Source organism: Melospiza melodia, chromosome 14, assembly GCF_035770615.1.
Source record: "Melospiza melodia melodia isolate bMelMel2 chromosome 14, bMelMel2.pri, whole genome shotgun sequence".
Taxonomy (NCBI): Eukaryota; Metazoa; Chordata; class Aves; order Passeriformes; family Passerellidae; genus Melospiza; species Melospiza melodia.
Window position 1 is genome coordinate 4,159,869 of NC_086207.1, and position 141,021 is coordinate 4,300,889.

At 57.6% G+C, this 141,021-nt stretch overlaps 1 protein-coding gene across 4 annotated transcripts; it reads right to left on the reverse strand.

Moving 5' to 3' along the window:
- Positions 1–2,697: 2,697 nt before the first annotated feature.
- On the reverse strand, positions 2,698–60,738 carry PCDH1 (protocadherin 1). 4 transcript variants are annotated; one of them, XM_063168468.1, is made up of 6 exons: positions 59,366–59,726; positions 52,617–53,431; positions 48,905–51,097; positions 30,477–30,696; positions 5,573–5,614; positions 3,381–3,517 (listed from the first exon to the last, which is right to left on the reverse strand). In XM_063168468.1, exons 1-5 carry the CDS (start codon positions 59,427–59,429, stop codon positions 5,589–5,591), a joined length of 3,318 nt encoding a protein of 1,105 aa, XP_063024538.1. In that variant the 5' UTR covers positions 59,430–59,726; the 3' UTR covers positions 3,381–3,517; positions 5,573–5,588. The 4 variants fall into 4 exon arrangements, with proteins under 4 accessions (XP_063024537.1, XP_063024539.1, XP_063024536.1 ...); XM_063168467.1 differs by lacking the exons at positions 5,573–5,614; positions 59,366–59,726 and adding an exon at positions 60,632–60,738 and having other exon boundaries at positions 2,698–3,517; XM_063168469.1 differs by lacking the exons at positions 5,573–5,614; positions 59,366–59,726 and adding an exon at positions 60,424–60,566 and having other exon boundaries at positions 2,698–3,517.
- Positions 60,739–141,021: the final 80,283 nt, after the last annotated feature.

A 141,021-nucleotide genomic window follows, 5' to 3' on the forward strand; every position in this document is an offset into this window, starting at 1 on the left:
AAAGCTACACCTGCATGTACATAAAACTGTACAAAAAACAAGGCATCACAAGCAAGGAAATGAAATCTCGTATAAATAGAACCAACACTGAAGAGCTACAAAGGGGTCGCTTAGATCCTTCCCACGCAGCCCGCCTGCTCCCTGGCTCCCACCTTTGGTTTTCCCCCTGGCTTGTCCTAGTGCAGTGTGAGATACAGTGAACCCTCCTCCTCCTCCTCCTCCCTGTGCTTGTCTGGACTGGAGCCCGTGGGGAGCTGTCCTCCCCCCACGCGCACAGAGGCTTTATCCTTCTGGCTTATAATTGTGCAAATGAGCTTCTTCCCACAGCACCTCTTCCTCGCCCTCCCCCAGGACTGATCCCCAGCCACACTGGCAGCTTCCCCCCGGGATGAATCCCCTCAGACCCCTCTCCCAGGACTGATGGCCGGCACCCTCTCCTCCCCAGGCACCCATCCCCTGCACCCCTGGCACCCCATTGAGGCCCTGCTCCCATTGCCCCCCTCACACCCACCCAGTGCCTTGAGACCCCCAAGCCCTCTGCACCCCCAGACACCCAACTCTGACCCCACCGTGCTCCCCTTAAACCCCCCCAGCCCTCCTGTGCACCCCCACAGGACTCAGCCACCCCCAAGCCCACCCCCAGCCCCATCCCCGGGGACCCCCTGCGCTCCCCCCTCCCTCCCTCCCTCCCTCCACACCGTGCTCGCACTGAGGACCTCGCCAGGCGCTCCAGGAGACAGCACAGCAATTCCAGCCACAGGAATTCCAGCCTAGGGATCCCTCTGGAGACCCCAGCACAGGGCAGGGACCCTCCCGCCGGGATGAGGTGGTCTTGGACAAGCCCCCCTCGGATGTGGCTCTGCCGGGGGTCCCCGAGAGGGGCACTGGACACTGCCACTGCCTGGGCCCAGGGGAGGCGTGAGCAGCCGAGTTGGCAGTGGAGTCAAAGATCGTGGCCAGCGCGGCCAAATTGCACATTCTGCCCAGTTTGGCCCTGAAACTACAGAGCTACAATAAAAACAAGGTCAGGAGCGGCACCTGCTCCGGCAGCCAGAGCGGGGGAGCGCGGCCCCGCAGGGCAGAGCAGGAATCCCGGCCGGGCCGGGCGGGGCAGGCCACCGGATCCCACCGGGAAAATCCGGCCAGGCCGGGCAGGCCGCTGGATCCCACCGGGAGCACCCCGGGCCGTGCGGGCCGCTGGATCCCCACCCGGAGCAGCAGCGGGAGGAGGGTCCTGCCTCCTCCCAGCCGGGGCCGGGGCCGTGCGGGGTGGCAGCGGTGCCACCCGGGGAAGGCAGGGCACGAGGGAAATGAGGGACACGAGGGACACGAGGCAGCGGTGCGAGCAGGCCCCTTTTGCCACCCTTCCTCTGTGCCCCGGGCTCGGCTGGCACCGTGTGCCCTCAGGGAGCCGTGAGGGGAGGTGGCTGTGTGTGCCACCGCCCCATGGGGGAGAGGAGCTGCTCAGAGCTGGGGGAGAGGCTGGGCAGGGGGTCCCGGCAGGCACTACAGCTATGGCAGAGCATAGCCCCAGCCCTGCGGGGTCCCTGTGCCCCCGGAGCCCCGTGCCAGCCACAGGAGAGCCGCCCTGCCGGCCTCGCTCCCTCGGGAAGGTGCCAGAGCTGGAAGCACAAGGGTGCAGCACGGCCCCTCCCGCGGCCCGGAGGAGAAGGGCTACCCAGGAATGAGGCGCGAGTCGCCCGGACCCCTCCGGCCAGGGGTGCACCCCAAAACCAGGGCTGTGCCCCGCTGCCAAGGGAGCAGCGGCAGAGCCAGGGGTGCCCCTCAGGAAGCCCTGTGAGGGGCAGGGGCTCCTCTGACCCTGCACGGGAGCTGAGGACGCCGGGGCAGCAGGAACCTGCCGGGAGACCGGTGGACCTTTGACAATGGAAGAGAAAGCTGGACCCCGTGAGAGTGGCCCTGGGGCCTAAGGGCAGCGGAGTCCAGCGGGCAGGGGCTCGGCGGCCCCCGGTGTGACCCTGAGACAAAGCTCCTCCTCACAAAGGCAATGGTGGCTTTACAGGCGGATGGGACGGAGGTCGAGGGCACGGCACAGCCTGGCCTCGTGAGCATCCCCTGCCCCGGAGGAGGCCCGAGGCGATGGGCTGAGAGCCGGGGCCGCTGGCGACCTCCCTGCCAGCAGAGGCGGACTGAGGGCTTCTCCGGACCCAGCCGGTCCCTTCCTGGGGACATCCCCTCCCCGGACCCAGCCGGTCCCCTGTCTGGGGGCTTCCCCACCCCTCCTCCGCCCGCCAGGCGCAGGGCCACCACCGGGACCCCCCACCCCCAAAGCAGCCCCCACCTATGGCACCGGGCAGTCCCTAGGGACCCTGCAGCTTGTGGGCACAGTGACAACGTTCAGAAAGAGATCCAGGCTGAAAAACAGCAAAGTCCCTACAGTCCGGCCAGGATGCTGCCCCTCTCCTCCAGCTCCCCAGCTGCTGTTTCAGGGACTGATCACATCTCTATTTACAATATAGAACACGAGTGCGGGCCGGACGCTGCGCTCCCAGGGGCTCTTCCACGCAGGAAACCATTCAAAGCTGGAACTTGCTCCCTGTGGTTTGTTATTTTTTCTCTTTTTTTTGTTTTGTTTTTCCTCTTTTTTTTTTTTTCTGCTTTTTTTTTTTTCCTCATTTTGTTTTGTTTTGTTTTCTCTTTAAATGTCTTTTTGTTTGTTTCAAGGACAATAAAAAGTTGCGATCAGGCAGGACTTGAATGTCATTCCTATAAGATTCGTATTTACAGGAGTCTACAGCAAAGAGACAGGCAGCTGGCTCCCCGTGCTCGGGGACACTCCTCGTCCTATGCCCCAGGAACTCCACCAGCTCTGCGTGGACCTTTGGTACGTAAGCCCTTCTCTCCCTTCTCCGTGCCCTCCGCACCAGGAGCCTGCCCAGCCCTCCCCGGCAGCAGTTCGGGATGCTCGGCAATGGGATCGGGATGCTTTTCACCTTCCCACCCACCCCCAGCCCCGGGCAACAGGGGGTTAAAAAGGCGCTCCTCTCATCCCTGCCTCGCCCTGCCCTGCTCCCCGCAGAGCCCCCTGCCTGGAGAAGCGGCTGGAGCCATAAAGCATCGAAATGGAAAATGTTCCTCTGGCCTCAGCTCCCTGCCCCTCACGCCCAGCCTCACAGGTAGATCTCCCTCTTGGTGGTCTGGGCTGAGGGGGTGGTGGCTGGCTGGAAGTCCGAGGTCTGGGTGAGAGGAATTTCCTCCATGGGAGAGTCCTTGCAGGGCTCATGGCTACTATTGGAGAAGGCACTGTACGTGGGGAGCAGGCGGAGGTTGGCCATTTTGGTGCTGCGCTCTTCCGACAGTCTGGGGCTGCCGTTCCCGACTTGCTCTTGACTCCCTCTGTCTTGGTAAGGCACAAAAGTGGAGAGTTTGAGGGCGTTCTTGGGCCTGCGGCTGGGGGAGGACTGGCCAGGCATCCAGCAGGTGTCGGAGTGGCCGAACTCTGTGCACTCCCGGGTGCAGGTCCCAGTCATGGCTACATCGGGCAGAGGCCGGAGATCTGCGGGGAACAAGGGACAGTAATGTTAGCCCCAGGAACCTCCCTCAGGAACCTGCCTCAGGAACCTGACCTTGGGAACCTCACCTAGGGAATCCTGCCTTGGGAACCCTTCCTCAGGAACCCTTCCTCGGGAACTCTGCCTTGGGAACCTCACCTTGGGAACCTCACCTTGGGAACCCTGCCTTGGGAACCTCACCTCGGGAACCCCACCTCAGGAACCCCACCTTGGGAACCCCGCCTTGGGAACCCTTCCTCAGGAACCCTTCCTCAGGAACTCTGCCTTGGGAGCCTCATCTTGGGAACCCTGCCTTGGGAACCCTTCCTCAGGAACCCCGCCTTTGGAACCCCCTCTCGGGATGCAGGGATGAGCAGCAGGGACTGGACATCTCCGTCCTACCCGTGCTGGGACAGACAGATGGACTCACAGACACCCTGGGAGCCAGACCCACAGACACCCCAGGAGCTTCACCCATGCATACCCTGGGAGCCAGACCCATGGACACCCAGGAGGTGGACCAATGGACACCCCAGGAACTGGACACATGGACACCCAGGAGCTGGACCCACAGACAAAAAAACGGGAGCAAAGCAGAGCAGGGAGGGAAACCCAAAGCCACAGAGAAACAGGAGGCAGAGCACAGGGCAGAGCTCCCCGAGCCCCTCAGGAGACCAGGATTGCACAGGGAGGCTCCACAGCTTGGATTTGCAGAGCAGGATATGAGCTGCCATACCAGGCTTGTGATCTCAGAGGGTGAGGCACCACCTGGAACCTGCTAAGCTCCAGGAATTCCCATTGGGCACCACCAATGGCATCCCATGGCATCACTGTGCAGAGACAGAATTGCCCTGGACTCAGCCCCGAGGCACAGCCGTGTGTCCTGGGCAGCATCCTTGGGCATCCCTGCCCTGCTCCCACCAGGCATTCCAGGCCACATTCCAGCCTCCCCTGGCACCCTCCAGCCAGAAGTCCTGGTCTCCTGTGGAGCCTGCAACCCCCAAGCACACTGAGGCAAAGCCATGCCCACCCCGAGAGAGGCTGGAGATGCCGTGGGGTGCCCTGTGGAGATGCCAGGGGTGCCCTGTGCACCAAATCCCTGCCCCTGAGGGAGCCCAGCACCCCAGGGCACCACAGGGCACCACAGCTCCCTGCTCCTGGCACAGCCGAACAATGAGCACCAGTTAGACCAGTTCACATACTGGTGTCCTCACACACCAGACACCCCCTGCCCCAGGTGTCCCTGAGCCTTGGCCAGGTGTCCTTGGCACAGGCAGCACCTGTCACGAGGCTTCTGAGGTTGGAATTTGGCACTTCCATGCAGAGCTGAGTGTCCCTCCCAGAGCCATCCCAGTCACGAGCCATTCCTTGATTTCTGCCCAAATTTGGGACATCACAGAGTGCCCCAGGACACGTCACTGCCTGCTGCCACAAGCAGATCCAGCCTGGTGCTGATGCTGGGGTGGAAGCAGGTGCTGCCCATGACCTTGAGGCTGCTCAGACTTCCAGATGTCCCTGTGGTTCCCAGAAATCCTCTCCACGTCTCCACCACTGTGGAGCTCTCTGCATTGACAGACTGATGGAGGGAGATGCTGAGGAGCTCTGGGGACTTGAGACATGTGGAGCACCCCCTTCACACGGGACACACATTGGTCCACACAATTCCCTCATCCCAAAAGCAGGGCGGACCCACAGGCGCTCTCTCAGCCTGGGGAAGAAGCAAACCAGAGCACCACAGTGGGGTTTCTGCCCTGGCCAATGCTCCCTGCTGCCACCAGTTTGGGACTGCCACACACCCGAGTCACCCTGGCACAGCTTTCACACACAGGATGCAGGAGAAGGCTCCAGACAATGCTGGGAATGCTTGGCACCGGCATGGACGAAGGGGCAAAGTCAGCAGCCAACCATGGTGTGAGCACATCTTGCCCTAAACCAGCCCCCAGTGATGCTCCCCAAACCCTCAGCTGGGGGCTGGGGCCTGTGCCCACACTGCATCCCTGGCACCCACGGGAGCTCCCCCTGGCAGCTGGGACATCCTGGCAGGAGGCACACGGACATACCTGATGGCAGCCCCCTTCACAGCCTGCTCCGCTCAGGGGACTCTGATGAGGGGCAGAAAAAGGACGACAGCGTCACATCAGTGCACAGCCCCGGCCTCCACACCCCCTGCAGCCTCTGACACCCCTGTCCCCTGGTCCCCACTGCCTCCTCGGCCTCTCCTGGCCCTGCTCCAGCCTCCTGAGGCCGCTCAGCCACTGCTGCTCCTCCCTCGTTCCTGGCTCCAGCTTCATCCTGATCCTCCCTGGAGCCCAGCATCCCTGGGAGGACTCACACGGGGACACTGGGAGCCACCTGGGTGGTGACACCAGAAACTCGGGCACATGGAGGGGTTGGGGCTGTGCACACACACACAGGGATACACACATGGATGTACACATGGACATACATGGACACACACACATGGACGCATTCAGGGATACACACATGGACACACACATGGACACACATACAGGGATTCACACACCTGGATGCACACAGAGATGCACACACATGGATACACACATGGATACACACACATGGATACACACACATGGACACACACATAGACACACACAGAGGGACACACACAGGGATACACACACAGGGACACATACACATGGACACACATACATGGATACACACAGGGATACACACATGGATACACACATGGACAGACACACAGGGACACACACAAATGGATACACACATGGACACACACATGGGTACACACACACATACACACATACATGGATACACACATGGAAACACACACAGACCCACACATGGACACACACACGGATACACACATGGATACACATATGGATACACACACATGAATACACACACGAATACACACTCATGGACGCACACACGGATACACACATGGACACGTACACACAGACACATACACATGGACACACAGACACCCCACCCAGATCCATCCCTCAGGTTGCTGGCCCTGCTCGCGGCGCGGGGACAGCCATGCTCACACGGCGGGGACAAGAAGCAGCAGCAGCAGCACAAAAGCAGCCCAGGGGACACGGCAGGGCACGGGCAGCACAGGAGCGTAGCTTGGCAGGGCACGTCCTCGGGGCTGGCCATGCACCAGTGCCCTGTTTCCTGGGGAATCGCCTCAATTCTCTCTCCCACATGAGATACACAACCAGAGGCACAAGGGCTCTGTTTCCATCGCTGCTCTGGGCAAGCAGAGAACGGAATCTGAATCCAAGAGAATCTATCAGGTTTTCCTGTCAGGACCACAGGATGCTCCAGTGGCCAAGCAAAGCCTTGGGCACTTTGAGGTCATGTTCTGTGGTCTTTCCCTCATGTCCACATGGAATTATCGCCATCCTTTCCTCACCAGGTTTCCTCCTGGACGTCCTTTCCTCTCTCAGAGAGGCCCTGGTGCTCTGTGCTCCCAGGGGAGTGGATGGGAGCCATCCTCTCTTCCTGGGGCAGAGGGAGCTTTGCCGAGCCCACAGAGGGGACTGGCAGGACTGAAATAAAATCCACCTCTGCAGGGAACAAAGCTACGGAGATGTCCTGGTGCCAGCAGCAGCTTGGGAATGGCAGGATCAAGCAGGAACGCTGTGTTCAGGGTCTTTTATTCTGCTCTACCCATTGTCTGCTCCTGGCACTGGAGCCTTTTTCCAGCGTTGTCCCCTCGCTGGCAGAGCGGATTCTGTGCCATGAGCCCGGAACGGGGCAGGGTGCAGTTCCTGAATAGCTGGGACTGAGGGAAAACACGACCCCATGGCCTAATTCCCAGCACATGCTGGTGGCTCAGGGACTCCAGTGTGCCACCAGGCAAGCACAAATCCCTCCTCGGTGGGAATTCTGTCCATGGATTTTCCCCAGTTTTGTGGGGTGGAAGAGGAGGCAGGCCCCTCACCTCGGGGTGCACAAAGGGTGCTCGGGATTTCTGATCCCTCCTCCACCCATAATGCACTTTTGTGCCTCTGAGGCCATGGAATGTGACAACATTCCCAGGGATGAAGAGGATGGCCACGTCCTCTCTGGTATCAGGGTGTCCTGGTCACACCCAGTAAAGCTCTGTGCAACTGCTGTGTTTTCCTGAGCTTTGGCCCATCCTGGTTATTCCAGGCCACCAGACTGTGCTTCCCAGGCAGGGAAGAGGTTGCCTGGGCATTCACAGCCCTCACATCCTCCTGACTCCCCCCTTTCCTGCAGCTTTGCCTCTCTCTGGCACCCCCTCATCAGCAGCCTCAGGGTGTTTTCCTCCTCAGTGAGGAACCCAGGGCAGGAAAAGTTGGATCCCTTTGGTTTCTTGGGGTGCATCGTTGGGGTTTTACACCAGGACACCCTCAGAGATACCAGGTTGGCTCCTCTGGAAAGAGGCACAAATTGGTGCTGCTGCTAATTACTGCTGTCTCCCTCTCTCCCCACCTAGGGCAGGAGCTCATCCTGTCACAGAGCTCCTCCAAACCTTACTGGGGGATCCCAGCACAGCTCTGGGGCGCTTTGGGGACAACACAAAAGCAGCAGCCTCAGCCAGCAGTGCTTCCATCCCCTGCAGGAGATGGGCGGAGGTTCCCTCACCCTCTGCAAGCCTGGGAGCTCCCAGTAGAGGCTGAGCCAGCCCCCAGCACGTTTTTTGCGCCAGCCTGGTTTTTATCCCCAGCCTGGTTTGGTCTTCCTGTGTCTTCCACTTGCGTCAGTGCAGGGAGAGCAGGGATGGATGATGCAGCACAGGAGAAGCCTTGGAAGGGAGGGGAAGTGCTGGAGCAGCTCTGGGAGGGGAGGCAGAGGGGCTGTGACAGAGCAGAGCAGGGCAGAGGATGCAGAGAAGCCCAGGAAAGGGAAGCACAGCATGCCAGGAGGGACTGGAAAGGCTCAGTGGTGTGGGGAAATGGGGAAGGGGAGTGTGGGGAGAGCAGCTGGGAGGAAAACCAGATGCTTTCACAGAGCTGGGATCAGAACAAGCCTTCTTCCCTCCCTGGGGAGAACTCATCTAGCCAGCTGCCCCAAAAGCAGAGCCCCAGAGCCCTGACCTGTGCTGGCCCTGGGGACAGAGGGACAGACAGGGCCCACGCTGCACCCTGGGCTGCCAGGGGTTCCAGACGTCTGTCCTGAGCCAGGGAAAGGGGCAGGGCTCCCAGGAGAGGCAGCCTGGCCACCTGGGAACGCCTCCTCTCCCATTCCTGGCCCTCAGGGCTCTGCAGACCCCTCTGGGGTGTCTGGCATCACCTCCCAGCAGCACTGTACCCCCTCCCTGTGCAACAAGGACTCCCTTCCCACCCCACAGCTCCTGGCAGTCAGCACCATTCCCTATTTCACCATTCCTGGTGCTGTTCTCCTGCACCATGGCTCCTCCAGGAACCATTCCCAGGAATGCTGCTCCCTGCTGCCCATGGCAGAGCTGCTGGTGCCAACATTCTCCACAGGTGCCACTCTCCCACAGCGCCACTCCCCCCAGGTGTGTCCTCCCCAGGTGTGTCCTCCCCAGGTGTGTCCTCCCCAGGTGTGTCCTCCCCAGGTGTGTCCCCCCCAGGTGTGTCCTCCCCAGGTGTGTCCCCCCCAGGTGTGTCCTCCCCAGGTGTGTTCCCCCAGGTGTGTTCCCCCAGGTGTGTCCTCCCCAGGTGTGTTCCCCCAGGTGTGTGTCCCCCACGGCGCCCTCCCGAAGGCACAGCTCTCCTATGGTGCTGCTCCCTCCAGGTGCCATTCCCTGCAGTGCCATTCCTGGGAAATGCCATCCCCACGGCGCTGCTGCCTCCAGGTACGGGTCCCGCTGCAGGTGCCGTGTTCTGTGCTGCTGCTGCCTCCAGGTGCTGCCCCCCCTGCTGCTGCCTTCCCTGCAGGCAGCCCTGCTGCAGTGAGCCATCTCCTCCAGGCTCCATGTTTTACACACTGCTCCCTCCAGACACCACTTCCCTGCTGAGCTGCTTCCTCCAGGCACCAGTGCTGCTGCTCCCTGCTCAGACACCCTTAGGAACAGCTGGGATTGTGCAGCCCGACATGCCATGTTCTTACACCGGCTAGCCCCATTGCTATGCTATCCTGTTCCATCCCATGAATAGAATCCCATCCTATCCTATCCCATTGCTATCCTATCCCATTGCTATCCTATCCTATTCCATCCCATCCTATTATTATCCTATGCTATGCTAAGCTATGCTATGCTATGCTATGCTATCCTATCCCATCCCATCCCATCCCATCCCATCCCATCCCATCCCATCCCATCCCATCCCATCCCATCCCAGCAGGAGTTTCCTGCAGGGAACAGGCCTGTGGCAGCTCTGTGCCTCATTCCCAGCACGTTTTCCCCTTGCCAGGGCTGTAGGGAGAGGGGAGCTGTGCTGCAGGTGGCTCTGGAGCCAGGATCTCCTTCACAAGCTCACAGACAAGGTGCCCCTTCACAGTCTCCAAATCAGGGAGGCACAGCCAGTGCATTATCCCAGCAGGGAATCATGGAATATTCTGGGCTGAAGGGACCCAAAAGGATCATCAGTCCAGCTCCAGACCCCCCAGCAGTGACCCTGTGCATCCCTGGTGCCCAAGGGCTCCTGGAGCTCTGGCAGCCTCGGGGCTGTGCCCATTCCCTGGGCAGCCTGGGCAGTGCCAGCACCCTCTGGGGCAGAACCTTTCCCTGGTGTCCATCCCAAAGCTCCCCTGCAGCCGTTCCCTCCTTCCCTGAGCTCTGCCCTGGGCTCCTTGTGCAGCTGAACCAGCCCAGTGCCCTCAGCCCTCCTCGGGTGGCCCCTGCAGAGCCTTCCCCAGCCCGGCCCCTCCTTTGGGCATCTGGAACAGCTTTGGGTCTCTGATGTTGTGGCACTCGAAGGGCCCCAGCCCTGGAGCGGGACAATCCCTCCCTGGCTGATCCCCATCACCTTTGGATGCAGAATCCCTCCCGCAGCTCCTCACCCATTTCTGGCCCATATTCCCGTGAGGACGAGCCCAGAGCTCAGCAATGTGCCCTGCAGAGCTGCTGGGGCGGGGATGTTTGGGCACGGAGGGCTCGGAGCCGGGAGCAGCTCCCGCAGCCTCGGGCTCCCCCCCGCACCCTCCCCGGCTGCAGGACCGCTCCCAGCCCCTCATCACCCAGGCAGACGGCTGCGGGACCGCTCCTAGCACTACAACACCCAGCCAGATGGCTGCCCAAGGTTCCCACCCTCGCTCCAGATGGCTCCCGCTATGGGAGCCCGACCCGGCACTGCCCACCGCGGGGTGACTGCGGCTCCGAGCCGCACCTCGAGCTCCCGGGGAGGGAACGAGCAGCACCCGCTGTTCCACACAGCTCCGGAGCTGCCGGGCACGCACAGGCTTCTCGTGGGCTCCAGGAGATGGAACAGCCCCGGCATCCCCCGGCCCCTCCAGCCCCGCTGCTCTGCCCCTGCGCTGGGCAGCACACGCAGCTCGGCTCGGCCCGAAGGGAACGGGCTCTGCACGCCCGGATCAGCCCCAGCCCCTGCGGGACAGCCCGGCACTCCGGAGCTGCAAACGCCTTCCCAGCCCCTGCCGAGGGCAGCCCAGCACGGCCAGGAAGGGATGGGGACAGATGGACCCACCCGGCTCGGCACTGCAGCACAGCTGGGGCTGGGGAGCTTTGCCTGGCTCCCAGGGGATGTTCTTCCTTCTCCCCACTCCCAGGGAATGTGTTTTCCTTTTCCCCCATTCTCAGGGGATCTGTTTCCCTTTTTCCCCATTCCCAGGGGATGTGTTTCCATTCCCCATTCCCAGGGGATGTGTTTCCATTCCCCATTCCCAGGGAAGGTGTTTCCCTTTTTCCCCATTCCCAGGGGATGTGTTTCCATTCCCCATTCGCAGGGGATGTGTTTTCCCTTTTCCCCATTCCCAGGGAAGGTGTTATCCCTTTTTCCCCATTCCCAAGGGATGTGCTTTCCCTGTTCCCAGGGGATGTGTTTTCCCCTTTTTCCCTGTTCCCAGGGGATGTGTTTCCCTTTCCCCACTCCCAGGGGATCTGTTCTTCCTTGTCCCCATTCCCAGGGAATGTGTTTTCCCTTTTCTCCATTCCCAGGGAATGTGTTTTCCCCATTCCCAGGGATGTATTTTCCCTTTTTCCCACTCCCAGGGAATGTGTTTTCCCTGTTCCCAGAGGATGTATTTTCCCTTTTTTCCCCATTCCCAGGGGATGTATTTTCCCTTTTTCCCTGTTCCCAGGGGATCTGTTTCTCTTTTCCCCATTCCCAGGGATGTGTTTTCCCTTTTTTCCCATTCCCAGGGGATGTGTCCTTCCTTTTCCCCACTCTCAGGGGATCTGTTTCCATTCCCTCACTCCCAGGGGATGTGTTTTCCCCATTCCCAGGGATGTATGTTCCCTTTTTTCCCCATTCCCAGGGATGTATTTTCCCTTTTTTCCCCATTCCCAGGGATGTATTTTCCCTTTTTTCCCCATTCCCAGGGATGTGTTTTCCCTTTTTTCCCCATTCCCAGGGATGTATTTTCCCTTTTTTCCCCATTCCCAGGGATGTATTTTCCCTTTTTTCCCCATTCCCAGGGATGTGTTTTCCCTTTTTTCCCCATTCCCAGGGATGTGTTTTCCCTTTTTCCCCCCATTCTCAGGGATGTATTTTCTCTTTTTTCCCCATTCCCAGGGATGTGTTAACCTTTTTTCCCCATTCCCAGGGATGAGTTTTCCCTTTTTTCCCCATTCCCAGGGATGTGTTTTCCCTTTTTCCCCCCATTCTCAGGGATGTATTTTCTCTTTTTTCCCCATTCCCAGGGATGTGTTAACCTTTTTTCCCCATTCCCAGGGATGTGTTAACCTTTTTTCCCCATTCCCAGGGATGTGTTTTCCCTTTTTTCCCCATTCCCAGGGATGTGTTTTCCCTTTTTCCCCCATTCCCAGGGATGTGTTTTCCCTTTTTTCCCCATTCTCAGGGTTGTGTTTCCCGTGTGTGCAAGGAGGAGCCGCCTCCCTGCTGCAGTCACAGCGGCCACATCGCCACAGCAACGGCAGACAGAGCACCCAGATGGATGCTCCCAGACACGGAGAATGTCCCTGCAGGGCTCAGAACACACTGAGGGCTCCCAAACTCCCCATCACCGCACAGCTTCCCTGTGACACCCAGCAAAACAAATTCAACCCCCCTGTAACAGATTTTGTGGCTGTGGTGCCACCCCCATGATCTCCTACCCCGGCACAGAGGGGCTTCAACCTTCACTGGACTATAAAAAGCAGAATTATTCCATTAAACTGCTGAATAATTATGTTAAGAAGCACCTAAATAGGATTACAAGGTCCAAAGGTTAGGAAATGCCAAAATTAGGATTGTCCAGGCAGCCTTAATTCTCCTCCTGCTTCCTGATGCAGAGCAGAGTCTCACTCTGGAGGGAAATATTTCCCCTGGGGTCCCTTTGTGGCTTCCAGGGAGAGGACAGAGCTCCTGGGAGGTTTAACAGGGAACGAGCTGATTTGCCACTGAGACTCTGCCCCAGAAACTGGGGAGGGTACAAGGAAAGGGTCAAGAGATCACAGAAAACTCCTCCTCTAAATAAAAAGGGGCTGGAGGATGGAGGGTGTTGCTCTCCTAATGAGAAGAAACAGCAATTTTCTCTTTATCTTTCCAGAAATAAAATATCTGGGCACATTTCACTGGCACTTCTCAGAATATTTGGTACCTGGCACACGCCCTCTATGAAAAATCAGGTCCCTGCAGCTAAAACTCACAGCAGCCAAAAGGAAAGGCACAGAATGAGCATTGCTGGGCAATCCCCTCACTCACTGTGCATGAAACAACACAACCCAGCTGCAGAGTGAAACCCTGGATCCATTCACATCCCAACCTACAGACCAGGGGCATTCCACAAATACCCACCAGAAACGCTGGGGAGTCCAAACCAATCCATGGAACAACCAAACCCTGTTCCAGCACTGGCTCCTGCAGCACCCAGGGGAACAACAGCACCTGAGGTTCCTTTAGGGGCACACAAAAGCCCTAAAACCATTGAATCTGGGCAGTGGAGCTCCTGCCCTCCTTCCCTCCCTGCCCCAGGAGCTGGGACAGGGGAGCTCAGGGTTAATGATGGAAATCCCAGGGGAGGGAGCAGCAGCACCTGAGGTTCCTTTAGGGACACACAAAAGCCCTAAAACCATGGAATATGGGGCAGTGGAGCTCCTGCCCTCCCTGCCCCAGGAGCTGGGACAGGGGAGCTCAGGGTTAATGATGGAAATCCCAGGGGAGGGAGCAGCACCTGCCACCCCCGGGGCTGCCAGCTCATGCATGCCTTGGATGCACATTCCTGCTGGCCAAATCCCTCCTGATTGCTCCTGCTCGCATTCCCCATCCCCACCTGCTCTGCTGATGGCGATTCTGCCCCTGGGGGGCTGGGGATGGCCCGTCCCCCTGCAGGCAGGGGCTCCCTGGGGACAGGGAATGGCTGTCACAGAGCTCCCTGGGGACATGGAATGGCCACCCCAGAGTTCCTTGGGGATATGGGAATGGCTGTCACAGAGCTCCTTGGGGACACGGAATGGCCACCCTAGAGCTCCCTGGGGACATGGGAGTGCCCACCCCAGAGCTCCTTGGGGACACAGGAATGGTGATCCCAAAGCTCCTTGGGGACACAGGAATGACAGAGCTCTGTGGGGACATGGGCATGGCTCTCCCAGAGCCCTCAGAGCTCCCTGGGGACACAAAAATGGCAGAGTTCCCAGGGGACAGGGAATGGCTCTCCCAGAGCTCCCTGGGGACACGGGCATGGCTCTCCCAAAGCTCCTTGGGGACACAGGAATGGCAGAGCTCCGTGGGGACATGAGATTGGCAGAGATCCCTATGGACACAGGAATGGCCACCCCAGAGCTCCTTGGGAACATGAGAATAGCTCTCCCAAAGTTCCTTAGGGACAGGGAATGGCCACCCTAGAGCTCCCTGGGGACATGGGAGCTGTCCCATGAGCTGGCCTCATGGGCTGTCCCAGAGCTCCTTGGGGACACAGGAATGGTTGTCCCAAAGTTCCTTGGGGACACAGGAGTGCCCATCCCAGGCTCCCAGGGGACACAGGAGTGCCCACCCCAGAGCTCCCTGGCACACTCTGGGTGCCCTGTGCTGCCAGCCAGGGTGACCACAAGGGGCCATGCCAGCAGGAGCAGTGTCACCAGTGCCACTCTGAGCACTCACTGCCCTGGTGACACCGTGCCCACAGCCCAGGGGCCCTTCCCAGCCCTCTGGTGTGCTTCACTGTCAGCTGCACCTGAGTGAGGGACAGGGAGTGGCCCTGGTGGCACCAGGTCCTGGGGAGCTGCCAGTCCATTTTATCAGGGCTTGGTGACACACAGTTGTTCTCTTACCCCGTGTCCCCGGGTCACCAGTTCTCAGAGAATCCCTGGTCATGGTCCCAGAGGGGCTGGAGAGCTGAGCCATGGCAAGACTGTGCCCTGTGGGGCTGGGGACAGTCCCCCCAGCCAGCAGGGACATGGCACAGCAGCAAATGCTCCTTCCAGGAGGAGCAAAGCACATAATCCCTGAGCTCTGAAAGTGCCTGAGCCTGTGAGAGGCCAGCTCTGATCCTCCCTGACCTGTCCCCTCTGCCCCGGGCTGGGGGCAGCACAGAGGGTCCCCTGCAGCCCCATCCCACCCACACCATGGCATTCCACCCTGGCATCCCAGGGGCTGGCCTGGGCACCCTTCTCCTGCTGCATCCCAGCACCTGCAAGGGTTAATCTGCCTCTCCAGAGCTCCTCAAAGCTAATTAGAAAGAGCCTGGGCAAGTGTGGTGGCAGACACCAGTGCACTTATCTACCCACTTCCGGGGCTCTGCCCTTATCATTTAATTAAAGCTGCAGCCTGCTGCCCTGGCTGCCAGCAGCTCATCACCGAGGGCACTGGAGCTTGAGGCAGCTCTGCCAGCGCGCCAGGAAGGGCAGGAGAAGGGAGAACAGGCCCTGGGAAGGACAATCAGAGGGAGAAGAGATAAAGGAAGAGTCCCTGTGTGCTGGCTGGGACTGGGGAGGCAGTGAGGGACCCCAAAATGGGGGATGTGGGGACAGATCTGCTGCAGGGGGACCTGGGCACTGTCACAGCCTGGGAGTGAGACAAGGAAAGGCCTTGGGGGAGGCACTTCAGAGTGGTTCCATCTCACAGAACCCCCAGAGCAGGTCTCCCATGGAATCCCAGGATCACTGAGGTTAGAAAAGCCCTCCAGGATCAAAGAGTACAAACTGTGCCTGATCCCCTCCTTGTCCCCAGCCCAGAGCACTCAGTGCCACCTCCAGCCCTTCCTGGGACACCTCCAGGGATGGGCACTCCAAACCCCCCCGGGCAGCCCCTCCCAATCCCCGAGCCCCCTTTCCATGGGGAAATTCCTGCTGTGCCCACCCTGGGCCTGCCCTGGCCCAGCCTGAGGCCGTTCCCTCTGCTCCTGTCCCTGTTCCCTGGAGCACAGCCCGACCCCCCGGCTGTGCCCTCCTGTCAGGAGCTGTGCAGAGCCACAAGGGCCCCCTGAGCCTCCTTTGCTCCAGGCTGAGCCCCTTCCCAGCTCCCTCAGCCCCTCCTGGGGCTCCAGCCCCTTCCCAGCTCCGTTCCCTGCCCTGGACACGCTCCAGCCCCTGCAGGGCTCTGTGGCCATGAGGGCCCAGAACGGGACACAGCCCTCGAGGTGCCCCAGCAGTGCCAGCACAGGGGACAGGCCCTGCCCTTGTCCTGCTGCCACACTGGTTTTGATCCAGGCCAGGTGCCCACGGCCTCCTTGGGCACCCCTGGGCACCCCGGGGCTCATTTCTTCTCAAGTCTGATGCTTTGCCCACTCAGGCAGGGCTGGAATTTTGCTGGAATTAATGAACCAGCAGGGCACAGACCCTGCACTGTTTCCCGTCCCTGTCCCCCCATCCCTGGTGGGAGATGTCACCAGGACAGGGTGGCATTTTTGGGGTGGGGTGAAGGACATCTTCCACTGTCCCAGGCTGCTCCATACCCTGTCCAATCTGACCTTGGGCACTGCCAGGGATCCAGGGGCAGCCACAGCTGCTCTGGGCAAGCTCAGGGCATCACCACCTTCACAAGGAAAGATTTTTTCCCTAATATCCAATCTAAACCTCCTGTGTCAGTTGGAATCCATTCCCCGATGGATAAACCCTGGGAATGCTGTTGTGTGAAGGCCACACAGGGCAGTGTGGGCACAGCTCCCCAGGGATGTGTTCTGAGGTGCATTCAGAGCACGTTTTGGGACAAGCAGCCCCCAAACACCGCTGGCAGCTCCCATGCCAAATCCCAGCCCTCCCTCCCAAAGCATGGTTAAGCTAATGGATCTTGAAAGGAAATTTTCATAATCACTTTGTTAGCAGGGCTGAGGCAGCACAGCTTGTTCTCCAAAACTAGCTGGAACAGCTTGGCTAAACCTCATGAAAAACAGAAAGAGAAATCAACCTGAGGGGAACCCAGCATGGAAAATTGAAGCTGTGGTGCTGGAAAGCAGCTAAGGCGATAAGGCATCAGAAAGGAGCCTGCGCAGCACAAAATGTCAGAGCTGAGGCTGTGCAGGGCAGGATCCTCACGGCAGAGCTGCTCCAGAGGCACAGCCTGGCTGGAGCCAGGGATCACATCCTGACCCCCTCCTCCTTTTCCTGCTGCTCCTTGTGTGTGCCCGGCACGCCCCGAGTGCCAGAGCTGTGCTGGGAATGGGAGCACCAGCCAGGGAGGGGCTGGGAAAGGGGCTCAGATGGGGAAAAGGAGGTTCAGGGGACACTTTGTGGCTCTGCACAACTCCCTGACACGAGAGGAAATCAGGAGCTGCTCCCAGGATGAGTGGGCTCGAGCTGCAGCAGGAGAGCTTCAAGCTGGACATCAGGGAACATTTCATCCCACAGGGATGGTCAGAGCTGTGCAGGGCAGTGGTGGAGCCACCCTGGAGGGATTTCAATGCCATGTGTGTAGCTATGATATTTTGTGAAAAATCTTTTCTTTAAGAATTTTCCTCCTGAGAAGCTGAGAGGCTTCAGGAGCAAAATGCAAACAATGATTATCTGCTGCTGTGGAATGCAACAGGTGCATCTGGGATTGGTCTCATAGACTTGTTTTTTATTAATGGCCAGTCAGCTGGCTCGGACTCTCTGTCGAGCCACAAGCTTTTGTTATTATTTTTCTTTTTCTATTCTTAGCTGGCCTTCTGATGAAATTCTTTCTTCTATTCTTTTAGTATAGTTTTAATGTAATATATATCATAAAGTAATAAATCAAGCCTTCTGAAACGTGGAGTCAGAGCCTCGTCTCTTCCCTCATCCTCAGACCCCTGTGGACACTGTCTCACATGTGGATGTGGCACTTGGGGACAGGGGTTAGTGGTGGTCTTGGCACTGCTGGGGGAATGGTTGGACTTGATGATCTCAGATTTCCAACCTTAATTCCGTAATTCTGTGCAAAGGGTGGTCCTCTCCCACCCGCTGCTCATGTCCTAATCACACAAGCCAGAATTAACAGGCAATAATTGGATTATTTTTAATTAATTTTCAGCACGGCCAGGCCTCTCACCTCACCTACAGCACTCCAAGGAGCACCAGTTCATGCACACAGGGATTTGGGAATCCCAGCCTGGCTTTGTGAGTCCTCTCCAGTGTTTGCTCCTTGGTGGCTGCCTCTCATTGTTCCCGGGTATTAAAGCTCTTGTGTCAAGGAGAAAAGAAGTGGCGTTCGCATGTCTGCCTTTGAACAAAACCATTGTTCAGCTCCATCAACAATTTAATAATCCTTCCCTGGCAGGACAATGGATGGGGGGAAATGGTGGGCGCAGGGGGGCGGGGAGCCGCAGAGCCAAGTGCTGTTCCCGGCCTTTGAAGTCAGGGAGGTGTTTAAGTGACAAAAAACCCACAAGTTTATGAAAAGGGCTCCTCTCAAGGAGGGGATCTGCAAACAAAGGGAACCGAGACCACTCAGAGGGAAGCAGAGCAGGGAGAAGGAAGAGCCCTTGGAAGAGAGTCAAGCCAAACCCCAAGGAAACCGGCAGAGGAAATGACAGCGTGGATTTGCATGTGGACGCTTTGTTTCCTTGCCACGGATCTTTCCTGGGAAGGGGAGCACCCCCAGATCATTGCAGCTCCCTTACAGCCTGTCCTGAGCCTGTCCTGCAGACACCCAGGGGGAAGAGGCAGATCCCTGCCGGAATTTTTGGTGGCTGTGGGAAGGATCAGGGGATGGGCGCTCAGTGCAGGGTGAGGCTCTTGGGCTGTGCTGTCCCTGCTGGAGGCACACACAGCCCTGGATCCCAAACCCAGCCCGGGGGAGCCAAACCCACCTGAAATCCATCACACAGCACTCCTGGGAGTGTTAGAGCAGGGATACAGCCAGGGAATGATCCCACATCAAACGGGGCCGTTTCTCTGCCGATTGCTCTAAGATCCAGAGCCCGAACCCCTGGGCTGCCCAGCCCCTTTCTCTGCAGTGCAGCGGTGCCACAAAGCAGCTGAAAACGCTCCTTATTGACGCCTCCAACGCCCACAGACTGCGAGGCTGAAAATCTGCAGTGGGAGCACCACGGGGAGAGGGTTTGTGGCTGGCACGTGGCGCGAGCAGCACCGGTCACATCCTCCTGTGGTGCGGGCAAAATTCACCCCAAGGAATCAACCCCGGGCCTTGAATTGCAGCATTTGCCCTCCTAATGTGATTCCCCACCAAGCACTGAAAGGATCTGCTGCCCTTATGGCCAGGATAAGGGAGAAATCCCCTTCTCAGATGGCCAGGATTGAGGAGAAATCCCCCTCTCCTGGAAAAGCAAGAGGGATCAGCACCAAAGCACCAAAGCATCCGGCTGAAGGAGCAAACACAGAATATGGGAATGTTTAGGAACAGGACAGCCTGGTGATGGCTCATTTGGGAAAAAACCCTGATCCTGATGAATTTTGCTGTGCCCTGTGTTTGTTTTTAGGATGGCAGCAAGAAGCCCTTGCGGGAAAGCAGGGAAAAGACAGAAAATCGCTTCCGATAGGGAATATCAACCTCCAGCTACCCCTGGGTGCTGCAGTTTACAGGCTGCTGGAGGAGAGATGCAATAAAGTTTGCACCACTCGAGGGAGGCCTGCCAGAGGCAGTCCTAAAGGCTGCCATGAATAAAACACGCTTTAAAGAGTCAGCGAGGATTACAAAATCCTGAAACCCAGGCGGGACAAGCGGGATACATCATCTCCCCCCATGTCAGAGGGAGATGTGCCCAGAGCACAGCACCAGGGAGCAGCAGGATGAGCATGAGATGATTTGGGTTTCACAATAAAACAGAGACGGATGAAAATTTCCAGAATCGGTCCACGGGCATCATTTTTTGCAGTTATTTTTCCAAAGGGAGGAGACGGCAAGAGCGGGTCTGCTCCTCATGCGAGGAGGCATGGAGCAAAGCAGCATCTGTGCCCAGGTACACAGCTCCGAGGGATCTGCGATTGGAGAGGTCCTGGCCAGCAATTGACCCTTTGAAGGAAGCCGTACATCATCATTAAAGAGCTCCTCGTCCCGGGGGACCCGGAGGCGAAACAGCCCCGGCGCTGCTGTCCCGGTGCGGGAGCAAACAGGGCTCGGGGAATGACAAATGGGATGCGCGGGGGCGGCTGGGTTTACCTGCAGCCCCAGCACGGGAAGGGCTCGGGATCTGCTCCTCAGGGAGGCTGATAGGGGAACAATAGCCTGCAAGTGGCATTGTTTGCAGGAAAGGCGAGATATTTGCCTTTTCTCACTGATGTTGCTGCATCTCTGTGGAGGCCCCTTCCTGTGTGGCTAATAAGCAGCAAGACGCCAGACGTGGAATACAAAAATTCCTTTGGCTTTGATTCGTTTTCTTTCTGGATAGAGTCAGCCTTACTTTTGTCAAGATCCCTGTTGTCTGGGTAATTTCATCTAGAGATCCTCAAGGAGCACAGATCTCCACATCACTCTGAGTTTAATATCTCAGTTTGAGCTGGCATATATTCCAGCAATAATTTATACAGCTGAAGAAGGGGAAAAAAAAAAAAGATTACTTCTGTCTAATTGGCATTACACTAATTACCAGCAAAATACATCAAGCAAATATCACATCTCCTCACTCTCTGTCATTTTGCATTCCCTGCTCCATTTTCTCTTTCCTCGGCAGCGATAAAACAACACGACAGCCATTCCGACATCCCTGAGCAGGGATCACATCCTGACCCCCTCCTCCTCCTCCTTGTTTCCTCACGTCCAGGCAGGTTGTACCAACCCAGACACACACAGCTGACTGAGAACTGCTGTTCTCAGGAACCTGTGCATTCCAGCACCCTGCTCTTCCCCGCTGCATCCCTTACCCAGCCTCTTGTCCAGAGGGCTCATCCCTGGAAGAACATTTTGTACCTGAGTGACACAGAACACAGACTGCAGGAGAGTCACAGGTTTCACCCATGGGCTACCTGAGCTGATTTATTCCTGATTCACAGCCAGTCTCCCCCAAATTATTGGAAAAATGTCACACCCCTGCTCGTCTCCCCCAAATTATTGAAAAAATGATATTATTTTAGCTCAACACCAGTATCACACCAGAGTAAAGGTGCCAAGTGTGAATCCAAGCATGTCCAAGAGCTACCACGAGCAGAGTCCTCATCATCCAGCTCATTCTGACGTGAGCTCCCTGCCAGACAAGAGCCCTGGAACAGAGCACTTTGGGGGGATCCTTCCCTGTTCTTGTCCCCCAAGCCCAGGAAAGAGGTCTGGATGTTTGTTTTTGGGGAAGGAGTATCCAGGTAGGACTCGGTGTCCATGACACCCTGGGAGGTTCCACACTCCCACCAGTGAGGTTCAGCCCTCCTTTTCCGTGAGGATTGAGGCTGAAATGCCTCACAGGGATCATTTGGGAGCTTTGTACCCGGTTCAGAGGCACAAGCCCCTCTCCACCCCGCTGGGGACAACACACACAGACAATGTCCTTGAGTGCCTCTGCTGGGAAAACGTAGCCTTCTGGCCACCCACACATAAATTCCCCCATTCCTACTCATTGGAAGCTTCTTGTCCTGCTCAGAGGAGCTGGAAAGGGAGCCCAGCTCCAGCCACACTGGCCAGGGAACAAGGGCAGAGCCCCACGTGGCCGCTGTGGTGTCCCTGAGCAAAGCGTGGCCGCCTCAGCTCCCAGGAAATGAGCCCTGGATGCTGGAAGGGAACGGAGCCCTGGGGAAGGAGAGGCAAACGCAGGGGCTGCCACGGTTTGATAACCTCTGAGGCACAGCAGCCTGGCCCTGGATGGCTCAGCACATCCATGACTAATGGCAGATTTATGGAGTGTCCTCTCCGCCGGGGAAGCGGAGCGCCGGCGTTCCAGCCACTTAACGGAGGGGACTTCAAACCAGGATGGATGAGAGCCCGTGGGAAGAGACAGGAAGAGAGATTCTTTAATGGTGACAGCACAAAGGAGCAAATCCCGAGGAAGAGCCAACAACTGAGACTGACACCTGACCTGTCTCAACAGCAAAGCTCCCATTGATTTCAGCGGGGACAGGGATGAATCCCTTATCCTCTATCTCCTGCCGGCGAGAGGGATTTTCCATGTGAGGGATCCACACCTGACCGATCCTTCAAACTCAGCCACCTGCTATTTTTATGAGAAAGAAACCGCGGTGTGGAGTCCACGAGAAGCTCAAATGGGAGAGTTTGTAAGCTCCTCTGGCATTAAGTTTAAATCCCACGCTAATGCAGGTGCCTTGCACGGGCAAAGGCAGTGCCAGGCAGGTTTATGGAGACATTCCGGAGCATTGGGAGGCAGATAAAGGGGAATAACTGCGGTAGATCACACAGGAGCTGGAAATGGCACGTCAAATTACTTCAAAAGGAGCTTTCTAAGGAAGCAGGTCTTTGAAAACAACAAATAGTCTGGGGCTGCTGAGGGATCCTGCCTGTCTGTTGCTTTTACACTCGGTGGCTTTTTCTGGTTTAGACGTGTTCTAAAGCTGAATGCCAAGCTCAGAATCCCTGCCTCCTGCAGAATCCCGGCTTCCTGCAACTTCAGCTCTTTGTGGAGCCACAGAGCAGTCAGGGTGGGAAAACTGCTCTGTCTGGAGAGCAAAATTGGCCAAAAATATGTGACCCAGCAAAACCTCAGCCTGGTCACTCCCCTGTCCAGCTGACCATGGAGCTGTGCTGGGACAGCAGGATGGCCCAGGGACAGGGGTGAGCCAGCCAGGAGGGACAGGTGTGCTCCCAAAACACACAGAGCATTGTGGCTCAGGAGGAATCATCATTCCCATTTCCTGGCTGTCCCCACCTGTCCAAAGAAACGGCAGCCCAAGTTCAAGTGTTCATTTTAAAATGGGCTGGGAAACACAAAAGAAGAGCCTGAAGCAGCTTCACCCAACCCCTCACTTTGAGGAAATGTCCTCCCTGGAGAGGAACGTGGGACAAGCAAAGAAGGGCCCCACCCTCCCGTTCCCATTGCAGATCTAATTCAGAAAACTCTTCCTGGAGCCGGGTTTAACAAACTCGAGCTGAAGACATGAATAGTTGGAGGCTGACGTAAACTATTTTTGGAAAATCGACTTTCTACCAAAGAAGGGATGTTGAGATTTGGCCCAGAGATAAGAATAGCTGTGCATGACCATTTGCATGGGCATTTGCATCGGAATTTGCAACCATTGCCAGGGAAAAGGAAAATACCAAGTCCTGTGTGGGCTGGGTTCCTGTTTGAACGCCACTGGGGTCATGTTCTGCCAGGTGAGAACCTTTTCCCAAGCCTGCTGAGGTGGAATGTGATGGAAAATGTTCCTGCTTTGGACTGGAGGAGTTCCATGACACAGTTTGGCCTCCCTTGTTGGGAAGATGGGAAATTCTGTCCCTTCCCTGGGAGAGAAGAAGCCGCCTTCCCTCAGCGAGTTAATTTATAATTCTTAGCTAAAAACTTCCACATTCCCATCTGTGTGCAGCTTATTCCCTTAAGGAAAGTCTCAAAGTTTGCCATGGAGCTGACCAAGCCCAAGAGTGGTTCCAAGGAACAGGGTGAGCTTGGGGTCAGCAGCTCCCAGCTGCTCCCCAGGCCTGGGGTCTCTGCAGGATTGCCCAGAAAATCCACACAGTGAGGGCAGGGTCACCTCGCCACGCACAGGGACAGCAGCATCCTGGGGAGGGCATCCAGAGGGAAAGAGGAATAAAGAGCAGGAGAAAGGATGAAATTATCTCAGCCCAATAAATTCAGAGTAGGAGGAATGTGATGGACATAACACAAGCAAGAGGGCATTCATGGATTTCCACCAGCTCGCCACAGACTGCAAGGGGGGATGGAAGAAATCCCAGCCCAGCCCAGGATGGGAAGGACCAGCAAGAAACTCCCAAAATCCAACCCTGAATGCAGCAGGCACACACAGAGCCATGGGGACCTGGGTATGCTCCAAGAGAAGGCACCTTCCCACTGAAATACAGAGTTTTTGTCTCTTGGGCATTGACTCTGAGTGACTGCGCTGCCTGGACCTTTCACAATCACACCATGTGGGCTCAGGGACAGAACAGGGGTAAAAAGCAACCAGAATCCAACAGGGAAATTTGGGTTCTACAAATAACTCCTCTAAAGATGCCCAGGATCCGCCAAGGATCTTTGGAGAACTCGAGGACAGCCTTGTGTGTGTGTTACCACATAATCCTGTGAGGCAGGAGAGGCAGATAAATTATTGCAGCTATTTTGGACAACGTCTGAAGTGAGGAGCAGCCTTCTTAGAAGGTCTTGAGAGGATTAAAGGCAGTGTCTGGAGCTGGGAGCAATGTGCTTGCTCCTGGGGCAGGGGAGCAGCGTCCCCTGCTTACCCCGGGCTCTGGGGACAATTAAGGAAGGTCACCTGGCTGGCATGGCAGGACAATGCCCTGCCCTGAGCAGCTCTGGCGTCACAGTCTGCCCAGACACAGCCACTGGAAAACATGGAAAATAAGGAAATAGGGCTGGAATTACAGCTCAGGCAGAAATGTTGAAACTGGGATGGGGTAATCCAGGGCCATTTGCAATCTGCTGGATGTTGTCTGTCCTGATAAAAATCTTTTCCCAGCAGTGATTAAGCAAACCAGGAGCTGGTTTTGGGGATGAACCAACATTAAGTGTGGAAAGGAGAGAAGCTCCCAATTTCTTTTGCAGAAGAAGAGGATCACTGAGGGACACAGAAAGAATTTTCAGAGGCAGATGACGAGCAGAACATGGTCACAAAGAATGTGGACACCCTACACCCAGGGAGCAGTGGGAGCTGCTGGTCAGGAGAAAAGGAATTCCAGCCCTGAAGCGTTCAAAAGGGCCGAAGATCAGTAACAAAAACCCCAAACCCACAATGTCTCAGCTAGAGAGGAGCCCAAGCAGCAGCCAGACCCCAGCCCAGCTGTGTGACCTGCTGAATCCCAGTCAGCAAAGACCAGGAATGGCACGGATCTAGCTGGAATCTCACATCCCAGACAAAGCCCACTCCAAAGCATCCCTCAGCCTCTGCAAAAAAGCAGAAGTGCTGCATGGTACATTTGAAAAAAACCCCAACTCCACAGACTGCAAATGTGCCTGGAACTCTTTCTGCAAGACAAAAGGGACATTTAGAGATAATGTAGGAAAAAGAGAATAGATTTTAAGATCTAGAGGAGTCTCTGTGCCAGGGAAGGAGACAGAATGTAATTTTTTGTCCCATCTGTTGGCTGCGAGGAACTGAACAACAATCGCAGTGAGAACCTTAAAAAGCAGCTCATGACTGGCACTAAAGCAGAGGCAGGAGGCAGCGACTGCCCAGGGCTGCAAATCCATCCTTGTGGTGAGCAGGAAAAGAGGATGGTTGGCTCGGGAGTACTCTGTGCCATCCACTTTCTCAAGGAGCTCAAAACTGGGGGTGCCCAGCATTGAGAAAACTCCAGGGAGAGCTCAGAGCCCTTCCAGGGCCTGAAGGAGAGCTGGAGAGGGACTGGGGACAAGGGATGGAGGGACAGGACACAGGGAATGGCTCCCACTGCCAGAGGGCAGGGATGGATGGGATATTGGGAATGAGGAATTGTTCCCTGTGAGGGTGGGCAGGCCCTGGCACAGGGTGCCCAGAGCAGCTGGGGCTGCCCCTGGATCCCTGGCAGTGCCCAAGGCTGGGCTGGAGCACTCTGGGGTAGGGAAAGGTGTCCTTGCCCATGGCAGGTGGGACTGGATGGGCTTTAAGGTCCTCTCCATCCAAACCATTCCCTGATCCCTGGCACTGCAGGGTGCACACACAGCCAGGTGCAGCCGCATTTCCATGCCATGGTCACACTGTGAACACAAACACTCCCAGACACATCATCCCTGCACCTGGAGCTGCTGTGGATATCTCCAAGTGCTGCTGGGGGGCTGTGGGACATCACCTGGACACATCCAGCCCACCAAAAGCTTGCGGACAAACTGGAGACCACGCAGAGAGGAAAATGAGCCAGAGGAACGGAAGGATTGAACTATAATCAGAAATTAGCAGAGAGGAGGAGGGAAACTTCTCCCCAGGCTGCCTCTGCAAGGGTTGCCAAAAAGCACCACACACATGCAAGATGTGCCAGATGTTGCTGCTGCCCAGGAAGGAGGCTGCAGGTCTGTGGTGGTGGCAGGAGCAGATGGCAATGGCTGGGAGGAGCGCGAGGAAGGGTGGGAGGGAGGAAGAGACACCCAGCTGCCAAAATCCCTTGCCTTGGCTCTGCTCACAGGGAGGGACTTGACTCAGTTTTCTCTCAAAGACATCTTTAAATGTTGAGTTGCCTGAATGGGATCTCCGAGTACGCACCAGGAGAGGGAATTCTGGTGTTGTGGGACTCGGTGGGAAGAGATGGGAGGAGCTGAGGCAGAGTTTAAGTGTAGACTGGTGAAACTGGGGGCAGAGAGGACCTTCCTCTGGGAGGGCTCACCTGGGGTCTCACACACTGTGCTAAACAAGTGGGCAATTCCTAAAAGGGATGCTTCCAGCAGAATCACAGGCTGGGATTTCATGACCATGCCACACACAGGTAAGACAAGCTGCTTCTTCTTCCTTTGCAGTGCATCCCTTAAATCTTCCCTGAAACAAAGCAAAACCTGGACGAGGGCGGGGGTTTTATTGAGCCCAGCAGCCAAACCTGGATAGTTGAATCTCCATCCATCCACTCCAGCAGTGCCGGGGTGTTGGGAGGGGCTCAGACAGCACCAGGACAAGGTTGGGCTTAGCAAAGCCTGAACCAGGCAGGAGGGCTTGAAACCTGCTCTGCCACAAAGTCCCAAAGCCAATCTCTGCTCCCACCCTGGATGCCAGCAGCAGCCTGGGCTCTGGCACCTGGGAGCTGCCAGATTCCTGCCCCGTGCCTCTGGAACACCAGGATCCCAACAGCAAAGGAAGGAGCTGCCAGCTCATCCAGGGTCACCCAGAGCGAGCAGCCACCTCTGAAAAATGCAAATTGCAATTTCCTACTTCATTCCCCACCTATGGCGGAGTTTCTTCCCTGGAACTGTGAGGATAAACTCATGAACATCTGGGAAGAGCAGATCCTACGGCACTGAGAGTGTTGGGAAAGCTCATGAGGTGGTTTTTTATTCCATACTCAGAGCACAGTTGTAACTGCATGCATTAAAAATGGCATGGGGTCGTCACTTTAAATAACAGCCATAAAACAGGTTTTGGGGGTGGAAAAACATGAATCAGAAATGCCTCATCCAATAAAACACAATCTCAGATACACTTGCACCACACAGGGATGGAAGGAAAACAAGCTCCGTGTAACAACTCCCAAATTTCTCATATTTGGTCCTGAAATCCTGTTAAATTCCCTCGATGGCTGATGGAGAGTGACTGGCACTGTCCCCATCCAAGCCCTCCGTGCATTATGGCAGGGCAGAGCCCCCACGGAGCACCAGCATTCCCAGGCTCCTTCCAGCCAAAGCAAATCTGGGATCTGGGGGGAACAGATGTCTTTGGGAAAAGCACCGGGTGGCCAAGTGGGAGCCTGAGCTTCATTCCCAGCTCAGCAGGCCCCACCAAGGTGGGGAGCAGCGCAGGGAAATGTTGGGGAGGAAACAGTGGGCAGAGAGGGAAAATAGCAGGGATGACAAACGCCTGGGATGACTGAGGAGCTGCCACGTCAGCGCCAAGCTCCCGGAGAAGTCTTCACCAGAACCAGCGTAATTCCTCCTGCAAAGGGCCTGGCTCAGCCCCTGCAATACAGCATTTCACTGCAGTCTGCACAGCAGAAAGGGTCCAAAAAAGGAGGACACTGAGATGTGTGTTAATCAAGTGAAGAACCATCTACAAAGAAAAGGCATGGATCTGTCTTCCAGTTGAAACGCTATAAATAGCCTTGCATACTTGCTTATCAGATTGGTTCGGCTGCAGGGATAATCTCCTGGAGAAAGCAATGGAAGCCCTGTTATGTTGGATATTTATAACCAGATGAAAGCTGAGAAAATGCACAGTGGTGTCAGCCTGGCGCTCGTGCCGCGGGATGGGGGTGCGGGATCAGCGCGGCTCCGCGGTTTAACAGAAGGTCAGGAACAGCTCAGTCTGCCCAAAACCCAACATCTGAGCTCTCTGAGGGGCTGGGGCTGCTGATGCAGCCAAGGCAAGGACATTCCCAAAAGGTGGGACGGTCCCCAAAATGTTGTGATGGTCCCACATCACTGGAGAGCCTTTGCAGGATAGGCTGAATACCTTTTCCTGTGCTGGTGTCTTTCCTACAAATCAGTGGCAATCAGGCGTCCCACACAGAGCAAGGACTGGTCAGGAAGGGGAAGGAGTTGAGATGAACAGAGGGAAGGAACACAGAGGGATCATTTAGATGAGCTGCTTTAAGGTTGGTTGGACCTGATTAAATTCACCGCAGATGATCCTTCTCGGGACTAACAAGGTCTGGCTGGAAGCACAGATGTGAATGTGCCACACCTCAGGCAGGGGACAGAGCAAACACAACTCTGGTGAGCTGCTCTAACACCCCAGTGCCTCCTAATCCCCAAACTGCCTGTCCCAGTGCCAGGATGCCCTCACAGTCTGCTTAGAGGATCACGACCCTGAGCCCAGCTCCTCAGGTCCCCCCTGAACTGCCGTGCCAGATTATCTGCACAGCACCAGGACCAGCTCGCGATAATGCTGGGGGATCCCAAGAGCCTTGCCCTGCCATGGCCTCTGCACCCAGCACAGGATGTCCTCCGGCATCAGGACAGATGCTGGAGCCACTGGAGCCTGATTCCCAACCCCTGCCATGGGAAGGGAGACAAGGCAGGACGTTCTGGGGGATGGAGAGCGGAGCAGGGTTGTGGTTATTCCTGGGAATAACTCCGCAGGGTCTGTACCACACAGGGATCTGGGTGTGGGGTGATTCCTGCTCTCCTGGGAGGTGAGCACCCACAGGGCACCCTGTGCCAAGACAGGGAGCTGGTTTGCAGGGCAGGTTTGTGATGCTGTGGGCAGGGAGCCATCCCTGGCATCTCCAGGCCATGTCCCCTGGCTTTGCTCACCTCTGCCCATCCAGCTGGGCACACAACGAACATTCCAAGGAAAATCCCAAGACAACCCTCTCTGCCCTCCACCTCCCAGGTGCTCCTCTCTCTCCCCTGTTTCTACTTTTAGCCCTGCTCCTCCCTCATAATCCCTGAGTTTCCTGTCACATTCCAGGGCTCAACCTTTCCTCTTCCAGATCCATCACCCCCACTACCTCACTGTGTCCCTCAGCTCATCCATGGGGCTTCTCCTTGCTCACCACCCTTCCAGCCTCTCTTCCGAGTACTGCTACCATGTGCCAGGGCTCCAGGAACTGCTCCAAACTGCTCTTCCCAGGTGACTGACTGGCACTTTTTGGGGAGAAAGTCATCTGCACAACACTCATGGACAGGAGGGTGCAACAGATGGATTTGGGAACCCCACCATGCCTCGCTCCAATGGTTGTAACACAGAGAACTCGAGGTTACTCCAGGAATAACCTGGGAATTGGGAAGGGATGTTCCACTAGACCTGTCCATTTCCAGAACAGAGGGACCCAGCAGGTTTGCAGCTCCCTAAAAACCATCTGAACACACACTCAGCCTCTTCCCACCACACACACACCTGTCCCAAAGCCAAGGATGCTTCCAGAAACAGGAGGAGACTTCAGCAGAACCCTCCGCCCCCTGCTCCTCTTCCCTCCCAGAAGTTTCTTTGACCCTGCCACCTCCACAGCCACCTCCCCTGGGGACATGAGCACAGAAGGCAGCAGGTACAGGAGATGTTATGTGCACAGCCAGAGCCAAATCCAAGGAAGCAACGGGAGCTGGCCAGAGAAGACAGCCGGGGGGTGGGTGGGCTGCAGCCAGGGGGGCAGCACGGGGGCAGCACGAGCAGCACGACCGCGGGGAAGCAGCTCTCTGGTGGTGACACCACAGACACCCCCAGGGTACCCAGGGAAAGCTGGACCCCGCGGGAAGGTGACCTGAGGGGCAAGGTGAAGGCAAATGTCTCTCTGGGGTTTGCCACCATCACCACCACACTTGATGAGCCTCCGCTCCACGGATCTCCTGAGCCCAGCCGGTGCCACTAAACCTGCTCTGCCCCCTGGAACCTCCCATAGCTCTGACCCCAAACACACACGGGGAGCTCCAGCACACCCCAATCCCCCTGAGGTAGGGACGGGCAACCAGGGGACCCCTGAGTGCAGCACACGAGCTCCCCATGGGCTGGGATACAGCCCCTCTGCTCGATGGTGGTGCTGCCATCTCAGACCACCATTCTGGGCCAAATCCATCTGCCCCACCACACCCATCTCCTGCCACACCCATCTCCAGCCACACCCACCTGCTTCCTGCCACACCCATCTCCTGCCCCACCCACCTGTCTCCTTGACTCCTCCCTTCCCCCAGCACGACCAGACCTCCCCTCCCTCGCCCACCTGTCCCCTCCTCACCCCTCTTGCTGCTCTCTTGCTCTGAGCCTTCCCTCTTCTCCATCCTCATCCCCACCAAGCCGAGCGTGTCCCAGCCAAGCTCCCACGTCACCCACACTGGGGACAGGGATCATGGAGGGCCAGAAGCCTCGGGGACAGTGCCGGGGAGGGGACAGGCGCGCGGGCGGGCACGTACCGTTCTCGGGGTGCTCCATCTCCCCGATGCTGCCATCGGGCGTGGTGCGCTCGTAGTGGTCCTCGGGCAGGGCCAGGGGCCCGATGCGGGGCCCTGATGAAGATTTGCTGCTGGGGGTCTCGGATTCCTCCAGCCCGCTGTCGTAGTAGCTGTGCTGGGAGGGGTCCTGCAGGTCCTGAGCCTGGCTGGCTGCAGAGAACGTCACTCGGCGATGAGGTAACTGCAGGCAAGAGAGAAGATGTTGCATCACCCACCTGACAGGTGAAAGCAAAGGGTGGGGACATCCAACCTGACCCCATCCTCAGCCCCCAGAGCCGTCCTGGCACACTCAACACCAGGGTCCATCCCAGCCAAGAGCTCCCCATCACGTGTAGGGAGCACACTTTGCACGGTCCCTGTGCTGCCCCAACCCATCACTCCCCCCACAGCTCTGTCCCAGCCTCGTCTGCCACCCAGGTGTCCCCTCCCATGTCAGGACAGCTCTGGAGAAGTCCCCCCCATCAGCACAGCCTCCTGAATCACTGTCCCCACCCTTGACCAGGGATCCCCACTTGGCAGGTTCCCAACGCAGCCCCAGAGTCTCGCGTGGCCAAGGCCACCCCAAAGCCTCTCTGATGGCATCTCTGCCCAGCACAGAGCCACATCCTCCCTCCCCTGCCAGCCCCCGGCCTGACCCCAGCTCCCATCCTCAGGATTCACCTCGTTAAGCCTTTTCAAGACCCCAGTTCACACTCTCCCTCCCCAGCTCTGCCTCAGCTCGGAGCAGCTCCCTGCCAGCAGCCATTAAGCCACATCATTATCCCGCTCCAAATCCTTCCACCAAATCCTTCTTTGGTGTGATTACCGAGGAGTGGAGTGGAGAGTTCAAGGGGCAAGAGAGGGGAATGAAACACAACCACCAAGAGCAAGAAAAAAACCACCACAATATTTCCCCACCAGCAACGTGGCAAAAAGCCCAAGACAGGAATTATTTGATGGGGATCTGAAGGTGATGAGGTGAGAGAGGAGCCAACACAACGTTTAGGCTGAATACCTTTTTCTGTGCTGGTGTCTTTCCTACAAATCAGTGGCAATCAGGCGTCCCACACACAGCCAGCACCGGCCAGGAAGGGGAAGGAATTGAGACGAACAGAGGGAAGGAACACAGAGGGAGCATTTAGATGAGCTGCTTTAAGGTTGGTTGGACCTGATTAAATTCACCACAGATGCTTAGAGACCTGATTTAAGTAACTTCAGAGCTGTTAGGGCTGCTTTTTTTTTTTTTTTTTTTCCCCAAGACTTTTTTTTTTTTTTCCTGAGGAATTTGTAGAGAATCAGGGAGCTTCCAGAAGACTGGAAGGGAGCTAAAATAGCGCCTGTCTTTAATGATGAGAAAAAAGAAGAGCTGGAGAATTATAAAACAGTTAGCTTAATTTCAGTTCCTGGAAAAATACTGAAGCAGATAAAAGAACTCTTTGTAAGTACCTACAAGATAACAAGGAAATGAGTAACAGCCACTGTAGGTTTGTCACAAACAAACATGTCAAGCCATTGAACTCCTTCCTTTGAAAAGACAGCAGGCCTCGTGGAGGGAGGAGGAGCAGTAAATGTTCTAGCTCGACTTGAGGAAGTTTTTTTTGACACTGTTTTAGCTGATTTTCTCATAAGTAATGCAAGCAAACAGCAGAGATGCAGCACGGTACATCCCTGTCTGGGTAATGTGGGTGCAAATCATTTGGAAAGTGTTATTCCCGAAGGAATTACTGCAGACAGCCTTTTCTGCTGGGATCATGGATCACATTAAAGCTCTGGGTTGTGTCCCGAATCCGTGGCTGGGCTGTGCTTTCATGAGCTGCTGGCATGACAGATGTGGGATGGGTCTGTCACATCTGCACCCTGGTGAGGAGCACTCACAGCTGGCTGAGGATCACTGCACATCATGGGGATCCACCCCTGCTGCCAGCCTCCCACCCAAAAATGCATCAATATTGGGATGTGTGAATGGGCTGGGATGTGCCAGCTCTGCTGGGTGCCAGGAGGCTGAGCTGGGAGAGTGCCCCACTTCAGCAGAGAAGAACAGACAAGCAGTCATTAGAAACCATGATGAAATATTTCAAAAAAAGAGAGAAATTGGTTCAGGGAAGAGAAGGTTAAGGCTGGAAAGGAAAAGCCTCTGCTTGGGACCACTGGCAGATGAGAAGGAGTGACCTCTACCTGCAGTGGGGAACACCGGGTTAATCACTGTGGCAAAAACCCCACAGTGGAGGCTTTGGCCAGGTGTAATCGCAGGATCATGGCAGGGTTTGAGCTGGAAGGGCCTTAAAGCTCATCTCATCCATGGGCAGGCACCTTCCACCAGCCCAGGTGGCTCCGAGCCCTGTCCAGCCCAACTTGGACACTGCCAGGATGGGCACAGCACAGGGGGCACAGCACAGGGGGCACAGCAAAGGGGGCACAGCAAAGGGGCACAGCAGAGGGGGCACAGCACAGGGGGCACTGGATGGGCACAGCAGAGGGGGCACAGGATGGGGCTGCCAGAGCAGAGGGTGCACCCCCTGCCATTGAGGCACAAGTGAGCTCCTCCCGGGAGGGCTCTGGAGGAGCTGAGGACAAGGCAGCACTGCCCAGGTGACAATGACACTCTGGAGTCCCCTCCCAGCCTACAGGCATCGTGTACAGCCTGGCACTGCCCTACCCCTGGCCCTGCCCATCCAGCTGAAACCAATTTCCTGCCTTGCCTGGCCCATCCCTAGCTCCTGCTTTCCCTCCTGCTTTCCCTCCTGCTTGCACCAGCCCCGCTCCTTGGGGTGCTGAGATAACACAAATCAACATCGTCCCACAGCCAGCCTGTGACAGCCACCATCCCCCCAGCCCCGGGGGCTGCATCCCAACAGCAGCGCTTGTACCTGAAAAACACCTCCTGTAAATGTCACCAGGCAGCCCTGGAAAGGGCTCCTCTCACTGCAGGGCTCTGAGCCCCGTCCCTGCAGCCCACAGGGCAGCGTGGCACTGGCACGGGCAGTGCCCCCTCCCTCTGTGCCCAGCCCCACCAGCAGGTCCCTGGGATGCTCTCCACCCCCCTCAGCCCGGCTCTGGAATCATGGAAAAGCACGGAATTGATTTGTCTGGCCCTGACTCACAGAAATTGGGTTTGGTGTGACCTTTCTGGGGAGGGTAAAGAGCCTTGGAGCAGGCAGTGCCCTCTGCACAAGGAGCTGCCTGTGCAGGGCAGTCCAGGCGCAGCAGAGCCTTCTGTGTGAGGAGTCAAACACAGCAGCTCCGAGTCACAACCTGCAAACAGCAAATCTGTTTTGGGGCCCTCATCTCTGCTTGCCCCAGTTTTTCCCCGTTCCTCATCAGAGGTGACCTTTGCAGGTGCCATCTCACCAGGGCTTCCTGCAGCGCCTTCCTGCCCTTCCAACCTCACAGGTTTTTCCACCTGAGGTCTGTGCCAGCCTCTTAACCCTGAGCTACTCATGCAGCGTGACCCTTGAATCCATTTTACAGCCAGCACTTCCCAGGATATCAGCCAGAGCTCCGTTCCTCCGCGCGCAGCTCCGCGTTAAAACGCACTTTGTTTAAATGGGCCCAGTTTACCAGGCAATCTGGATTGCTCTGCATGGCTGCTCCGTCCCCAGCACCATCTCCCACTCCACCAACCTCTGTGGCAGCCACGGGTTTATCAGCAGTGATTTCAGATTTCCTTCCAGACCATTGATTGCAGTGGTGAATGGCAGCGAGTGCTGAGGAGCAGCTCCAGGAGAACCTGGCTCCACGAGGGATCCCAGCCAAGCCTCCCTTCCCTTCCCTAAGCTCTGGATAAACCAGATCTGCCTCACTATGCCGTGTTCAGAATCCCAGAATCCCAGGCTGGAAAAGCCCTCCAAGGTCATGGAGTCCAAGCCATGCCTGATCCCCAGCCCCGAGTGCCAAACGCCATATCCAGGCGTTCCTTGGGCACTCCAAACCTCCCTGGGCAGCTCCTCCCAATGCCTGACCTCCCTCTCCATGGAGAAATTCCTGCTGATGTCCAACCTCAGAGCAGTGTTCATGCAAAACAATAAAAACAATAATAATGATAGTGATAAAATCCCCGTTATCAGCTGGGAGCGTCCGTCTGTCTCCAGCTGCTCTGTGCCCAACACAAACCAGCTCTGCCTCTGCAGCCCTGTGGGAATGCCTGCAGCAGCCCTTGTTCCTCACAGAGGCCAGGACCATGCCTAAGGAGAGGTTTAAAAGCCAGACCTGTCACGTAATGCCAGTGCCCAGTGTCCCCTGCCATCAGGCACAGTGACTGACGTCAGTGCTATTTCCATCAGCCCTTCCCTGCTTTAGCCATTAATCCAGCTGTTCCCCGGGGCTGCCCAGGGCAGGGAGCACTGCACAGCTCCTCCAGCTGCTCGTGGCATCGCTGCCCTGCCAGTCCTGCCCTCCCCAGGCTCCCAAGCCCCATGGACAGCTCCAGAGCAGAGATCCCACTCTTTACTGCAAATTATTCCATTCCATTATGTCAAATATTTCTATTTTGAATGCTTTTCCTGGTTCCCAACACATGGGCAGGTCCCCCATCCTACGTTGTTATGTCTCAGCCCAAATTACTCCACCTATTTAGTCAATACTTCTGCATTTTTCTCCATAATTAACAATTTTGCAATCTCCACTTGGAATTGACAGTTCCTGAATTCCACCTCTTCCTGGCGCATTTTTTAAAGTACTTATTGTGTTGACTTTGTAATAATTGATTTTCCCCCAATGTCTTTGGCTTTGCTTGTTAATTTTCTACACTCCAGAACGACTCATTTCTCCTAATTGCTGTAACTCCCTCCTTTTACCCCCAGTATTTATTGGTTTCCTACTTCCAACTGCTGCCACTGTGCTTGAATGAGATTTGGGGCAGAGCTGTCTATTTTCTCAGCTGAGAAATTGCGGCTTTGGATAAAAAAAACCTGCATTTTCAGGGTTCCCCAGTGCTCACTGTGATATTTTTGATGGGGACACCAGTACCAGCACCAGGGACAAACCGAGCCCCTGTCCCCCTCTTCCTGCAGGGATGCTCTGATGGGGATGTTCATGAAAATCCTGCATGTTCCGTGCTGCCACAGCTCAGGGATTTTTCCTGAGGAGGAATCCTTGGCAGCTCTCCCTCTGCTGACCCCATCCATCCTCTGTGAAGCGCTCTCCTGCCTTTTTGAGGCCGTGCCTGCTCCGGCCTCTGCAGATTCCGGCAGCAGTGAACTCCAGCCCATGTGCTCTCTGGAAAAGCTCTTCCCTTTGCTCCTGCCTCTGCTGCCTGCTCGTTCTGCCTTGAACTTCTCCTACCTGCAGGGTTGTGAGGAACAGCAGTAATTACTCCTCGCTCTGCCCCCCTTCCAAGTCCACAAATCCAGGCTGCATCCGGCTCTGCCAGGTCCTGCTGCAGAAACAAGGCAGCTCTGGCCAGCCCTGCTGCCCATCCCTGTGCCCATTCCATCCCTGCTGCCCATCCCTGTGCCCCTTCCATCCCATCTGCCCGTCCCTGTGCCCCTTCCAGCCGTGCTGCCCATCCCTGTGCCCATTCCATCCCATCTGCCTGTCCCTGTGCCCATTCCATCCCTACTGCCCTTCCCTGTGCTCCTTCCATCCCTACTGCCCATCCCTGTGCCCCTTCCAGCCATGCTGCCCTTCCCTGTGCCCCTTCCATCCCATCTGCCCATCCCTGTGCCCCTTCCAGCCGTGCTGCCCATCCCTGTGCCCCTTCCATCCCATCTGCCCATCCCTGTGCTCCTTCCATCCCTACTGCCCTTCCCTGTGCCCCTTCCATCCCTGCTGCCCATCCCTGTGCCCATTCCATCCCATCTGCCCATCCCTGTGCCCATTCCATCCCATCTGCCTGTCTCTGTGCACCTTCCATCCCATTTGCCCATCCCTGTGCCCCTTCCAGCCCTTCCCCAGTTTTCCAGCCAAGGGAAGCCAGCCCCAAACCCACAGCTCCAGCTTTGGGGCTCATCTGGCAATAACGGGAGCTTTGTTTTTGGTGAGGAATTTCTGTGGGCTGCCCCGACCTGCCTGGTCCTGGCTGCACATCCCAAACCCCCCAACACTAATCCCTGACTTTGCTGATTCCTTCTGCCAGGAGGGCACACTAGGAAAAAATCATACTGGGAGACATTTCTTCCAATATTTCTTCATGGAAAGGGTGGTCAGGCGTCAGAAGGAGGGTGGTGGAATCACCACCCTGGAGGTGTTCAGGGAATAACTGGAGGTGACACTCAGTGCTCTGGGCTGGGTGACATCAAATCTGGGTGATCTTGGAGGGGCTTTTTCCCAGCCTTAATGATTCTGTGAGGATTCCCATTCATGGATTCTGGACGGGGGTCAGGGGACCCTGCACTCCTCAGCCCCTCTGCTCCCTCATTTAAACATCCCCAGCTCCCAGCACGACCAGCACCAGGCTGATTCTGCTTGCTAAACCCGGCAAAAATAAAATCAGCCCAAGTGGCAGCAGTGCCAGGAGGCAACAGGAATTTGGGATGTCACCATGTCCCCACAGCATCATTGCCTGTGCAGAGGGCAGGGACTGAGCAGCAGGAATTCAGGATGTCACCACGTCCCCACAAACCCACTGGCACCGCTGCCTGTGCAGAGGGAGAGGGCAGGGACTGAGTAGCAGGAGGAATTCCATTGTTCACAAAGGAAACCACAAAATCCGCCCCGGGCACCCTTTTCCTGCTGGCAGGGACTGTCGGGAGCCACCCTGAGCACAGGGGGGAAATCCAGCCCCTGTTAACCGGCTCACTGCTGATCCCAAAGCAGCATCCACGCTGCCCTGGCCTCCTGTGCCTCCCCACATGCCAGAAGCTCCTTTCAGGCAGCTGCCAAGGGAGCTGCTTCCCCTGCAGCCGCCACAATGCAGCAACTCACAGGGCCGGGAGTGAAAGGCAATGTCAGAGCCAGCGCCCGGAATATCAAACTGAGCCACAAGGGAGCCATTGTGGCACTGGAGTCACCCAACTCCACATGGATTCATCAGCCCCTCTCCCTCACACACCAACCTGGAGCCATCCCTGGATATGGAGAGAAGAGAGAAGGATAAGCCCAGGGACTGTGCTTCGAGTGACCCAGAGCCAGCTTTCCATGGGTGGAGGCTTGGGAATTGTTTGCTTTGCCTGGCGAGGAGCAGGGCTCCAGTGCAGCTCAGCCTTGGGAGCAGGAGGCTGAGGGGAATTTTATGTCCACGGAAACCAGGGCAGGCCTCGAGGAAAGCTGGAGCTGAATTGCCAAAACCACCCAGGGCAACGCTCGAGCTCCAGGAAACAGGACACAGCTCGTCCCTGAGCCGACCATTTTACAGCTCCTCTGAGCCACCAGAGCTTCTGCTGCCCTGCTGGGGTGAGAATGGAGCTGAGACAGCTCTTCCCATCCTTCCATGACCCTCCAGCAGCACACTGTGTGCCCACTGCACTGATTTGTGGAGGAGAAGCCCCCAAGAGCCCTCCCTGCTTGTTCTGCACTCACCCTGCAGGTGATGGGAAGAGCTCAGGGCATCTCCTGCACAGCAGCACCCTGAGGGACAGGGACAAGGGACAAAGGACAAGGCAAGCACTGCCCTGGCTCGGTGTCACCTCCTGCATCTGCCCTCGGTGGCCTGGGGCTCCTGTTTGCCCCAAGAGCCCCTCCCTGCCCTGGCACAGCATCTCCAGGGGTTCAGTTGGTAGAGCAGACCCAGCTGCATTCCCAGGATTGCTCCCTGTGTGCCCAACATGAAGGAATTGAGGGAAGGGCTGGGATCAGGTCCCAGGGGCTGCTTTGGACAAGGGAAGGACATGGATGGACCCATCTCTAAGCCAAGATCTGTGGTCTCACACCTGTGAGACCCATCCTTTCATTCAAAACACTCCTTCAGGACCTCCCAAGATTCTGTCCCTCCCAAAGAACCCTGACAATTCTGGAGCACAGATAGAGGCCCAGATCTGTGATCTGCCAGCCTGGCTTTACTGGGGTCACCCCCACCACAGCCACTGGGGTCCCACAGGGCACATCAGCCATGGGATGACCGCTCTGGTCCATGATGCTCACGGGGTCTTGTGTGGTGGCTGTGTCTGCCCACAAATCCCTGTGTCCATCCCCAGCTCCCAACACCCCTTCAGCTCTTCCACTGCTGACAAACCAGAGAAGGAACCCACAACCAGAGGGAAAAAAGCACAGGAACCCATGGAATCCCAGCTCCCAAACCCAGGTATCGTCCCAAAAAGCACCTGCTCCCCTCCTGAGTGGCTGCTCTGCTGACAATTAGCGAGTGCTGACCTTGCAGTCAGCAGAGGCAGTCTCCAAGTCCTGCGCAAATAATGATAGCAGAGCAGCCAGCCTCAAATGGACATCAGCTCCCGAGGCACTATTTAATGAATAAATCCAGGAAAATGCGGGCTGACTCCACATAGGTGCCCTGAAGCCTCCTGAAATTTGCATGATGCTCAAAGAAGCCGCCAAAGCCCGGTGCCAACCTGCCTGGTCAGATCGAATTTATCTAACTCAGAGCAAGATCTAACGCAATTAGAGACCCATTTAGGCAGCCTGGGGACAGAGCCTGCCTAACCCTCAGCCTATCCCAGCTCTGAGCCCATCCAGGAGGTGCCATTTGGCTTTTCTTTGGGTGAAAATGAAGACGGGCAAGGAAAATACGGAAATAAATCATCGGAAGGGCGAACGGTAAAATGGAAAGGGGTCATAATCTTTATGGAATGATGTCTAAATTGGCCTGGCCGTGCTGCCCTGGAATGTCTGTCACCATCCAGCTGATAATGGAGCTATTCTGGAGATGGTTGGTGTGGAGTGGAAATTGCCCTGGACGCGGCAGGAGGCCTCATAATCACGTTAAAACCATCTTAAGATCCCAGGGAGAAAAAGCTTTCCGGGACTGGGAGCAACACTTGAATGAAACCCTCGAGGAATCCAACAGCTGCAGAGTGGGGAAATGATGCTGGGAAAGTAATGAGCTAATCTGGCTCCCAGTTGTACCCAGTGGAGCTGACAGGGAGCACTGAAGGCTCTGGGGAGAGCAGGGGGTCCGAAGCTGTAGACTCAGGACTCCATAAAAAAAAAAATGGAGATAACCAGGAATGCTTCCATGGAAGCATTTCCACAGAAAAGCTGTCAATTTGCTGGAATCAGATCATTATTCAAGTGCGCTCCCTGTTTCAGGGCTGGGGCGTGGGGGGAGATCTTTGCTGACACGTGAAAATGAAAAAGTGATGCTCTTGCAAAGGTACCTATCACTTCAGGACTCCAGCCAAGTATTAATTATGGAGCTCAACTCAAAAAGGTCAGGCAAAATCATGCCTTTAGACATTACTAGGAAAAAAAATATTTATATATAATATATATTCTGATTGACCTGGGAAACAGGGGGGAAAACTGTCAGTTCTTCCTGATTTGCTTTCAAATTGAAAATTTTCCTCTGAGGGCAAACCTGTTTTGCAAGCAGCTCTATTTCCACAGGCAAAGGGCAGCAGCTTTTCCTGTCTGCCCAAGGAATTGTGCCTGCTCCAGAGGTCTGGGCACCCACACGCTGCAGAGATGGGCAGAGCCCTCACTTTAGTGGTCTGCACCTCCTGATGAGTGGAGATACCAGGTGAGACAAACCTTCCTTTGGAGACATCAAACAGGTAGGACAAGTCATAGGGAGGCTTCTTAGGGCCACTTATCTTGCCTGCACTGCCCCAGTTCCCATTCCCACTGGCACAGGACCCCTGGGATGGATGAGCTCCTCAAATCCCAGGATTGCTATCACATCCTTGGCCAAACCAGCTCCTGGCTCCAGACAAATTTCCAGCACATTAGCAAAGGTTTCTGAGCTCTCTGGGCAAGAGACGCCCTGATAGTCCCTAATAAACTGTGATCCACTGGAAATCCTTGGGAAAAAATCCCACCCAAGCTCCTCCAGGTGCTTACAGAGCCTGGAATCACACCACCTCAGAAGGTCTGAATGAGAACATCTGAAACATGAGTTTTGCCTACAACGGGGCTCAAGAGCTTCTGATGAACAAGCGGGGAGATGAATGGAGGAGTGTGAGGGGAACATCACACATGGCTCCAGCAGGACCCTTCCAGCAGGATCTCAGTGCAGAGAGATCCCCATCACACATGGCTCCAGCAGGACCCTTCCAGCAGGATCTCAGTGCAGAGAGATCCCCATCACACATGGCTCCAGCAGGATCTCAGTGCAGAGATCCCCATCACACATGGCTCCAGCAGGATCTCAGTGCAGAGAGATCCCCATCACACATGGCTCCAGCAGGACCCTTCCAGCAGGATCTCAGTGCAGAGATCCCCATCACACATGGCTCCAGCAGGATCTCAGTGCAGAGAGATCCCCATCACACATGGCTCCAGCAGGATCTCAGTGCAGAGATCCCCATCACACATGGCTCCAGCAGGATCTCAGTGCAGAGATCCCCATCACACATGGCTCCAGCAGGATCTCAGTGCAGAGAGATCCCCATCACGCATGGCTCCAGCAGGATCTCAGTGCAGAGATCCCCATCACACATGGCTCCAGCAGGATCTCAGTGCAGAGAGATCCCCATCACACATGGCTCCAGCAGGATCTCAGTGCAGAGATCCCCATCACACATGGCTCCAGCAGGATCTCAGTGCAGAGAGATCCCCATCACACATGGCTCCAGCAGGATCTCAGTGCAGAGATCCCCATCACACATGGCTCCAGCAGGATCTCAGTGCAGAGATCCCCATCACACATGGCTCCAGCAGGATCTCAGTGCAGAGCTGAGCCACGAGGAGCCCCCCCAGCAGCTGCTGCTGAGCACGGGGGAGCTGGCAGGATGTGAAAACCAGGCCATGTGGGAGCAAAATAGCTGCAGGCTCTCAGGTTGCTGGGGCCTTTCAAGATGTCTCCGAGGAGCTGAATCAGGGCAGGCTGCTCTGACAGCTCCCAGGGAGGGAGGTGGGATGGCTGCCCTCCCCAAAGGATGGCTCCAGCTTTGATGGAGCGTGCCAGGATCCCTGTGCCATGTGCAGACAGATCACAGGGGTGTTTTGCAAGGCAGGAGGAGCTCAGCAGGATGTTTACATCCCAGGAAAGGGGCATCTTCAGGGATCTCTGGGCAGGAGCCACAGGGCCTGGCTGTGAGTGCCACGAGGATGGAAATAATGAGGTGGTGGAGCTTTCGCTGCTCTCCTGGCAGGTCACAGCCCACGCTCCCACCACAAACCCACCCACGCTTCCCTGCCAGCAGCTCAAGGGCTGAGGCAGTAAACAGCTCCCACCACACCAGGCATTGATGCAAAACAACCAGGAATGTTTCTACAGGGATCTGGGGGAGTTGTTTTCTTTCTGGTCCTCTGCCTGACCTCCTCTTCCTCTTGAGAGGGTTGGGTTGGGAATCACACTCGGGAAAGAAGCCTTTGCTACAGGTAGGATGTGGAAACCAGGTACTCAGGGGTGAGAGACCTCCAGAAAAGTTCAGAATGTCAGAGAATAGGATCATGGAGTGGTCTGAGTTGGGAGGAACCTTAAAGCCCATCTCATTCCACCCCTGCCATGGCAGGGACACCTCCCACTGTCCCAGGTGCTCCCAGCCCCAATGTCCAGCCTGGCCTTGGGCACTGCCCAGGGATCAGGGGCAGCCACAGTTGTGCCAGGGCCTGCCCACCCTCACAGGGAGGAATTCCCTCCCAATATCCCATCCAAATCTCTCCTCTTTTCATTTCAAAGAGTTCCCCTTGTCCTGTCACACTCTGCCTGTGTAAAATCTCTCTCCATCTATTTTGTAGCTCTCCTTGAAGTACAGAAAGGGTCAGGACAGAAGACAGTGAAGGACCTGTTGGGGGGAAGCTGAGTGGGGCTGAGCTGCAGGTCGAACTCCAGAGGTGGAGCCCGGGCTGAGCTTCACCCAGGCTGGGCTGGGGGATGCTGCAGCCACAGTCAGGGGTGACCAGAAAAGGGGCACCAGGATGCCAGGGGTGACCTCCTCACCCCTGCCCAACCCTCCTGTGCCCCAGCTGAGCTGTCTGTGCCTTCTGGGGTGCTGAAGGGTCAGGACAGTGCAGGAGGAGCCTCTTTTGGGATAATCTGCAGTGCCCATCTTGGTTTCTGCCGGGAGCAGGGCTGGGTTGTGCAACGGCAGCCCAGCCGTGCCCTGGGGATGGGCCGTGCCCAGGGCTCCTGGCAGGGCTCTCACAGCACAGGGGTGTGTGGGCATGAGGGCGGAGGGCAGGAAGGTGATCTGGGCCTGGCACAGGGCTCAGCATTCCTAAGGATGTGCCAACCAGCGGGAGGTGTGCCAGGGCACCACGGGTGCTGAGTGCCCAACACCCACAAACCACCAAGGGGCTCTTTGGGACCTGCCCTGGCATGGCCCCACACGGGGGATTCACTCTGGGGGTCCCAGCTGTCCCCCAGAGCACAAAACACCCTTTGCTGCTGTCCCAGGGCTGCCCTCCCCAGCCCTGACACAATCCCAGCCACTCTGTGCCCTTTGCTCCAGGCACTCCTCAGCCCTTGTTCCCTCCACAACAACCTCCCCAGCCTGTCCTACATCCTGCACCCTCTCATTACTGCAACCTCCTTCCTTCCATCCCATCCCAGAACAGCCCAGAACAGCCCAGAACAGCCCAGCTCTGTCCTCACCTGGGAACACCCCACCCTCCACCCCCTCCAGCTTCTGTGCTTCACCCTCTGTGCTTCACCCCATCCACACCTCGGGGTGCTCTGTGGGCTGAGGGGCACCGAGAGCCTGGGGACACACAGGGACCACAGGGGCCATAGGGACACACAGGGACCATGGGGACACACACGGGGACCATGGGGACACACATGGGGACACAGAGACCCTGGGGACACACAGGGACCATGGGGTCACACAGGGACCACGGGGACACACACAGGGACCATAGGGACACACATGGACATGCAGGGACACACATGGACACACAGGGACCACAGGGACACACAGGGACACACAGAGACCATGGAGACACACAGGGGCCATAGGGACACACAGGGGTCATGGGGACACACATGGGGACACAGTGGCCATGGGGACACACAGGGACCACGGGGACACACACAGGGACCATAGGGACACACATGGACACACAAGGACCATGGGGACACACAGGGACCACAGGGACACACACAGGGACCATGGGGACACACAGAGACCATGGGGACACACACAGGGACCATAGAGACACACATGGACATGCAGGGACCATGGGGACACACAGGGACCACAGGGACACACATGGACACACAGGGACCACAGGGACACACAGGGACCATGGGGACACACAGGGACCATGGGGACAGTCAGGGATCATGGGGACACACAGGGACAGACAGGGGCCATAGGGACCACAGGGACACACAGGGACCATGGGAGAGACACAGGGACACACAGAGACCATGGGGACACACACAGGGACCATGGGGACACACAGAGACCATGGGGACACACACAGGGACCATGGGGACACACGGAGACCACGGGCACACGCCCTGTCCCAGCCCCAGGTTCTGCCCCAGGTTGTGCCCCAGGTTCTGGTGCTGGCTGTTGCAGCCTGCAGGGCTGGGCCCCGCTCCAGGGAGCAGCACTGCAGCTGAGAGCCCGAGCGGGCAGAGCAGTGCTGGGAATATCAATCAGGGAGCCTTGGAGCAGGAGGCTGCACACACAGCCAGGGCTTTCATCCCCCAGGATCCACAGCTCAGCCAGCCAGGGGCTCAGCCCTGTGCTGGGAGGGCTCAGCATCCCTCTGTACTGCAGCCAGCACGGTCAGCAGAGACTGGGGCGAGCCAGGGAGAAGGGAGAGATCAGGAGAGAGGGTGGAGAGGAGCAGACACAGCTGGGAAAGGAGCAGGAAGATCTGGGGGGCAAAGGAGGAGTTCCCCAGGTCCAAGCTGGGAAAGGGCAATGCTGGCTCCAAGGGCATCAGGCAGGGGAGAGGCTGAGGCTGTGGGGAGGGAGAGGAAGAGGAGGGCAGGGCAAGAGGGGAACTGGGCAGTGCTGTCACCCAGCCCCAGGAGCACAGGCTGGGGGAGCCTTCAGGGGAGAAAGGACGAGGTCCCCAGTGCTGGAGGGGCTGGGGACTGCCAGGCAGGAGAGACCTGATATGTGTTGGGGACAATCAGTGCCACTGTGTCCTTGCGGACACTGCCTACAGAGCTGCCACCTGGCCTAGCCTGCCCACCCTGCTGTCCCCTGCTGCCACTGTGCCCACCCCACTGCCATCCTGCACACAGCACAGCCTGTGCACCCCCTGTGCCCCTTTCCCTGGGGCTGTGCACCCCCTGTGCCACCTCCTGCCACAGCCCAGGCTGCACAGTCCCCACTGCCACCTCCTTGGGGACAGGCCTTGTACTCTGCCCTGTGCCAGCTGCATCCCCTGCATCCCCTGCCCCTGACACACAGCCTGTGCCTGTGTCCCTGTCCCCCTTGTCACCGAGACCACGCTGCCCTCTCTGCCACCTGCACAGGGTGCTGGCAGTGACACCCCCTCTGTGCCACCTGCACGGGGTGCTGGCAGTGACACCCCCTCTGTGCCACCTGCACGGGGTGCTGGCAGTGACACCCCCTCTGTGCCACCTGAACAGGGTGCTGGCAGTGACACCCCCTCTGTGCCACCTGCACGGGGTGCTGGCAGTGACACCCCCTCTGTGCCACCTGCACGGGGTGCTGGCAGTGACACCCCCTCTGTGCCACCTGCACGGGGTGCTGGCAGTGACACCCCCTCTGTGCCACCTGAACAGGGTGCTGGCAGTGACACCCCCTCTGTGCCACCTGCACGGGGTGCTGGCAGTGACACCCCCTCTGTGCCACCTGCACGGGGTGCTGGCAGTGAGCATCCCCCTGTCACCTGCCCTGTGTGGGGGCACGGGCTGGGTACACCCCGCTGTCACCTCCCCCTGCAGCACAGCCTGTACACATCCATGCTGGCTCTGCCTGCACATCCAGCCTGTACCAGGGGCTGCTCTTCTGTGGCTGAATCTCCTCATTCTGAGGTCCCAAATGCCCCACGGTGCTCTCACTCATCAACCCAAGTGCCCAGCACAGATGCACCAGGAGCCACCACCCCTTCCTGCCGGGCCCCTGGTGCCCTCAGCATCCTCAGCAATGCTCCAGCACAGTCACTGCCCACTCCCCACCCTGTCCTGTGCCCCCCCAGGTGCCCCAGTGATGCTCACAAGCTGCTGTGCTTTGACACAGCCACTCTTCCCAGCAGATCCAGGGAGCTGCAGCCCCTCAATGACACTTCCCTCATTCCACCTCAGCCAGGCAGAGCCAAATCTGACCCAGGCCCCGTGGATCCCAGCAGCAGGAGCTGATTCACGGTGTGGAGGAGCTGCTCCCAGCACAGCTTCTCTCTGGAACTGGGGGAAAGCAGGGCAGGTCCCCCATGAACCCTCAGCTCCATCTGCAGCTCCTTGCTGGATCCATTTATCAGCTCATTCCACGTGAACGGCCTTGAGAAAACCCACTGACCCAGGACAGTGGGAGACTTTCCCAGACATCTGCCAGCACCTAAACCTGCAATTTATGGAGACTCTGAGCTAAATTCTCAAACAAGACGATTTCATTTCTGTCCATTACAGCTACAATATTCTCTCCTCCCCTCCCGCAGAGAGTAATTAATGCTGCACCGTGCTCCGAGCCCGCGGGCAGGTGCAGGAACCTCTGCTGAGCTCGCTCAAGTTCACACCACTCCAGCTGCCTTCCCGGGTGCTGGGGGGCTGCAAGGACCTAGGGCAGATCTTGGGAAAGGATGGAGAATTTCCCCTCCCGGTAAAACAGGGATGGAGCCTGGGAGCCAGGCAGAAGAAAGAGCCGCTCCCCACGCCAGCGCCTGAGTTCTCAGCCCAGGTTCATCAAAGAGCTGCCGAGGACGAGGAAGGGAGGGAAACTTCTCTCAGAAAGTTCCCAAAGGGAAGCAGATAGCAGGGCTGAGCCAAGCCCCCAGACTGCCCGGCCCAGCCCTGCGGGGAGCACTTATTGAGGTGGTTGCTGGTGTCTCCTTTCCTCCTCTGCAGCCATCGCATCTCCCTGCGGGTCCCAGCCCTGCCTGCCCAGGAGGCCCAGACACTTCCTGGATGGTTCAAGATAAAACCTTATGCTGTTAGCAAAACAAACGAGGAGGCTGTGAGAGCCAAGGCTGGCACAGGGCTCAAACCACCGAAGCCAGAACCACTGGTTTCCCCGGCTGATCTAATCTCTCCCAGCGCCGGAGCTCCTCAGCCCCAGCAGCCTGGTGAGGCCACTGGAGGCCCTGGGGAAGAGGTGAACTGGTGTGACAGGAGCAGGGATGGGTGCCCCAGTTTGGAAGAAAAACCAGGAGAAACAGGAACGGGTGGCCAGGGAGGAGGGCCCTGAGATGGGGTGGTGGCATGGTGGGAGAGGGGTCTTGGACTGTTCCTGCCTACCAGGGTCCATCTTTTCTCCAAACAGCTGGAGACAAGACCCCAAGCAAGCCCCATGGCACTGGCATCACCCCCATCCATCCCGCCAGGAGATCCCATTCAGGGCAGAGCCCTCTGCGTGGGGAGCAGGACCACCCAGCTCCAGCAAGCCTTCCTGAGAGGATCTCTCCTTCCCATCCCCTCCCAGGGTGGGGGAGCACCGGGATGTGACACGCCAAGGCTCCATCTGCAACCGCGTGTGCCCTCATTGCAGCACTGCGGCGCGCGGAGCAGCACTGCCAGCCCGTGCCAGAGGGATTTGGGTCAGGCTAGCCAGGCACGGGGATCTGCTCCTCCATGCTCTGGCTGTGGGACACGGGTGTGGCTGTGGCTCAAGAGGATGTGGGGATCAACCAGGAGAAGCTTTGAGGGAGGATGTTGGTGTGAAACGAAATGGAAGCTGGGCTATGGCTCGGACTGCGTCCACATCCACACAGGTGTGTGTGTGCAGGTGTTGGGAACCCTGTCCTGGAGGGACATCTTCAGAGGGCCAGGTAGTGACTAGACGTGGGACATGTCAACCTGGGGATGAAGGGTCAGCACCATGAGGCCTCAGGACTGACCACGCTGGGGTTTGGCGGAGGGTTTGTGGAGATGGCCAGCTCACATGAGCATCACTTCTGGCCTCCACAGGGCCTGAGTGCTCCAGTGGCCAAGGACATGGAAAATATGCCTGGGAAATTGCTGGGAGAGCCTTCTCAGGGGCAGCAGGGAAAATAAGGCACAACCGGTCAAAAATAGAAAACTTTATTGAAGTCAAATCCAACAGGGCAGCTGAGCTCAGCCCCACGGCAGGAGCCCAGCCTGCCGCTCACCGGGGTACAAAGAGGAGGGCAGGGGTCTCATGGGGCACAGGGGGTACAGCACGAGGGAGAGTGGGTGGTCCTCACCCGTGGGGCCCCAGGAAGAAGACAAAGCCACAGGCACTCGCTCCCCCTCTCCCTCCCTGGCTGGTTAAAGACAGAAGTGCCAAAGCAGAAATGTGGTGCGAGCTCCTAAGTGGCCAGACAGCCCGAGAAAGAGGGTCCTGCAAGCTCCACACTCAGCCCACGACCTCGTGGCTCAGCTCCAAGCTCCAGTGCACACCAGCGAGCAGCCAAGACCTGCCTCCACCCTTTCTGCACACAGAGACCCCCCCGGCAACACCAAGAGCAGTGACCCGACCGCAGCAGAGACCTCAGTGCCCCTGTCCCCTGGCCCCAGCACAGCCCCAGCCCTGCCACACGGATGGGTCATTCCTGTGCCACCAGCATCTGCAGACCCTCTCCTGCAGAGCCACAGCTCCAGGCTCAGTGCTCGAGCTATGGGAAGCCCGGATTTCACCGTGCTGGCTGTGGCAGAGGGCCCGAGCCTGGGGGAAGCCGGAGCCTGAGCCTGGGAAAAAGGCAGAGCTGTGCTCCTCCGCCCAGCCCCACCTGCCCAGGCAGCCACAGCTCCCTTTGAGGCGCCCTGGTGCAGGCATGGTGGCAGGCTCAGCCGCACCAGCAGAGCCAGGCAGTGAGGCCAGAGCCTTCCCAACTGCTCCCTGGAGCAGGGCAGGGCTGGAACCTGGCTGTGGCAGGAGCAGGACCAGTCCCTCCTCCCCATGAGCCAGCCCAAGCGGAGGGAGGGATGGGAGGGTGGGCATCACCCTCCTTGGTGCTGTTAGAGTGGTCGCCAAAGGGGACGCGGGCAGATGGCATTCCCTGCCCGGAGCCCCACATGCAGAGCCACACACATGCAGCGCCCTTCGCGTCACCGTCACCCAGGCAGCGCCACCAGGACCCAGCCCCGGGCGCTCGGACAAGGGCTCAGACAGTTTTGGCCTCCCCCACAGCATCCCCATCCCCTCCCTGCACCATGCCCAGGCTCTGTGGCTCAGCTCCGGGGTAGTCCAACGCCAGCCCCCTGGGCCACACATGCAGGGCTGGGGGCCAGTCCACGCTCACTCCCACACCTCTGTCCAGATGGCTCCCCGGTGCAGCGGGGGCGCCGCTGCCGGCCTCAGGATGAGCTCTCCTACCTGCTTGTTGGTGTATTTCTGGGGGTTGGTGCGGTAGCTGTAGTCCGAGTACTGCTCGGAGCCCGTCGAGTTGTTGTCCCCGGTGCCAACAAAGGTGTTGGTGGCCGGCAGGTCCTGCACCACTTGGTGCTTCTTGGAGGCAGAGGGTGACTGAGGCTGCAGCTGGATGGAGGGCAGCGGCGAGTTGGAGCGGTAGTGGCGGCCCAGGTCCGGGCTGCCTGGAGGGTAGTTCAGGGGCAGGTGGATCCGGGGGCTGTCGCTGACAGAGTCGTTCATGAGGTTGAACTTGAGTGATTTCTGCAGCCCCGTCTCCTCCTCATCCTCCGTGGGCTTGGGTGGCTTGGGAGACTTGCTCTTCTTCACCTTGTTCTTGCTCTTCCCGCCCTTGCTGGCCTGCTTGGGTGCGTACAGGTCCTTGGTCTCCTTCTTGCCCGCCTGGTAGCCGCTCTTGGCCTCGCGCTGCCGGCAGTAGCGCACCAGGACCACCAGCACGATGACCAGGGTGACAGCCACGATGCCGGCGATGACCCCGAAGAGGATGTTGCTCCGCTGCTTGCTGCGCTCGTACTCGGGGTCGCCGGCGATGTCGATGTCCAGCGGGGTGTCCAGGCTGTGCCCCACCAGCGTGTCCAGCAGCGTGCGGTTGGCCAGCGTCTCGTTGACGTAGAAGTGCACCAGGGCCGTGCCGTGCCGCGAGGGCTTGCCCTTGTCGTTGACGCGCACGACCAGGCGGTGCAGGCCGTGGTGCTTGCGCAGGATCTCCTTCTCCAGAGTGATGTCACCGCTCTGCGGGGAGATCTGGAAGAGCTCGAAGGGGTTTCCTCCTGTGATGCTGTAGATCAGCTCGGCATTGATGCCTGAGTCGATGTCCTCCGCCTTGACCTTGCTCACCTGCTGGCCGGGGCTGGTGTGGGGCAGGATGTGCTTGTAGGTGGCGTTGGAGGGGGAAGTGATGAAGGGGGCATTGTCATTCTCATCCAAGACGTTGATGGTCACCCCCACGTAGGCAGACCTGGGGGGATCCCCACCGTCCACCGCCTTGAGTCGGAAGGTGTAGGTGCTCTGCTGCTCCCGGTCGAAAGAGATGCTGGAGAGGATGGTGCCAGTGCCATTTTGGATGACAAAATCCCCGTTGTCTTGTTCCACTGACAGCTGGATCCGGGCATTTTCTCCTTTGTCAGCATCGATGACCGTCACCATGCCCACGGGGCTGAGGGGCGGCATGTTCTCCATCACTGAGAAGTTGTAGCCGCTCAGCATGAACTTGGGGTCGTTGTCATTCCTGTCCATGACGTTGATGGCCACAGATGCTGTGCCCTGCTTGCTGGGGCTGCCCTTATCTTCTGCCACCACCAAGAACTCGTAGCGTTCCCGCTGCTCTCGGTCCAGCACCGCCTTCACCCGGATCTCCCCAGAGTCAGGGTCAATGGTGAAGGCGCCCTTGGAGGAGGGGTCTGTCACCAGGGAATAAACCAGCTTGGCATTGGAGCCGCTGTCAGCATCAGTGGCACTCACCTCCATGACCAGCTCGTCGGGCTCGTTGTTCTCAGGGAAGGCCACCTCAGTGAAGCTCTGGCTGAAGACAGGGGCGTTGTCATTGACGTCCATCACCTGCACCTTCAAGGAGTTGGTGCTGGAGAGGGGCGGGTTCCCCGAGTCCACGGCCACAATCTCAATCGTGTACTCCTTCACCGACTCGTAGTCCAGTGGCGTGGTGGTCTGCAGGAAGTATTTCTTCTTGCTGTCGCTCCCTGACTCACTGGCCTGGCGCAGCTGGAATGGGACGTCACCGGCCACCACACAGGTCACCACAGCATTTTCACCCTCATCTCGGTCGGACACCTGCACCAGAGCCACTGCTGTCTCTACTGGCACGTCCTCCGAGATGTTGGCCATGCCATCCTGGTGGGTGACCAACCCTATGCCCCGGATCTCTATGGAGGGTGCGTTGTCATTCATGTCCTTGATGGTGACCACCACCTGCGTGCGGGCGCTCTTGGGGTTGGCGCCCTTGTCCTTGGCCATGACGGAGAACTTGAGGGTGCCGATGTCCTCGCGGTCGATGGGGCCCTGCACGGTGATGAGCCCCGTGGCGCGGTCCAGGCGCAGCAGCCGCCGCACCATGTCCGAGGCCTGGTGGAAGGAGTAGTCGATCTCGGCGTTGGCGCCCTGGTCCGAATCGTTGGCTTTCACCTGGGGGACAGAGGGACAAGCGGTGAGCAGGACAAGGGCACGGCGGAGCGAGCCCCTCCGCAAACAACTGCAGCCTTCCCTGAGGACAGCCGGGGGGAAAAACCAGGATTTCCTCTTCTGGGGCCAAGGACTCTGGGGCAAAGAGCCTGGGACCGGCAGAGCAGCTGGGAGCCACCCTCGGGCACGGAGGCTCTGCCTCACTCTTCCGGAGAAACCGGCTGGACCGGTCGGCTGTGCTCCCCTCCCAGCCGGCTCCGGCACGCAGGGAATCCTCCGGAACCATGGAACCGTGCCGCTGAGACCCAGCCAGCAGCAGGGAGGGACTGCTCCAGCTGTGCCCCCGAGGAGGGGCTGGAGCAGCTGCCTGGCTCAGGTGAGGGAGAGGAGGGAGGCAACCCTGTGCAGAGCTGCAGCAGCTCCATCGCGGCACCTGGGGATGCAGGCACGCAGGGGCTGGGGCTGCCTGAGCCCCGCACAGCACCGTCCATCCCTGCCAGGAGCCCTGCATCCCCATAAACCTGCCTCTACGCCTATTATTTGCTTTCTAAAGAAGATGAGGTTTGTCTAACATTTGCCTCCCTAATCGGCTCTCTGAGCAGCCTCTTCTCTGCACCATTTGCTGCTCCGCCGTTATCTTGCTCAGCAGATTTGGATGGAGAACGAAAGTTGTTAAATGTAAATTCCACCTTTTACCTCCACTCACAAAACAGGCGGAAGTCATTTTCCCCCTGAAAGATAAAAGCTGAGCAATGGCAGCAGCGGCATCTCAGCCCATTCTCCTCCCGGCCATGCAGCTCCCTTATCTGCTTCCAACTCCCATTCTCTTAACAGTGAAAAATGAATTCTTAAAAAATTCACATCAGAATTAGCAGGCAGATGAGAGCTGGCCGCGCTCCGCTTATTAAGATGGCAGCTGCAGATAAACAGATGTCGACTACTATCATCTCAATGCCCCCTCCAAGCCAAATCCACCAAGATCCAGGCCTCTGGGCTCTCTGGGCCAGTTTGCAGTGCTGCCCAAGCCGAGGCAGAGCCCCCGCTCCCTGCAGACAGCAGGGCACCTCCGGAGCGTGGCCAGCCCCGCGCACGGGCAGCAGGGATGCTCCCTGTCCCCACCTCCTGAGTTTCCATGGAGCAGCCAAGGGAATGCAACTTATGAAAGGCTCTATGTCTTGTCTGCGGGCAGCACTGAGACCGCGCTGGCCCCAAGCCAGGCTCCCGGTGGCCCTCAGGTCCCACCCTCCCAGTAACCCAGAACCCAGCAGCTCTGCTGCTGCCCCTCAGCCGTGTCCTGCAGCCCCACTCCAGCTGTGCCTTCCTGTGCATCCTCTCCAACCTCCCTTGAGTGGATGTGATATCCCAGGGACCTGCCTGCCCACTGGCCCTGGGTGACACTGTGAGCTCCTCCATCCAACCCTCCCTCCTCCCTGCAGGAACCACAGCCGTGTCAGTGCTCCTGGGTTGTCCCTGCAGCCAGGCAGGGGGGGAAACAGTGAGGAGAAGAGTCCCGTGCACTCACCTGAAGGACGGAGTGCCCCACAGGGCTGTTTTCAGAGAGCTCTGCCTCGTACAGGGCCTTCTCAAACTTGGGTGCGTTGTCGTTCATGTCCAGGATGGTGATGCGGAGCAGGGCACTGCTCGCCCGAGGGGGGTTCCCCCCATCCTGCACCTTGATGGTCAGATCGTAGGAGTCCCACTGCTCCCGGTCCAGGTTCCCCATGACGATCAGCTGGGGCTGCTTCTCATCCTGGTCCTCGGCCACCTGCAGCCCAAAGAGCTCCTGCGCCTCCGGACCAGCCATCAGCTCGTAGGAGGCAACGCCGTTGGGGCCCGAGTCCCGGTCCATGGCCAGTGGGATGGGGAAGAGCGTCCCGACGTTGGTGTTCTCGGGGATGGAGAGGGTGAGGACGGGCGAGGCGAAGTTGGGGGTGTTGTCATTGATATCGAGCACCTCGATCTGCCCCTCGAGCAGGCGCGGGCTGCTGTTGGCGTTCAGGTTGGTGATGGACACCTCGAACTCCAGGAAGCAGGGCTCTCCGGGCAGGAGGTGCTGGCACTCCCGCAGGCTCTCCCGGTCGATGGAGGTCTCTGTGGTGTAGATGTCCCCAGTCTTGCCATCCACACGCAGGTACGGGGCCCCCACTTCCAGCTTGTAGAGGTGCCCCATGTCCGGTAAGCCGTAGTCAGAGGCCAGGCTCCCTATGAGGGTGTTGGGGGGCTGTTCCTCCTGCACTTTGTAGACCGCACGTGTCCCTGAGGCCAGGGCAGGGAGCTGGCACAGGAGCCACAGGCCCAGGCAGGACGCCAGCGGGTTCATCCTGCGCTGCAGGGGAGCTGGAGGAGACACAGACACCGGAGGTTAGCGACCAGCCCCCTTCCCTGGCTCACCCCTGCGCCATGCGGGGCCGCACACGGTCCTGGCACGGCTCCCCAAGGGAAGGGGCTGCTGGGGCCGGCTCCCGGCAGCCTCCAGTGCCCTGAAGGACCCGTCCCAGCTTGCAACGTTCCTGCAACGCCCTGCTGGAGTGAGTAACCCTGTCATTGAAACCTCAGCCCTGCCACTTGCAGGAAGCCACTCCTGCCACTGTCCACCCTCTTCGTCACCACACCAACTGTAATTAGACCCAACGAGGCACACTAACAGGGTGGACTACAAGCAGCCTGCTGCCAACAACCCGATGGGAGCCGGCCAGACTCTGAGGCAGCTTCTCACCACCCAAACACAGGAGCATTGTGTGCCACCAGTGCAGGGGCACTGCCTGCCATGCACAGCAGGGACACACAGGCACTGCACGCAGCTGCCAGCACTGCAGAAACGGGAGCACCAAACGGGGAATTCTGCCTGCTCTGCAGGGATGTGGGGCTGACACCGTCCAGCACTGCAGGGATGTGGGACTGACACCCATTTGGCACTGCAGGGATGTGGGGCTGACACCATCCAGCACTGCAGGGATGTGGGGCTGACACCCATCCGGCACCACAGGGATGTGGGGCTGACATCCACACGGTACTGCAGGACCATGGGACATTGAAGGGATACAGGACTGACACCCACCCAGCACTGCAGGGACACGGGGCACTGCCACCATACAGCTCCCTGCCATCCATCACTGCCTGCACTGCAGGAACAGCAGCAGCCATCACTTTGGGGACACGGGACACTGCAGGAGTGCAGGACTGCCGCACATCCAGCACTGCAGGAACATGAGGCGCTCCAGGGATGCTGCCTGTCCAGCACTGCAGGGCTGCAGGGCACTGCAGGGCCATGGGGTGATGATGCAGGGCTGCCACCCCTCCAGCACTGCAGGGCACCGCTGTGGCAGGAACAGAGCAGCGCTGCCCTCGCTGCACTGCCAGCACAGTGGCACTGCCAGCCTCGCACTGCCAGGTACAGAGGCACCACCCACCCGGCACTGCAGGGATGCAGGGCCCTGAGCCCCATCCCTCCTGCACGGCCTGTGGAGCACTGCCACCCCCGGTTGTCCCGGCAGTCAGAGGGACACGGGGTCCCTGCCCAGGCTGCGCTGCAGTGCAGGAGCCCCCGGGCAGCCCCCGGCAGTGCCCAGCCCTGGCTCACTGCAACGGCAGCACAGCATCCCCCTCGCTGCACAGTCACTAGGCAACCCCACACCCTGCGCCAGCAGCTCCTGTTCCCTTCCTCACTGCAGACACACTGTTCCTTCCTTCCCTCCCACTCCAGTCTGGGACATGGCACGCACTGGATGCCCACCCGTGACAGTGCCCACCCCACTGCTGCAGCACAGTGCAGGGAGTGCTGCCCCCCTGCATTGCAGAGACACCCCTGCACTGCTGCACCCTTGCACCGCTGCACCCCTGCACTGCTGCACCCCTGCACCACTGCCCCCGCCACGGGTACCTCTTCTCCATGCCCACACACTGCCCAGGCCATGCCAGCCCCACAGGCTGTCTCCTCCTGTGCCAAGCCACATGCCCTGCCACCAAGCCCCTGTCTGGTGCTGTGCTTGGCCACCAGCTTTCCTGTTCCATTCTGGGAACACATTTTCCGCCTCCAGGGTCCAGGAGCTTCTGCTGAGCTGTGAGCATAAAGTGGTTCAACACAGCTCACTGGCACCCAAAAACCCAGGGACTGGGTGCCCTAAAATGAATAGCCACAAACATCTGGCAAGGCCCACAGCATCACCCAGCTCTCATTGCTCCCATCACTCCCTCTCTCCACACTCTGCACCCAAGGACAAGTGAATGCTCCATGGGCAAGAGCTCCATCACCATCACCATCCCCCTCCGTGGTGCCACATTGCAAGTGCCCAGTTCCTGGTTAGCCTAGCATGGCACAGATTATCAGCAAGCGGAACATGCTGCACTGTGCTCCTTGGTACTTCCCAAGCCAACAGCTCCCGGTCCCTCCACCCCTCTGCTTCCCCATGGACATGGGGACAGGGGCGAGATGAGCTCTGCCTCTGCAGTGGAAATACATCTCCGTGCCTGGAGAGGAGCCTGTGGCCCTGGAGCCAAGCTTGCCTCTGCTCCCTTGTCCTGCCCCTTCCTTTGTGCAGAGCAGAGCCATCCCCAGCTGGCTGAGGCCGTGTAGAGCTGCCCCAACCAGCAAGGGATGTGTGACTCCAGGAGGAAGGGATGAGGAAAGAGAGCAGGACATCTTCCATCCCTGGAGCGGGCTGAGGATGGAGGAGGTCAGGAGCCAGGCAGAAACACAACAGATTTTTGCATTAGCACGGGCAGTCTGTGCACACACGTGTGTGTGTCGGTGCTGAGTGTGCACTGCGAGCATTCCAGAGTGTGCCCCTGCCTGGAGCACGGCCCTGTGTCCGTAGCTAAAGGCACACTGTCCCACCTGTGCCCTGGCAGCGTGTGCAGCTGTGTCCCACGGGGCAAGGAGCACATCCCTGCCCGCTCCGGGCCCGTGCCCCGGGTGTGAGCTCGCGCTCCTGCACGTGTCCGCGCCCCACACAGCGCGTGTGCCCGCGTGTGCCCGCGTGTGCGCATGCCCCAGTGCATGTGTGTGATGTCACCCGTGCGGGGGCACCGGCACCTGGGTCACGCTCGTGTCTGCCACCCCCCGGGGGTGCTCACACCAGACCCCCCTCACCCAGCTGCCTCCATGGGGTGAACCTGCCCTGAGATCCACCAGGTCTGTGCTCCTGTGAGTGAGGACAGGGAACATGGGCAGCTCCAGCTGTTGGGAAAGGGCTCCTGGAGGATGCCCGGGCTGGGAGAGGCACCGTGCCCGCCGCTGGGCTGTTTGCACTGGGCTGGGCCTGGTGCTGGTGACGTAGCCACGTCCTGACTAAGCCCTGGTGCGAGGTGAAAGATCGCCGGGAAAGGGGAAAGTCTCAAGGCAATGCTGGTGCCTCACACGGCTGAGGGAGCTGCGGGAGGGCCCAGCAGCTGGAAACGCCAGGAGCCCTGTGCCAGCCTGGAGGAGGAAGGGTGTCACCCAAAGGTGCCCAGCACCCAGAATTTCTGCTCCAAAACCAGGGCTGGACTCTGAGCCCAAGCCCCATTCCTGCAGGTGAAGGGAGGCACTCTGCAGAGCAGAGGGCCTGAGAGCCTGAGGGGCACTGCTGGAAGGCACGAGGGGCCCTGGACTGGGCAGGATAAGGAATCAGCAGGGTCAGGAATCCTGCTCGGCACCCAGGGGTGTGAATGACACGGTGAAGACGTGAGAGCCCAGAGCTGGGCGTGAGGAGGAGGAGGAGTAGGAGGAAGCCTTCACAAGCACGTCTGTGCAGGAGACACAGGCTTCCCAGGGGCCAGTCCAAGGCACCAGGCTATTTTCCCATGGGATCTAAGGACCATCCCACACTTTCTTCTCTGGTGCCAGGCACCTTTTTCCAACCTGCTGGCAAAGCACAGAGCACTTAAAAATAAAAGCCCCTCCCAAAACAACTATTCCTCCGCACACACAATTCTCCCTACGGGGAGTGTGTGAGAGAGACTGAACCACATGAGAGAGGCGTTAGTCACGCTGCTTAATGCATGACTGGGAAGCTCTCGGAGGACAGTGGCATGCAAAATCCGACAGAATTCAGCCATCCCCACCAAAAAAAAAACAAGCCTTAATGAGAGAGAGGTTATAAAGCGCCGCGAATTTAAGCAACTGCTTGAACAAGCCTGTGCTCCCTGTGATTCCCACAGCCTGCTGGCCCCGTTCCACGGGAGGCAGCGCCGCTTCGGCAATGGGCACCAAAGTCCAGCCTCTCCTCGCTCCCAGCCGCTGATTGCGTGGCTCGGAGCCACGGCTCACAAGTCTGTCCAAAGCCTGCACTGAGCACACAAGTGCTAATCCCCCCTCCACGCTCCCCCCAGCCCGGCTCCGACACCCGGAGCTGGAGCGAGCAGCAAACAGCTCATGGCAGCTCCACGCGGAGCTCAGGGACCGTGCGAGCCGAGAACGCGGCCGCTGATGGTCAGTCCTGCGCCGAAGGCACGGCTGGGCTGAATCCTGGGTATTCCGTAGCACGTCCCCGGGTTTGCTCCGGCTCCGGCCGCCACTGCGGCTGCTCGGCGATTCTGCAGGCTGGGCCCGAGCGCCGGGAGCCGGAGCACCCCGCGAGCAGGAACCCCGCTGGCCTGGCAACAGCGTCACCCCAAAACCATCCCTGAGGAGCTGGGCGGCGATGAAAAGCCGGCAAAGCCCAGGGCCCTCCCTCCCTCCTCTTGCTGCCTTCTCCACATCCCTTCCAAGTCTGGCAGCCGGCGAGGCAGAGACCTGTCAGAGCCTCCCTGGAGCGGCACCCTCATCCTCCAGCCGTGGGTTCCCCACGGCCACTCCGGGCTCTGTCCCCTCCCGCCACCATCCCACCCTCCCCCCCGGCTGGAGAGCGGCCCTGGGGCAAGACAGAAATGTCGCGGGCCTGGAACAGCCCGGCAGGGCCGCTGGGAGCCGGGCACAGCGGGAGCGGCTCCGCTCGGGGGATGCAGCCGAGAGGGTCGGGGGGACCTTGGGGAAGGGGCACAGGGTCCCCCCGGCCTCGCAGCGCTCCGCGGAGCCGCTGGTGCCGCTGCGGGGCCGGGAGGGAGGATGGAGGCCGGGTGCGCTGCCGGCCCCGCGGCCGAGGCTCCCCCGCTCCCCGCGGCGCTGCCCGGGCTGGGGCTCCGGCTGCGGGCACGGAGCGAGCGGAGCCCCCGCTCCCCCAGGCGGCTCCGGCAGCCCCGAGCACACGCACAGAGGCACGCACGGACACACGGACACACGCACGGACACACGCACGCAGACACCCGTGACAAAACCACGGGAGCCGCTCTGCCGGCACCGGCTCCGCGCTCAGCCCCGCGTACCGGGAAACAGGGATCCTCCGCGGCGCGGGCAAACACAGCCCGCTGACACACTCGGAGCCCGCTGACACACTGGGAGCTCGCTGACACACTGGGAGCCCGCTGACACACTCAGAGTCGGCTGACACACTCAGAGCTGGCTCACACACTCAGAGCCCGCTGACACACTCGAAACCCACTGGCACACTCGGAGCCCCCTGACACACTCGGAGCTCGCTGACACACTCAGAGCTCTCTGACACACTCGGATCCTGCTGACACACTCGAAACCTGCTAACACGGTCGGAGCCGGCTGACACACTCGGAGCTGGCTGACACACTCGGAGCCCGCTGACACACTCACCGCACGCACACCCGTCACACACACACAGCTACGCACACAGACACACGCACCCCACTCGCGTCCCCGCACGCCGGTGTCACACGCACCCCACGCGGACACCCCGACACCCCTCCTCACCCCGGAGCCCCTCGCTCGCCGCCGCTCCGGCTCCCGCACAGCCCCGCTCCCAGCCGGCTCCCGGCTCACCCGCAACTTGTGCGGCTCCCACGCAGCCGCGCACCCCGCGGGCGCACACACCCAGGGCTGGACGAGGGGCACACACCCAGGGCCACCCCCACGCGGAAAAACAAACACCCCGAAACACGCGCGCACCGCCCTGCACAGCCGCCCTCCCGCACCCCCCGCCCGCCCTGCGCTGTGCGGGGCTGGCCGCGCTCCGCTCCGCGCCGCACAACAACAAGTGGCAGAGCCGGGCGGGACCGGAGACGAGCGGGAGCCGCCCCGCTGTGCGCGGAGCCCCGCGCAGCCCGGCGCGGAGCGGAGCGGAGGGATGCGGGATGCTCGGGAGCGGGATGCTCGCCAGCGCCGCTCCCGCCGCCGCCCGGCCCCGCGCTCCCGCACAGCGCCGAGCTCCGGCGCGGGGCATCCCGCACCCCCCCGCGGCTGTGCCTGGCTGCGGGCGGGGGTCCCGGCCCCTCCGCAGCTCTTACTTGGATGGTGCCGGCGCTGCGCTCCGTGCCGAGCCCCTGCGCGCTGGTCCCGCGGCGTCTCCATCGCCTCCTTCCCGCCGGGACCGCGCTCCCCCCACCCCCCCGGCTCCTCTCGAGCGTTATCCACGGATGAAATCAAACGGAAAAAAAAATACTGGGGAAAAAAAAAAAGAAAAAGAAAAAAAAAAAAAAGAAAAAAAGAAAAAAAATGGGGAGGGGGGGCAAAAAATATATAAATGTCCCGTGGGAACCGCCCCCCTCCCCGGGCCGGGGCTGCGGCTCCTCCGGCGGAGCGGCGGCTCAGGCTGGAGGCAGCCCCGGTGGGCAGCTCGGTCCGTGCCCGCCTCCGTCCCTCGGTGTGTGTGAGGATGTGCAGGGGAAGCGCAGCGCAGGCACGGCCCCTTCCCCCCCCCGCCCGCCGCTGCCTCCGCCTCTCGCCGCCGCCACCACGGGGAGGTGGAGCTCCGGCTCCTTATCAGATCCCGAGCCCGGCCGGGCTGCCGGGACCAGCGGGCAGCGGCTGCCGGGCAGAGCCGCCCGGCCCGGGGCTGCCGGCACCGCGCCCAGCGCCGTGCCCAGGGAGAGCGGGGCTCCCCGCGGTCCCCCGGATCCCCTCACCCCGAGGACCCCTCCGCTCCGCGCCCCCACACGTGCGGCTCGGGTCTCCCTCCTCACTCCCCTCTCGGTGCTCTTAATAATTCATTCGCTCGTTTATTCTTCCAGCCGGCGCGCTTCCCAGCCCCACAACCCCGTGCACAGGGCCAGGGACCGGGCCAGCGCAGCCGGGAGGGTCCCTCCGTGTGGCACCGAGCTCGGCGGGGGCTGTGCCCACCCTCCCCGGCCCCCCAGCCCAGCAGGGCTGCGGGCAGGCTGCAGAGCCGCCCTGCCGGCTGCGGGGCCGGGGCTGGAGCCGGCACACCTCGGTGAATCACGGCTTTATTTATCGCGGGGTGTCGGGGCGCAGCCGGCACGGAGCACCTGCGGCTCCCAAAGCACCGCGAGCTCCCAGCGCCCCTGCGATGCTTTCACAAGCGGCTCTCCCTCAGCTGGCTCCTCACCCGGCACCTCGGCTGGCCCAGCCACGTCCCCGGGGCCTGGGGACAGCGCGTTCCATCCAGGGCTGCCCCTTCCCGTGCTGCCTCCGCCGCCTCCGCGCTCCTGCGAGGAGCGGCCGCGCTCCGTGCCGGGGGCTGCAGCTGCAGCCCGACCCTGCCAGAACCCTCAGCACCCTCCGAGGGTCTCGCAGCCCGTGGCGCTGCCCCTCACCCGCTTTCCGGGCCGGCTGCGGCGCGGATTTCTCGCCAGGATGCTGGAAAGTCCTTCCCGCTCCGCCGCAGCGAGGATGGGAGCGCGTCTCCCCGCTGAGCTACGCCAACCTGTTGCGCAGCGCCCTTCGCTGCACACATGCTCAGCTCGGCTGCATGACTGCACCATCTAGAGGCTGCGCCTGCCTGCTCGGAGCAGCCCGGCTCTATCGCACCCCCTAAATCGCCCCGTTTTCCCCCCAAAGTTGCCGTGCTTTTCTCCCAAATCTCCCCGCTTTTCCCCGGCAACAAGCGGGTTCAGGCCGTGGCAGGGCTGCATCCCGCTGGGCAGGAAAAGGGGGCTGGCGAGTCAAGCCCAGCTCTCCTCCCAGACTTTCTGCTCCTCCGGAGATGTCGGCTCCTCCGTGTGTATGTGCAGGGCTTTTTTTCCGAGTGTCAATTCACATGAAGCCAATTTAGCAGGAGATGTGAATTGAGAAGCCGGGGAAGGTCACAGCCCACCTTTGGGGCAGGGAGAGGAGCTGTGGGGTTTGTCAGGCTGTGCCCTGCTGATCCAGCGTGAGCTGGGCAGGGAGAGGGAAGGAAATTCTCTGGAGACACGGGGAGATTTGATGGATCAGTAACTGGCAGCCCTCCTCGGAGGAACAGAGAGCTGGAGAGAAGGGAGAAACCGAGAGAGTGACCCCGTGGATCTGAAGCTGCCTGTGGAACAGGGACAGCAAACTTCAGAGATTGCTGGGGACCAAAGGTTTGCATTTCACAAGAATCACGGGGCAGTGAAGGAGTCAATGGGCAGCAGCACAGGGAGTGCTGGGGAGCTGGGCACGTACAGGGATCACTGGATGCCGCTGGTTTGTGGGACACCCGTGACTGTCACCTCAGCCTCTGATCACACATGTTACTGAGGGACAGGTCCAGGCTCTAGGAATGCAGGGGAAATGTGGCCTGGCATCAGGAGCCACCTCTGTGCAGCCCAGGGGAGCAGCCTGGCAGAGCCTCTGCAGTGGCCTGGGGAGCCGGGGGGACACCGTGTCCAGGCCCCTGCTGGCCTGGTATCCCAGGGCTGCCTCATCCATCTCTGCTTTCCTCCTCCACCCCAGTGCCTTTGAATGCCCCTCCCAAAGTGCTCCTTGCCCTCTGACAACACAGGAAGCTTGCTTTTCCCTGTACTTCCTTCTCCTGAGCGTTATTGTAGAATCCCAGAATGTTTTGGGCTGGAAAGGAGCTCAAAGACCATCTCATTCTACCCTTGTCTGGCAGGGGCACCTTGCACTATCCCAGGGTGCTCTGAGCCCCATCCAACCTTACCCTAAACCCTTCCAGGGATGGAGCATCCGCAGCTTCTCTGGGCAACCTGAGTCTCACCACCCTACCGGGGAAGAATTCCACCCCGTGTATGTAGCAGCTCCAGATGAGTCACCCATCCTCACCTTGTCTTCACCATTCCCAGAAAGCAGAGCCAGTCTGAGCAACAAGAAGCCCTGAGGCTGCAGCTCTGTCTGCAGAGTTACTCGGTGAGCCCCTGCAGGGCTGGCAGCACCACCGCCCCCGGAGCTGCTGCTGGAGGCTCTGCCTTGCCCCCAGCCCCGGGTCCCCCGTGCTGGGCTGCTCCAGGTGCCCCGTGCTGGGCTGCCCTGGCATCACACAGAGGCAGCTGCTCCCTGCTGCCGGTGGGGCCTTGTCAGAAGAACAAAGCCTGCGAGGGAAGAGCATCCAGCTAAATCTCTGGGAAAGCGAGAAGAAAGGGAAACACGGAGAGCAAATGAACCTTACAAGAGAATAAATACCCCCTCCCCAACACGCACACGCAGCAACCTGGCTGCCGTCTGCTGCAAGGAGTTCAAAGGCTCCTCTGTTCTCTCTCTCATCAGCTCTGGGCTCCGCAGGAGAAGCAGCAGCTCGGATTTGGGCAGCAAATGCTAATAACACAGATGTTCTGACAATCCGCTTGTTTCTACAATTAAAAACAAAAAGATCCTCAAAACCCAAATGCGAGGAAATGAGCACATTAAAGAACTTCTCCTCCGCTCGCCTCCTGCGTCACCGAGGGCTGCAGGTTTGCGGGGGAAGGAGCTGGGTGGGCGCAGCCCCATCCGGAGCGTCGGTGGGTTGGAGTGGGAGCAGCACGGCCCTGGGATGGCGGCGATGCTCCGGCCAGGGCTGGGATCTGGTGTGTCCCTGGGATGGCAGTGATGCTCCGGCCAAGCTGGGGTCTGGTGTGTCCCTGGATCACAGCGATGCTCCGGCCAGGGCTGGGATCTGGTGTGTCCCTGGGATGGCAGTGATGCTCTGGCCAGGGCTGGGATCTGGTGTGTCCCTGGGATCACAGCGATGCTCCGGCCAGGGCTGGGATCTGGTGTGTCCCTGGGATGGCAGCGATGCTCCGGCCATGGGCCAGGATCTGGTGTGTCCCTGGGATGGCAGTGATGCTCCGGCCAAGCTGGGATCTGGTGTGTCCCTGGGATGGCAGTGATGCTCCGGCCAAGGCTGGGATCTGGTGTGTCCCTGTGATCACAGTGATGCTCTGGCCAAGGCTGGGGTCTGGTGTGTCCCTGGGATCACAGCGATGCTCCGGCCAAATCTGGGATCTTGTGTGTCCCTGGGATCACAGCAATGCTCCGGCCAAGCTGGGATCTGGTGTTTCCCTGGGATGGCAGCGATGCTCCAGCCAAGCTGGGGTCTGGTGTGTCCCGGGGATCACAGCGATGCTCCGGCCACAGGCCAGGATCCAGAGCATCCCTGGAACTGCAGTGGTGCTCAGGCCATGGGATGGGATCCAGAGCATCCCTGGGATCACAGTGATGCTCCGGCCACGGGCTGCGATCCAGAGCATCTCTGAGACTGTGGCGATGCAGTGGCCATGGGATGGGATGTGGAGCATTCCCTGGGACCACGGTGATGCTCTGGCCACAGGTTGGGATCCAGTGCAGCCCTAGGAGTGCGGCGATGCTCTGGCCATAATCTGGGATCTGGTGTGTCCCTGGGATCACAGCAATGCTCTGGACACAGGCTGGGATCCAGCATGGCTCTGGGATCACGGCAATGCTCCGGCCAGGGGCTGGGATCTGGAGCATCCCTGGGACTGCAGTGATGCTCAGGCCACACAGGCTGGGATCCAGCATGTCCCTGGGAGCATGGCCATGCTGTGGTCAGGGACTGGGATCTGGTGTGTCCCTGGGACTGCGGTGATGCTCCAGCCATGGGTTGGGATGCAGGGCATCCTTGGGAGCACGGCGATGCTCCAGCCAAGGCTGCGATCCTGAGCATCCCTGGGACTGCAGCAATGCTCTGGCCACGGGCTGGGATCCAGCACAGCCCTCAGACAGCAGCAGTGCTCTGGCCATGGGCTGCGGGCAGCCAGCCCCAGCTGGGATCCAGCGAGGAGCCGCGGGGCTCCCGTGTTCGCCGCCTGTCTTGCCTGTGGGATGCTCGCTGCCAAATTATTGGGAGATTGTTTTTATTACTGTTTTAACTCTTTTTTTAACCTTGTTTTTCTCTTGGCTGCTCTTTCACTCACTCATTAATTTTGGTATTTTTCTCACGGTATATAACCCCTGTCACGGCTGCCATGGCAACAGGAGGGAATGTGCTCAGCGCTAAAATATCCTCTCAAAAATAACAAAAATAAGACAACAGAGGCAGCTTCTGTGGGCTGCTGCAAATGCAGATCTGGCCTGGCTTTGTGGTGACGAAGGATGAAAGATCCTGCAAGCTGGGGAAGCCCCTGAGCCCTGGTCCTCCCACAGTGCTCGGCCCACCCCACATCCCAGGGCACAGGGCTGGGAGCTCCTCCTGGGATGGACATTGGGGATGAGCATCTCCACTCTCCTCATCCAGCCCTGAAAGCTCTTCCCAGCCTCAGGAGCGCTGTCCCTTGTCCCTCAAGGTGACATGAGTTTCACCATTGCCACACTGGGAGCTTCTCCTGGGATGGACATTGGGGATGAGCATCTCCACTCTCCTCATCCAGCCCTGAAAGCTCATCCCCTTCCTCAGGGACCTTCCCTTAGGGACCCTTCCTCAGGGATCACTGTCCCCTGTCCCTCAGGGCCACATGGTTTCCGCCATTGCCACACTGGGAGGTCCTCCTGGGATGGACATTGGGGCTGAGCCTCTCCATTCTCCTCATCCAGCCCTGAAAGGCTCATCGCCTTCCTCAGGGACTTTTCCTTAGGGACTTTTCCTCAGGGACCCTTCCTCAGGGATCGCTGTCCACTGTCCCTCAGGGCCTCATGAGCTCCACCATTGCCACACTGGAAGCTCCTCCTGGGATGGACACCGGGGCTGAGCATCACAGACAGCTCCTCCCCTCCTCAGGGAGCAGCATTCCCTGGGTAAGGAGGGAGAAATGTGGGCCTAGGCCTGGAGAAGGTGGTGAGGGCATTGCTCAGGGGGGGTTGCTGGTGTCCCATGGGTTTCCATCCACACGTGGATCCCTGGGACAGGTCCCACCTGGTGATGTCATGTCCCCAGCCTCAGGAGCTGCAGGCAGCGTTGGTGGCAGGGCCAGCAGGGCTGTCACCCAGACCTGTCTGTGTGTGACACGGCTGGGGGAGAGAGGCACTTGTGTTGATAGAGCACACTCGGATCTCTCCGAGGCATTTGACTTCCTTCCACCTGACATTTTGATTAAAACTTGCATTAGAAGGAATTAACAGGGCACAGATGAGATGGATTCAAACTGCTTCCCTGGCAGATCTCCGAGGGGGCTGCTAATGGGGAGAGAGCAGAAAGGAGCATTATTCCCACCTCCCTCCCCCGGGGCCCCGCGCTTTGGCCGCTGCTATGAAACATTTTTATCAATGATGGAGATGAAGAGATGAAATCTTTGCTGGGAAAGCTGGAAAATGACACCCAGAGCGATGAGACAGAAAGGCAAGAGGATGTTTTCAGCTGGTTAAATGGTCAGGGGGTGTTTGACTGCAGATATCCGGAATAGATCTGTGGCTGAAGGTTGGATTTGAAGCCCTCAGGCTGGATCTTGGAAAGCAGCGACTCTGGACATGCCCATACAGGCTGGGGAGAGGAACCCTGGCTTTTAACCAGCAACCAAGCCAGCTTTAAGCCCTCCCAGGAATATCTGCCTGGTCCAGCGATGCAGATTTGTCTGTGAAAGGGTAATTAGGGATCATTGTGTGCTGATGTGTGGGGGCTGCAAATCAGTGAACAGCGCCCTGCTGGAGCTCTTTGTCTGCACCCACACTCGGGGATGGCAGGAGAACACCAGAGAGCCGGGAGGAGCACACAGACCCGACCACAGGCTGGGAAAGCCAGGCCTGGGGGTGTGATGCTGCTAAAACTCTGTTATCAGGTGATCTGAGCACCTGGCCCGTGTGCTCCCACATGGAAAACAGAGCGGGGAGCCCTCAAATCCCACAGCAAGGAGGAACAAGAGCAGGGCTGGAGCTGAAGAGAGGCAGATTCAGCCTTGAATTGAAATCCAGCATCCAAGTGGTGAGAGCATTTGAAGGCTGGAGGAGCTTTTCTTGGGGAGATGATGGGCTCACAGCACTGCTGCAGCTTTTGTCACCAGATTAGATCTCACTTTTAAAAAGAAACCATTTAATCCTGGGAGCGGCCCTGAGGCTGAGGCGAGGATGGGCTGGGGTGAGTGACCTGCCTGGCCCGATCCTCCACCTCATCCCTTCCCTCCACAGGGAGCACAATGTCTGCAGTGCCCTGCAATTATTCAAGCACTGATTAATCAATGCCCTGCTCCAGGGTTCAGGAAGGTTTCTCCAGTCCCCACCCATCCTCTGCGGCGTCAGAGAGCTCCTCAAGAAGCAGCAGCAGAGCCCCAAAATGAAGCCCTGGGTGCTGATGGAGCTTTGGTGCTCAGTGCCTGAGCTGATCCTGGGGTTCAGACTGGAGAGGAGCTTCCCTGGCACTCCCAGGCTGTTGGAAACACATGGGATGCTCCAACAGCTTCCCCATTTTGGGAGCCACCCCCAAGGGCAGCTCCTGCTGTTCCCAGCACTGTGCCCATGCCAGCGGGCTGGGCTGTGTTGGTCTCCCTCCCATCCCTGCCCCTGGCACTCTCTTTATTCCCAAACCACTCAAATTCCTGCTCCTGGGTATAAGGAAGGAGTGAGTGGGGCTGTGCAGAGGTGTGGGGTCACAGAGTCATGGAATCACAGCATGGTTTGGTTTGGAAATGGCCTTCAAACTCATCTCAATCCAAAACAGGGATGTCGCCCACCGAATCACATCGTTCGTGTCCCCTGTCCCCCTGGGCTGTCCCCATGCTGGGCTGCCCATGGCCTGGCAGCAGCAGGTTTGGGAGCAGGCACCTGGCCAGCACTCTGGTGCTTCCTGCCCTGCTGCTGGGGCTGCCGAGGCTCTGGCAGAGCTGGGGAGAGGCTGGAGAGCAGCAGGAAGGGGGAAGCTCTCAGGAAGTGCAGCCTTAGGAGGAACGAGCCGAGTTTCTCACGTCCTGCTGCTGAGCTGGCCTCGCCTCCCCTCCTCCGGGGATCTGCTATTCATTCCTCCTCCGAAGGAGAATTACACCCATTTCCTGCTTTTGTTAGGGTCCAACGGTCTCCTGCCTAAAATCCCACCTCCAGCTGCTGCTGGGAGATGGTCCAGCCCTGGAGACAAGCAAGCAGGCACCGGGGAAGGGAAGTTTCCACATCCTCCAACAGGAGCTGTCGGGGAGCCCTGACCTCCCTGCACAGGATCCTGTGGCCCAAGGGAGCAGGAGCAGACTCAGGGAGGGGAGACCAGACCAGACCTGCCCTGCCCGTGACTGGCACGGGGATGGGACACACGGAAACCTCTGCTCAGGCTGGGACTTGCCCCTGGAGCCTGGGCTGGGCAGGAGAGGAGCAGCTCTGGGCATGGAGAGAGGGAGAGGCTCATCCCCATCCCCAGAGAGGAGGGACCCACGGCCAGCAGGGCTCTGTGGTGTTTGGGGACAGATGGGGGCCATGGGAGGGTGCTGGGTGACAGCAGCAGGGCAGGGACTGTGGTGGGCACAGCAGGGTGAGGGTGGATTTGGCAGCAGGGACACACTGAGGGCAGGGTTAGGGCATGGGGACAGCAGAGGAGACAAGGGGCACAGGGAGCCAAGGTGCCACAAGCACCAGCAGGGCAGGAACAGATCCCTGTGGGCGTGGAGGGCAGGAATGGGCAGCCCTGGCACTGGGAAGGGGAGAGCAGGGCTGGGAATGGGGAAGGGGAGAGCAGGGCTGGGAATGGGAATGGGAATGGGGAATGGGAATGGGAATGGGGAATGGGGAATGGGGAATGGGAATGGGAATGGGAATGGGCAATGGGGATGGGGAATGGGAATGGGAATGGGGGAATGGGAATGGGAATGGGAATGGGAATGGGAATGGGAATGGGGAATGGGAATGGGAATGGGGAATGGGAATGGGGATGGGAATGGGGAATGGGCAATGGGAATGCACTGAGGGCAGGCTCTGGGTCAGGTCGTTGTCCCTCTGGAGCTGGCAGTGGCAGGAGCACAGGGGCTGGGGAGGGGAGGGTGGCAGCCCTGATGGACTGAGTGACCCCTGCAGGGCCGGGGCTGTGTTTGCTCCCAGGGGTGATGCTGCCCCTTTATCTCTGCTCGGTGTTTGCTCTGCAATATCCTGGAGCCAGCACTTCTGGGGTCAAAATCCGGAGGCCCTAGGGTGAGCGTGGACGGGGAATGCAGGGCTAAACAAGTGTCAGACAGGCTGGAATCCACAGGAAAGGCCAGCCAAGATCAGATACAGCCCATCCTGAGGGACAGAAGAGCCTCAGAGGGACGGTGCAGTGGGGGATCCTGGTGGGGACCTTCTCTTGGGGTTAGGGCACAGTGGCTGTGCTGGGATGGGATGCACTGGGGATGGGACATCACTCCCAGCTGTGCCCAGGTGCCAGGGAGATGGCACAGAGCTCACAGCACATCCTGCCTCCCCCTGGGCCTGAGCATCACTGCCCCAGGCTGGCACCCAGCGTGGACCTTCACTCCTGTGGGGGGACAAAGTCTGTCTGTCCAGTCTGTCTGTCCCCAGAGACAGAAACATTGCTGGTGCCGTGAGGCCTGCGTGCCCTGCCCAGGGTGGGAAGACTGTGGGAGCAGGAAAGGGTGGCAAGGCTGAGCAGGGAAGGGGTGAGGCAGCTTTGGGGATGGATCCTGAGGAATTAGGAGTGAGCAGGGAAGGGTGGCAGGGCTGAGCAGGAAGGAGGTGAGGCAGCTTTGGGGAAGGATCACTGGGAGCAAGCAGGGAGAGCAGACTTTGCCCGTGCTGGTAAACAAACAGCATGGATCACTCCAAAACAATCCCTGACTCCACCATCCCTAACAGACACAACCTGCAGGGCCCTGAACTTTTGTGTGTTTATTTTAGGACAAAAGCATCGAAGGGAAAATATCAAACAACAAATAATCTCCCTGCACAGCGGCCTGGCAGGCGTTCTGTGCTCCCCAGTGCAGGCTGGCAGTACAGCCTGTGTTGCTGAGTGCCACATCACATGTCCACATCTGCCTGCTTGGCCCCTCCACATCCAGCACCTCAAATCAGGCCAGCCTGGGTGGGTTCCTCAAGACGGGCAGTTTTTCTCCAGGCTCATTTGCTGCACTGGCCCTTGAATTCCCTTTTCCCTCGCAAAGGGGCCCTGGGGGATTTGAGCAGCCCCTGGCAGTGCAGGGTGTGTTTGAACATCTCCAGCACCTCCACATCATCCTCTCTCCATCCCTTTGTTCCATGGCACACAGTTCCAGCCTGGGAATGACCCAGAACAGCTGTGTGGGTGGGCTCTGCACCAGGGGCACCCTCCAGCCTGGGGGCAGCTCCTGTGCCATGGTGCCAGGCCAGGGCACCCCCAGGCTGGGCACTGCCCGGCAGCCCCGCGGCCCCAGGAGCTGCAGCTCAGATTGCTGGCGCTCACAATCAGCCTTGTTTCATCTCCAGAGGAAACTCTTCAAAGCCACCCAAGCACTTTGATTTCAGAAAGGTTTTCATTCCTGTGAAGATAAGAAAAGCTCCCTTGGCACGGTGCAAGGGCCCCCAGGAGGGACTGCAGCCCACATGCCTGCGAGCCTGGCAGCCACGGGCTGAGAGCTGAGCAGGCAAACGGGTCTGTGGCCACCAGCAGCATCTCTGGTGGCCTGGCATGGGACAGGAGCTGGCCCTGCTGCCATGGGACTGGGCACTGCCCTCTGCCAGGGCCAGGATGCGCTGGGCTGACCTGGAGAGAGGCTGTGACACCTGGGCATGGGCCGGGCACCTCCTGGGCACAGGGAGGAGCCTCCCTCCAGCACTGCTGGGACAATGGGTTGGTGGCCCAGGGACAGTCTGAATGATGGGGACAGTCTGGGAATGGTGGGGACAGTCTGGGAATGATGGGGACAGTCTGAGTGATGGGGACAGTGTAGGAATGATGGGGGCAGTCTGGGAATGATGGGGACAGTCTGGAATGATGGGGACAGTCTGAGTGATGGGGACAGTCAGAATGATGGTGACAGTCTGAATGATAGGGACAGACTGGAATGAAGGGGACAGACTGGGAATGATGGGGATACACAGAATGATGGGGACAGTCTGGAATGGTGGGGACAACCTGGAATGATGGGGACAGTCTGAGTGATGGGGACAGTCTGGAATGATGGGGACAGTCAGAATGATGGGGACAGTCTGAGTGATGGGGACAGTCTGGAATGATGGGGACAGTCAGAATGATGGGGACAGTCAGAATGATGGGGACAGTCTGGAATGATGGGGACAGTCAGAATGATGGGGACAGCCTGGAATGATGGGGACAGTGTAGGAATGATGGGGACAGCCTGGAATGATGGGGACAGTCTGGGAATGGTGGGGACAGTCTGAATGATGGGGACAGTGTGGGAATAATGGGGACAGTGTGGGAATAATGGGGACAGGCAGAATGATGGGGACAGTCTGGAATGATGGGGACAGTCTAAATGATGGGGACAGTCTGGGAGTCATGGGAACAGTGTGGGAATGATGGGGACAGTCAGAATGATGGTGACAGTCTGAATGATGGGGACAGACTGGAATGAAGGGGACAGTCTGGGAATGATGGGGACAGTCTGAATGATGGGGACACACAGAATGATGGGGACAGTCTGGGAATGATGGGGACAGTCTGGGAGTCATGGGAACAGTGTGGGAATGATGGGGACAGTCTGAATGATGGGGACAGTCTGGGAATGGTGGGGATAGTCTGGAGTGATGGGGACAGTGTAGGAATGATGGGGACAGTCTGGGAATGATGGGGACAGTGTAGGAATGATGGGGACAGTCAGAATGATGGGGACAGTCTGGAATGATGGGGACACACAGAATGATGGGGACAGTCTGGGAATAATGGGGACAGCCTCACCATGGGGGGATGTTCTTCCTGGCACCCCTCCTGCAGTCAGAGCCTGGCCCCGACCCTCCAGCCTCATCCTGGCTCAGAGTCCTCAAGGCTTCAACCACAAAAGAGGCTTTGAGCTGCAGGATGTGGAGGTCAAGAAGCAGAAGCTCTTCTGGTGTCTGGATCTTTACTCCAGCAAGGAGTAAAATGAATGAGACAATTTGGAGGGGAGATTTGGGCGATGAAATCCCATTGTCATGGGATAATGAGATCCCTGAGCCACCTCAGCTTGAGGTCCCTGGCAAAGCCACCATGAGCTGACCCAAAAGCCCTCAGGAAATCAGGATGAGCGTGGAGATGGCCCAGGGGGATCACAGGGAAGTGCAGCCTTTGGGAGGAGCTGCAGGAAGCTGAACCCATGGTGTCCCCATCCAGCAAATCCCACTGAGCTGTGCCCCATGGAGGTGCCACCAGGGCTAGGGAGGGCTGTGCCAGGCACACCAAGGGAGGGGCAGAGGAGCAGAGGAAGGAAAATCACTGCAGAGTGTTGGCCTAGCTCACAGCAAGATGTTTGGAGTGGATCTGGTCGCAATCTTGCTCACAAAAAGAAACCTCTTGGTCTGATTGTAGCAGCACCACTCACACCTGGAGAGGGCTGAGGGCACATCCAAGGGCACTGTGGAGAGGGCAGGGAGCAACTCAGCCCCTCTGGAGTGTGGGGAAGGTGAAGGGGCAGCACTGGTGTCACTGGGGTGCTTGGTGACAGGAGGTGAGGGCACAGCCAGCGCCAGACTGTGGAAATCTGGAGGAGAAGGAGATCTGGGCCCCCCTCCTGCATCCCTGCCCAGGTGGCAGCTCCTGGCCCGTGTATGACACCCATGGTGTCACCTCCCAGAGATGTGGGATGGGGCAGCTGCAGAAAGCCAAGGAGGGATGGAGAGGACACAGCAGCTGAGCCCCCATTGCGGCTGTGCCAGCTCCACTGCTGTGCCAGCTCCACTGCTGTGCCACCACCCCTGTAAGGGCACCAGCACCACCTCCATGGTGATGCTCAGGGTGTCCATCACCTCCCAGTCCCTCCTGGGGGTGCCAGGGGGTGCAGGTGCCTCACCGAGCACCAAGAGAGGCTCCTGAGTGGTTTTTTAGGTGGGTGAAGGGGCTGAGAACTTCCCTGGGGCTCCGTGTGACCCCCCAGCTGCCCTGGGAGGCAGCAGCCAGGCCCAGCTCAAAGGGGAGCAGTGAAATCTGGGGCTCCCTCGCTTGCGAGGATCACACTGGAGGAGCAGGAGAGGGCAGGGTTAGCAGGAGACGCTCTGGGGCTGATGGAAGGAGCAGGCAGAGCCTGGGAGATCTGTCCTACTTTCCAACAGCGAGGAGCAGGGCGGGGGTCCCTCCTGGCTTCCCTGGGCTGGCGCTGGGGGAGCTCCCAGCCCGCGGTCCCGGTGCCGGCGGTGCCAGCGCTCCGAGGAAGGAGCACGAACGCCCCGGGGCAGCAGCAGGCACGGGCAGCCCTGCAGGGAGCCCTGCTCTCCTTTCTGCGAACAGCCTGGGGCCGCCACGCTCCCCTGTGCCCCTGCCGGGCACCCCGAGCACCAGCATCATCCCAAAGGTGCTTTTTGTCCCCAGAATTATCACAGAAATGTCTTTCTCAGCTGTTATTTGGTGGTTTATTTCCAGCCTGAGTCAGGTATTTAAAACCCTGTGGACCTTTCCGTGCCACTCCACCTCTTCAGGGAAGTGGGAGGGGAGGAAGCCATAGAGAGGATCCCATAATTGAGGTTTGGTTTGCAATCCTATTGTTAGCAGGGCAAAAATAAACCCCAGAGCAGCAGCAGGGCCAGCCCTGCAGGGACACCCTGGTGCCTCAGGGGACTGCCAGGGCCTGGGGCACTGCAGGCTTGGGTTTCATTTCCTTCTCTTTCAGCCGGGTTTTCTGAGGCAATGAGGTGATTTTAGCTCCTGGCTGATGTCACCGATGTGAGGGAGCTCTGCAGGATTCAGATCCCAGAATCAGGGAATTGTTTAAGTTGGAAAAACCTCCAAGGTCATCAAGTCCAACAGTTAACCCAGCACTACCATGTTCACCATGTGTCCGTGTCCCCAGGTGCCACATCTGCACGTTTTTTAGAAACACGGGTTCTAAAAATTCTAATAACAGAATTATTTGGGTTGGAAGGGATCCTAAACTGGAATGGCTGCCCAGGGAGGTGGTGCAGTCCCCATCCCTGGGGGTGTTTAACAAAGCCTGGATGTGGCACTGGGTGCCAGGGTTGAGTTGAGGGGTTGGGGCTGGGTTGGACTCGATGATCTTGGAGGTCTCTTCCAACCTGGTCATTCTGTTCTGTTCTTTGTGCTCACATCATTCCCACAAGGTCACTTCCTCTGCAGTGCTCACCAGTGACACCAGAACAAGAGGACACAGCCTCCAGCTGTGCCAGGGGGAGCTTAGGCTGGACAGGAGGAAAAAATCCTTCACAGAAAGAGTGACTTAAACTGGAATGTTCTGCCAGGGAGGTGTTAAACAAGGCTGGATGTGGCACTGGGTGCCAGGGTTGAGTTGAAGGGTTGGGGCTGGGTCTTGAAGGTCTCTTCCAACCTGGTGATTCTGTGAATTCTGTGATTTCTGTGAATTAAACACCACCTTATTCCAACCCCCTTGGCTGACATCTTCTCCTAGACTTGGTTGCTCCAAGCCCTGTCCAGCCTGGCTTTGAACACTTCCAGGGACCCACTTCAATTTGAGGTGTCCCCAGATTGGTGCCTGGATATGGGGAGGTGCAAAAGGTGCCCTGAAGGAGGAACACACCCTCCAGGAGCAAACAACAACCTCTGGCAGCATCTTCCTGGCACTGCAGCCCCCCTGAGCTGGTGACCTGCAGCTCCCAGGGTGGGTTTGAGGAGCTTGGTAGAGCCTAAAACCCTCTAAAACTGGGTCCTGCTGGCCTTGAGCCTTCTGAGCTCTGTTGGGTGGGACCTGCAGCTCTCAGGGTGGGTTTCAGCAGCTTGGTAGAGCCTAAATCCCTCTAAAACTGGGTCCTGCTAGTCTTGAGCCTTCTGAGCTCTCCTGAGAGGGACCTGCAGCTCTCAGGGTAGGTTTTAGGAGCTTGGCAAAGCCTAAATCCCTCTAAAACTGGGTCTTGCTGTCTCTGAGTTCTGCTGAGTGGGACTTGCAGCTCTCAGGGTGGGTTTCAGCACCTTGCTAGAGCTCAAACCCCTCTAAAACTGGGTCCTGCTGCCCCTGAGCCTTCTGAGCTCTGCTGTGAAGGACCTGCAGCTCTTGGGGTGGGTTTGAGGAGCTTGTCAGAGTCTAAACCCCCATAAAACTGGGTCCTGCTGTCCCTGAGCTCTGCTCAGAGCTCTCCTTGCTGCCAAACCCCTCCGTCCCAGCCCAAACTGTTCCTGCTGCTGCCTGGGCACGGCTGGTGTGTATGTCCGTGGGGGGAAGCAGCCCCAGGAATAGCCCGGGCTGGAAAGCAGGAGCTGGTGTGCTCGTTTGAAGTGCTGGATACGGCAGCTCAGGAGCCCCTGCTCACTGAGATTTCTAATTACGCCTCTGCATAACTGTTCCAAGCATTTGCTCAGGCTGGAGCAAAGCTTATTGGTTTGTGAGGCCGAGCACACCCCGGGGCCTGCTTTCAAATGTAGGCCCAGCCTTTAGTGCCCCCGGAGCCGCAGTTGGAGGATGTGAATTTGTGTGTTAGTGCTGAGAGCTCCATCACCAGGCTTGGGGCTCGTGGAGGGCTCCAGATGTGTCATTTGGGCCAGGGGATTTGCTGCCTTCGGTGCATTCCGGCCTCGTGGCTGTGAATCCTCCTTCTCTGCCTGAGGAGGAGGAGGAGGATGGGGTTGGGAACACGGCTTCTGCTCATGTGTGAGGTTGTCCCAGGGTTTGGCCGTGTATTCCCATATTTTCCCCCTTCCCTGTGCTCCCTTCTTGGGGGTTCTGCTGTTGATTACAGCCCTGAGACACGGGAAAAGTCTCTATTTCAGACCGCGCGTCCAAAGAATGAACCGGAGCTCTTCAGTTTTTGGTCTCAGAGTTGTTTTTTGTTTCTTATCTATAAAAATTTTCTCCTGTCCAGCTGAGGTCTGTTCAGCAGGACAGTCAGAGGCACTCTGCCTGCCCCTGGGGTGGTATTGCCTCTTTATACTACAAACTACCTGTACAATATTTACAATTACTTTCCAATACCTATCACCTATGTTAGACAGTGAGCTTCTACTCTAAACCAATCTCAAAGTGCCAACATTGCAGCAGAAGATGGAAGTAGAGAAGAAGAAAGGCTGGACACACCAAAGTCCTTCCATCTTGTCCCCAAAAACCCCTATTGTAAAAACCCCAAAGTCTACTTTTTCACCTGGTGATAATTTTATTATTACACTACTTAAACTTCCGTGGCTTTCAGGTCTTCATATAAAGCTGGTAATTTGCTCCACGGGTCATAATCAAACCCACAGGTGTTCTGGGCTGTGTGCCAGGGTCTGTGAGCCCCCTGGCAGGGGTCCTGGCAACTCTGGACACCCAGAGGGATGCACTGAGTTCCAACAGTCCCTGTGCTCCCTGTGCTCCCAGCCATCTCTGACTCCTGATTTCCATCCCATGTTTTACCCCCTGCATTCTCTCCCCCTCTCTGTTGGCTCTCTGTGCCTTAATCCCTGTTTTCTCCACAGCATTTGGCTCCCTGTCATGCATCTGCCATCAGAGCAATATGGCCCTTCCCTGCTTCTCTTCCAGTATTCCCAAAGCTCTGCTGAGCAGAGACTCGAGCCCTGGTCCCATCACATTCCAGTCCCTGCCGTTCCCACAGGTCTGGAGCCATCTCCATGTCCCAGGAAACGTGGCACAGTGAGAGTTGCTCTTGCCCTGACCCCAGGCATGGCTCTGTGTCTCTGTGATTGCCTTGTGGGAGTCACAGCACCCCTGGGAGGCAGGATCAGAGCCACACTTAGGGTAGGGACTGAGTTTAAACCCAGCTCTGGCTCCTGCCAGGCTTATGGGGCACTTGGATGGGGCTTGGAGCATCCTGGTCTGTGCCCGTGGCAGAGGCTTGGAATGAGAAAAGCTTTTATTTCCAACCCAAACCAGTCCATGATTCCATGAGAACCTTTCCCATTTCCTTGAGCCTTTGTGTAGAGGTGGGAAGTGCTGAGCTCCAGTTTGCTCTGCTAGAGGGCAGGAATCCCTGCAGGGTGGAACACATGAGCTTCCCCTGCCCTCCCAGGTGGATTTAGGGAGCCATCTCTGCCAGGATCTCTGTGGAGTCACACAGAAAATTGGGAATGTGCCTCCACCAAAGCCCCAGAGAGCCTTGGGAATGTGGTGCCAGCGTCTCCCATAATGTCCTTCATGTGTTGAGCCACTGGAAACAAGGACAAGCGACATCCAAATGGATCCTTCCCAAGGCCCCAAATCCTGAGGCTGCTGTCCCCTTGGGATGAGAGAAGGATTCCTTCTGTCAGAGCCCTGGAGGCTCCCAAGCAAACAGGAGGGAGCAGGTTTGGGCTCGAGGCAGCAGCACCTCCAATGGGGCAGCAGCATCAAGGGATAAATGTGCCCCCAGCAACAACCTCCCCTGCTCCAGGGATGCTTCCTGCTGCTTGATTGGTGATCCACTTATCCAGGCTGCAGCTCCCAGTGCTCCCTCCATGGACAAAGCCCCTGCAGTGTCTCCAGAGCTGCTGATTTCCCCAGAGCAGCCCTGAGCACCCTGGCCAGCACAGAGCCACGCTTCAGCTGGGCACCTCCAGGCAGGATCTCCTCCAGGAGCAGGCCAGCCCAGGTCCCTGGGCAGCTCCCAGGCCTGGCTGTGCCGTGGTGCTGCCCAGGAAGGCGAGCAGGGAGGAACAGCAACAGCAGCAGCCCTGCACAGTTATGCAGTAATATCCAAATCTGCTTACTGTCTGCCGCTGTGATTGAAGGAGTTTCTGTAATAATGTATTAGCTAAAGCTTCCAGATTATCCCAAAAACATCAGCTTTAACAAAGGGGTAATGCCTCTTTAATCCCCGCATGATCCCGGTTCCCAGTCTCTGCAGGACATTAATTCACGGCTAATACACAACTCGGGGCTGCTAATGTGGGCTGCAGCCCAGCGGGGCCAGGGCTCTGCTTTGTCCCCTGTCCTGGCACTGCTGCCATCCCCAGCCTGGCCCTGATTGCTGGGCACAGCCCCGGGTTTGGGCTGGGATTGTGAGAAATAGCTACTCACTTGTCAGAGTTTAGGGAGGTTTATTAAACCTTACCAAAAAATACAACAGAAGATTGAATAAAGAAAAAAGATTAGGGAGCTGTGAGCAAAGGATTTCCCCTGCCATGTGCTCAGCCCCCTTTCCCAAAGTTCTGTCCATCAACCTCTTCTTCATTGTCCAGTGGTGGAGATCTCGTCCTCAAATCCTGATTGGAGCTCAGATGTCACCATAGTGACAAGCCAGCCTTCCCAGATGTCCCTTGATAACCACATAAGGGGTACAACATAACTGTGAATCTATAAACTTTTCTTAACTTCATACATGATATTTGTCTGTTAACTGTGGGAGTCAATCATCACATTACTCATCTATCACAGGATGTTCCTGTTCTGCCTTCCCTGCACCTGGGACAGCCACAGGGAGCCCTTGTGGCTCTGCACAGCTCCTGCCAGGAGGGGACAGCCAGGGGGTCGGGCTGTGCTCCAGGGAACAGGGACAGGAGCAGAGGGAACGGCCTCAGGCTGGGCCAGGGCAGGCTCAGGGTGGATTTTGGGGAAATTTCTTCACTGGAAGAAACATCCCTCACTGGATGCTGCATGTGGGATGTGCTCCTCACCCCCACGTCCCTGGAGGAGGGCTAAAGGACACCCTGGAGAAGGTGCCCAGAGAAGCTGTGGCTGTTCATCCCTGGGAGTGTCAAAGGCCAGGTTGGATGGGGCTTGGAGCAACCTGGAAATCTGCTGTACCAAAGAGAGTTCGGCCTGCAAGACTCTGCTGGCACCCTCTGATTGGTTTCAGCCAGCTCTGCAGAATGCTTCCTGTCTCTCTGGCTCAGAAGGAATTCCCTCCATCCTGCTTGGGGTGGGCACATGGAAACGTTTGGTGGTGGGATAGTGGAAGGTGTCTCTGCTCATGAGATGATCCTTAAGGTTTTTTCCAACCCAACGCATTTTGTGAGTCTGGAATTCTGTGAAAATCAGCTGTGGTTCTGTTGCACTTGGCCAACAACTTCTGGTGGGAAATGCCATGGCCAGGGGTGATGGGAGCTCCAGGATCCCATTGGGGCTCCAGCCTGGGCCTATCCCTTGCTCCAGAGCAGCTGTCCGGGTGAGAACACCATGGAGCTGGGCCAGGGAGGGTCAGGGTGGAGATCAGGGAAAGGTTCTGCCCCAGAGGGTGCTGGCACTGCCCAGGCTGCCCAGGGAATGGGCACAGCCCCGAGGCTGCCAGAACTCCAGGAGCCTTTGGACACCAGGGATGCATAGGGGGATTGCTGGGGGGTCTGTGCAGGACTTTAGGGATCTTGGGGTCACTTCCAGCTCAGGTCTCTGTGGGGTTTGGAAAAGGACACATCAGCCTCCTGAGAGCCCTGCAAAGGCAGCACTGCAGGGCTGTGTGTGGACAAACTGGGAAATAGGACAAGAGCTGGAGGAACAAACAGAAGGTGGGGACCAGGCCGTGCCTGTCCCCTTCAGCAGGACCTCAAGAGCCACTTTGTTCCTCTGACTGGTTGTGCAAATTGCTGTTGTCACCCTGGCTTGCTGCAGCTGAGCCTCTCCTCCCAATGTCCCCAGCTCAGCCGTGCACAGGGTGAGGATGGACCAAGAAGAGATCCCTTGTGGAGCAGCTTCTCTGCTTGCTCCTTCTGCACCCCATTCTCATCTCCCCAGGCCCAATTCCACAAGCAGAAGGAGTTGGAACTGGAACTGATGATCATGGCCTAAAATCTGCTGTGCCAAAGAGATTTCAGATTGGGTCTCTTGCATTTCAACCATGCAAAACTCTGCTGGCACCCTCTGATTTGTTTCAGCCAGCTCTGCAGAATCCTCCGGTCTCTCTGGCCCAGGAGGAATTGCCTCCATCCTGCTTGGGGTGGGCACATGGAAATGTCTGATGGTGGAAGGGAACCCAGGAGTGTTGAGTTCCCCTTCCAGTGCCCATCCTCATCCCTGGGCCAAGGCAAAGGGGTACAAAGCACGAAACAAAAAGCTGAGAACAACTCCAGCAAGGCAGAGAAGGCCTCAGAGGTGCTGGTGGGATCCCTGGCCAGCAGAGCTTTCATCCCTCTGCCTGTTCCCCTCACAAAGCCAAGACATCCACATATCTGGAGTCTTATCTCAGAGCTACCTGAGTGTTGAAGATTGCAATACAAGATGTTTTTAATTACCATCTGTATGGCAGATTACCTTTGTCAAGTGGGCAGTTTGCCTTATCTCTCTCTCTGAGTGACCACATTCACACCTCCCTGGGAGGGGACATTGCTGATAACAGCTATTCAATGTCCCTGCATGGCTGATAAGAACTATAACATCCCATTGGGAGATGTGAGCCCAGAGGGAGGAGCCAAGCATTGCTACCCAGATATAATCCAGAGGGTTTGAGACACCAGCACGGTTTCTGCACTGGATTCCCCACAGGAACAGCAGCTGCCTCTCCTTCCCCTGGATCTCCAGAGGAAGAATCCATCCTTCTCTACAGATCCCCCTGCTCCAACAGAACCACCCCTGACACTGCAGGAGGGCTGAGCCACAATTCCAATGGGACTGACACCAACACCCTGACCCACAGGGTGTCAGGTTGGCTTCTGACTCTGCCAGTGTTGTTCGAGTGTACTGCATTGTTTATTTTATCTTTTTTTTTTTTTTTTTTTTTTTCCCTATTAAAGAACTGCTATTTCCTGCTCCCATATTTTTGCCTGAGAGCCCCTAGATTTAAAATTGATAGCAATTGGGAGGGGTGGGGAGGGTTTGCATTCTCCATTTCAGGGGAGGCTCCTGCCTTCCTTAGCAGACTCCTGTCTTTCCAAACCAAGACACTGAGGATGTCACAAATTGTCATCCGGAGGTGTCCATCCTCCCCACGGCCTGTAAAGGGCCGAGCGAGCATGGGCTCTGTGGGGAGGCATTTTCAGCTCGAGGAACCCATCCCACCCCATCTGCCAGGCCTGCTGCCATCTGGGCAAGGACCCCAGCACAGTTCAGCCTCAACCTTTGGGCTGCCTTCTCTCAGCTTCCTCTTTTGATGTGGAAATCACAGCTACCTCAAAGAGCCTGAATGCAGCAGCGGGTGCTGCTTGCAGAGCGCTCCTCTCTCCCAATTACCTCGCTGGTCTCCACGGTTACAGCTCAGGGAGGTTTCTGGGCCTGCTCCTCCCTCACCTGAGGGGCATTGCTGCCATCCTGCCTTGCCCTTGGGGCACAACAACCCCAGCGATGCTCCAGGGTGGGGCAGAGTGACTGGGAATTGTGCAGGGGGAAAGGCCTGATGGTGCTGGTGACAGCAGCTGGACACGGGCCCAGGGGTGCCCAGGGGTGCCCAAGGAGGCTGTGGGCACCTGGCCTGGATCAAAACCAGTGTGGCAGCAGGAGCAGGGCAGGGCCTGTCCCCTGTGCTGGCACTGCTGGGGCACCTCGAGGGCTGTGTCCTGTTCTGGGCCCTCATGGCCACAGAGCCCTGCAGGGGCTGGAGCGTGTCCAGGGCAGGGAACGGAGCTGGGAAGGGGCTGGAGCCCCAGGAGGGGCTGAGGGAGCTGGGCAGGGGCTCAGCCTGGAGCAAAGGAGGCTCAGGGGGCCCTTGTGGCTCTGCACAGCTCCTGACAGGAGGGCACAGCCGGGGGGTCGGGCTGTGCTCCAGGGAACAGGGACAGGAGCAGAGGGAACGGCCTCAGGCTGGGCCAGGGCAGGCTCAGGGTTTGGATATTGGGGAAATTTCTTCACTGGAAGAGTGGTCAGGCACTGGAACAGGTGCCCAGGGAACTGGTGGAGTGGCCATCCCTACAGAATTCAAAAGCACACGGTGTGTCACCTGGGGGCATGGGGCAGTGGTGTCCTGAGCAGTGCAGGGCAATGGTTGGAGTGGAACATCTCAGAGAGCTTCTCCAACCTCAAAGATTCCGGGATTCTGTGACATTCCCTGGCTGCTCCTGGCACTTCACTGCAGCCCTGGGGACACCGGGCACCTGCCCTGGCCATTTCCCCATTTGTGTCACCCTGCTGTTTGCCAGCAGGGGTTGGGGCAGGGGCTGAGCTGCTGAGCGGACACACGCACGGATCCACACAGGAATGTCACTTGGACACCACAGGCCAAAGCACTCAGGTGTTCTTTCACCCTCAGCTCTCCCCAGGCCAGGTGAAGGCTCCTGGGTGGAGCCCCTGCTGCAGCTGGCACTGAGGCACAGCCAGGAGCGTTACTGGTTATACTGGGAGCCTGCTGGACCGAAACCAGCCCTCCCACAGTGTCTGGGCTGCAGTGAGTCAGCCATGGCTGCTCTCTGCCATGTGGACCTCACAGGCTGCAGGTCCCCATGGCTGGGTGTTCCCAGAGCTGTGTCACTGCAGGGACAGAGGCCTACAGAGACACACGTGTGACACCAATGTGTGCAAGGGATGGGCCCTGGAGCACCCTGGCACTGTGCAGGTGTCTCTGCCCATGGTATGGGTGCAGCTTGATGGGCTTTAAGGTCCCTTCCAACCCAAACCATTCCATGATCCATGATGTTATCATGGGATGAGCCCCAGAGGGTCTGGGGCAGCAATCCAGTGGGAGCTCCCTCCTGCTCAGCCCTGGGGAAAGGCCCGAAGGTTCAGAGCTACTTCCCCAGCTCTGTTTTGTCCCCGTGCTCCATCCCCACTGAGCAGTTACCACAGCTGGCAATATCCAGGAATGCTGCCCCTGCCTCTGCCCCAGGTTCCCAATGCCAGCCCCAGGAGCTGTGGCAGCAAACCCAGCCTGGTGCCGGTGCTGGCATTCTGGCTCTGCCATGCCGCACCTTGGAGTGCCCACAGCCCCTGGGGGGATCTGAGGGGTGACATCCAAGGAATGTATGAGGCTGGAATCACCCCTGCATCCCCCAGCCTTTCCCCTCACAGGAGGAGACTCCACAATGTCTCCAGTAAAATGTTGTCTTTGTCTTAGGCAAAAAGTATGGAATATGCCCTTTACTTTTGTAAATACTTTTTTAAAACATAGAAATGCTTTGTCATTGTAGCTAAAAATTCTTAAACAGAAAATTTCTGAAAAATCCTGTAGTTTTCTTTGACTGAACCTATTGAGATTTGTTTACCAACTATTGCTTTGTTTAAAGTGTGATCCTTTCCTTTCCTTTCCTTTCCTTTCCTTTCCTTTCCTTTCCTTTCCTTTCCTTTCCTTTCCTTTCCTTTCCTTTCCTTTCCTTTCCTTTCCTTTCCTTTCCTTTCCTTTCCTTTCCTTTCCTTTCCTTTCCTTTCCTTTCCTTTCCTTTCCTTTCCTTTCCTTTCCTTTCCTTTCCTTTCCTTTCCTTTCCCTTTTCATTTTTCCTCCTTGAATTTCTGCTATGACTTGGGCAGATCTCTGTAATATTTTGTATGCCTTTCAAGCTGCCTAACTTAATATTTGGATACTTGATAACTTGTTTTGTTAGGTAATTGATAAAATGGTGATTTGTATTAATATTAGTTCAGCCATGTATTTATATTGAATTGGGAATGTGTGGTTCTAGTTCTGTGGGAGAAGTACTTCTGCCAGCGTTCACCAGCTTATAAAATCTAGTTCAAGAGCTTAAAACATCTAAATAAAGATTGAAATGAATTTATAAAAAACAGATAGTAAGGTCCAGATGAGCTGGTGGCTCTCACATCATCAGAACCACAACCACACGTGCGGGCACAACATTCCTGCTCGTGCCCAGCCCATCCCAGAGCTGCATCCAGCAGGGCTCTGCCCGTGCCAGGGAATGTGTGATCCTTGCAGGGAGGGTTCGTGTGCCAGGGAGGCTCTGCCAGCCCGAGGAGCTTTGGGGAGGCACCTGACAGGCTGGGGAGTGTTTTCCTGCAGGGCATCGTTCCACAGCTACGAGGTGTTGGCTCCATGGCATTCCTGTGCAGGCAGGACAGGCTGGGAATGCCAACAGCTGAGTCAAGGCACTGGCAGGAGAAAAAGTGGGTTCAGCTTGGGCATGGGCACGTGGAGGGGAGGAGGCAGCTCCCAGGGTCAGGACACAGAAATGATCCCACACAGGGCCTGAGCGTGGTTTCATGGGTTCACCTGTGCTGGCCAGGCTGGGTGAACCCCTGAGCAGCCTGGGCCGGCGGGTGCCATCCATGCCATGGCAGGGCGTTGGAGTGAGATGGTTTTCAAGGTCCCTTCCAACCCAAATCATTCCTGACTCCATTATTTGTGACCCTGGAAGTTCACCTGGGCTTTACCTACAGCTTATGAGCAGCTCTTTGGGTCTCTTGCATTTCAGCTTCCGTGCAGCTCCCCTGTGACCTGGGCAGAGCCCTCGGCTCAGGATGAGGGGTGCAAGCCCATGGGACCACCCCAGAATCCAGGATTTTGGGGTCAGGAGGGTGCCCTGAGTGATGGTGAGCTCTGTGCCTCCTGCCACCCCAACTCCAAATAATTCCACAACAAATAAATGCCAAACACCACCCACAGCCAGAGCTAAAAATACCCTCCCCTATGGCTGCCAGCAATCCCAGCAGGGCCTGCTGCCAGCAGTGCCAGAGCCACCCCAGCAGGGCCAGGCACCCTCCACAGGCTCGGGAGCAGGCACAATTCCTGCCCTGGCTGCTGGAATGGGCTCCTGGGGCTGGGATGGGTGCCCAGGCAGCTCAGCCCAGCTGGCAGCTCCCCATGCTGCCTGCAGACACAGTGGGAGGCACGGATCCTGGCGAGGAGCACCCTGAGGGGGATGACACCTTCCTCTGCCCCCTCCCCAGGGGACAGCAGAACTGCCAGAGCAGGGGAATGGCATTGGCAAGGCCGTGGAGCTGCTGGCACAGGGTGGGGGACAGTGCTGGGCACAGGGGTGCAGAGGCATTGCTGTGGGGCTGGCACAGGGACATCAGAGCAGCCTGTCCCACTCTGGAGAGAGGGATGGGGATGGTGGGGAGGTGCTCCTGAGCCTCCATCACCCTGCACCAGGCACCCCCAGTTCTGGGTGCTGCTGGCACCTTCCCAGGGTGGCCAGCAGTGTCCTGGGCAAGCAGGAGGGCACAGGCAGCTGCCCTAGCCCCAGATGTCCTGCAGGCTCAGCCTCAGCTCTTATCAAAGTGCCCAGAAGGAACAAGGTTTGCTCCCACTTTTGGAAGCTCCTGCACTGCCAAGGATGACCCATACGGATTGTGGGCAGCAGGAGCAGGGAGGGCATCCTTGCCCTGCACTGGGCACTGTGAGGGCACACCCTGAGTGCTGTGCCCAGCTCTGGCCCCTCAGCTTGGGAAGGACCTTGGGACACTGAGCACATCCAGAGGGGCTGGGAGCACAAACCCTGAGAGGAAGCCCTGAGGGAGCTGGGGCTGCTCAGCCTGGAGAAAAGGAGACTCAGGGCTGCCCCCATCACTCTGCACAGCTCCTGAAAGGTGCCTGTGCTCAGCTGGGGCTGGGCTCTGTCTGCAGCAGCACTGACACACCCAGAGCACACAGCCTCAAGCTGCACCAAGGGAAATTCAGGTTGGATAGCAGGAAAAAGTTTTTCACAGAAAGGTGATAAAGTTGTGGAATGGCTGCCCAGGGAGGTGGTGCAGTCCCCATCCCTGGGGTGTTTAACAAAGCCTGGATGTGGCACTGGGTGCCAGGGTTGAGTTGAGGGGTTGGGGCTGGGTTGGACTCGATGATCTTGGAGGTCTCTTCCAACCTGGTCATTCTGTTTTGTTCTTTGTGCTCACACCATTCCCACAAGGTCATTTCCTCTGCAGTGCTCACCAGTGACACCAGGACAAGAGGACACAGCCTCCAGCTGTGCCAGGGGAGCTTAGGCTGGACAGGAGGAAAAAATCCTTCACAGAAAGAGTGACTGGGCACTGGAATGTGCTGCCAGGGAGGTGGGCACTGGCCCTGGAGGTGTTTAAACAAGGCTGGATGTGGCACTGGGTGCCAGGGTTGAGTTGAGGGGTTGGGGCTGGGTTGCACTCGATGATCTTGGAGGTCTCTTCCAGTCTGGTCATTCTGTGAATTCTGTGATTCTGAATTCTGTGATTCCGTGAATTCTGGAATTCCCTGATCTCTGGGCAGGCAGCTCCTCAGGAGCTGTGGGAAGCTGCTCCCTTCACTCCCAGGAGCTCAGGGACAGGATGTGATGGGCCACATGCTGCCTCTCAGCCCCCAAAATGCAGAGCTGAGATCCTGCAGGACACATCTCAGTGTAAAGAGCGTGAAAGTAGCAAACATCTCCCAGCTCCTGCCTGCCTGGCTCTGCAGAGATCTGCCCACTCAGGCCAGAGCTGGAGCCGTGGAAAAGGAGCCAGAAGAGCTTTCTCTGCTCCAGCCCTTTGGAGATTTGAAACTTGACAACAACACAGGAGAGATTTTCACCCTGTTTTTATGGATTATCAGTGCATGAAAACACTACCACACTCCATGCCAGAGCCATGGAGCAAACCTGCTCCCAGTGCCCAGGGGGAAACCTCCTCTCATCCCCACAGCCAGCAGCCCCCGAGCTGGGTGTGTGTCCTGACAGCACCAGGGCACCCACAGCAGCACCCACAGCAGCACCCACAGCCCCTGATGAACCCACAGCCCCCTGCAGCACCCACAGCTGCACCCACAGCTGCACCCACAGCAGCACCCACAGCCCCTGCAGCACCCACAGCTGCACACACAGCCCCTGATGAACCCACCCACAGACTGCACCCACAGCCCCTGCAGCGCCCACAGCTGCACCCACAGCTGCACCCACAGCCCCTTCAGCAGCACCGCCTGAGCAGGGCCCACCCCCCTGCAGGGCTGCCTTCAGCTCTGGGGTCTCCAGAACAATCTGGAGCTGCTGGGTGAGTCCAGAGAGGCCATGGAGCTGCTTCCAGGGCTGGAGCCCCTCTGGAGCCAGGCTGGGAGAGCTGGGGGTGCTCACCTGGAGAGGAGAAGGCTCCAGGGAGAGCTCAGAGATTCTCCAGGGCCTGAAGGGGCTCCAGGAGAGCTGGAGAGGGACTGGGGACAAGGGATGGATGGACAGGGCACAGGGAATGGCTCCCACTGCCAGAGGACAGGGCTGGATGGAGATTGGGAATGAGGAATTGTTCCCTGTGAGGGTGGGCAGGCCCTGGCACAGGGTGCCCAGAGCAGCTGGGGCTGCCCCTGGATCCCTGGCAGTGCCCAAGGCCAGGCTGGAGCACTCTGGGACAGTGGGAGGTGTCCCTGCCAGGGCAGGGGTGCAATGGGATGAGATTTAAGGTCCTTTCCATCCAAACCATTCCCTGGTTCCATAACCCAGAGCCCACCCAGGGCTGCAGAGCCTCTTGCTCAGGATGGCCTTGCTTGAGCTGATCCATACCCCAAATGTGACCCCTCTTTCCCCTTCCGCCAAGCATTCACGATTCCTGCCCTGATCCAGTGTTTGCCAAATCCGGGGGTCCCCACGAGCTCCCCCCTGGATTTCTCAGGGCAATCCCAGCTGGGAGAATCCCGATTTCCCACTGAGCAGGATATTATCCAAAGGGAGAGAACCGAGGCAGGACCCTGAGCCCGTGTCGGTGCTCAGGGCCCAGGAAGCTGCTGCAGAGTCGCTGCATTGCACAGCACTGACTCATCCACTCTCTTGCTGCCTCGTGTCAGCTGTAATGGACCTGAGGGAGAAAAACCAGGATTACGTTTTCTCTTCTTCCACCAGCCACCATCCTGAAGTGTGGCACGGAGGGGACCGGCCTGGCTCCTCCTGGGGCACAGCTCAAGCTGGAAGCCTGGAGAAGTCTGTCCTGGCTGCGTGCAGGTTTTCCCAGGGGCAGGCGAGATGCTTCCTGCAGGTGAGATGGTTTCCATCAGAAGCTTTCCTGGGATCAGGGTGCCCGTGATCAGTGGTGCCACAGGCAGATCCTGAGCTGTTCCTTTGGCATGTTTGCTCGGGGCTGAATAGCCGGGGTTAGGAAAGGCTCTGATTCACCGAGTGGGCTCATTCAGGGCAGTTTCCTGTCCCTGCTCCTGCTCCACCCTCCCGGTGCTGCCGGACTGGTTGTGCCGACAAACATCCCTGGGCTCCTGCAGTGCCAGGGGGCATCTCCAGCCCCACAGTGCCCGGGCAGCTCGGGCCAGGTCCCCTCCTCTCCTGAATCCACCCCGGGATGCTCCTGCTGGAGATCTCCCCGGTGGATGTGGAGCCCTGGCTGAGCCACCTTTCAGCAGTGGCTGGAAATAAATCCCCAATTTCTCTGCTGATATCTGCAGCTGACACGGGAGCCTGGCAGGGCAGTAAATAGTGATGAGGAGCCAGCAGCCTTCAGCCCAGGCTGATCCAAGCATCCCTATTTCATCCCCCAGCTGAGAGCTGGAGCTGGGAACAGGCAGTGCTGGCTGCTCCTGCCAAACCCAGCCTGGGCTGTGGAGAAGAAATATGCAGGAGCAGTAGGAAGTGAGGTTTAGCAATCCCTGCAAACCTGAGGGAAGGGGAGAGCTGCTGCTGGGGGCTGAGGAAGCCCAAGGTGGGCTGAAATTCCTGTGAAAGACAGATAAATGTGTAGGGAAGGAACAGGAACAGTCGGGGGGGCGTTGGTACTGGTGGAGCCCTGGGAAAATAAATGCTGTCATGTGCAGGGAATTCCCATTTCCCCCAGGAATAAACAGCCCAAATCCATCCCTGCTCTGGGAGCTGCTCCCCTGGCCGAGGGGAGGCTGTGGAGCAGAGAGCTGGGGAGAGATCCAGGGAGGAAGGGATCCTGCAGAGGGAACAGGGAATGGGGAAAAGGGAAAAGGAGTGGTTTTTTCTCCCAACTGACTCATGTCTGCATTGCTGTGAGTCAGCATGGCAGGATCACCTGCCCAGGGCAGCCTTGGCATGGAAATGCTCTGTGAGGCTCCTCCCAAATCACCTGGGATTCCACGGCCGTGCAGGTGGGGATGGGGGCTCTGCCCCTCCAGGTGCTCCCAATGCCCTGGGCAGGGTGTAACCCCTGGGGGTGTCCCTGTGTCTGCCTGTGTGTCCTGCCAGCACTGTCCCCTCGGTGCTGCCACCTTTGCAGAGTGCCAGCGGGTCAGATCCCCATCCAGGAACCAATCCTGCCTTAAAATGCTCCTTTTTTATTGGATACTTTAACTGCCTCAGTTCTGCAGGGAAATTCCTCCAGTCCAGCGCTGTCCCAGCTACTGCCCAGTTATCCCAGTATGACTGGGACAGGGGACACAGAATGCCAGGACCCCCTGGCAGTGGGGTCCCTTGGTGTCCCCGGCAATGCCCTGATCTGGGTCTGAGCAGCACCTGTCACAGGGGCAGAAGGTGACAAAGTTACCCTCGCCAGGGCACAGAGGGTGACAAAACTCCCCTCGCTGTCACAGGGGCACAGAAGGTGACAGAGCTCCCCTCGCCAGGGCACAGAGGGTGACAGAGCTCTCCTCACTGTCACAGGGGCAGAGGGTGACAAAGTTACCCTCGCCAGGACACAGAGGGTGACAGAGCTCCCCTCTGCAAGGCACAGAAGGTGACAAAGCTCCCCTCGCTGTCCCGGGGGCAGAGGAGCGCCTGGATCCCCCGGCAGAGCGGAGGGAGCGGGATTTGCACCTGCCCCAGGTGGGGCCGCAGCGGGGCTCCCCCCTCGGCCTCCCTCGCCCCCTCGGGCATTCTGCCTCGCTTTCCCACCCTGCTTTCCGCCCTCACTGCCTTCCCACCCCCTCCCACGCCAGCCAGCTCCCGGGGCCGCATCCCGGCAGGAGCATCCTCCTCCTCCTCCTCCTCCTCCTCCTCCTCCTCCTCCCCCGGCAGCCCCCGCCCAGCCGTGGCAGCTCCCACCCCGCTGCCAGGAAAGCGCAGAGTGCTGGATCGCTGCCAGAGCCCGGCTCCTGCGCTCAGCTTCCAGCGAAATGCCAGGAACGTGCTCTGCGGAGCTGCCAGGTGACGGCAGGGACCTTCTGCAGCGCTGGCACGGCTCAGGGGGGCTCAGCGAGACCCTTAGGGGTGCCCACCCCAGTGTGCCAAGCCCGGGCCGAGCACTGCCCTGTGCCCTGCCTGACCCCAAGCACTCTGGGTAACTCACAAGGCACCCCTGGGTGGGCACCTGCAGCTCGGGGGTGCGAGGGGAACCTCTGGGGGGTTCCCGCAGGGCCTGGGGGTTGCTGAGAGCTCACCCACACCAGGAGAGTTTCCTGCTCCCTTCCCAGGCAAAGCGAGGTGGGAAATCACCAGGGAATGCCCAGGAGGGGGGTGATGAGGCTGGGTGCACCCAGACCCCTCCCCACGTTCCCACTGCCCCATTCCCCTGCCCTGAGCTGGATCTGTGCCCCCTGCCCGAGGGACACCTGTGGCTCCCTGGCACAGGGGAAGGCAGCAGAGGCTCAGTCCCCTCCACACCCTCAGGCTGAGTGCCGGAAACCTTCATCCAAAGGCTTTTCTTCCAGTTTTTTTTTCCCTTTTTCTCACCATTCCTGGTGTTTTTCCCGCATCCCAGCACTGATCGCTGCCCCTTTGGGGATTGCAGGTTCCCTGCACAAAGCACAGCCCTCTGTGCCCCTGCTGTGTGGCACTGCCATGTCGGCCTCCAGAGTCATTTGGGTGATGTCCCCTCCCAGTCCTGTCGCTGCCATCCCCCTCAGCCACTCCTGTCACCCATCAGCCCTGCAGGGATGGAGGAGGGATGGGCATGGCCCCTGGCTGCTCCTGGCACCGTGTGCCCTCTGCAACAGGGCAGAGTTGTGTCAGAGAGCCTACAAAGAGCAGGGAAAACACTGCAAAGTGTCCCATTTTCAAAAATGGCACTGCAAAAGGCAATGGACATGAAGGGAAGTCTCTGCTTTCAAACCTCCTTCCTCCCCCAGGAACAGGGAAGTGAGGGAAGCACGGGGGAATTCTGTGTGACCCTTGCACATGGCACACTCAGGAGTGGCACTGAAAGCTGGCACACCTTGCTGGCAGTGCCCAAATGGCTGTGCCACCCCTGGAGAGGCCAGAGGAGACCAAATGCTGCCCTGTGGGCACCCTTGGGTACACCCTGAGTGCCCACGGTGCTGCTGCCACCCCGAGCTGCTGGCTCTGCTTGGTGCTCCCCAGTGCTGGCACCAGGTTTATTGCCAGGGCTGTGTCACCCTCTGCCTGCTGAAGGACACAGGGGCCACCTGATCCCCAGGGCACGTGGGGCCTGATCTCTGCCACTCCTGGGCAGCAGAGCTGGAGCTGCTGGGGCAGGAGCAGCAGGGCCTGGGGCAGGAGCAGCAGGGCAGCACCCACTGAGCCCCCTGAGGGTTTGTCCTGGCGTGGTTGGGGAGCAGGGATGGCACCTGCAGCATCCCAGCCACCCCACACGGGTGGGACACATGGGCCCGGGTATTTTTATCCTCCCCAAGTGTGTGTGAGTCACTCATTTGTGTCTCCTCCACATCAATCCCTTCCAGCACAGTGCCAGCTCACAGGGAGTGAGCAGGGGAGAGGGATTTCAAACCCAGCTCTCCTCACAGCCTGGAGGAGGGGGAAGGATGGGATCCATCCCTGCTCACACCCCCATCCAACCCCCTCATCCTCGCTCTGCTGCCATGCCCAGGTCAGCCCCAGAGAGCTGCTCCTGTCCCAAAGAGCTGCTTGGGCAGGGGGTGGCACTCAGCAGGACCAGGGCCAGGAGAGACCTGATGTCCCAGAGTTCTGCAGGTCTGAGTGCGGCCGTGCCCAAAGCAGCATTTACACATTTCCTTTGTGAAGAAAATGTCCCTGGATGCAAATTCCCCCTCTGCAGATGCCTGGGGATGGCACAGGGGGGCACTGCCCCAGGTGCACCCATGGAATGGCTGACAGGACACAGGGAATGGCTTCAAAGGGACAGAGAGGGGGCTTGGATGGGACATTGCTCTCTACACCTCCATGAAGGGAGGCTGCAGACAGGTGGGGTCGGTCTCTGACAGAACCAGAGGACACAGTCTCCAGCTACAGCAGGGAAGGGATAGGTTAAATATTAGGGAAAAAAAATTTCACAGAAAGAATAATAAAGCACTGAATGCTCTTCCCAGGGAGGTGGTGGAATCACCATCTCTGGATGTGTTTAAAAAAGCACTTGGTGCTATAGTCTAGTTCAGGTGTTAGGGCACAGGTTGGACTCGATGATCTTAGAGCTCTCTTCCAACCTCATTATTCTGTGATTCTGTGATTCTGTGATTCTGTGTGATATTGGGATAAAATTCCTCCATGGCAGGGTGGGCAGGGCTGGCACAGGGTGCCCAGAGCAGCTGGGGCTGCCCCTGGATCCCTGGCAGTGCCCAAGGCCAGGTTGGACACTGGGGCTGGAGCAGCCTGGGACAGTGGAAGGTGTCCCTGCCATGGCAGGGGTGGGATGAAGTTTAAGTTCCCTTCCAAAACCATTCCATGATGCCACCACCAGGTAGGGTCAGCTCTGGGTCTGAGGGGGGAGAAGAGGGGCCTGAGCAAAGGGCCCTGTGTCCATCTGAACTCATCAGGACAGATGATACTTTGGAACGTCAGAGCAGAGACCTGGGGGCTGCTCCCCTCCCTGCAGCCCCCCGAGCTCTGCAGCTTGGGCCAGGGAGCCTCAGCCACGAGGAGCTGCAGGGTGAGGGACCCCTGCACCACCCCTGGCTCCATTTCTGGTTCCTCTGATCCAGCTCCTCGTGGCTGGCTCAGGGCAGGGGCTGGGCTGCAGCACCACGGGGAAAGCACATGGATGGCATGAGCACTGGCATCTGGGAGCCTGGCACCTGTCCCTGGCACTGCCACCACCCTGCAGGGCTGATGCCAGCGCCCCCAGCTCTGGAGCAACCAGAGACCAGGGCTGGAGGCTCCAGCTGCTGGTCCTGGCAACTCCAGCTGTTAGTCCCTGGCAATTCCAGCTCCTGGTCCCTGGCAATTCCAGCTGTTAGTCCCTGGCAATTCCAGCTCCTGATCCTGGGCAATTCCAGTGCTGATCCCTGGCAATTCCAGCTGCTGGTCCCTGGCAATGCCAGCTCCTGATCCCTGCAACTCCAGCTGCTGGTCCTGGGCAATTCCAGTGCTGATCCCTGGCAATTCCAACTGCTGGTCCTGGCAATTCCAGCTCCTGGTCCCTGGCAATTCCAACTGCTGGTCCTGGCAATTCCAGCTCCTGATCCTGGGCAGTTCCAGCTGCTGGTCCCTGGCAATTCCAGCTCCTAATCCCTGGCAATTCCAGTGCTGATCCCTGGCAATTCCAGTGCTGGTCCCTGGCAATTCCAACTGCTGGTCCCTGGCAATTCCAGCTCCTGATCCTTGGCAATTCCAGCTCCTGGTCCCTGGCAATTCCAGCTGCTGGTCCTGGCAATTCCAGTGCTGATCCCTGGCAATTCCAGCTCCTGATCCTGGGCAGTTCCAGCCTCTAACCCTGGGTGGGATTTGCAGTTTTAGCTTCACTCCTGCACTGCAGAGGTTGGGGCTGTTCCCTTGCTCCTGCTCCCAGCTGAGCTCCAGCAGTTCCTACCCCAGAGAGGGAGTTGGGGGCCCTGGGGACACTTGGGGACTGACACAGGACAGCCCCATCCTCACCTGGGGCCAGCCAGGAGCTGCTGTGCTGGCACCTCCTGTCCCCCCAGAGCGGTGCCAGGGTGACACAGAGGGTCCAGAGCCAGGAGCTGCTGCTCCATGTGCCAGGGATGAGAGGTCCCTGCTGGCCATGGGGACTTGGGGACAGCTCATGCTGCCATTTTTCCACATTTCCCTGTTCTCCATGATCTTCCCACGTGTTGCCCCTGCTCCCTGCCATGGTCAGTGGCCAAGGCATGAGTCTGTGGCCAAGGATGTGCAGGAGGGGAGGAAAGGCTGAGTTGTGAGGATGAGGAAAGTGGGGTCAGGCCAGGCTTGGGCTTGGCACTGTACGAGGTGGGTTTGCATCCCCCTGAGGGGGCTGGATCACAGTGAGGGGGGTGAATGCTTCCAAGGGGGCTGGATCCCACTGGGAGGGATGGATCCCACCAGGGGTGCTGGATCCTAACAGGGGAGCTGGATCCCTCCAAGGGGGTTGGATCCCATTGAGGGGGATGGATCTGAGGGGGCTGGATCCCACCAGGGGGGCTGGATCCCTCTGAGGGGGATAGATCCCACCAGGGCGTGGGTGCAGTTGTTTTCTGCATTCTGTGCGTGCCCCTGACACCTTGGGCATGGACCCGTGAGGGATGGGAGCAGCCCGCAGAGATAGGAACACAATTTTGGGGTGTCTCTGGAGCCCTCCAAGCCCCCCAGCCCCATTTCTGGCTCAGTTTCTGCACGGAGCAGCCCCGCATCCCGCAGCACTCCCGCTCCTAATCGCCCTAATCCCTTGAAACAAAGCCTTAATCCCGGCAGCTCAGCGAGGCAGAGCGGGGCTCCTGCGCCCTGCCATGGCTGCACAGTGCTCTAATCCCACAGCAAACCGCTCTAATCCTGCAGCACGGCTCCCTGCCCCCCGCCCCCAGAGCTGGCACCGAACGCACCGGGCGGGGATGCCCAGGGGGCAGCGCCACGCCCATGGCACCAGGGCCACCCCCAATGGCACCAGGGCCACTCCCAATGGCACCAGGGCCATCCCCAATGGCACCAAGGCCACCCCCACTGTCACCAGGGCCACCCCCAATGGCACCAGGGCTATCCCAATGGCACCAGGGCCACCCCCAATGGCACCAGGGCCATCCCCAATGGCACCAGGGCCACCCTCACTGTCACCAGGGCCACTCTGCTGTCACCAGGGCCACCCCCAATGGCACCAGGGCCACTCCCAATGGCACCAGGGCCACCCCCAGTGTCACCAGGGCCACCCCCACTGTCACCAGGGCCACCACCCCAATGGCACCAGGGCCACCCCCACTGTCACCAGGGCCACCACCCCAATGGCACCAGGGCCACCCCAATGGCACCAGGACCACCCCTGCTGTCACCAGGGCCACTCTGCTGTCACCAGAGCCACTCCCAATGGCACCAGGGCCACCCCAACGACACCAGGGCCACCCTCACTGTCACCAGGGCCACCCCCAATGGCACCAGGGCCACCCTCACTGTCACCAGGGCCACTCTGCTGTCACCAGGGCCACCCCCAATGGCACCAGGGCCACTCCCAATGGCACCAAGGCCACCCCCACTGTCACCAGGGCCACCACCCCAATGGCACCAGGACCACCCCAATGGCACCAGGGCCATCCACAATGTCACCAGGGCCACCACCCCGCTGTCACCAGGACCACCCCTGCTGTCACCAGGGCCACCCCCAATGGCACCAGGGCCATCCACAATGTCACCAGGGCTACCACCAATGGCACCAGGGCTATCCCAATGGCACCAGGGCCACCCCACTGTCACCAGGGCCACCTCCGCTGTCACCAGGGCCACCCTCACTGTCACCAGGGCCACCCCAATGGCACCAGGGCCACCCCAACTGGCACCAGGGCCACCCCCGATGTCACCGGGGCCACTCCCAATGGCACCAGGGCCGCTCTGCTGTCACCAGGGCCACCCTCACTGTCACCAGGGCCACCCCAATGGCACCAGGGCCACTCCCACTGTCACCAGGGCCACCACCCCAATGGCACCAGGCCACCCTACTGTTACCAGGACCACCGCCAATGGCACCAGGGCTATCCCAATGGCACCAGGGCCACCCCCACTGGCACCAGGGCCACCCCCAGTGGCACCAGGGCCACTCCCAATGGCACCAGGGCCACCACCCCAATGGCACCAGGGCCCTCCACAATGTCACCAGGGCCACCTCGCTGTCACCAGGGCCAGCCCCGCTGTCACCAGGGAGGCTCAGGGGCACACGGGGGACAGTGGCCGAGGGCAGCAGCACTGGGGCCGCTGTCAGCAGAGCCCTCCCGTGCCGGGCAGCCCTTGGCAAGGGCCACTCTGGGCTCCTGCCCGCGCCGCCAATCGGCTCCAGCGATATTTAAAGCTCCCGTTTAATTTCCAAATGCAGAGGAGCGGTTTGCACTCGTCTGGCTGGCTATGAGCGTTTCCAGCTCTGCTGGGCTCTGGGCAGGGATGGGCACAGGGGCCCGCAGGGTGCCCGGGCTGTGCCCGGCCGGGCTGGGCACGGCAGCGCTGCCAGAGCTGCAGAGCCGATCCAGGATCCAGCCCTGCCTGGCACGGGGCCCGTGGGGCCATTTCGGAGCAGCGGAGGATGGGGAGGGCTCTGCAAGCGGGAATCGCCTCCCTCTCCCCGGCAGACGGGAGGAGGAGGAGGAGGAGGAGGAGGAGGAGGAGGAGGAGGATTCCCCGGGGCTTTGAACCCTCCAGTTCATCCTGCAGCGGCAGCGAGCGCCAGGCAGGGCTGGATCCTGGATCCACAGCATCCCCTCATCCTCCCAAACCCTCCTGCAGGGCCCTCACCCGCGTGAGGCTTCCCAGGGAGCGCAGATCCCGCCGTGCATTGCCCATGCTGCAGATTCACAGCTCAGCATCCTCCCGCCTCGCAGGGAAAGCGGTTTTATCCCCCCGGAACAGCTGCCCTGGGGGCAGTGTCATAGCTCGGGCCGTGCTGTGCTCTGGCCAGGGCGATTCAGTGCCTGCCTGGCTGAAGCTGCTGCCCTCAGAGCCTTTGAAGCCCGCACACGCCGTTAAAACAGCGCCTGAAATATTTATTGAGTCAATTTTCAACTCACATAAACTCCGTGCTTACTAAGGGGGAAAAAAATTATAAAACATCCCTCTCGTTTCCCGTGAATCCGTGAAATGCAAATGGAGCTGCAGGTGCCAGGTGGGCAGGGTGCCACCCCATCCCTGGGCGCAGGGTGTGCTCTGCACCCCCACCTGCCAGAGACTGCTCCCCGTGGGCCATCGGGCTGTGTCCATGTCCCTGTTCCCATACCTGTCCCTATCCCTGTCCCTGTCCCCATCTCTGTCCCCGTCCCCCTGTGTCTGCTCTCCCTGTCCCTGCCCCTTTTCCTGTCCCTGTCCCCATTCTTGTCCCTGTCCCTGCCTCTGTCCCCCCTGTCCCTGTCTCTGTTCCTGTCCCCATCCCTGTCTCTGTCCCCATCCATGTCCCCTCCCTGTTCCTGTCTCTGTTCCTATACCTGTCGCTACCTCTTTCCCCATCCCTGTCCCTATCAGTGTCCCTATCCCTGTCCCCATTCCTGTCCCATCCCTGTCCCTGCCCCTATCCCCATCCCTGCCCCTATCCCCATCCCTGCCCCTATCCCCATCCCCTCCCTGTCCTTGTCCTTGTCCCTGTCCCCATCCCCTTTCCTGTCCCTGCCCCTATCCCTACCGCTATCCCCATCCCCATCCCCATCCCCGTCTCTGTCCCTGTCCCCATCTCCATCCCATCCCCATCCCATCCCCATCCCCGTCTCTGTCCCCATCCCCATCCCATCCCCATCCCCATCCCCATCCCCATCCCCATCCCCATCCCCATCCCATCCCATCCCATCCCTGTCCCTGTCCCTATCCCCATCCCCATCCCCATCCCATCCCCGTCCCTGTCCCCGTCCCATCCCCGGGTCCCCATCCCTGTCCCCCGTGTCCCTCCGCTCCCGGCACAGGGATCTTTACGCATCCCCTCCCTGCCGGTCCCTTTGCTGTATGAGCGGCCCCGGCTGCCCCCCGGGGGTCCCGGAGGAGCCTCTGTGTCCGTGCCGGGCAGCGGGGAGGGCAGGGGGGCTTTGCCGTGAAATTGGAGCCGCGGATGCTGTTTGAGCATCCCCAGCCAAGAGCCATTAGCGCTAATGACAGAGCACAGGGCACTTGTGGGATGCCGGGGGTGCTCCTTCCACAGCCGGAACGGGAGGGAAAAGGGCTGGTGTTGGGGAAGATGAAACAGGAAAGCCTTATAAATATGATTGTCTGGCAAAAGATTTTGAGAATATAGAAACTATAAGCGAGATTGAAATGAAAGCAAGCTTTGAGATACCTCAGCTACTGAACAACTGGAAAACAATGGTGTGGCTGCTGAAGGTGATCCCCTTTGGATGGAACAACACCCTCTGCTTGCAGGCAGGCCCAAGGGTCAGAGCAGACCCTACAGCTTGGCAGAAGGGCCCAAAGAGGAGTTTTTAGGGTTTAAAATGTAACACAGTATGGTGATGTAGTGATTCTTACAGGCTGTATGGAAATGCTATAGGATTTGTATCTTGTACTGGATTGGTTAGTGAGAATCAGAATATTCAACACAGAAGATTTATTGTATTGGAACGGGAACCTCACTCTCTTACATTTTTTACTCTCTCCCCCTCTCATCCTCTCTCCCTCTCTCTTCTCTCAGTCCTGCTCTGAGCTGTGTTTGGCAGCTCCCAGCAGGGCCCTGCACCCAGGCCCTTTGCAATAAACCCCAAGTTCCTGACCTGGCTGCAGAGATCTCTCGTCTCCATCCATCCCCACCATCCTACCCCCCGATGCTCCTACACGCTGGGATCCATTCCTGTGACCCACAGCCTCCAGCAGAGGTGGGACTTCACCTGTTCTCTCCTTTGAGCACTTTTTGTCACCTCCAAAAGGTCTCTCAGGCACTCTGGGGCTGGGGATGTGTTGCAGAGTTCATCCTACAAAGCCTTGCCTCATCTCCCAGGCCTGTGGATGACAGGGGGCACAGGGACGTGTGCCCAGCTGTGCCATCAGAGCCTGGCAGTGACCAGAATCGCATCCTAACGAGGGCCAGGAGATGCAGGGAGAGGGACAGGGATGGGGACAGGGTTGGAGACAGGGATATAGACAGGGACAGGGGCAGAGATAGGGATAGGGACAAGGACAGGGAGCTGCTGTGGTGGGAGCTGCTGTGGTGGGAGCTCCCTCTCCATGGGCAGGGGGATGTGGGAAGGCTTTCCAGGCACAGCCCAGGGCTCCCAGCTGAGCAGCTGCTGTGAGATCACTGCAGCAGGGCTGGGGGAGCAGCTCTGACGGGCTCTGGCGGTGAGCAGGAATTAGAAATGCATTAGGAGCTGCTTCAAACCCTCCCCGATGGGAGCTGCAGCGGCTGATGGCACAGATGCTCTGTGCTGAGGCAGGAGGAGCGGGCTGGCACAGGGCTCTGCCAGCCCCGTGCCCCCACACGGTGCCAGGGTGGTGCCTCCAGCCTGGGCCTGTGTGCCCAGTGAGTGCCAGGCAAGAGCTGTGCCCCCTCAGTGCCAGCTGCCATCTCATCCCGTTGGATGCAGGAATGTGTGGGTGCTCCTGGGGTGTCAGGGAAGAGCTGTGCCTCTCAGTGCCCACTGCCAGCCCATCTCCCTGGATGCAGGAATGCTCCCAGTGTGCCCCCCTGTGTGCCAAGGACAGGGGGATCCCACTGGGTTTGTGCCCTGAGGCAGGAGGAGGGGATAGACAGGAAAACCCCAAATGCTGCCCCACAGAGCCCCTCTCACCCTGGGCTGGCTCCTGGCTGGGGTTCCCAGCTGCCTTTCCCACATCCAGCCCCTCTGTCGCAGCCAGAGCCCGTGGGCACAGGCAGAGGGTGCCTTCAGCTGGCTCTTGCAGCTCTCTGGGACATCCCAGATCCATTTGGGGACATCCCCCTCCTCCTTCCGAGCAGGACATTAACCCAGGTCCATTTTCTAAGCCAGTCTGCTGTGACTCCATGCAGAGGCCTGGGATCCCAGCCAAGCATATTCCCACCAGAAAATCCTATAAGGGAGAGCTGCCAGCCCCCAGGCCACGCTGCTGATCCCTGCTGGCTGCAGCACTGGGGTGCAGGGGTTAACTGTGGGGTGCAGCCCCTCCTGGCAGCCCCAGGGCCCTCTCCACGCCGGTTATTTTTATCCTCTCTCATGGATCCGTGTGCAGCATCGATGGTGCCAGAAGATTTCCCCCCCAGTCCCATCACACGGCAATTTAAGGTTAGTCCAGCCTGCCAGGATGAGTCAAAAGCTTTTAAAAAGCCTCTAAAGCAGGCATCTGTCTTGGCCTGGTTTGATTGCGCTGCTTTGTTTATGGCTGAGGTCACCGGCTCGTGCCTCGGGGAGGAATCCAGGTCACCCTGGCGGTGACGTGGGGCCAGGGAGTCTCTCCCTTCCTGCTCAGACACCTCTGCCCTGCCCGGGCTCCATGTGATGGGCTGGGCTCTGCATGCTCACACAGAACCTGCCCCTATCCTGATCTCTATCCCTGTTCCTGTCCCAGAATGAGACCCTCAAGTGCTGGGAGCAGCAGGGAGACCCCAAAACACCTCCCCAGGGAGGAGACTGCCCTTGAGGAGCTCAGAGGGACCCCAGCGCTGACCAGGAGGCCAAGAGAGGGTTCCAGGGAGCAGGAGGATCATCCCCAGCAGGGCAGGGGCTCTCCTGGGGCCAGAGGGGTGTCCTGTGCTTGGGCTTGGGGCTGGGGGTGTCCCGTGGCTGGGCTTGGTGCCAGGGATTGTCACAGACATCTTTTATGGAAAATCCTTTCCTTAGGATTTTTCCTCCTGAGAAGCTGAAAAGCCTCAGGAACAAAATGTAAACATTGATTATCTGCTGCTGTGGAATGCAACAGGTGCATCTGGGATTGGTCTCATGTGGTTGTTTCTAATTAATGGCCAATCACAGTCAGCTGGCTCACACAGAGAGTCCAAGCCACAAACCTTTGTTATCATTCCTTCTTTTTCTGTTCTTAGCCAGCCTTCTGAGGAAATCCTTTCTTCTATTCTTTTAGTATAGTTTTAATATAATATATATCATAAAATAATAAATCAGCCTTCTGAAACATAGAGTCAGATCCTCGTCTCTTTCCTCATCCAAGAACCCCTGTGAACACAGGCACAGGGGATGTCCTGTGGCTGGGTTTGGTGCTGGGGATGCCCAGCTGGTGGGTTTTGGGAGGTTTTTGTCCCCAAAGCAGGAGTTTTGTCCCCAAAGCAGTGCTGTCTCTGCTGCCAGGGCAGATGTTGGCCAGGCAGCAGCTGGATGCCCCTACAGCCACTGGTGGAAGGCACAGGGAGGCACAGGGACACCCATGGGGGCACAGGGACACCCCCAGGAGGCACAGGGACACCCACAGGTGCCCACAGCCCCTCAGGTAGTGGCTGAGGCTCAGCACACCAAAGCGATTCCCTTAATCCTCCTGCAAGCCCAGCAGTTGCCATGGAGAGCACCACGGAGCGCTCCCTGTCACCGCTGCCCCACCTGGGACCCTCCTCTGGCCCTCCCTCTGCAATTCCCCTATCCCAGGTGGAAATCCTGACGGTGTCCCCAGTGCAGCATCTCTGGGAAAGCTTTCCCAGCCTGGCTCTGCCCTTCCTCCCTGATGGGACAGCCCAAATCCATCTGTGTGCTGCCAAACCTGCCAAAACCATCCCTGCTCCCAATCCCAAACCTGCCACAGCCATCCCTGCTCCCAATCCCAAACCTGCCAAAGCCATCCCTGCTCCCAATCCCAAACCTGCCAAAGCCATCCCTGCTCCCAATCCCAATTCCAAACCTGCCAAAGCCATCCCTGCTCCCAATTCCAAACCTGCCAAAGCCATTCCCCCCTCCAATCCCAATCCCAAACCTGCCACAGCCATCCCTGCTCCCAATCCCTGCACCCAAACCTGCCAAAGCCATCCCTGCTCCCAATCCCTGCACCCAAACCTGCCAAAGCCATCCCTGCTCCCAATCCCAAACCTGCCAAAGCCATCCCTGCTCCCAATCCCAATCCCAAACCTGCCACAGCCATCCCTGCTCCCAATCCCAAACCTGCCAAAGCCATCCCTGCTCCCAATCCCAAACCCGCCAAAGCCATTCCTGCTCCCCATCCCAAACCTGCCAAAGCCATTCCTGCTCCCCATCCCAAACCTGCCAAAGTCATCCCTGCTCCCAATCCCAAACCTGCCAAAGTCATCCCTGCTCCCAATCCCAAACCCGCCAAAGCCATTCCTGCTCCCAATCCCAATCCCAAACCCGCCAAAGCCATTCCCCCCTCCAATCCCAATCCCAAACATGCCAAAGCCATCCCCCCTCCCAATCCCAATATCGAAGACCAGAAATTAAGTTAAAAGTTATCTTTCCCCATTTTGGCAATCAGTTCATCACAAATCTTTGTTAATTCTTCTCTCTTTATTCTGGAAAATAAAATATGAAGTGTTATGAAAAGGATTGCTTCATTAAGATGAGGAGTTTTTTAATTTTTATGTTATCTAACCAGTGGGAAAGGTGGGAAAATTAACTTGGGATGGCCAAAGCCGTCCACCCTCCCAGTCCCACTCCCAAACTTGCCAGGCCGGCTCTGTCCCCTCTCTGCAATTTCCCAGGGATGGGCACTGTGTCCCCTTGGGGAGGGGTGGCAGCAGCGGCCCTCCCAGCCCGCAGTGGGGCACAACTCCCAGGTTTCACAGAAATCCCGGTGCCACAGCCTGTGCTCACCCCTCTGGGAGGGCATGGTGCACCCCAGGCTGCTCCTTCTGTGTCGCAGACTTCTTTTATGGAAAATCCTTTCCTTAGGATTTTTCCTCCTGAGAAGCTGAAAAGCCTCAGGAACAAAATGTAAACAATGGTTATCTGCTGCTGTGGAATGCAACAGGTGCATGTGGGATTGGTCTCATGTGGTTGTTTCTAATTAATGGCCAATCACAGTCAGCTGGCTCACACAGAGAGTCCAAGCCACAAACCTTTGTTATCATTCTTTGCTATTCTATTCTTAGCCAGCCTTCTGAGGAAAACCTTTCTTCTATTCTTTTAGTATAGTTTTAATATAATATATATCATAAAATAATAAATGAGCCTTCTGAAACATGGAGTCAGATCCTCGTCTCTTCCCTCATCCTCAGACCCCTGTGAACACTGTCACACTTCTGCTCCCTGCCAGCCCTGCCCAGCCAGCCTGGGGGGTTTGGGGTTATTTGTGGGGCTTTGGGGCTGTGCCTGGCACGGAGAATCGCGGGGATGGAGTGACAGCAGCCAGAGCAGGAGGATGGGTGGGATCCCTTATCAGCATCTCTGCCGATTGCAGGCACCCCAGCTCGCCTGGCAGACCCGGGATGAGTCAGGAGGGGAGGACACGTGGGCACACGTCACCTGTGTGTCACCTGCAGTGACCCCGGGCTGCAGAGCCTGCCTGGCTGCTCCCGGGGGAGGATGCAGCACAGCGGAGCCAGCAGCGCCTGGGAGGAGCTGCAGGGGATGAGGAGCAGCGGGAGGAGCAGGGAATGTCCCCTGAGGCCTGGGCTGGGCACAGAGCCTGCTGGCACTGTCACAGATGGGGGTTTAGGGTGTGACACGGAGGAGTTGCTGTGATTCCCTCCCAGCCTGGCAGCTCAGGGGGTGTCTGTGCTCTCGCAGGGGTGTGGGCCCCAAAATCCAGCCCAGCCCCATGAATTTGGTCTCTCTCTCTCTTTTCAAGGGAAGCCACAGCTACGCCTGAAATCCAGCCCAGCTTCCTGAACTTGGTCTCTTTGGCCGCTCCAAGGGAGCAGGGGAAGCCACAGCTGCCCCACAGACCACAGAGATGTGATGGAGCCAGCTCTTCCTGCAGGGTGTCCCTGTGCCCTGGAGGTGCCCAAACTCCCTGAGAATGAGCCTGAAACCCCACACAGCTCCCAGCCTCCTCAGCTGGCTGGGATGTACCGGGAAGGGAGGCTGGTGCTGGTGAGCAGAGCATCCTCCAGCTCCTGAGGAGCTGCTGCTTCCTGCCTGCTGCCCACCTCGGGAGGGACATTCCCATGCTGCAGGTTCACAGAATTCACAGAATTCACAGAATCACCAGGCTGGAAGAGACCTCCAAGATCATCAAGTCCAACCCAGCCCCAACCCGTCAACTCAACCCTGGCACCCAGTGCCACATCCAGGCTTTGTTAAACACCCCCAGGGATGGGGAGTGCACCACCTCCCTGGGCAGCCATTCCACAACTTTATCACCTTTCTGTGAAAAACTTTTTCCTGCTATCCAAACTGTATTTCCCTTGGTGCAGCTCGAGGCTGTGTGCTCTGGCTGTGTCAGTGCTGCTGGAGAAAGAGCCCAGCCCCAGCTGAGCACAGGCACCTTTCAGGAGCTGGGCAGAGTGATGGGGGCAGCCCTGAGTCTCCTTTTCTCCAGGCTGAGCACCCCCAGCAGTTCCTCACAGGGTTTGTGTTCCCAGTCCTCTCCAGCCTCGTTTCCCCTTCTTTGGATGCTCTCCAGTGAACCCTAACAAACAGCTCTTCCTCAAATCTTCACACGCTGGGACATTCCACGAGGATAAATCCCTCCCCAGGGGTGCAGCCACCTGGGAGCTGCAGTCTAGGGCAGGTGTGGTAACAGTTCCAGCTTTTTGCTGTGCCCCAGAGCATCCATCCCAAGGTGTGTGTGAGGTGCCTGTGTGCCCTCCCCACCCTCCCTCCCTCTCCTCATGAGTGCTCCCCTGGGAAGGCAAGTGAGAAATCATCAGCAGTGAGTTGCTTTTGAAAGAAAATCTGCCCCGAATTAGCTCCCAGAAGCGTTTGTCTGAGCAGGCAGTGCCTGCTGAAGCTCAGGAGGGAACAGCAGCAGCCCAGGGTCAGGAGCCAGGCCTGGAGCTCCCATGGTTGCCTTGTGCCATGGGAGGTGTTGGGCACCTCTGCCCGTGCCCTGGGCCAGGCTCTGCTCTGCAAGGGGCTCAGAGGGGTTTGTGTGCTGTGCTGGCTCCAGCTGGGTGTGCAGGGTGCCATCCCCCTGCTCTCTGCACATTCCCAATTCCTGGCTGTTTCAGGCTGGACCAGCCCAGGGCTGATCCCCACATGAGGAGATGTACATTTCCCACCCCCTGCTCCTCCCTGCAGGGCCTGGCTGTCCATCCCACCACAGATGGGCAGCTCCAGGCTCTGGAGAAGCACTGGGCTGCTGGAGGGTCTGGTTTGGGCCAGCACCTGGGATTTTGGGCAAAAATGGATAACAATAACCATCTGCCTGCCCAAGGGCCTTCATGCCCACCCAGCTGCCTCTGTTGGCACACTGGGAACAGCAGGGCCCATTCTGCATCCTTCCTGTGACCCAGCAAGGGGCTGGGTTTCCCCTTGTCCGTTGGTTGTGATGAGCCACAGGACCCTGAGGGGTCACAGGGGGGGTCAGGAGTTCCTGGGGTCTTGGCAGGGTGTCACAGACATCTTTTATGAAAAATCCTTTCCTTAGGATTTTTCCTCCTGAGAAGCTGAGAAGCCTCAGGAACAAAATGTAAACAATGGTTATCTGCTGCTGTGGAATGCAACAGGTGCATCTGTGATTGGTCTCATGTGGTTGTTTCTAATTAATGGCCAATCACAGTCAGCTGGCTCGGACTCTCTGTCCAAGACACAAACCTTTGTGATCATTCTTTCTTTTTCTATTCTTAGCCAGCCTTCTGATGAAATCCTTTCTTCTATTCTTTTAGTGTAGTTTTAATATAACATATATCATAAAATAATAAATCAAGCCTTCTGAACCATGGAGTCAGAGCCTCATCTCTTCCCTCATCCTCAGACCCCTGTGAACACGGTCACAGGCAGCATTACCCAAACCCTTGTGACACGTGAGGTGACATGGATGAAGCCCCTGCCCAGCTTCAGGGTGCCCTCCCTCAATGCTCACTGGCTCAGCCATGGGCCACAGCCACCCCTGAGATCCTTCCAAAATCCCAAAACAGGGATGGGGCTCCTCCCCTTGGCACAGTGACCCAGTGATGCTGGCAGTGCATCCCTGCTGCTGGAAGGTCCCTGCTGCCACCACTTGCAGCGTCCCCTCAGTCCCACCATCCTGGGACCATCCCCAGCCCCCCCCAGAGGGGGCACAGAGCAGGGCTGACAGTGCCATTGGGGCTGGCAGTGCCATTGGGGGCTGGCAGTGCCACCGTGCCCACCCGTTTGTCTGTAATTAAAAGTTGTGTGTAGAGATTTCCTGTGACACGTCCCGTGAGTCCAGCTGCAGACACGGTGCCTTGCAAGCAGGAGATGCTAATGAGTGCTTGTGCATATTAAATACCTTGTTTACACTTAGACAACAGCCGGTGGAGCTGGGGGAAGGAGGGGAGGGGAGGTGGCTGCAATCTGCACTCAGTCTTTCTGTCCCCCAGGAGATGCTGAGCCCAGCTTAGGCCAGGCCCAGGCTGCAAGGCTCTCAGCAGTGATGCCATCAGTCTGTCCCAAGCCCTGAGTGTCACTCAAGGCTGCCCAGGGGTCCCCTGTGGGGGGACTCAGGGGGGTTTTGGGGGACTGAAGCCTGCCAGAGGGCTGCTCCCACCTGATCCTGGGCATGGGGTCTGGGGGAATGGGAAAGGGAAAAGGGCAGCAGGATCAGGGGGGCAGCAAGAGCCACCCTCCCCAGGCACTGCCCACACTCAGTTGCCAGTCCCTCACTGCCCACAGGATGCAGGGAAGGTGCCCAGCCCTGTCCTGCCCAGAGGGACAGCTCTGGCTCAGGGATGTGGCTGCACTGGGCTTTGCCAGCACAGCCTGCCCTGCCCCAGCACTGTGGGGGCTCACCTGAGGGCTCAGGGGCTGTTCTGGTGACCTTGGGCTGCTGCCCATAGCCCCTGTCCCCTTCCCAGCCAGAGCCCCCAGCCCAGGGTCCTTCAGGGCTCCAGGAGAGTTCAGGTGTCCCTGAAAATGCAGGAGGGCAGGGACAGGGGCAGCAGCTGCAGTCCTGGTGCTGCCCAGGCTCTCAGCAGGGCAGGAATCAGGCAGCTCCCTCCACTTGCATTCAGAGAGCTGGACAGACTCCAGCAAGGAGCTCCAAGGACCTCAAACAGCCCCCAGTGTGACCCTAAGGTCTCTGCCTGGCTGTGGGACATCCTTCCCTGGCATCCACATCTCCATCCACACCCAGTGAACTCCTGTAGCCCAGAACAACCAGCACACCGGGGCAGGAGCTGTGCCACTCCCCCCTCTCTGGGCATCCTCAGGGGGCTGCTGGGTCCCTGCTGCCCTGAACCACAGCTCCAGCTCGGCTGCTCATTGCTGCTGCTCAGGGGGGGAGCCTGGGGGGTGATGCTCACGTGCCACCCCCGTCCCAGCCCGGTGTTATCCCACAGCCCTGGGAGCCCTGAGTGGCTGCTGTGATCGCTGCCAGGCTGCCCAGGCTGGGCATTGCGGGGTTGGTTCTACCCCAGCCTCCTCCAGGGATGGGCAGGAGGAGGTGCCAGAGAGGCTGGGAGGGCTCAGCTCATCCAGACCGAGCTGGGACCCTCGGGGGCACCTCCCTGGCAGCAGCTGGACCTGGGCACCGAGGCTGATGTGCTCTGCCGTGTTCCTGTGGTGCCTGCAGCAGGTTCCTACAGTGTGTGACTGCAGCCACGGCTGCCTCCAGGGGGAAAACCCAGCCCTGGGAATGAGGAGCTGTCTTGGCTTGAGTGGGGAGGGCGGGCAGTGGGATCCCAGGGACCCCAGGGTGTGTGGGGTGACAGCAGCAGGGCCCTGTGGCAGCACCCCCAGCCCCAGGCACCACTCCAGGCATCCAGAGCCCATCCCTGTACCCGGGATCAGGGATGGTCCAGGGAGCTTGGTGTGTCCCCACATGGTGATCTCACATGGGCTGTGCCAGCCAGGGCTGCCCACTGAATTCACACTCTGGGAACTCTCAATCCCTGTCCCCAGGAGCTCCCAATCCCTGTCCCCAGGAGAGCTCCCAATCCCTGTGCCCAGGAGCTCCCAATCCCCATCCCCAGGGCACCATGGCATCCTGTCCATCAGTCTCACACCTCATGGGAGAGGGGATCCTGTTTGCACCCCTACCCGGCCTCCTGGGGGTGTTCCCCACATCTCAGGGCTCCTCAGGCACAGCTGGATGGGCAGGACAGGGGGATGGTTTGGACAGGGGGATGGCAGGGACAGGGGGATGGTTTGGACAGGGGGATGGTTTGAGCAGAGGGATGTCTGGGACAGAGGGATGGTTTGGGCACGGGGATGGTTTGGGCAGAGGGATGGCCGGGGCAGGGCTGGCACCAGGGGCACCCCAAGGGGTGTGGGACCGAGACAGGCTGACCCCAATGCTGTGGTTGCTGTGGGTAGTCTATAGCAAAGCTTTTTTGGGGGGCAGAAAATGCCTTTTGGGGTTCAAGAAAGCCTTGGGGCAGCAGGCTGAGCCCCGGGACACAATCCCTTCTCCTGGAGCCCTGTGTGCCTGGCATAGGGCAGGTAGGTGTCCCTGCCTGAGTGATCAATGTCTCCTCTCCTGCCTGCACTGTCCCCAAAGGCCACAGCTCCCAGCGAGCAGCCAAGATGCCACCAAAGTGTCACCAGGTGCTGGTCCCTGCCCACGCCCACTGAAGAGGATCCAGTTCCCTCTCACAGCGTGGAGGGCTGGGGGCTGGCAGGAGCCAGCTCAGTGCCACCCTCAGCGTGTGGCTCCGTGGCCCTGACCCCATCAGTCAGCAGTTTCCCCATCCCACCTGCACCCTGGAGCTCTGCCCACCCCTCCCACAGCTCCCACCCGGCCCCGGCGTTCCACGGAGCTGCCAATCGCGAGCGTTTTAAATGTTAATGACGACGTTTCAGATTTGTAGTGGAAACTAATTAAAATTGTTATTGTTAGCGGGTTTGAATTGCCCAGGTGTGAATCATTATCCTCATTAAAATAATCAGGGAGACGGGGATGTGACAGGAGAGCAGATGGATGACGATGAGGCTGAGCCAGCGCCCCGGCCGGCCGGGGAGCCTCGGTGCCCACGGGGAAAGGGGGAAGAGCCGGCTCCAGCATCTCCTGCCCCACGGAATGTCCTGGCACAGGGATATGGGGGATGTTCAGTGCAGGAACGCTGGGGAGAGGCTTCAGGGCTGAGTTTGGCCATCCCCCATCGTAGCTGAGTCCTGGCTGTGCTGCCCGGTGTCCCCTGGCATGGGGATGGTCACCCTGCCCTGCAGCCGGGATATGGGGAATGTTCAGAGCAGGAGTGCTGGGGAGAGGCTGTAGGGCTGTGTTTGGCCAAACCCCATCGCTGCTGTGTCCCACTGTGTCCCGGTTGTGCTGCCCGGTGTCCCCTGGCATGGGGACTGTCACCCTGCCCTGCACGGGTTGGGGTTGGGTGCTGTGCCCCATTGAGAGCTCCCTGTGTGAAACCCCCCAGCCCAGGGGGAGCAGCCTCTCCTCATTGAGGTCCTGCCCCAGCCTTTCTGTGCCTCCCAAAACCATCCAGGTCCTGCAGTGCTGGAGGTGACAGCCAAGAGATGTATTTGTCCTGGTTCAGAGCAAATTTGGGAGAGAATCCCCAGAACAGATTCAATCGGCCCCTCTCTCCAGCTGTCCGGGAGAAAATACCTCCTTGGAGAAAAGTGGAAAAAACCTGTTTATTAAACAATAAAACCTAAACAATGTTAAACAATATAACCCCTTGTTGCTCCAAAAGAGATGACAAACTGAGAAAGTCCCTCCCTGGGTTGCAGCTCAGCTCACTCAGTCTCTGGTCAGTCCCTCAGTGCTGGAAATGTCCCAGGCCAGGCCCGGCCTAGTGGGCCGCAGGTGCAGCTGCCAGTGCTCTGCTGGGTGTTCAGGCCAGAGCAGGTTAAACAGGGCCAAAGAAAAAGGGAAAAAAAACCCAAAAAACCCCAAAAAAACCGTGGGGTGACCTGCCCTCACTGGGGATGGGGTGACATTGCCCAGGCTCTGTGCAGCTGCAGCCTTGGGGACACGGGGCGCTTCCGCCGGAGCCACCGGGCTGCTCATGGCCCAGGGCCGCTGGTGGCCCGGGTGGCCCCGCGTCGCCGCAGCTGCTCGGGGCCCTGCGGTTGTGTCTGCAGGGAACAAGGGCCCCTTTCTGCCCCGTCAATGGGCTCAGTGTGCGCAGCCCCGGCCGGCGGCGCTGGGGTCAGCGGGACCCCGCGGGCTCGGAGCTATTCGGGGAAAGGGCAGGGAGCTGCTCAAGGTCGCCTTTGTGCCATGAATCGAGAGCCGCGGCTGCCCTGGGGACGGGCGGGGACACCAAAGGGAGGGATGGTGGCACCCGGCCAGCGCTGGGGCTCCTTTCGGCCGGGCTGCCCCCAGGCTGTGTCTGGTCCCTTGTCCCCACTGTGCTGGTGGCTCTGGGGGTGGCTCTGAGATGGCTCTGGAGGAGGCTCTGAGATGGCTCTGGAGGTGGACACGGTCCCCTCTCGGGTTGCTGTTGATATTTGCTGCCCCGAGATGTGCAGGATGTCTCTGCTTCAGTCCGTGCGGCTGAAGAACGAGTCTGGACTCTTGGGTCTTGAGGTTGTTTATTAATTCTTATCTATAAAATTTTCTTGCTGCCCAGCGGAGATTTGCTCAGCAGGGCAGCCACAGGCACTCTGACTGCCCCCGAGGCGGTGTTGTCCTGTTATACTACAAACTGCGTATTACATATTTACACTTAATTCCCAATACCTATCACCTATGTTAGACAGTGAACTCCTATTCTAAACCAATCCCAAAGTGCCAACATCACAGCAGAAAATGGACACCAAGAGGAAGAAGAAAGGCTGGACAAGCCCAAGTTCCTCCATCTTGTCCCCAAAACCCCCATACCAAAAATCCTAAAATCTACATTTTCACCCTGTGATCATTTTATTATAATACTATTCAAACTTCTGTGACTTTCATGTCCTCGTACAAAGCTGGTAATTTGCTCCAGGGGTCAAAATCAAATCCCCAGGTGCTCTGGGCTGTGTGCCAGGGTCTCTGAGCCGCCCGGCGGGGTCCTCAGCAGCTCTGGACACCCAGAGGGATTCACTGAGTTCTGACAGTCCCCAGGATGCCAGCAGGGATAGGTGGCACCGGGAGCTGCTTGCCAGGCGCTGGCCACGGGTGGCTGCGGGGATGTGCTGGCCAGGTGGCACTCAAGGCTAGTTTATCTGCTGATGTTTTCATCTATTGACAAATCTATTATTGATGATGCACTTCCCTGGGCTTGGCACAGCTCTGTCCGTGCTCCAATCACATCCATCCCATAAATCTCAGCCAGGGCTTTGCCATTGCTGCTGAATTAATTATCCCCAGATTGTTTTTTCATAAATATTTGACAAGCACTAACAATGCAAGGCGTGAAGCCCCCTGGTAATTCTGTGCCTCCAAATTCCCCTTCGGAGGGAGCTGTCACCTCCAGCACTGCGGGACTGGGTGGTTTTGGAGGGCACAGAAAGGCTGGGGCAGGACCTCAGTGAGGAGAGGCTGCTCCCCGCTGGGCTGGGGGGATTTCACACAGGCAGCTCTCACAGCACCCAGCCCCGTTTAATTCATGCATCAAAGGAGCACCGAGGACAAAAAACCGGCCCCAAGGGCATGGATGAGGATTGGGCAGGACAAGGACAAGGTGTGGAGCTCCTGGGAGGCACAGCTGGGATGCTCAACCCCCTCTGTGACAGCAGGGCTGGGCTGATGGAGAGGAACCCACAAGGATCACCCAGGGCAGCTCCTGCTGCTGCACAGCACATCCCAACAACCCCACCCTGAGCCTGGGGCATCGTCCCAATGTTCCTGGAGCTCTGGCAGCCTCAGGGCTGTGATCACTGCCCTGAATGTCTTGGGAATTTTGGCACTATCCAGCAGAAAGCCTTGGCAGGGTGTTTGCTTGGTGTCACTGAGCTGTGATGGGGTGAAGTGGAGCGCTGGGGCAGCAGAGCCCAAACCTCTCTGCACACTGGTGTCCTCAAACTGCTCTTCCTGAGACACAACCTCCATGGCATGCCCCTGGAATGGGATGACATGGAAAAAATGGAAAATCTGTGGGATCAGCCTTGGGGTTGGGTTCCAGGCATCCACCCTGCCCCAGAGCCCAGCTTGCTGCAGCAGCACTGGGAGGAGGGCACTGTGACCGGGGCTGGTGCCAGGGGAGGGCACTGGGACCAGGATGGGCCCCTGTGCCAGGGCTGGTGCCAGGGAGCCCCAGCCAGCTGTGCTCAGGCACAGGGAGGGAATGGGGATCCAGGTGCAGTCAGGAGGTGCAAGAAGCACCACGAACCCAGAGCAAGCTCTGCAGGCAGTACAGAGCAGCTCCAGCCCAATCAAGGAGAAAAACTGGAAGGTTCCCAGCAAAGCCTGCAGTCAGTAGGGAAATGTGTGCTGGAGCAGGAGGCACCAGAGCTGGTGTGCAGCTCTCCCTGCCAGGCCTGGGGCTGGGAGCAGCAGCCAGGATGCTGCTGGAGCCCTGCACAGGTACCCAGAGAGTCCTCAGGGACTCTGCAGAGCTCACAGAGCTCCGGGGTGGGAAATGGGCTCATTCCCTGGAGCAATCTTTGGGAAGGGCTGGGCTGTCCTGACCCCACAGAATCCATCCTCTGCTCTGCTGATCAGCCCAAAGCCAGGCAGGGAGGGGGTGAAACCACCTGGCCCAAGTCCTGGCACCTCCTCTGGGCTGGGTCTGAGCTGAGGCCAGAGCTGGCAGCGCTGACAGTGCTGCAGGAAAAGCTCTGGGCAGCCCTCACACCCCACAAGGATTCCCAGGATGAGCTGGCAATGGACCAAGGCACGGATGCTGAACTGGGCTGGGCAAATTGAACTGAGAGAAAGGAGGCCAAAAACACCCGGGAGAGGCTGGGAATGGCTCTGAGGCTGGAATCTTCCTCACCAAGACAAGCTGGAGGTGGAGTGTGGGGCCCTCCCCCAGGAAGGGGCTGGCACAGGGCAGGGTGACTCTCAGCTGGTTCCTGGAGTTATCAAACAATTAAAGAAGTGATAAATTTAGCCCGTGGAACAGGAAATTGGCAATAATGCCGAAATGAAAGGAAGCAGTTGAGCTAACTGCTGGGCACTCTACAAAATTGGCTATAAAAAAGAAGGACTGCCATAAATAGGAGGGCAGCCAGGAAAGGACATTGCTGGTAATGAAACCCCTGCTCCCCATGCGGGAAATGGGAAGGCACAGAGCTGGAGATGGGAAAACATCAACTGTGGCAGAAGGAGTGGGGATGGACAGACAGCTGCCAAGACTGTGCTGGGTTCTCTCATCCCTCAATTGATGGTGTGGCACTGAAAGGCTCCAAAAATGACAAAACCCTCAGAGTGTTGTGCTGAGCTCCAGTGTAGGAGGATAGAACAATAGTAGATAAAGGTAGTACAAAAAGTAATCTTACCCCCTAAAGAGTTGCAGCTAGGTTAATTATTAAAGATTAGGAGCAGGACTGATTTTAACAGGCCACACCTATCAGAAGAGTGTTATAAAAGAGAGGATTGGTTGGCTGAGGGGAACTGGAGTTAGTTGGTTACTGCAAGGACGAGTCAGTGCCTGGAGGAGCTGCCTACGAGAAACATCAAGGAGGTGTGAAACTCTAACAATGTGGAACCCTTGCCACATACTGACAATAGAACTCTTGCACTATAATGACAACACTCCAGCAGTGTCCCTGAGGAGGGGTGGGAATGGGCTGGGACAGGCACAAGGATGAGGGGAGAGCTCAGCCTCAAGCTGCACCAAGGGAAATACAGGTTGGATGTCGGGAAAAAGTTTTTCACAGAAAGGTGATAAAGTTCTGGAATGGCTGCCCAGGGAGGTGGTGGAGTCCCCATCCCTGGGGGTGTTTAACAAAGCCTGGATGTGGCACTGGGGGCCAGGGTTTAGTTGAGGTGTTGGGGCTGGGTTGAACTCAATGATCCTGAAGGTCTCTCCCAACCCAGTGATTCCGTGAATTCCCTGGGATTGCTTTGCACAATCCAGCACGTTCTAAATGCCAGGAGCAGGGTCAGGCAAGTGCAGCCCATGGAAGGGGCCTTTGGAGGCCTCTCCCCAGCAGGAGCAGCCTTTGGGCAGCTCTGGGCTCTGCGGAGCTGTTCCCCCCTGAGCAAGGCAGCAGCAACAAGAGCTCCCGACAAAACTGAGCTAATGAACTGTTAACAGTGACTGCAGATATTTTCAGCTGATCCAGGACAAAACATTCAGCAAAATTCCAGCTACTGAAGGGAAAAACCTGACAACAGATCTGCCTTGTACTCCAGGGGCAGGGAGGGAAAAACGTGCCCACAGATCTGCCTTGTGCTCCAGAGGCAGGGAGCTGGGATCCCACGGGATGCAGGAGCATCCAGGGCCCCTTGGGCTGCTGGCCACGACCCCTCTGTTCCCTCTGCCTTTTTATGGAGGGGCTTGGGGGAATTTCACTGCTCTCCTGCCAAAAACTGAGCAGGGTTTGGCTGGTCCAGGCCACCCTGGGTTGGTGACATCCCTGGTGGGACACGGAGCTGCTGGCTGGGAGCTCAGGTGTGGCCAAGGATTGTCCAGTGGCGTTGGAGGAGTTCTGATTCCACCACTGGAATTCCAATTACACGATTGCAATTGCGCGATTCCAATTCTGGAATTGTGGCTCTGGAACAGAGCTGCTCTGGGGAATGTCCATCCCAGAGAGGGAGCGGGCTTCTCTCAGCTCAGGGCTGCTGGCTTGTCTATCAGCCCCCCATAGGGGATGAGACCTCCCATCCCAGCCCTCCTGAGGAGGAGTGGGAGCTAAAAGGGTTCTGAGGGTCTCTGAGGAAGTCTGAGGAGCACAGGGGTCCCCACACAGCCCAGCTCTGGGTGGCTGCTGCAGCTCAAAGCCCTGCACGTGTTTCCCTGCAGGTCACTGTGCTCTGATCCCATTCCCAGCCCACCCCTGCCATTCCAGCCTGGCTCCCACATCCCTGCAGCCATCCCTCAGCCCTACCCAGCAGGTCTGGCCGCCTCCATGGCCAAGAGAGCCCCTGAACATCCATGCCAGGCTTCATTTCCATGGAACTGAGCTTGGCTTTGGGCTTGGAGACCTCAGGGAGAGGCAGTGCAGAGGAAATGCTGTTTTACACCATCTCCTGCCCATCTGCTGTGATCCTGAACCTCAATCCCATAAAATGTCCCTTCCCCTGCTCTCTGCTGGCTCCCTGCCCCCCAGCAGCCCCCAGCCCCTCTGTGGGGCAGATTCCCCTTGGCTGGGGGTCCTGCCCCATCCCTTCCCTGCATCCAGCCCATCCCCAGGGCCTGGCTGCTCCCTGGGGACCGTGGAATGAGCGACTGCTAGGGGCTGAGGTGACCCTGGCAGTGCCCAGAGCTCCCCCAGCATTCCTGAACCTGCCTGGAGCACCAAGAGGTACTGATGGAGGGACAACCCCACCCAAGGGGCTCCTGGCTGGGAGTGGGGCTGGGTTTGGGCACCTCCACAACCCAAACCCCCTGAGACAGTGTTGAAAATTGCAATGCAAGATTTTTTAAATTACCATCTGTATGGCAGATTACCTTTGTCAAGTGGGCAGTTTGCCTTATCTCTCTCTTTGAGTGACCACATTCACACCTCCCTGGGAGGGGACATTGCTGATAACAGCTATTGAATGTCACTGCATGGCTGATAAGAACTACAGCATCCCATTGGGAGCTGTGAGCCCAGAGGGAGGAGCCAAGCATTGCTACCCAGATATAATCCAGAGGTTTTTGAGACACCAGCACAGCTTTCTCCACAGGATTCCCCAGAGGAACAGCAGCTGCCTCTCCTTCCCCTGGATCTCCAGAGGAAGAATACATCCTTCTCTACAGGATCCCTGCTCCAGCAGAACCACCCCTGACACTGCAGGAGGGCTGAGCCACAATTCCAATGGGACTGCCACCAACACCCTGACCCACAGGGTGTCAGGCTGGGTTCTGACTCTGTCAGTGTTGTTCTAGTGTACTGCATTGTTTATTTTATTATTTTATCCTTTTTTTTTTTCCTTTCCCTATTAAAGAACTGTTATTTTCTGCTCCCATATTTTTGCCTGAGAGCTCCTAATTTAAAATTGATAGCAATTGCGGGGGGTGGGGAGGGTTTGCATTCTCCATTTCAGGGGAGGCTCCTGCCTTCCTTAGCAGACTCCTGTCTTTCCTAACCAAGACAGACAGCCAAGGGAGAGCTCCAGCCACGGGAGGGGACAGCAGACCCCCGCACAGGCTGCTGCATCTGCAGGAAAGCTGCTCCAAGAGGGAGAATCCTCTCAGCAGAGCAGCTGGAATTTCCATGGGGCACTGGGGACAGCTGAGGCCACACCAGAGCCACCCCACGAGGCTGTGGTGCCGAGGAGGGGACAGCTGAGTCACCTCAGAGAGCTCAGCCCACGCTCAGTATCTCCAGCAGCAATTAATGGCAGCACTGAATGCAAACACGGCCCCGGCCGGGCGGCAGCGCCCAGCCCTCCCCAGCAGCAGCTTTAAAAATGAAACAAACTCCCACATGGAAACCTCCAGCTCCTCTTGGAGCTGCTAATTTATTCCCCTTGCTGCTGCTGCTCAGCCTGCAGACGGGCCCTGGGGTGTGGGATGTGTCCAGAGCTGCCCGTGCCCACCTTCCCCGGGAAAAGAGCAGCAGAAAGGGGCAGGGAAAGAGAATGGGGAGGGAGGCAGGGCAGGAGGCAGCTCTGACAGGGTCTGATGGAGCAGGGGGAGAGGAATTGTGGGAGGACAGCTCCCAGCTGAACCTCACAGGGTCTGAGCTGCACTGCTGTGGCCCCAGTGTTCCCTGGCTCCTCTGGGTTTCTTGGATCACAGCTCCCTCCTCTCCCTGCACACATTCTGACAGCTCCCAGTGCTAAATGCAGCTGGTGGCTGTGACCCCATATTCTGCAGCAGCTGGAAATCAATATTTTCTCACCAGGCTCTGTGAAATCCAAGGGGTGGCAGGAGAGGCCCCCCTGCTCTGCCAGGGTTATCCCAGGATGGGGCAGCACAGGTTCCTGCTGCCCTCAGGGGCTGGGCACTGTCCTGGTGCCACGTGGTCCTTTTGGGCAGCATCTGCTGTCATTTGATGGAAATAACAAGGCAGAGCTCAGGCAGGCTCTGTGTCACCCCATGGGCAGAGGTGGCTGGTCACTGTCACTGAGTGCCACCCTGTCTTGGTTAGGAAAGACAGGAGTCTGCTAAGGAAGGCACGAGCCTCCCCTGAAATGGAGAATGCAAACCCTCCCCACCCCTCCAAATTGCTATCAATTTTAAATCTAGGGGCTCTCAGGCAAAAATATGTGAGCAGAAAATAACAGTTCTTTAATAGGGAAAAAAAAAAGGATAAAATAATAAAATAAACAATGCAGTACACTAGAACAACACTGCCAGAGTCAGAACCCAACCTGACACCTTGTGGGTCAGGGTGTTGGTGTCAGTCCCATTGGAATTGTGGCTCAGCCCTCCTGCAGTGTCCAGGGGTGGTTCTGTTGGAGCAGGGGGATCTGTAGAGAAGGATGGATTCTTCCTCTGGAGATCCAGGGGAAGGAGAGGCAGCTGCTGTTCCTCTGGGGAATCCAGTGGAGAAGCTGTGCTGGTGTCTCAAACCCTCTGGATTATATCTGGGTAGCAATGCTTGGCTCCTCCCTCTGGGCTCACAGCTCCCAATGGGATGTTATAGTTCTTATCAGCCATGCAGTGACATTGAATAGCTGTTATCAGCAATGTCCCCTCCCGAGGGAGGTGTGAATGTGGTCACTCCAAGAGAGAGATAAGGCAAACTGCCCACTTGACAAAGGTAATCTGCCATACAGATGGCAATGGAAAATATCTTGCACTGCAATTTTCAATACATCCTGCTCTGCCAGGGCTCCCGCTCTCTGTCCCTGCCATCTCCAGGCCACCCTGTGCAGCAGCAGAGCAGGAGGAGCTGTCCTGGAGCAGGGACAAGGCGTCCCAGCCAGCCATGGGGCAGGAGAGCCCACAGATCCCCCCAGAGAGGCACTCCCAGAGATGGGAACCCCTCTAGCTGCTGCCATTCCACACCTCCAGAGACACACTTGGGACCAATATGGGGCAGGGTGCCCCATGATCGCTGGGGGTCCTGCAGAGTCCCCAGGGGGCTGTGGGACACTGGGAGCTGAGGCTGGCAGCCCCACACAACCCCTCTGGCAGCAGGGCCAGCTGCCTGGGCACCTCTGCATAATCCATCTGCTGAAACATGCTACAGGCCATTAGCTTTAACTAGAGGGAGTTGCGGGGAGAATCATTAAAGGAAAAGTTCACAATGCAATTAATAAAGCACCTCATTAGGTCTCCTTCCTGTCTGGGTGTGCAGCTCCCACTGCCGGCTCTGGTGCTCCTGTTCCCCTACTCTCAGGAGATCCTTTTCCCTTTTCCTCTTTCTCTCCTTTCCTTTCCTTTCCTTTCCTTTCCTTTCCTTTCCTTTCCTTTTCCTTTCCTTTCCTTTCCTTCCTTTCCTTTCCTTTCCTTTCCATTCCTTTCCTTTCCCTTTTCCTTTCCTTTCCTTTCCTTTCCTTTCCTTTCCTTTCCTTTCCTTTCCTTTCCTTTCCTTTCCTTTCCTTTCCTTTCCTTTCCTTTCCTTTCCTTTCCTTTCCTTTCCTTTCCTTTCCTTTCCTTTTCCTTTCCTTTCCTTTTCCTTTCCTTTCCTTTCCTTTCCTTTCCTTTCCTTTCCTTTCCTTTCCTTTCCTTTCCTTTCCTTTCCTTTCCTTCCCCTTTTTCTTCCCCTTCCCCTTCCCCTTCCCCTTCCCCTTCCCTCCCTTCCCCTTCCCCTTCCCCTTCCCCTTCCCCTTCCCCTTCCCCTTCCCCTTCCCCTTCCCCTTCCCCTTCCCCTTCCCCTTCCCCTTTTTCTTCCCTTTTTCTTCCCCCTTTCCTTCCCCCTTTCCTTCCCCCTTCCCTTCCCCATTTCCCCTCAGGAGGCAGTCCACAGCTGGAGATGGCACTGATTTCTCTGGGAATGTGATGGGATCTGGATGGTTTTACCCCGCCAGGCTCCTGCCCAGGTGTCCCCCAGCTCTGGGACAGCTCTCCGTGCCCAGGGCACCCAGAGGGACAAGCAGGATGCAAATCCATCCTTGGAGGGGGCTGCTGCTCCAGGCCCTGTTCATTTTGGGGGGATCCAAGAGCATCCCCAGGGCTCTGACATTTCATCCCGTGCTCCTGGGGCTTCATTCCAACCCAAACCTGCATTCCTCACTCCCAGGGCTCTCTGCATCCCCACAAGCTCCAGGGCTGAGGGGGTTAGCACTCATGGGGCACAGGGGGGCACAGGGGGCTGCATTTGGGGTTTGCCCCCCAGAGCCCCTCCAGGGGCACACGGGGGTCTCCTGGGTTGGATCCAGAGGTGTGGAAGGGCAGTCCAGGCTCTGGGCTGGGCTTGGCTGGGCTTGGCTGGCCGTGGTGGCCACGGCAGGGCTTTGTTGCTGCTTTGGCCACCCCCCAGACACCGGGGCTGCTCTCAGGGATCAATTTCACATCTCCTCTCTCAGCTGCTCAAGGTCCCTTTTGCTTCCCTGTGCCGAGCAGCCAGGGGAAGCTGCTGGGACCCTCTCCCAGCCGTGTCTGCACAGCCCCCAGGGGGACAGGGCCTGGCAGTGCCACGGCAGGGAAGGGCAGTGCCATGAGGGGCTGTCACTCCTGACTGCTCTTTTTGCTCCAAACCCTGTCTCCCTTCTCTGGCTCTGTTTCAGTTTCCTTCATCTCATCCTCACCCTTGAAAAAGCTGCCAGGTCCCAGCTCCCATTGGGATGGAGGATGTTCCAGAGCCATCTGTGCCTGCCAGATTCCAAGGGGAGCAGCATCCTGATCCCAGCAGGAAAGGAAAGACCAGCGTGGTGGGGCTGGGGGCTTCCACTGGCTGTGCAGCCAGGAGAGAAGAGAGCAGAGATCCTCGGGAACCATGGCTGTCCTGGGCAGTGGAGCATCCCTGTGGGATTCAGGGCTGCATTCAGCTGCCCCTCCTGGCAGGTGGAATTTCAAGGCAATTAAGGAATTGCATCCCTTGGAGCAGGGAAAGGGGCTGGCAAGCATGGAGATGTCCCCAGGACAGGGCTGGAACTGTGGCAGTCCTGGAGATGGATCCCTGTGGGAAGGGGAAGCAGGAAATGCCAATTCATTCCATCTCTTCTCATCTGCAGGCCCAGCAAGGGATTTGTCCAGAGGGGAGCGGGGGCAGGATCCCCTGGGAAGCCATCCAGACTGACGCTGGCCATGAGGAAGGAGGTGCAGGCACTTCCCACCCTGTTGGGGAAGATGAAACAGGAAAGCCTTATAATCATGATTGTATGGCAAAAGATTTTGAGAATATGGAAACTATAAGTGAGATTGAAATGAAAGCAAGCTTTGAGATCCCTCAGTTACTGAACAACTGGAAAACAATGGTGTGGCTGCTGAAGGTGATCCCCTTTTGATGGAACAACACCCTCTGCTTGCAGACAGGCCCAAGGGTCAGAGCAGACCCTACAGCTTGGCAGAAGGGGCCCAAAGAGGAGTTTTTAGGGTTTAAAATGTAACACAGGATGGTAATGTAATGATTCTTATAGGCTGTATGTAAATGCTGTAGGATTTGTATCTTGTACTGGATTGGTTAGTGAGAATTAGAATATTCAACACAGAAGATTTATTATATTGGAATGGGAACCTCGCGCTCTTACCCCGTTTATTCTTTTACCCCTTTACGCTCTTACCACTTTTACTCTCTTACTCTCTCCCCCTCTCATCCTCTCTGCCCCTCTCTTCTCTCAGTCCTGCTCTGAGCTGTGTTTGGCAGCTCCCAGCAGGGCCCTGCACCCAGGCCCTTTGCAATAAACCCCAAGTTCCTGACCTGGCTGCAGAGATCTCTCATCTCCATCCATCCTGACCGTCCTACCCCCCGATGCTCCTACACAACCCCGCACAGGATCCCAGAGAGGGAAGAGGAGCTCTCCAGCCCCGTTCCTGCCCCCTGGGCTGGGTTATTCAGGAGCAGCTGCTGCATTCCTGCACCAGGAGCTGCTGGAATGCGTGGCCAGGGCTCCGAGGGGGTGCAGCAGATTTCCCATCTAAATCAGACTCCTTCTCTCTTAATCCCAGCTGCTACAAGTGGCTTAACCCATCGGGCCAGCTCCAAATCCTGCTCTCCTCCTCCCGATCCCACTTAAGCCCCGAGTTGTCCCCTGGATAATCTCTGATTCTCTGGGATCACGGGGTTGCTCTGCCAGCTGCACAGCTCCAGATGCTTTGCTGCTGGGTGGGCACCCAGATGGGGATGGATGCAGCTGGGGGATCTCAGGGACCCCTCCCTGCTCTGCTGCCCTGCCCAGCCCTGCTGCTCCCTCCTGGGGAGCCCAGGACAGCAAAGCCGTGGCTCTAAGCAGGGAGAGGGGCCCAAATTCCATGAAACCCACAGCTCCAAATGTGCCAGGATGGGATACTGGACCTCCTGACCAGAGCTGGGATGGCTGGCCTGGGCCATGGGCTGTGCATGTGCTCCAGGGAATTCCCAACTGAGGCGTGGAAAACAAGGGCAGGGAATGGAAAACAAGGGCAGGGAATGGAAAACAAGGGCAGGGATGGAAAACAGGGGCAGGGAATGCTCTGCTCTGCCAGGCTTATCCTTCAGGGTCTGTGCAACACCCTCCCTGCATGGAGTCTTCTTCCAGCCATGCAGCCGTGGGCTCCAGGAGCTGGGGGCATCTCCAGGCTGCTGGGAGCTGGACCCTACAGCACACAGCTCCTGCAGGGGGATGGTCTGATCCCAAAAAACAGACTGAACCTGCTCCAGCCCCATCCCCTGCTGCTGCCCTGATTACTGGGCAGGACAAAAGCAGGGAACAGACTGGGCAGAGCCTGACTAGCCCAGGGCATGGCCGAGTCCTGTCTTCCTGCTCCAGACACACTGTCCAAGGGGAAAATCCCAACATCAGAGCCATCACATGGGTGGGCAGCGCCCAGCCACACATTCCACATCCCCCTTCATGTAGGGAAACCTTCTGCCAGTGCCACTCTCACAAAGTGCCCTCTCCAGGCTGGGACATCCCTGCCTGCCAGGAATGGGGCTCAGCATTGCTGTCTTGCAGCCATTTTGGAGGCATTTCCTTCAATCCTTCTGTGGTTTTATATTTTTGTTTTGCAGCCTGAGTTCCCTTTGATGTTTTCTGCCCCTGGGAACGGGTTCTGTGTCCTTCCCCCTCTGGAAACACAGAGTACCCCCAGCATCTCGTGTAGGGCAGCATGGAGGAGTGAGGGAGTGGTGAAGGAGCCTGGTGGGCTCTGCTCCCACATCAGCCTTTCCTCCATCTCTCCCACAACAGCCTCCTGCCTAATGACATCTGCCTAATTAGCAATGTGCCCAATTGTTTTCCCAGCAGGAGAATGGGCTGCTCAGCTGAATCTCTCGGAGCTGAGGGAGACCCAGAGCCCCAAAATGAGGAGCTCCAGATGACAGAGGAGCATCTTTGCAGGTGCTCTGCTCTGGCAGAGGGCCTTTGGCTGGGGGTTGTGCACAGGAAAGGCTCTGTAGCCTCTGTGACTCTGGATATTAAAGTTTGGTGCAGCGCTCTGGGAGAGCCCTGTGGTGGAGAGAGGAGCCCTGCAGGAGCTGGGGAGGCTTGGGCACCCTCGGGGCTGTTTGTTCTGTATTTCCTTGCCCCATGGGCTGCAGGTGAGCAGAGTGCTGAGGTGGGAGGCGGCCCTGCTGCTGTGATCCTGGCTGATTTTGCCAGGGAGGAGCCAGGAGGGGTTCCTGGTGAATGGCAGGTGTTGTCGTGTTCTTCTAAAGTTCCTCTAAGCCTTCTGATGTTTACATTTTGTAATGGAGTTTCTCACACACTTTTCATGTAAATAATGATTGTCTCACATTCCTTCCTGGAGGCGGGGAGAATTGATGGACTGTTGGTTTAACCAGTGTGGTTGGAGAGGTGGCAATTTCATCCTCCAATCCATGGTCACTTTTGGAATTCTATAAATATTGAGGTCCAGAAATAAAGGTGCCTTCTTTGCCTTGGACATCTCAGCGTGTGAGTGATGTTCATTTCATGTCCTATTGCCACAGCGGGCGGTGACCCTAGGTGACAGTGAGCAGCCCATTCCATTCCATTCCATTCCATTCCATTCCATTCCATCCCATCCCATCCCATCCCATCCCATCCCACTCCATTCCATCCCATCCCATTCCTAGTGACTCCAAAGGAGTTCCAGCTGGGATCAGCGGGTGTGCACTCCACAGGAGCCCAGCAGGGGTGGCTGGGAGGGCTCCTGGCCATTCCTGCAGCCAGCCCTGGCTCAGGCTGTGGATGTGCCCTGGCAGCCTCCAAGGGCACAAGCAGCTCCAGATCCCAGTGACCGCTGTGGCACCGGGCACGGACAGCAGGATCTGGGCTTGAAGTGGGTTTGCAGCAGGAATTCCCTGCCCATTGGGCCCCTCTGCCCTTCCCCAGGGATGGCAGGGCTGGAGCAGGGCTGTGCAGGGACAGGATCTGCTGTCACACACCCCACAGGGAGCTCAGCAAGGCCCTGGTGCCAAAGGCACGGCAGGCCCCTGGGCTGTGGATCCAAAGCCACCGCAGGCCCCTGGACTGTGGATCCTGGACAGCAGCAGCCCAGCCACAGAGGCCTCTTCAGGCACACCCTGGGGCTCAGGGCCTGCTGGGCACTGTGGCCACCCCAGAGCTCCCTGGGGTGAAGCAGCCCAGGGGTGTGTTTGGAGTCTGTGCTTACATTTGGCTGTCGGTGCACGGGGCTGAGCCTCCAGGGCTGGTGTCCTCAGCTGACTGTTGGTGCTTTTATCCCCAATAGTCTGTTCTGTTTATGCTGAATAGTAAGTTTTGCACCTTTAAGACTTGTTCCAGAGAGTGAAGGGGGCAGAGAAGAAGCGTGCAGTTTGTTTTCAAACGCTGCACTCACTCCTCCACATTCCTGCTCCTGACTGTGTTGTCTGCGGATGGACAGACAGCGGGACAGAGCTCTCCTTTGCTTTTGGTTAATTTTAGCTAGCTGAGGCAAAGAAGTTCCCTGGACTGTGGTTTTTTCCCTTTTCTTTGGCCCTGTTTAACCTGCTCTGGCCTGAACACCCAGGGGAGCACTGGCAGCTGCACCTGAGGCCCACTAGGCCGGGCCTGGCCTGGGACATTTCCAGCACTGAGGGACTGATCAGAGACTGAGTGAGCTGAGCTGCAACCCAGGGAGGGACTTCCTCAGTTTGTAATCTCTTTTGGAGCAACAAGGGGTTTGATTGTTTAACACTGTTCAGGTTTTATTGTTTAATAAACAGCTTTTTTCCACTTTTTTTGCAAGGAGGTATTTTCTCCTGGACCGCTTGAGGGGAGAAGCCAATTGAATCTGCTTTTCCAGAGTTGCCCTTTTGGGGGTTCTCTCCAAAATTTGCCCTGAACCAGGACAGCAGGGCACATCCCTGAGAGTGCAGGTCCTGCTGCTGCTGTGCCCACATGCACAGAGAAGCCTTCCCAACCCCAAGCACTGCAGCAGCTCCATCCCAAGGATGCTCCAAGGACTCCAAGCTCCGGCCCTGAAGCAGGAAGCGATCAGTCCCCAGGACAGCTCATTCTGACACATTTCCCAGGACTGAGTCTTCCATTCTTGCTTTAACCTTTCCTAGTGACTCGTGGTGGCTGTGTTAAACCATGATATGCCTGCAACATGACAGTGATTTGTTTAAAGAGCCCACACTCGTCCTTGTTAGCGCTCACTCGGAGCTCTGACACTCCTGTCAAAGCCTCAGCACATTTTTCTGTTCTCTCCCTCATTTGCTGCTGTCACCACAGGGAAATATCTGGATAACAACAGCCCTGGTGGCATTTGAGCATCTCAGGGGCCTTGGCTTGGCTCCTGGTCCTGCCCAGCATCCTGAGCCTGGCCTGAGCAGCAGCAGCACTGAGGAGCCTGTCGGTACCAAAAGGTTTCCCAGCTCCCAGACCAGAGCAGGGTGCTGATCCCAAACCCCTCCATAACCTGGACTGGGCAGGGCTGGATGCTGGGAATGGGCTGGGCGAGGAGCAGGGGCTGGTTCCTGCCCAGGGGAAGTGGTGGAGGTTGGGAATTGAGAGGCTGTACCAAACCCAGCTCTCTTTTCCAGCTGAGAGAGATCCCTGCTGCCCTCTCCCCTGGGATGGGTGAGCAGGAAGGGAATGGTGCTGCCAAGGTGGCTAAATCAGCTCACAAGGCCTCAGATTGAACATAACCAGGGCAGGCAGAGCATCAGGGATGCAGGAACTGTCCTCTCCAGGGAGCTGCTGGGAGTGAGGTTCCTTTCTGAGCGTTTAAGAGCTAATGCTTCAGTGTCCAGGGAACTCCCACATGGATGAGCTTCAGGGCTGAGCATGGCAGTAGGGAGAGGAGATTTATGCTGAGTTTTGGGTAAATCAGAGTGAGCTTGGAGGTGGTGTGGGAGGTCTGGCAGCAGGTTTAGTGTGCAAACAGCAGCCTGCTCCAAGCTGGGAGTTTCCAGCCCAGACCATGCTGGAAATGATGGAAATCCAAGTGGTGCCTCTGCTCTAACACCTGCAGATAGCCCAGAGGAGGGGACAGGGGGAGGGCAGTGAAGACTGAAGTGGAAGAGGAATACCCAGAGCTGACTGCAGCCCTGCCCTGGGCAGAGCAGCCCTTTCAACCCATGCAGGTTCCTGCTGGCTGCTCTGAGCACCACAAGGAATCTCCATCGGAGCCTCCTCGCACCCAGCCAGCCCCTGCACCCTTCCCAGGGGGTTCTGGCCTGTCCCCTGTGCTCCAACAAGGGGGCAGGGATGTCACCTCCCACTCTGCTGCCTCACCTGGTACCTGGGACCCTCCATCCCATCTGTCTTAGGTTGCAAGATGTGGCTGGGTGTGTGTATTCTAATCCCATCTGTCAGAGCTGGGGCAGTTCTCTGCTGTCCATGGGGCAGTTTTTCCTTTATCTCTCCCACAGCCAACCCTCCCTCCAGGAGATCTCTGCTGTCCATGGCCACGGAGTGTCCCTGCAGGGCTGATCCAATCCCAGCATCCCATGGGGAGATGCTCCGCCCAGGGGAGGAGCCAAGCATTCCTGCCTGGATCCAATCTGGGCCTGGCACAGCACAGCAGCCTTTGCCCCCTGCACTGCCAGAGGAGCAGCTTTCTGCTGCCCTGCATGGCCAGAGGGAGCCCAGGCCCATCTGCAGCAGCCCTGGAGCTGCAGAGGAAAACTCCCCCCTTGTGCAGGATCCCTGCTGCAGCAGAGCCACAGCTGGCACTGCAGGAGGGCTGAGCCCCCCTGGGATGGGGCTGGGACACCCCCTGACACACAGGGGGCAGGGACTGCTCTCACTCTGGCAGGGGTTTGTTTTCTCTTTGTACTACTGCATTTGTATTTTTTAATATTCCTAGTAAAGAACTGTTATTCCTGTTCCCATATCTTTGCCCGAAAGCCTCTTAATTTCAAAATTATAACAATTTGGAGGGAGGGGGTTTACATTTTCCATTTCAGGGGAGGCTCCTGCCTTCCTCAGCACACACCTGTCTGTTCAAACCAAGACACCATCCTGGCACACCTGAGACCCTCCAGGATCCCTGGAGCTGCCCAGAGATGCTGAGCCCAGAGCAGCCCATTTCCCTGAGACAATGTTGTGTTTCCAGAGTGCGTGTAGACAAATCCGGCCAAATGTTCCCCTCCCTGAAGCCATCAAAGCCCCAATGACTCTGTAATATTTAATGGCTTGTTTTGCTCCCTAAATGATACAATGAAAAGGATTATTAATGTTAATAGCGTTCTTATCATATTTTAATAGCATCATGCATAACCCAAATGTCATCTCAGCACATATTTCTCCTGCTCTCACCCAGGGCACGGAGCAATCACACTCTAGGGATGTGGAGAGGGAAGAGGCATCGGGCAACGGGGTGGAAAGGGGGGCTGGAGCCTCAGGAGGAGCTGGACTCGCCTGGGTGGAGAGAGGGGATGCAAGGATGAGTTGGGAACAGCTTCCCTGGCAGCAGGGGAAGGAGGGAATGCAAGGGCTGTGAGGGGAGGTGGGCAGGGAAAGGGACACAGGGGGGAAGGGGAAGGATGGCCAGGATGGGTGCATGAACAATGGATGGGATAGCGGGGGAAGGATGCATGGGATGGCAGCGGAACAGTGCATTAAATGGGCAGGGAAAGGATATCCAGGATGGGCAGAGGAATGGTGGATGGGATGGACAGGGGAATGGTGCATTAAATGGACAGGAGAAGGATGTCCTGGATGGGCAGGGAAATGGTGGATGGGATAAGCTGGGGAAGGATGCCTAGGGAAAGTTTTTATGGGATGGGCAGGGGAACGAGGCACAGGATGGCAGGGAAATGATGGATGGGATAGGAAAGGATGCATTAAATGGGCAGGGGAAGGATGGATGGGATGGCAGGGGAATGGTGGATGGGATGGGCACAGGGGCAATGGATGGGATCGGCAGGGGTAGGATGTCCAGGAAAAGTTTTTATGGGATGAGCCGGGGAAGGATGCATGGGATGGCAGGGGAAGGATGCCCAGGATGGGCAGGGGAAAGATAGAGGGTGGGAACAATGGAGGGTGGATGGGATGGGCAGAGAAAGGATGCCCAGGATGGGCACAGGAACAGTAGATGGGATGGGCATGGGAAGGATGCCCAGGGAAACTTTTTATGGGATGAGCAGGGGAAGGATGCATGGAACGAGCAGGGGAAAGATGTCCAGGTTGGCAGGGGAAGGAGGCACAGGATAGGCAGGGAAATGGTGGATGGGAAAGAATGCCTTAAATGGGCAGGGGAAGGATGTACGGGATGGGCATGGGAAGGATACACAGGGAAAGTGTTTGTGGGATGAGCAGGGAAGGATGTGTGGGATGGGCAGGGGAAGGATGCCCATGGAAAGTTTGGATGGGATGGGCAGGGGAGGGATGCATGGGATGGGCAGGGGAAAGATGTCCAGGTTGGCAGGGGAAGGAGGCACAGGATGGGTGGGGAAATAGTGGATGGGGTGGAAAAGGATGCATTAAATGGGCAGGGGAAGAATGGATGGGATGGCAGGGGAATGGTGGATGGGATGGACATGGGAAGGATGCCCAGGATGGGCACAGGAACACTGGATGGGATGGGCAGGAGAAGGATACCCATGGAAAGTTTGGATGGGATGGGCAGGGGAAGGATGCATGGGATGGGCAGGAGAAGGATGTCCAGGTTGGCAGGGGAAGGAGGCACAGGATGGGCAGGGAAATGATGGATGGGATGGAAAAAGATGGATTAAATGGGCAGGGGAAGGATGTACGGGATGGGCATGGAAAGGATGCACAGGGGAAGTGTTTATGGGATGAGCAGGAAGGATGTGTGGGATGGGCAGGGGAAGGATGCCCAAGGCAGCTCCAGGCAGGCCCCAGGGGTGCACAGGAACCCTGGGCATTGAAGGAGCCTCTCCTATCCAGGGGGTGAAAATGGCTCCCATCCCCTACAGCCACTGATCCCACAAATCCTTCAGGCCTGGAAGAGCTGGATCCCCAGACAAGGGAGGTCAGGATCCCCCAGGACCTGCCAGAGCTGGTGCTACTCCCAGTTCTCTTCCCAACACCGGTGCCTCCACCAGGAGCAGCTGTCAGTGACACACTCCAATTTCCAACAAATCATTTCACAGTCCAGAGAGCATTTCCCTATTTTTCCCCCATGCAATCCATTTTCTAGATTGGTTTAACTGGCTGAAATCACCCATTTTTCACACGAGGTTTGGTTTCCCTTGCATCCAGCCCTCACCTCCTTGCCAGGCAGGGATTGCACAGGGACCTCAAGGACAACATCTCATTTTCCCAATCCTCAGACCAAGCCATGATATTTCCACAAAGCAGTTGCAGAGACAACAGCCAGAAAGACTCCAGGAGAAGCCATGAAGTGCTAAAGCTTCCAGATAAAGCTCTGCACCTGTAAGAGCTTTGGGCAGGCAGAAGTTTTCCCTGTGGATGGAAATGGTTTTGCTCCTTGTCCCGTGCCAGGGGCTGGGCACAGGCACAGCACCAACCCCTGCACCCCCACACTGAGCCCAATCCTGTCCCAGACACTCAGGCACTGCTTGTGCCACTCCAAACCCACCTGCCCCAGGTGCTGGGAGCATCCCCATGGATGGGAGGGAATTCCTCATGGATGTGAGAGCATTCCTATGGATGTGAGAGCATCCCCATGGATGTGGGAGCATTCCTATGGATGTGGGAGCATCCCCATGGATGTGGGAGCATCCCCATGGATGTGAGAGCATTCCCATGGATGTGGGAGCATCCCCATGGATGTGAGAGCATTCCCATGGATGTGGGAGCATCCCCATGGATGTGGGAGCATCCCCATGGATGTGAGAGCATTCCTATGGATGTGGGAGCATTCCCATAGATGTGGGAGCATTCCCATGGATGTGGGAGCATTTCCATTAATTTGGGACCATCCTCATGGATATGGGAGCATCCCCCATGGATGTGCGAGCATTCCTATGGTGTGGGAGCATTCCCATGGATGTGGGAGCATCCCCATGGATCTGGGAGTATTCCCATGGATAGGGGAACATTCCCATGGATGTGGAAGCATTCCCATGGATGTGGGACAATTCCCATAGATGTGGGGCATTCCCATGGATGTGGGGGCAGTCCCATGGATGTGGAAGCATTCCCATGGATGTGGGATCATTCCCATAGATGTGGGGCACTCCCATGGATGTGGGAGCATTCCCATTGATATGGGAGCATTCCCATGGATGTGGGAGCATTCCCATGGATGTTGCCCATCTCCATGGATGTGGGACCATCTCCATGGATGTGGGAGCATCCCCATGGATGTGGTGGCATTCCCATGGATAGGGGAGCATTTCCATGGATGTGGGAGCATACCCCATGGATGTGGGGCATTCCCATGCATGTGGGGGCATTCCCGTGGGTATGGGAGCATTCCCATGGATGTGGGGGCATTCCTATGGATGTGGGAGCATTCCCATAGGTGTGGAAGCATCCCCATAGATGTGGGAGCATTCCCGTGGGTGTGGGAGCATTCCCATGGATCTTGGACCATTCCCATGGATGTGGGACCGTCCTCCATGGATTTGGGGCATTCCCATGGATGTGGGAGTGTTCCCATTAATGTGGGAGCATTCCCATGGATATGGAGGCATTCCCATGGATGTGGGAGCATTCCCATGGATATGGAGGCATTCCCATGGATGTGGGAGCATTCCCATGGATGTGGGACCATTCCCATGGATGTGGGACCATTCCCATGGATGTGGGAGCATTCCCATGGATATGGAGGCATTCCCATGGATGTGGGACCGTTCCCATGGACGTGGGACCATTCCCCATGGATGTGGGAGCACACGCGCCCACCAGTGCCAGCTCCCTCCCATCCAGCTGCTTTGTGCTGGGAGATGAAAGGGGGCAGCTCGGCTCTGACCTGCTCATATTTCACTAAAATGTTATTTTAACACTTAAAAGGGTAGAAAATACCATCGGCAGCTCCTCATTTATCAGATCGATGCGCGGGGAGCGGGGCACGCACGCGCTCCACATTAATGAGCCTGGGGGAGTGGGGAGAGTCCCTGCACGGCCCTGGCACGGCCCTGGCATGGCCCTGGCGCAGGGGTGGCAGGGATATCAGGAGGCAGGGATGGGCTGGGGGCTCATGTCCCCTCCAGGGGATGACAAGGGAGCTCAGTGACTCCTGTGGGGATGGAGCAGGGAAGGGAGGGCAGCAGTGGGGGAGACCCAGGGACAGGACTGGATGGGAATGAGGAATTGTTCCCTGTGAGGGTGGGCAGGCCCTGGCACAGGGTGCCCAGAGCAGCTGGGGCTGCCCCTGGATCCCTGGCAGTGCCCAAGGCCAGGCTGGACACTGGGGCTGGAGCAGCCTAGGACAGTGGGAGGTGTCCCTGCCATGGCAGGGTGGGATGGGATGAAATTTAAGGTTCCTTCCAGCCCAAACCATTCCATGTGGAGGAAGGGCAGATGCTGAGCTCATCTTCCCACAGGACACAGTCCCACAGCAATGTGGGGGCTCCAAGAGCCTGAAAGGGACCACACAGACACTGGCTCATGGGAAACAGCAGTGCCAGGCACTGCTCAGCTCCAGATAGCCCTGGTGATGGTCACTGGCACAGGGGTGGAAACACTGGCATGGGGAGGAATGGTCATCCCACCGGGAAACAGCCCCAGGGATGGAGACACAGCCCCAGGGATGGTCACTGGCACAGGGATGGAGAGACAGCACCAGGAATGGAGGCACAGCCCCAGGGATGGTCACTGGCACAGGGATGGAGAGACAGCACCAGGAATGGAGGCACAGCCCCAGGGATGGTCACTGGCACAGGGATGGAGAGACAGCACCAGGAATGGAGGCACAGGCCCAGGGATGGTCATCCTGCCTGAACACAGCCCCAGGGATTGTCCCTGGCCCCAGGGATGGAGACACAGCTCCAGGGATGGAGACACAGCTCCAAGGATGGACACCCTGCCCAGACACAGCCCCAGGCATGGTCACCCTGCCCAGCAAAGCCTCAAGCACTGCAGGAACTTTGTCCACACCTCCATCTCCACGTGGACATCTCTGCCCATGCACTGCCCACCCCAAAGCCAAGGACAAAGGGCAGTGGCAAGGACCAGGCAGTGCCAGGAGGACTCCAGGGAGCAGGGCTGGCTTTGCCTGTTCAACACCTCCATTAATAATCCTGGCACAGAGAGGAAACAGAAGCAGCAGCTGTGAGGATCTTGCAGGGACTTCCCAGTTTCAAAGCAATATTTGGAATTTTTCGCAGCCCTCAGGGCACTTGTGAAAACAGCTTTGAGTCCTAAAGGTCTCAAAGCTTTAGGACAAGGATTTTACTCATCACATTTGCTTGTCTGACTCAGAAGCCATCACCAAAAGGCTTCCCAAAGGGCCCCAGAGGCCATGGACACAGGGAACGGAGAGATTCCAGAGATTTCACAGGCACTGAGATGGGAATGTCCTCACTGACATACCCAGAGCTGCTCCAAGGGTGGAGCTACCTGTGCCTGATATTGGCTGTGAAAATATCAGAGATGCCATCATGTCCTGTCTGCCTGCACACAGGGCATGCAGTGACTCATAAAACCTTTTTCCATGAGATTTCCTACGATCTTTTCAGCAGCTTTTGGGGCTTGGGGGCATCCCATGGTGGGTCTTGAAGCATTCCTGTGGTGAGGCAAAGCAGCCAGAATGAAGCAGGGAGTCCCCAGGGACCCCATGATCACAGATCTTGCACTAGAACTGGTGTCACACAAAATGTTTCCACGCAACTGAGTGATAAAAAAATCAGAGAAAAATCAGGAGTTTTGCAGAAATGTAGAGAAATTCTTTTAAGGCAGAAACAAAAGTGATATTCCCCAGAGGTGTTGGCTGGAAGGAGTGAGACACTGCTCTCCTAAATAACACACCCCTGGGATTTACTGAGGAAACCAGACAGGGGAAGAGCTCAAAATCCCAAGGAGGAGAGAGGATCTCACTGAGCCAGCAGGGATGTGATCCACTTGGAGAAACACAGCCAGGTCATTGAGGAGAGAATGATCTGAGACATTGGTGATGCCTCAGGGTTCAGATTTTATATTTTCAGTTTCTAGTCTGCTTTAGTGTGTGGGTTAGGGCTTCATTTTAAGGGATGGTGAGCTCTGTTCACAGAGCAGGGAGACAAAACAATTCCTTCTCTGGCTGGGGACCAAGGACAAATGATCCAAATCTCAGGCCCAAGAGCACAAACACCGTGGGCTGGAGAGAGATAAACAAGCAGGATGGGACTGCATGGGCTGGAGCTGGAATGGGACAATGAACTGCATAGGAGCAGATGGAGCAGTACTTATAAGAGTGAGAGGTCCTGTGACCAGTTGAGCATTTTGGGACCATTTTGGTTCATCTTGGGTCAGCCCTGGCTGGGCTCTTGTGCTGCCCAAGGTGGATCCATTGAGGCCTCCTCATGAATCCCTGCTTTATTCTTTAGCTCTGTCCAGCCTCTGTTCTAGGCCAGCCTGCACAAGGCAGCACTGGCAGGGGGAGCCCCTTGGTGCAGGGAGGCTGAGAGGGCAGGGCAGGGCTGGGCAGGGCTGGGCAGGGCTGAGTGAAGCTCTGCAGGGCTGCTGAGGGGCTCTCACCACTCTGCAGCTTTCCCTCCTCACCATCCCTGCCCGTTTCCAGAGGATGGAGCTGCTAAAACCCCTCAGCTGTTGGCAGAGCTCTGAGCCAGGCTGGCTCCCCATGCTGCCCTGGAGGGTGGCGATGCCTGCAGGGATTTGAGCTGGATCAGTGCCTAAGGAGGGGATTTTTTTAGGGTTGTACAGCCCAAATGCAGTCCCTATCCCAGTTCCCTGGGATTCCAGGAGCCCTGGGTGCATTCCAGCATTGCCATCCTGGAGCAGCTTCACCCATCCTTGCTGGGACAGCTCCAGCCTCAGCCCCTGCAGCCACAGCTGGGCCAGCCTCCCACGGCTCCTTGTCACAGACATCTTTCATGAAAATCCTTTCCTTAGGGTTTTTCCTCCTGAGAAGCTGAAAAGCCTCAGGAACAAAATGTAAACAATGGTTATCTGCTGCTGTGGAATGCAACACGTGCATCTGGGATTGGTCCATGTTGGATGTTTCTAATTAATGGCCAAGCTAGCTTGGACAGAGACCCCAAGCCACAAACCTTTGTTATCATTCTATTCTTAGCTGGCCTTCTGATGAAACCTTTTCTTCTATTCTTTTAGTATAGTTTTAATGTAATATATATCATAAAATAATAAATCAAGCCTTCTGAACCATGGAGTCAGATCCTCATCTCTTCCCTCATCCAAGAACCCCTGTGAGCACTGTCACAGCTCCTGGGTTCCCTGCAGGGTCTCTGGGTGGTTTTGTGCCTGCTGGGGCAGGATTCCCTGCAGGAAGGCACCCCAGGGGCAGCATGGGGACAGGAGCAGTGCTCAGGGAGCAGCTGTGCCGGGATCTGAGCGAGGGCTGTGGGCATATGGCAGCTCATTCACTGCAGGAAAAAATTAAATTACCCACGACTATAAAGCAGTCAATTCAGAGCCTGTATCTGTAATCAGGCCTGTAATCAGGCAATAGTGTTTCATTTACTGCCTCTCCAGCGGTGCTGGGGAGGAGTGGAGCTCTGGGGGTGCCTTTGGGGACACCCTGAGCACAGCCAGGTTGAGGAGAGGGGTGAGGTGCCGCAATTGGGGTGTCCCTGAGCCCCACCCTGCTGTGCAGCCCCTGCTCCTGTCCCACTGCTCCCAGGCTCACCGTGGGCATTGTCTGCAGGACGTGCAGCATGAATGTCACATCAGCCTAATGGGCAGCTCCTCATTTCCAGTTCCTCATTTTCCAGGCACAGATGAGATGTTTGTGCCACGGCTGGCGCTGCCTGTCAGCGGGAAACGCTGCTGCCTTCCCTCTGCCTGCTGCAACCTGGAAAATGGAACAATTCAACAGTGCTTTGTAACCTGGTTATGCGCACCCTGAACATCTTTCACCTCCTACCTTTTTTTTTTCTATTTTCTGGTTTTTGTGTTGTTGGTATTTTATTTTATTTTATTTTATTTTATTTTATTTTATTTTATTTTATTTTATTTTATTTTATTTTATTTTATTTTATTTTATTTCATTTCATTTCATTTCATTTCATTTCATTTCATTTCATTTCATTTCATTTTTTATTTTTATTCTTATTCTTATTCTTATTCTTATTCTTATTCTTATTCTTATTCTTATTCTTATTCTTATTCTTATTCTTATTCTTATTCTTATTCTTATTTTGGGGTTGGTTTTGTTTTGTTTTTGTTTTGTTTCTGTTTTGTTTTGTTGTGTTTCTACTCATGGAAATGGGATGAAGCCTGGCTTGGTTGGGAGGGATGGGAGGTTTGCCCAGAGCAGCTGTGGCTGCCCCTGGATCCCTGGCAGTGCCCAAGGCCAGGCTGGACACTGGGGCTGGAGCACCTGGGACAGTGGGAGGTGTCCCTGCCATGGCAGGGGTGAAATTAAATGAGATTTAAGTTCCCTTCCAGCCCAACCCAGGCTGGCATTGTGTGATGAGGATTCCTGTCTCTCCAGTGCTCTCATTCCTCAGGGACCCCATCATCCCATCCCTGCGGGCTGCACCTTTCCAGCTGCAAGCAGCAGGCAGCATTTCCCACCAACTCCCTGGAGTGAGGCACCAAAAGCTCTTTAAAAGAAGCCGTGGAGGAGGGGGCTGTGATCATCCCCGAGGCTCCACAAGGAGCTGGGCAGGATGGAGAGGGAGCAGCGAGGAGCTTAGGCCACCCTTTGATGCTGCAAAGCACTCAGCAGCCTTAGCTGCTCTCTGCAGCCCTGCTCCCTTGAAAGCAGCCCCAGGCAGAGCTCAGCTCCATCCCCACGGGCTGGGGAGCTGCACAGTCCCAGGGGCTCTCTGCAAGCTGTGATAAGAGAGGCGGGGAGCAGCCAGACCTGGAGCAGCCCCACACTGGTCAGACCTGCTCTCCCTGCCCTTCCCCTGCTCCCCACCCAGCCCTTCCCCTGCTGCCTGCCCGTGTGGACGTGAGCCTTGCCGGGTGCCACGGGTCCCTCCCAGCCGCTGGAATTGCAGGGTGCAGGCACATGAAAAGCAGCATAAATTTGCACCCCTGGCATTTGCAAACAAATTCACACAAGCTCTGTGTCACACAAAAGATGGAATGGTGGTCATAGCGCCCAAAATCATAAGGGTCGTTAACTTGAGGCAAAAAGTGCATTTCATTAAGTTTTATAACTTCTTCAGGCTTAAAAAGCAGAGTATTTTTAATGCTACATATATAAATTTTCAAGGTGATGCTGCCTATGAAACAATAGAGATTTCAAAAAAAAACTGGAGAGGCAGGAGCCAAGAGAAAGAAAGGCAGAAGCATGCTAGGGTTTGAGTGCTCTGTGCCCCGCAGGTGGCTCGGGGAGGGGACAGGAGGGACAGGAGGGACGTGCGGGCTCTGCAGTGCTCCTGGCAGTAAATCACCCCAGGGAAGTGCTTTGCAAACCGGCTGGCCTGGCCACGTGGAATTCCTCTGCAGGAAGGAGAATTTAAAACCACAACACCTGTAGATGCTGCTTGACACCCCACCCTCCCCCCAAATGATTTCCCAGAGGCATGGGACAGAGCCAGGGAAAAGGTCACCCCTGACATCCTCCCTCCTCTGTCATCCTCTCTCCTCTGACATCCTCCCTCTCTCTGCACAAAGCTGTTGGGCACAACCTGCAGGGCTCTGCGGGAACCCTGAGAAGGATTTTCCTGTTGGCTGAGGGGTTCTATGGGACCAGCTCAAACACCACCATGTACAGGTCATGGACTCATGGAATCCCAGAATAGTTTGGGTTGGAAGGACCTTAAAGCTCAGCTCGTTCCATCCCTGCCATGGGTAGGGACACCTTCCACTGTCACAGGCTGCTGCAAGCCCATCCAGCCTGGCCTGGGACGCCTCCAGGGGTGGGGAAGCCACAGCTTTTCATGACCAGGCCTTCCCCAGGCTGATCCCCTTCCAACTCCACTGTCTCTTCACTGTGATTTTCACTTATATTGAATTTTTCTGTTTTCTGACTTCCTTTTCCCACCCTGCTCCTCTCTCCACCCAAACACAGCCAGCATTTCACTGCTGAGCAGGAAAGCTCCCTCTGACCCTTCCCAAGCTTGTGCTGGGCTCAGTCCTCATGGAAAACCTTCAGGAACTGCTGCCACCAGCACTCCTTGGAACAGGGCATGGGCTGGACTCTCCACACAAGGATTTTCTTGTTGAGTGACAGCAAGAGCTGCTGAGACATCTCCCACAGGAAAGGACTGAGTAATGCTCCCTCTGTTCCCAGCCCCTGCCAGGGACCCAGATCAGCTCCCCAGGCCTGTCCACAATTCCCTTTTATCCAAGCTGAGCTCCCATTCCTTTCTCTGCACCTGGAAAGGAGCTGGTCGAGCTCCTCAGAACCAAGGTAGCCCTTGTTCCCACCTTGGCTCAGGAGCCTGCCCCGTGGGTCCTCACTGGCACTGCCACATGCTGGATGTCCTGGCAGACACTCGCACCCCCAAACAGCCCTAGAGCTCACCTGGGGCATTGCTGGGTGTGACAAGGACCAGGAACGTTAAAAACGAGAGCAGGATCCTGGTACTAAAGTGATTTCAGCATTTATTATAATAAAAGAAAGGCCTAAAGCAGGGGGGCCTGGGCCGAGCAGGAGCATTCCCGTCAAGGATGCTGCAGTGCCTGTAAGGATGGTCCTGATGCTCCAGGTGAACAGCTTCCCTGGGTTGGAAGCCCCTTTTTATCCTGTTTTTTTGTCCCTTTGATTGGTTTCTGTTTGGATCCTTCATTTGCATGAAGGTTTAAGGTGGTTGATTGGTCCATTACAGTTCTGTCCAGGCTGGCTCCTTTCACTTGGGGATGTTGCTCTTTAGTTAGGTGTCATTTCTTATAACTCCCCTTTTAACCCCTTTTGCCATAACCAAACTAACAGCACATGTTAAAAACGAGAGCAGACTCCTGGTACTAAAGTGATTTCAGCATTTATTCTAATAAAAGAAAGGCCTAAAGCAGGGGGCCGGGCTGAGCAGGAGCAATCGCATTGAGGATGGAGCAGCGCCGGCGCTGGGGCTGCTCAGCAGGGATGGCCTTGATGGTCCAGGGGAACAGCACAGCTTCCCTGGGTCAGATCCCCCTTTTTATCCTGGTTTTTGTCCCTTTGGATTGGTTTCTTTTTGGATCCTTCATTTGCATGAAGGTTTAAGGCCTTGATTGGCCATTACAGTTCTGTCCAGGCTGGCCCCTGGTGCACTTTACTGAGGTGTGTTATGGTACTTTGAGTACTGGATTTCTTATAACTGCCCTTTTAACCCCTTTTACAATATAATAACCAAACTAACAGTACACGCTTAACAATCTGTCAACTATTTACAACAGTTTCTGACCTATTTTTAACAGGAGGGTCCTGCCTACTTTCACCCTGACTCTGAGGGGGCTGGGGCTGTGTCCCCCCTGATCCTCCAGCTCTGCTCTGTGGCTCTGTGCTCGGGGACACCGAGTCCCTGGTGGGACACAGGGATGTGTCTGCTCTCAGGAATGCACCCAGACAGCCTCGTGTCTCTGCAGGTGTGGGTGTTCTCCCAGGAATGTCTGCTGCAGCCTCCCCTTTGCCAGCTCTCCCCTTTTGGGGCCATTCTGGGGCAGTCAAGCCCCAAAGATGAAAGCCTTTGGATCCTGACTCATCTCAGCACTCACTGTAAACCCTGGAATTCGAGTTCCCCATCCTTTGGAGGAAGTTTTGGGCCGATTTGGGAGGAGCCCCCGGGTTTTGCATGCTCCTTTGCATGGCAGATGAATGGCTGGGGCTCCTGCAGGGCCAGGTGGATCCTTCTCCTCCTGGAGACACGCTGCCACACCATGTTCCTGCAGCACTGGTGCCACCTGGGGCCTTTCACCCGCCAAAAATCCCCTGGAAATTCAGGTTTAATCTGCTGTAAACTCCTCCAAACGATCTGTCCCTCCAAAATAACACCCTGTTTTGGTGGGTGGGTGGCAAGGACATTTAATCCTGCGAGTTGATCCTTCCATTCATTTGACTGGTGGCCCTTTCATGTCAAAACTCTTGGAGCCACTGAGTGAGAGCTCAAAGGCTGCTGGTGAATTGTCAGCCCTCGGAACAGGTCCAACGTGTTGTGCTGCTGTTTTTTCCCCAGGGAATAATCACATCCCTCCTGCCTGCCCTGCGCATGCACCGCGGGTCGGGATTGTTATTTCTGATGAACTTCAAGGCGCCTCTTGCCGCAGAAATAACATTTCTGTGGGTTTATTTATTTATTGATCTGCTCCCTTCCAAAGCCAAGGGAGAAAAAGAGGCAAGGCAAAAAGGCAGGAGAGAGGGAGATGAAGAACGAGGAGGGGGTGGGAGGCCAGGGAGATGAGCACCAGCTCAATCCCTGCTGCCACGGTTTAATCAAAGGTTTCTACAAAGGGAGACCAAATCTTTTCAAATTTGTCCTCAGTCCTTTGTTGTGAAGCCACAGCCCCCATTTGCCGGGCCAGGGCTGGGAGCTGCTGTCCCCAGAGGCCACGGCTCCCTCTGTGAGGTGACAGAAGATTTTAGCCCTGAGCTGGGAGCAGGGACAGGGCTGGCAGCGAGGTCTGATCCTGGGCTGAGGGCTGGGGGCTGCTCCAGCTGAATCCACCTGGAACAGCAGCGATTGCTCCTGGATTTCTGCAGGCTGCTGACCCTGGGGAAGCACAGCAGCACTGCCAGGGCTTAATTGCAGATGGGTTTCAGCACACCCTCTGCAAAGGGGCTGATTTCTGCTGGCAGCCTTTGGGAGGAGTCTCTGCTGCTATTCCAGGAATGCCTCCTGCTTCCCACAGCACAGGTCCCTCCGAGCTCCCAGGACCTGCAGGGGTGATTGGCTTCTTCAGCATCTCCTCCAAGCCCCTGGATTTCCTCCAGCTCTTTCATTTCCTACCAGAGGCCGTGACGGCAAACAGGGTCACCCCTTCAACCCCAATCCAGAGCTCACAATGTCCTGCCTGGCCCCTCTCACCCCCCTGGTGGTGCCACTGTTGACTCCAGGGTGCTGAAGCTCTGCCAGTCGTGTCTGTGCCAGGGGAAACTCCAACAGAACAGAGAATTCCAGAGCCGCCGAGGTTGGAAAAGGCCTCCAGGAACATCGAGTCCCATCCCCACCTTGTCCCCAGCCCAGAGCACTCAGTGCCACCTCCAGCCCTTCCTGGGACACCTCCAGGGATGGGCACTCCAAACCCCCCTGGGCAGCCCCTCGCAATCCCTGAGCCCCCTTTCCATGGGGAAATTCCTGCTGTGCCCACCCTGGGCCTGCCCTGGCCCAGCCTGAGGCCATTCCCTCTGCTCCTGTCCCAGGATCTGCCACTCTCATGGCCCTGGCATGTGGGGCACAGTGGCCACACAAGGGCTGGAGCAGTGTCCAAATCATGTTCCCCCCCCAGTTCCCCCAAGGCTTGAGACCTCCCCATGGAGCAGGAAGGGCACCAGGCCCTTCTGGGGCACAGGATCTCAGCCAGGCTGCTGCCCTCTATCCCCACAAGCATCCACTGCTGCACTCCGCAGCCCAAGGGCCTTTGAGAGGAAGAACTGCGATGTTTATTCATCCAGGGCAGACCCCAGATAGGAAAGGGCTGATAAGAGCCACCACAAGGGCTGATAAGAGGCACCACAAGGGCTGCTGGAAGCAGCAGATAAGATCTCAGTTCTGCCATCATCCCTGAGTAATGCAGCTCCTTCATGAATATGCAGCTCCATTGTGCTGCCCAGGACAACAGCAGGGTTTGAGAGAAGAACTCAACCCTTGTCTGGGAAAAAACCCAGCCTGGGGGAATAACTGCAGAGAGATCCACATCCAGGGTACAGAACTACAACCAGCAGAGAGATCCACACCCAGGGCACACAAATAGCCCTGAGATCCACAGAACTGGCCCTGAGATCTACATCCAGGGCACAGAACTGACCCTGAGATCAGATCCACACCCAGGGCACAGAACTGACCCTGAGATCCACATCCAGGGCACAGAACTGACCCTGAGATCAGATCCACACCCAGGGCACAGAACTGACCCTGAGATCCACATCCAGGGCACAGAACTGACCCTGAGATCAGATCCACATCCATGGCATAGAACATGAGATACAGATCCAAGTGATGCTGGAGGTTCCTGGAGTGGCAGCTGGTGGGGACGTGGTGGTGACCACTGTGCCAGGATCCTGCAGGAAGAGGATGGGACAGGATGTTACCAAACCAGCCCTTTGCAGCAGGATTTCACCAGGCTTTACTTTAGGAAGAAATCCTTTACTGAGGAAGAAATTCTCCCCTGAGAGGCTGGTGGGGCCCTGGCACAGGATGTCCAGGGGGCTGTGGATGCCCCATCCCTGCCAGGTTGGACAAGACCTTGAAGAACTAGCTCTAGTGGCAGATGTCCCTTCCCATTGCAGGGCGAGTTGGGGTGAGATGATCTTCAAGGTCCTTTCCAGCCCTTAACACTCTAAGATTTATGGGCTGGATCTCTTCCAGCCTGGTTGTTGACTCAGAAGGGCCTTGCAGGGCCGGGGGAAGTACCCTGGGCAAAAATTAGGATCTGGCAGGAGCTGGAAGTGGGGAGGAAGGACCTGATTAAACAAGGAGCAGTGGGAGATGGTCCATCCATTCCTCCATGGAGCCACCTCCTGCCCTGCCACACCCCAGCAGCGGTACCCAGGGGTCGGGGTCTCTGCTGCTCAGAGTGACCCCGAGATGAGTTCCAAAATCTCTTTTCCCAGCCCAGCTCTTGAAGAAGGAGTCAGAGCTCTTCATTTCTCGATCTCAAGGTTGTTTATTGTATCTTATCTGTAAAATTCTTCCTCCTGCCCTGCCCAGGTCCATCCAGCAGGACAGTTCCAGGCACTCTGCCTGCCCCCAGGGCAGTGTTATGTCTTTATACTAAAAACTACCTGTACAATGTTTATAATTACTTTCCAATACCTATCACCTATGTTAGACAGTGAGCTTCTACTCTAAACCAATCCAAAAGTGCCACCATCACAGCAGAAGATGGAGGCCAAGAAGAAGAAGGAGAAAGGCTGGACATGCCCAGATCCCTCCATCTTGCCCCCTGAACCCCTATACCAAAACCCCTAAAATCTACTTTTTCCACCCCGTGATAAATTCAGTATCATTCTTCCTAAACTGTTGTGGCTTGCTGATCTTCATCTAAGGTTGGCAACTTGTCGCAGACATCTTTTAGGAAAAATCCTTTCCTTAGGGTTTTTCCTCCTGAGAAGCTGAAAAGCCTCAGGAACAAAATGTAAGCAATGGTTATCTGCTGCTGTGGAATGCAACAGGTGCATCTGGGATTAGCCCATGTTGGTTGTTTCTAATTAATGGCCAATCACAGTCAGCTGGCTCGGACTCTCTGAGACAGAAGCTTTTATTATCGTTCTTTCTTTTTCTATTCTTAGCCAGCCTTCTGATGAAATCCTTTCTTCTATTCTTTTAGTACAGTTTTAATAGAATATATATAATAAAATAATATTATCATAATATAAAAACAATATAATATATACAATATATTATATAGTAATAATATAATAATATTATATTAATAATATAATAAAATAATCAAGCCTTCTGAAACATGGAGTCAGATCCTCGTCTCTTCCCTCATCCTCAGACCCCTGTGAACACTGTCACAAGTAACTTGCTCCAAGGGTCATAACCAAAACCACAGGGGCATCCTGGGCTCTGTGCCAGGGTCTCTGAGCCCCCTGGCAGGGGTCTTGGCCATCCAGGACAGCCAGAGGGATGTCCTGGCTTCCAACACCCAGGGGTCCCTGCAGCCCTGCAGGGTCTTGGTGGCACTGGGGACGTGCCAGGGTGGCCCTACAGGGACCTGGTGGCACTGAGGACATGCCAGGGTGGCCCTGCGTGCAGTGGAACCCCGCTGGCAGCAGGGTCAGCCCTGCCCCAGGGGCGCCCGTGCTGCTGCTGCTGCTGCCGGTGCTTTGCACCAGCGAGCCTGGGAGCTGGCTGGGAGCTGGGAACGAAGCATTTGTGAAATTAATTAAGACAACAGAGGCCCGAAGAAAGGGAAAGTTAATTAGTCACGGCAATCAGTTAGATTTGATCCAAAAGAACAAACAAAGAGTTAGAAGCGTGTCACTGGCGGGCT

What these genes read in the sequence shown, in the direction of transcription:
- PCDH1 (XM_063168466.1), bottom strand. Translation starts at nt 59,429, where the DNA reads ATGGAGACGCCGCGGGACCAGCGCGCAGGGGCTCGGCACGGAGCGCAG. An exon ending in TGGGGCACTCCGTCCTTCAG is followed by an intron (nt 51,098 to 52,616) that starts GTGAGTGCACGG and finishes TCTGTCCCCCAG; the next exon opens with GTGAAAGCCAACGATTCGGA. An exon ending in AGAAATACACCAACAAGCAG is followed by an intron (nt 30,697 to 48,904) that starts GTAGGAGAGCTC and finishes TCTTGCCTGCAG; the next exon opens with TTACCTCATCGCCGAGTGAC.